General features: G+C 41.9%; 4 protein-coding genes across 6 annotated transcripts; 3 read left to right on the top strand and 1 right to left on the bottom strand.

Annotated features, from left to right (window-relative positions):
* Positions 1-8,264: 8,264 nt before the first annotated feature.
* Positions 8,265-28,114, top strand: dcaf11 (DDB1 and CUL4 associated factor 11). Of its 2 annotated transcripts, none has more exons than XM_022769147.1 (15): positions 8,265-8,471; positions 8,741-8,957; positions 10,076-10,203; positions 10,785-10,903; positions 11,160-11,224; positions 11,455-11,555; positions 13,077-13,223; positions 16,278-16,332; positions 16,623-16,691; positions 17,328-17,385; positions 23,582-23,767; positions 23,945-24,098; positions 24,614-24,766; positions 24,865-24,971; positions 27,032-28,114. In XM_022769147.1, the coding sequence occupies exons 2-15, from the start codon at positions 8,755-8,757 to the stop codon at positions 27,107-27,109; spliced, it is 1,623 nt and encodes a 540-aa protein (XP_022624868.1). In that variant the 5' UTR covers positions 8,265-8,471; positions 8,741-8,754; the 3' UTR covers positions 27,110-28,114. The 2 variants fall into 2 exon arrangements, with proteins under 2 accessions (XP_022624868.1, XP_022624869.1); XM_022769148.1 differs by having other exon boundaries at positions 8,704-8,957.
* A 6,365-nt stretch (positions 28,115-34,479) lies between these two features.
* On the top strand, positions 34,480-36,707 carry fitm1 (fat storage inducing transmembrane protein 1). Its single transcript, XM_022769136.1, is given in 5 exon segments — positions 34,480-34,859; positions 34,862-34,883; positions 35,855-35,965; positions 35,967-36,436; positions 36,439-36,707. Coding segments are annotated over 5 exon segments (930 nt in total). The 5' UTR covers positions 34,480-34,618; the 3' UTR covers positions 36,525-36,707.
* An 83-nt stretch (positions 36,708-36,790) lies between these two features.
* Positions 36,791-41,597, bottom strand: psme1 (proteasome activator subunit 1). Its single transcript, XM_022769137.1, has 11 exons — positions 41,380-41,597; positions 41,101-41,133; positions 40,942-41,004; positions 40,686-40,787; positions 39,784-39,841; positions 38,674-38,771; positions 38,451-38,519; positions 38,279-38,346; positions 37,899-37,953; positions 37,625-37,711; positions 36,791-37,022 (listed from the first exon to the last, which is right to left on the bottom strand). Exons 1-11 carry the CDS (start codon positions 41,431-41,433, stop codon positions 36,942-36,944), a joined length of 768 nt encoding a protein of 255 aa, XP_022624858.1. The 5' UTR covers positions 41,434-41,597; the 3' UTR covers positions 36,791-36,941.
* Positions 41,598-46,039: 4,442 nt separating this feature from the next.
* Positions 46,040-73,802, top strand: pck2 (phosphoenolpyruvate carboxykinase 2, mitochondrial). 2 transcript variants are annotated; one of them, XM_022769129.1, is made up of 11 exons: positions 46,040-46,402; positions 49,812-50,024; positions 62,679-62,863; positions 64,153-64,223; positions 64,382-64,529; positions 64,627-64,814; positions 66,556-66,718; positions 66,804-67,019; positions 69,824-69,961; positions 71,876-71,971; positions 72,200-73,802. In XM_022769129.1, exons 1-11 carry the CDS (start codon positions 46,371-46,373, stop codon positions 72,667-72,669), a joined length of 1,920 nt encoding a protein of 639 aa, XP_022624850.1. In that variant the 5' UTR covers positions 46,040-46,370; the 3' UTR covers positions 72,670-73,802. The 2 variants fall into 2 exon arrangements, with proteins under 2 accessions (XP_022624850.1, XP_022624851.1); XM_022769130.1 differs by having other exon boundaries at positions 46,041-46,402; positions 64,394-64,529.
* Positions 73,803-122,649: the final 48,847 nt, after the last annotated feature.

The following is a 122,649-nucleotide window of genomic DNA, read 5'->3' as shown; positions in this document are numbered from 1 at the left end:
AGCAACATGTTCATCAGAGAGTACCTCATCCTTCCAGCTGTGGTGGATATGATATAATATCTGGGAAGATTCTCAGTCATCCAGGTCATGGTTACCCAAGAAAAGTTGAATATATGTTGCACAAATGATATAATATGACAGAGCAAGTGTCCCATGTCCCCCACGTTATCATAACCAAGCATATAATAACAAAAGTAGCCTGATAGAAAAAGTTTTATTATTATAATGAGGAAGGGTAAACAATTGTGGCCACAGTATATTGTAAGAACAGAGCAGAGGTTTTGAATGTATTGATCAAGGTTTCTTTTTGTTTTATGCTCCTGACAACCAACATACATAATGTTGTGCTTAGTAGATACTGCAGAAATTATTCTTCAGCTCTTGCACAACCAAACCTCTGTCCAACACTTTCATTAACAGTCTCACAGTTCTCACAGTAACTCATCATAAAACTTCAAAATAACGAAAATGAAATAAAGTTCTATCATGGGACTTAATTATTTATAATTATAAAGAGAGCAGAAACTCTATGATCATTAGACACAATAGATAACAGTACAAATTGTGCCATAATGAATAATACAAAATGTTAAATGTCACTTTGGTGAACCAAAGTGTCGCTGATGAAGAGAGAAGTTTCTCTTAGCGACACCAAAATCTGTGGTGTTTACTGATTAACAAGAGCAAATTTTCATTGTGTCTTTTCTGCTGTAAAGGGAAGGCTTCGCTGGTTGATTCAAATGCTCTCACATATCAATTCCTGCAACAGTGTTGTAGCAACATCACTTATTCCTCCAGGAGAGAGAGACCTGTAATAAAGATGAGCTACCATGGCCATGCTCTGATCATTTTATTTCAGGCTGCAACTAGTAAGGTGGAGATAATGGAGGAGGTTCCTCAGAGGCTGAAATTAACCCTCCGATGGATTGGTCTTCTGGTCTGGACTCTCCTGTTCCAACACCAACACCTGCTGTGGACACCTTAGTCTGGACACCTGTGGTCCACACACACAATAACAGATTACGGTATAATACGACACAGGATAATGTATGAGGAAGTGTTTGCACACAGAGAAATCATCAGTCATGAGAGAGACACAATCAGACTTTTACTGTATATCAGTCTTTGTTCTGACAACTGGGTCCTCACAGTCCTCATCCTGTGAAGACCACACTGGAATCTGACTTTATGTACAACCACATCGTTACACTGACAGGCCACATCTGCTCCTCTTAGACATGATGCAGCTGCGACCTTATTAAAGACAAAAATATAACATAAGTTTATTCAATTTTGGTGGCAATTTACAATCACAGAAGTCTGGAGCTCCCTTATACCACACTTTCATAGGATGAATGAATGACACAGCATGACACAGCATGTCTGATATAGCCCTCATATCAATCATTTACTTAAAAACTGATGACAAATTAGGCTATAGTGTTCACAGAATTGACAGAAGTAAGCAGAACTAAATCTGTCCTGAGAAAAATATTATAGTGACAAGGACAGGTGACACAAATAGTGTCTGCAGGGTTTAGAGTAAGTAAATAAACAAACACAGTCTTGTTTATTCAAAGATCATACAAGGATACAAAGAACACTAAGAATACAAATAGTTACAAAACAACAACAAGGATGTATTTATCCTTGTTGTTAGAAAAGGGATACATACATATTCAAATTAAAAACAGGTTTTTAAGGCACTGTGGATGACTATACAGTGCATCCAGAAAGTATTCACACCCCTTCACTTTCCCCACATTTTGTTATGTTACAGCCTTATTCCAGGATGGATTAAATTCCTTTTTTTCTCATCAATCTACACACAATACCCCATAATGACAAAGCAAAAAAGGTTTTTTAGAAATTCTTGCAAATTTATTAAAAATAAAAAACTGAAATATCACATGTACATAAGTAGTCACACCCTTTGCTATGACACTCAAAAGTGAGCTTAGGTGCATCCTGTTTCCACTGATCATCCTTGAGATGTCTCTACAACTTGATTGGAGTCCACCTGTAGTAAATTCAATTGATTGGACATGATTTGGGAAGGCACACACCTGTCTATATAAGGTCCCATCTATATATAAGGTCCCACTGTTGACAGTGCATGTCAGAGCAGAAACCAAGCCGTGAAGTCAAAGGAATTGTCTGTAGACCTCCGAGACAGGATTGTATCGAGGAACAGATCTGGGGAAGGGTACAAAAAAATTTCTGCAGCATTGATGGTCCCAAAGAGCACAGTGGTCTCCATCATTCGTAAATGGAAGAAGTTTGGAACCACCAGGACTCTTCCTAGAGCTGGCTGCCCAGCCAAACTGAGCGATCGGGGGAGAAGGGCCTTGGTCAGGGAGGTGACCAAGAACACGATGGTCACTCTGACAGAGCCCCAGCGTTCCTCTGTGGAGATGGGAGAGCCTTCCAGAAGGACAACCATCTCTGCAGCACTCCACCAATCAAGCCTTTATGGTAGAGTGGCCAGATGGAAGCCTCTACTAGGCACATGACAGCCTGCTTGGAGTTTGCCAGAAGGCACCTAAAGGACTCTCAGACCATGAGAAACAAGATTCTCTGGCCTGATGAAACCAAGATTGAACTCTTTGGCCTGAATGCCAAGCGTCGTGTCTGGAGGAAACCAGGCACCTCTCATCACCTGGCTAATACCATCCCTATGGTGAAGCATGGTGGTGGCAGCATCATGCTGTGGGGATGTTTTTCAGCGGCAGGAACTGGGAGACTAGTTAGGATCGAGGGAAAGATGAACGGAGCAGAGTACAGAGATATCCTTGATGAAAACCTGCTCCAGAGCACTCAGGACCTCAGACTGGGGCAAAGGTTTACCTTCCAACAGGACAACGACCCTAAGCACACAGCCAAGACAACAAAAGATTGGATTGAAGATTGAAGTCTGTGAATGTCCTTGAGTGGCCCAGCCAGAGCCCAGACTTGAACCCGATTGTACATCTCTGGAAAGACCTGAAAATAGCTGTGCAGCAACGCTCCCCATCTAACCTAAAAGAGCTTGAGAGGATCTGTAGAGAAGAATAGGAGAAATACCCCAAATATGGGTGTGCCAAGCTTGTAGCTTCATACCCAAGAAGACTTGAGGCTGTAATCGCTGCCAAGGGTGCCTCAAAGTACTGAGGAAAGGGTGTGAATACTTATGTACGTGCGATATTTCAGTTTTTTATTTTTAATAAATTTTCAAAAATTTCTAAAAAACCTTTTTCGCTTTGTCATTATGGGGTATTGTGTGTAGATTGATGAGAAAAAAAGGAATTTAATCCATCCTGGAATAAGGCTGTAACATAATAAAATGTGGGGAAAGTGGAGGGGTGTGAATACTTTCCGGATGCACTGTATAGATCAAATTTTTGTGTTTCAAAGTAAGTTTTCATTTCATCCTTGAACTGGTAAATATTGGGCTTCCTCTGAGACCATTTGCATTTATGGATATAAAAGTTAAAATGAGAATAACATCTATTTTCTAAATTAATCTCAGTCCCACATTATATGCAAAGCATGTTTAACATCAATCCAGAAGAACTTCACACAAATGCACTCATAAAACAAATGTAGAATTGTTTCTGTGCCATTATCGCACAATACAGAATGATAATTTTTTTTAAGAAAATGGTTTGTTGGATAGATTTAATATAATTATAAAACACACTTCACTTTATTGTTGAAAAAATATTTGTTTTAGTAAGTCCAAATCAATTCCCAAGTGATGTTCTCAAAATGGTTATTCCAATATGCTACAAGAAATTGCATGGTAATGTATCATACTGTATGTCTTAAAATTCAGATTTTACATGTTTTATCTTTTATGTTGATGTCATTCAACATGTCTTAAATAATGACTGTTCGTCAGACACACTGCTGCCTTGCAACAGTGCAGGTACTGCATCAAACACGATGCTTTATTCTTGTGCAGGCATCATGATACCAAATGTCTTATATAATTCAGTGTATGTAAATAAGTGACCTTTCGCATTCATGAATTGCGAAATCAGCAAAATATTGTTTTGGACCCATTTGTCATAGAGATTTGACTTATTTTTATTTTATTATATGAAATATTTGTCAGGAGAGAAAATTATATTTGATGAATGAAAATCAAGCACATTTAAGCCTCCTTGAATGTATGAATAACATGAGGTATTTTCTGTTAAAATAATGAAGCTTGTTTTTCCATATAAAAGGTTTTTTATTGTACTGTGCCTTACAAATATTCATTTGTAAATATAATACTTCATATTTAACTGGAATATCTTCATATTCTGTTGTGTGAGTCCTGCTTTCTTTACGTGAAAAAGGGCTGAATTTTTGAATTAGTTAACCCTGAAAATGCATTAAGACAGTACAATTTATTTTAACTTGCTCTTCATCCTTCAAAAGGATAGCCAAATGATTTGTAAGCATACAACATTTGATTTCCTTCCCCAAACTTTTGATGCTTTGAAAGGAATCATTATGTATGGATGGATGGATGGATGGATGGATGGATGGATGGATGGATAGATAGATAGATAGATAGACGGATAGATAGATAGATAGATAGATAGATACTTTATTTACTTTTATTCATGTGTCCATTAGCTCATTGTTGATAATAATAACAATAACAATAATAAAAATAGTTGATAATAAATAAACAATAATAATTATATTAGTCCACTTCCTTTGGCTGAGGTGTTGTATAGCCTGATAGCAGTGGGAACAAAGAATCTCCTGAATCTCTTTGTTCTGCAGCGCAGTGAGATGAGACGTTTGCCGCACCTGTAGCTGCTTCTCTGTCCCGCCAGAATGTTGTGGAGAGGATGGTAGGTATTGTCTAAGATGGCCTCCATCTTACATTGCATGCATCTCTCCACAACAGTCCTGAATGAGTCCATACTCCTGCCAAGCACAGACCCAGTATTTCTGACAAGCTTATCCAGTCTCTGTGTGTTCATGTCTGACATGCTGCTGCCCCAGCAGACTGCAGCATAAAAGAGTACACTGGCCACCACTGACTGATAAAAAATGTGCAGCATTTCACTGCAGACGTCAAAGGACCTGAGCTTCCTGAGGAAAACGAGCCAGCTCTGCCCCTTCCAGTAGATGGCAGCCGTGTTCAGGGACCAGTCCAGTTTACTGTCCAGGTGCACACCTAGGAATTTATAAGTGTGCACCACCTCAATGTCCTTCCCTCAAGTGTTTACTGTCTGAAGGGTGGGCCTAGACCCCTGAAAGTCCATGACCATCTCCTTGGTCTTGGAGGTGTTCAGAAGGAAGCAGTTCTTGTCGCTCGATTCAGTGAAGGCTGTCGTCAGATCCCTGTACTCCTCTTACTGCCCCTTCCTGATACGTGCCACAATAGCTGTGTCATCCGAGTATTTCTGGATGTGGCAGGACTCAGTGTTGTATTTAAAGTCCGCCGTATACAGGGTGAATGGGAACGGAGCCAGAACAGTCCCCTGTGGAGCCCCAGTGCTGCTCATCACTGTCGCTGATGCACAGTTACCCAGCCTGATGTACTGTGGTCGTCTTGCCAGGTAATCCACAATCCAGGACGTGAAGCAGGGATCCACCACCATCCCTTCCAGCTTGTCTTTAAGGATGGGGGATTGGATGGTGCTAAATGCACTTGAGAAATCAAAGAACATAATCCTCATGTAACTACCTGGCTCATCCAAATAATAATGGGCCCAGTGGAGCATGTACAGGATGGCATCATCGACTCCACTATGTTCTTTGTAGGTGAACTGTAGGGGGTCAAGTGCATGTTCAACCTGTGGCTTCAGAAGGTGGAGAAGCAGCCGCTCCAGGGTATATGTAACACCATTATCTTCATGACTAAAAGAAACAAAAATGGAGCAGCAGGATCTTTGTATCACCCTTTTGAAGTGTTGACTAAACTCAAAAGTCAAATACATCAAACAAAAGATTGTGTTTTACAGTGTCAAAGGTTTTATAATATGTCTATGAATAAAATATAGACAAACTGTTGTCTGTAATTTAATCCTTCTATAGTCAGTCAATTGAATATTATTACTGATGTGTCCTTCTTGCATAAAACCAGACTGACAGACATCTATAATTATGTCTACATATAACTTTAGTCTCTGTGCAGAGGATGTGAACCAGTATTTTTGCATCATTATCAGTCAAGGCTATGAAGCTCCAATTATCAAGCAGTAATCGATCTTTATTTGGTTTATATCTCAAAGTAATTAAAACTTGGTACATAATTGAGGGAAGCGTATTAACTTCTATAGCCTTCCTAAAAATTTACGATAAAAAAAATCTGAAATATGGTTTTGAAATACCGAATAAATTGCTGAACTGCAGTTGTCCATCAACATTGTTCACTAATTGTAATGGTAATGGTAATACATATGCAATGCACTGTTTGGTAGCATTTGTAGTTTGACCAGTGGATGGTTGTTTTCTATCGCTGTACACAGAAGGGACTGTAGCCACTGCCAGAAAACATAAAGGTATAAAGGGTAGGGTAAAAAGGCAACCATGCACACTGCAGACCATGTACAGTAACATTATAGAAACCCAGTAAACCAACTTTCCCAGGTTTTCTGTATTGTCATTTGATTTTGGCAAAATAAATAACACATTAGTTTAAGAATATGCACCATGCACACGTGGCTGGGCTGTGGCAAGGGCCAGATTTGACTGAAAATTTAGGTGCCACTGACCGCCTTTAATACTCCAGTAAAACCAGTTAGTCCACAGATCCCTTAATGATACAGATAACAAAAGAAAGATGGACTGAGACAAGGATTCCCCCAAGATTACAAATTTATTAAAAAAAAAAAGGTTAAAAGGGCCAATATATAAAATCATCAACAATTTATTAAAGTTGTTAATTAAAAAAGACTATAGAAAATATAAAAGAGGTGCCTCAAGATCTAATCTGTGCCATATTTAAATGAATAACAGGAGAAAGAGAGCTGTAGGATCAGCAGCTGTGGCCATAGACAGGGAAGGGAGAAAATTCACACTGGGATAGAGTACCTCACCACACTCCGCCCTACACACTCACACAACAAATCAACAAAAGGGATGCAAATATATAGTGAAGGAAGTGCAAAATTTACCAAACACACTATTATGGGGGGTGGTGAAGTACAGGTGAGGAACTCTACCACCAAACCCTCCACTGTTGGGCCGGCCACGCTCACTGCTGTGCCTACAGCACTCGTACAGGGACAGAAAAACACTTATTATATCACAGCAGGGGTACAAATTCTTGGGGGAAATAACCAAATCAATGCCAGGAGGGCCAACAGTGTACAAACAACGAAACAACGAAAAGAAAATACCTATTAAACCAAAGGCTAAGTGCAAAGCACTGTATCAAACGACAAAACTAAGTAAAAAAGTTTACTAAACAGACAGTTAAACAAAACTCAATAACTAAACTAACAAAATAACCAACAGAACAAACATGGAGCAGAGACAGCATTCTACAGGCTCACCAGGCAGCAGAGAGAGAGAGAGAGAGAGCAGCAGCATCAGGGTAAATATATAGCCTTCCCCAAACAATTAAAACCAGGAAGTAGGCATGACTAAACCCTATGGTGATCTGGAAGGGATATCCCACTACCTGCTACACACAGACACTATCAGCAGAAACATACATTGTTTAAACCAGAATATGACTCAGGATGACTCAGTTAGTATGAGGTAATAATGCAGGTAATAATCCCTCTCCTAGCATGTAGCATTTTATTAAATTGTAGAGGGGCATATTCCAAATTTCAGAGAACTAGTTAGCAGTTATTCAAACTGCATCATGATGGCCTCTAGCTGTATCTTCAAAGTAAAGAGGTGTATCACAGGTAGGCTACAGATATTATCATTTGTGTGTGGTGTCAGATAAACACTGTAATCTCTTATCACTGTCACTGAATAAGCAGGACAAAGCAGGAATGTTTATAACATATTATTGTGACTTTCCCTCATATCAAAATACATTCATCTTATATCATTGCTTATCAGCTCTGCTTGAACTATTACTATGTTGTAGACCTACATTTGAATCTTACGACTCTGCTCTTTGTTTCTGCCTTGTAGCCTATATCACATTACTGCTTTTCTAGTGTAAACACTTTGTAACGTTGGTTATATATGCACAAATACACATTATTGTTTATTTTAATATGATGAACAACTTTGTTGACTTTGGATCTTCGATTAGGAGGTGAGCGCAGGTGTGCGTCATGTGACAGTGAACGGGCACGAGCAGAGTTTTTCACACGTTTGTAAACAACATGGCGGCTGTCGGAGTACCTCTGCTAGCTGACTGATCTGACACCGAGCTGTCAAACCTTCAACTTTATGGATAAACCTCATCTGCAGGGCCATACCGGAGCCATACTAATACCAAACTGATCAGTTCGCAGCGAAACACAACAGGCTGGACCGACGAGCTGCTGAGAAGACCGTTTGACGGACAAACGGTAACGTTAAGTCGTTAGCATCGTTAGCTGGCTCCACAAAACAGCCAATACGAGCTAACGCAAGACACCGGGTAACGGGTGAACAGTATAGGTTTCTCCTGCAGCAGTTCGACTCTGTCTGAAGCAGTGGGGGTGCGGGGGCTTGAGCTGATAACTCGGCCTGCTGTCCGTTTAGTTAATGCAAATATATTTTCCTGCAATTATAATCTAACTTGTGATTGTCCACCAACAGAAAAGTGTCAGATAATCTCGTACCACTGTCCCGCCAGGGCCTCTTCAGTCTATGGGCTCTCAGTCCAGTTCTGGGATGTCTGGTGGAAGGAGCTCTTCCAGTGACAACCCAGCTGAGCGGTCTGAAGCAGCAGAACCGAACCGGAGCAGCGGCAGCCGGGGCCGCAGGACGGCGGACAGGCAACAGACAGACAGACAGTCAGCAGCAGAGGAGGACGTCGATTTAGCTGAAGTGCTGGCTTACCTACTGAGGAGGTGACCTGTCCTAGATTCCTAGACCTCCTAGACTTTTGATCCGTCTGGATTTATCAAAGTTGTTGTGTTGTGTTGTGTGAGGCACTTTGTAAAAACTACTGTATCAAACGTCAAACATTTTATTGTGTCAGTGAACCCTGACTCTGTAGGCTGAGACACCGTGTAGAAAAGGGGAAATAACTAAAAGAAGTAGAAATGCACTGTGAGACCAGAAAAATAGAAACGTGTTAAATGCAGTGCAGTGCAATACAATAGCCCTACTCAAAACATTTATGGGAGATCAGTTCATCACTTTACATTTCTTCAAATGTACAGATTAACATGAATTAATTATATCTCAAGAGACATTCAAATAAGAGACAATTGACAGAAAAAAGAAGTAAGGCATGTCACATTTACATTACCTGACGTGAAGGTGACTTTTATCTTGTCAATTCACTACACTATGCAGATGGAACAAAGTAGAAAAAAGCTGATAGTGTTTTTCTGCCAAGGGAGCAAATTATTGAAACATCACATTACATTTCAGTGCTGATAAAGCTAAGTGGAGGTTTGGAATTCCCCATTCCTATTGAACTTTGATTTCAACTCAGTGAAACTGGCAAGGGCTTTTTTTTGAATATTTCTCTGTAAACAAACATCTCTGAAAACGTGGTTTCCAGGAGTTCGAAATGATCCATGAGGGTGGCAGGGTGTCAGTAAAAACACAGTAAAGGAGTCAGAACTAGAAAGCTCCACAATCTGGAATAGCTGAAATGAATAAGTAGCACTCTTGCTTCTCACTTCAGTTAGCATTCAACTACCCTGGAACATCCACTGATCCTCCATCTTTTAGAGGGGAGCTGTTCAGTGGAAACTGTACCATGCTGTAGTTTTACCCAAAGTACATTAACCGTTGTGCTGGTAGGTCCTATCATCCGGCAGTAGCAATGAGGCTGGTCAGTCTGCGAAACACTGTCTGATTTGTACATGTGATGTTAGAATATTTCAAGCATTTGTTTTGACATACAGTTGTCATTTCTTCTACATTTTCTGATCTGTTTGAAATTCTTGTTTATGTACACTTGTTCCCCATTAACTGACTGGTGGTTGAACTGATGTGGTGTTCGTGTTTTCAGGGGCCAGGTCAGACTGGTCCATGGCAGTGGAGCCACAGGGCTGCAGCTGGTCCAGTCATACTCTGACTCTGATGAGGACAGCGATGGAGCCTGGGAAGGTCGACTGGGAGACCGCTACAACCCACCAGGTAACCTCAGTGCTGATACTGTTGTCCAGGCGCAATAGTAGGAAATTGAATAAATCTATATTATAGAGCTCCTTACCATCACTCTTCTGCTGAAACACACTGTTTCAACAACCATACACCTTGTAGAGCTAGTGAGTATTTGTAAGAGCAAGAACACTGTCTTGCAGAATTAAATAGCAGTGTTTTGCTATATTCCAAAATAAATGTTATTTATCTCAAAGGAATTAAGTGAAGAGTATTTTTAGCCATTAAAGTAAGCATATACAACAATTGAAATCATCTTTTAAACTCATAAAACCAATTAACAACCTTGCAGTTTTATTGAGCTGCCGACTAGTACGTTCTGTGTGTTCTCCTCTTTGTCACTTTCTGCTTTCTCACTCTCCCCGTGTCAGAACATTAGAAAAACATGTTTGTGTTGAATTTGTCCAATGGTTATTGAAAATTTACAGTATTTCAGTTGTTGAAAGGTCCTGCAGTTTGTTCTCATAAATATTCAGGGCCATTGAATCAGAATATACTATGTAGCATGTCCAGAAAAATACTAATACTGACACTTGGTGTTTGTGTTATCTTGCTAGTGGACACCCAGCCCGACACACTGGAAGTGGACCGTAGTGAAATCAGAACTCAGATCCTGCTGGCCACCGCCTCCTCTGCCCTGAAAGGCCGAAACAGTTTCACTCACATGCTAACAGAGGTCAGACCACTGAGACACAAACTAAACCAGACCAGAACTGGTAATGTTCTCCCTCTAAAAATGTAGCAAGATGAGGATGATTAATTCTCATCATTTTCATCCAGTTTTATGAGGGGTTTGTGAATTAATAAAAAAAAAAAACTTTACTGTGATGTCTTATTATTTTTATCCCAGTTTATCCAAATATTTAAGATGATTTTAGACACATTAGGCTGTTGACTAATTTGTTGTTTTTCTGATGAACTTTGATTTTTAGAGGGAACAAGGCAGATGTAGAGGTTCTAGTTTTTCTCATGGGGAGTGCAGTCGTATCCGCACACAGTAAGTTGTTCAAACTCTACACATGTCTGATAATTCTCAATGAATTACCAGAAGGTGACACAGAGAAAGAACAAGAACCAGTTAGCTTAGGAAGGCAGAGTAGCAGAGTATTCACGATTAAGCACTAACTTCTGTTGTATTTATGTGAGTCAGTGCAATATAATTTTTGTGAAAATCGACAATACACTAGACATCAGTCAGATGTTATTGACTCTGGTGTTCCTTCACAGTTTCCTGCCAAACTATGTATCCCACAAAGATACATACCAGCAGAAAGCCTTCTGTGGAGTGTACAGCGAGGATGGCAACATGTTCCTCTCTGCCTGCCAAGGTAAATAACTTCAGATCCGACACGACAACCCAGTGGAACTGGTTCAGAGATGACAGTGATTCTTAGTGTTTGTTTAAATCTGCTTAGAAATCAAAGGGAACATGTAGTGTTCTGCACAGAATTTGGTTGGTCTCAATATTGTTTGTGCTTGACTGCAACCGTGTGGCCAGCCCTATAAACATGAATATCACTGACTGACTGACTAATGAAGTTACACCTTTGGTCAGCTGAATGCAGTGTGACTGAGTGAAATGGTTTCACGACTGGTGTGTTGGCTGAGTGTTGGAGTTTCTGTATGGCTGTTGCTCTTTCAAAATGAATTGACGTGATTTCTACGTCATCAGGGGGCGTTTACAGGCAGTGGTGCCAACTTAGTGCCTTTGACGCTAGATTTATTTTTTAAGACCCTTCAGCGAGTTTTTTCAAAAAAGCAGCTAGCAACGCTCTTCTTGGACAAACCTTAGCTACTTTCCATAGAAGAGAGACCCCTACAAGCGTGAGTTTGGGCTTTTCTTCAGCAGACATGTCTCTCCGGGAGTCTTGTTCTATTGACCACATGGCAGGTGAGATAGATGTGAATGAGCTTCCAACTTTCTCTCAGAGTGATCATTTTGAAAGTAAATGTAGCCAAAATCACAGCACAGTCTTTGTCTTTAACTTATGTGTTTTGTGATTTTGTCAGATGACTTTGTGGTTATAAAATGAGGATTTTAACAGCAGCAGAGCAGGAGCTTGGAAATGGCTTGGAGGTGACTGCTTGTTAACTCGAAGTCCTCATGGACCACGTTTCAGTCACTGTTTCAAACATATTCTATTGTCTGACAAAAGAAACAGCTTTATTGGAATTTAGCTATGTCCTGAATACTGTATATGTGAGCACAGAGGATGATAGAAGCAAACAGACAAAGGGCTGAAACCAGCTGACACTAGGCAGAATGCAAACATGATGCAATAATGTTGTGAATATGCTAATTAGTATATTATGCAACTTTTCTAACATTAGGCTTTAGCTACTTCCCATTGAAAGTAGTTATTTACAGCGGTTCCACAACAGTTTTCAACTACATCTTCAATTTTGCATATTGACCCAGCCTAGGTTTATTATACTAGGGTTTGACCCGGTTTTGTTTTATTTTTCATTTCATTGTCTGTATAAAACAAGTCATCAGAAAACACCAAATGTACCAAATCTAGTAGCATTATGTATATTCATTCCTTTTCCTGATTTAATATGTCACTACTTTTTTCATAAAGTTGCTGTTTTGATAATACAGTTAAGTGGGAACAAGTCTCACAAAGCCCCTGTTGGTAGATTTGTCAGTTTTTGCTTCCTCATTATTATAGAGATGTTGCTCCTGTAACCACTGAATTAGGAGCCAAATGCTGGTTGCACTAATGTTTAAATAGGTCCTTATATTATGAAAAATGTATTAAAACTTGTGTGTTATTGACAATAAATAACTTTAGGTTTATGCAATGTAGCCATGATTTAATGTAATTTTTTTCTGTTACTCACTGCAGACCAGAACATACGCTTGTACGACACCACCAGGGGACGTTTTAATCTACGGCGAACAGTGAAGGCTCGAGACGTGGGCTGGAGCGTGCTGGACGTCTGCTTCACCCCTGATGCACACCATGTGCTGTACTCCAGCTGGTCTGACTACAGTAAGGCTAGGGGTCCTGTCACATACCATATGATGCGATAAATTAGTCATAATACTGTATGGATGGCAAATGATAAAATGTATTGATACCAATGCCATTATAGAATCTAGTGGTATGAATTATAGAAAAAAGATTTTTGCAGGTTTTTGCCCTACTGCTTGCTCGATCTGTCGGTCTGATAATAGGTAGGCCTATAAAGAACAGAATGAGGTATAAATAAATAATTATTGAATACAATATATATATATATCTATACAAGATAAGTAAATATTAAAATTCAGAAATTCTTCCCTCGAATGTTGACTGGCTAAAGGGTGGGCCTAGAGGAAACACACTTGTAACGGGAGGGAAACACTATCTGACGTGGAACAATTTTCGACACAGCACGGGCATCAATAAAAGGAATTGATAAGCTTTGGGACATATGATGCAGATGGTTCAAACAATTTGGAAGCGGTTCTCGATTCCCATCTCTACTTTTGTTTTATGAGAGTTGTGGTTTGGATGGCAAGATGTCCACAAAGAACTATACACTCACTGGCCACTTTATTAGGTACACCTGTTAAACTGCTCGTTAACGCAAATATCTAATAGGCCAATGACTTGGCAGCAACTCAATGCATTTAGGCATGTAAACATGGTCAAGATGTTGTGCTGAAGTTCAAACCGAGCATCAGAATGGGGAATAAAGGTAATTTTAAGTGACTTTGAACGTGGCATGGTTGTTGGTGCCAGACGGGCTGGTCTGAATATTTCAGAAACTGCTGGGATTTCCGCGCACAACCATCTCTAGGCTTTACAGAGAATGGTCTGAAAAAGAGAAAATATCCAGTGAGCGGCAGTTCTCTGGGCGAAAATGCCTTGTTGATGCCAGAGGTCAGAGGAGAATGGCCAGACTGGATCAAGCTGATAGAAAGGCAACAGTAACTCAAGGTTACAACCAAGGTATGCAGGAGAGCATCTCTGAACGCACAACACGTTGAACCTTGAAGCAGATGGGCTACAGCAGCAGAAGAACACACCGGGTGCCACTCCTGTCAGCTAAGAACAGGAAACTGAGGCTACAATTCACACGGGCTCACCAAAATTGGACAATAGAAGATTGAAAAATGTTGCCTGATCTGATGAGTCTGAATGCAACATTCGTATGGTATGGTCAGAATTTGGCGTAAACAACATGAAAGCATGGATCCATCCTGCCTTGTATCAACGGTTCAGGCTGGTGGTGTAATGATGTGTGGGGTATTTTCTTGGTACACTTTGGGCCCCTTAGTACCAATTGAGCATCGTTTAAACGCCACAGCCTACCTGAGTATTGTTGATGACCATGTCCATCCCTTTATGACCACAGTGTACCCATCTTCTGATTGCTACTTCCAGCAGGATAACGCACCATGTCACAACGCTCAAATCATCTCAAACTGGTTTCTTGAACATGACCATGAGTTCACTGTACTCAAATGGCCTCCGCAATCACCAGATCTCAGTCCAATAGAGCACCTTTGGGATGTGGTGGGATGGGAGATTCACATCATGGATGTGCAGCCGACAAATCTGCAGCAACTGCATGATACTATCATGTCAATAACCAAAACCTCTGAGGAATGTTTCCAGCACCTTGTTGAATCTATGCCACGAAGAATTAAGGCAGTTCTGAAGGTAAAAGGAGGTCCAACCCGGTACTAGCAAAGTGTACCTAATAAAGTGGCCAGTGAATGTATATTCATGTGCTTTTACAGCCAGCATTTGTAACTAAGCATAAGCAAGATGGAATTATTGGACTTATTTATTTAAATGTTCAAAGTTCACATACTGAATGTGATCCTGTACTTCTACCTGTAGTGCCTGTGTGTTTGGAGCTTTCATTAAATGTAAGTTTTCTCTCCAAACCAATGGCACCACAAGTTACTTGGAAGGTGACAGAGGTCTGCATTTGTGTGCATGTCAGTTTGATTACTTTTCATTGTTCTGCTCTGTTCAGATTTAGAGCGATACATAAAGTTTATTTGAATAAAGAGCTGACCATTTAGTTGGTATGACTGTGACCTCGATATTCTCAAGAATATCTCTATCAGCATTGTAATCACAAACTCACAATTTTTTATCTTAAAATGCTAAAAAGAATCCCATTAATAGCTCCAGAGGGTAACTATGTGAGCTTTGTTGGAAGGGAGTCACATTCGTACTGTAGCAAAGCAGATTAACTAATTAAACAGTAATTTCAAGTAACTTCTATTTTCATTGCTGATTAAAGTGCTGAATATTTTGATTAATTGTTGTATCTGTGAAATAACAGGAAAGTATATGGACAGAATATACGTCATAGTTTCCCTGAGTGAAAAGTGACATTCTCCCCTTTTACACAGCCCATTCAAAGGGAGAATGTTGTGCTGTTATTCCTCCTCACCCTTTCTGTATAAAAAGTACAAACATCAGGGGGACGTTGTTCTGGCTTTATACCTGCAGCAGAGGTAGTCACAGAACCAAACCAACATCTTTGTGAAAGGGATAGCTGGCATGATGCGACAGATGCTGATGCTGTTGTGTTACATGTCATGCCTCTGATTCCTGAATGCCGGCATGCTACCTAAAATCACACATTGGGGTGGTAATACGCCAGCTTTGTTTGGTTTATTGTGAACCAGCAAAGACAGCAAAATGAAGGGTCTTCTTAACAGCAATATAGCAGGATCTCTGTTTAAAAGGGGCTTGTGTCAGATGTCTGTTGTCCAACCAACAGTCCCAAACCCTAAGACATTTAAGAAGGTTTAAGAAAGAAAAGTAGCACATTTTCAAATTTTAGATGATAGAACCACAGAAATGCTGACTAAAATTGCTCAAAATTGTTTTCAGAATAAATTTCAGTGTATTGACTGATAACTGACTGGTAATGGACTGATAATTTCAGCGCTATTATTGAAAGATGCTTCAGAAAACACAGAGAATCAGGTCTTTGTAATTTTCATCAGCATGACTGTTAACAGGCTCTGCCACTGTTCACAATATGTTCTTTTATTCATATATGTTTTATCTGTCTGTGTGTCTTCCCCACAGTTCATTTGTGCAGTATATATGGAGACAGTGAAAACCACACCGCCCTGGACCTCAAGTTAGTGTTTCCCTCATAGTAACTTATAACATTATGGAGCAGGTAATCTATCATTCCCTCTGTTCATTACCACCTTGATGAATGATGCTTTTAGAACTCACTGCCCACTCATCACATGTGTTCCATTGTTTCATAAAGCACTACCATTAAACTCATAGCACTCCTTACACTAGCATTGTGTGCCTTCATCAAGCTTTTTGGTGTGGCATGACATGCAGTAGACAGTGTAGTTATGATTCAGTAATGGTGCTGCTGCTGCAGTGTCAACCTGCCTCTATGTGTGTTTGTAGTCCAGATGAAAGGAGGTTCTGTGTGTTCTCCCTGGCTGCATCCACAGATGGCAAAGAGATCCTCGGAGGGTGAGTAGAGTTAACTTTTATGTTTCGAGGCAGTGAGTGTGGAAACCAGTAGAGCTTTCATACATACACTGCAACCCTGAACTTATCTAGACATTATTTGGAGGAGCTGTATGTGAGAAAGCAAATGTCTGAATCAGTTGAACTGGACATTAAACAGACTTGGGTTAGCTCCCTAAAATAAATTTGTGTAATGTACGATTGAGTTCATGTGTGAATAGAGCAGGTCATGTCCGGAGAATTCACAGTGAGCAAGTGGGCGTGCTGACAACGTTTCTATCATTTCTCCTGCACGCTTCACCCAGGCGCCGCCCCTCACCTAAACCAAACTGAGTATGTCCCGTAGGTGAGAACATGTCTGACATGGACAATCTCCTGTTGTGGGCTGCATGAGTGAAAGAACAATTCTGGACATTGTCAATATGAGAAAACAGTACAGGACTGAAATGTAACTTCAAGCAGTTTTTTTTTTGACAGCTGTTTGTTCGAGGTGGAAGTTGAATATACTTTTTCATTTTGTAGCCAGCGTTGTCAATGCTTGAATTCTGAAGACAAGACACCTACATTTACTATAAACCCACGGAAAGTTGCATTAAACTGCTTGTTTTTTAATTCATTCAGTCTCTCCTCACCTTCCAGAGCAAATGATGGCTGCCTTTACGTTTTTGACCTTGAGCAGAATAAACGAACGTTGAAGGTTAGTGTTTTTGCATGTTTTTTGTTTTTGTATTGCTTGTGTTGCTTTGTCTTTGCCTGTATGTACCTGTTTGTGAGTAACATCCACTTCTAATAAAAAGATGAGCTGAACATTCATACCACTCTGCTGGCTGTTATGTTAGCAGCAAGAGTCTGGTTCCACCCTGCAGTGTGTGTGTGTGTGGGGGGGGGGGGTCAAATAACATAACATGATAATAATAATACTAATAACAACTAAAAAAAGACAGTAATAATGTGTGCGTGTGTTAAAGGAGAGTGTAGTTATGAAGAAGAGAAAAGTTTTCCACTGTTCTGTGGTCTATAAAGAGGACTATCCATAGTGAGATTGATAGTTAGAGTGATGAGTCCTACTTTTATGCTGTGGTTGGGGAGTGTGAGTGATGACAACTCATGAATGATTGGGAAAGTCCAGTATGAGGGACAGTTAATCTGTAATTTCTGTCCAAAACTGTTTTACCATTTGGGCAGTGCCTCATTGTGTGGATGTAATCGTCTAAGGTGTTAGGGGGGCAGAGAGGCTGATTTGGTACGTTTTTGAGTGTTACGTGTGTTCTGAGCTTACACTTAATGAGTTAGAGGTTGGGTTTATTTGTCATTGCCAGAAAGTTGATTTGTGAGAAATTTATAAAATTATATTAAAATAGGGATGGAGCCATGACTCAGGTAGCAGAGTGGGTTGGCTGCAGATTCCGGGGTTGGCAGTTCGATCTATGGTTCCTCAAAACCAAGGTTGTGTCAGAAAGGACATACAGTGTGAAACCTATGCCAAATCAAATATGTGGATGGCGACTCCTCACTGGAGCAGCCAAAGGACAACAACATTATTATATTCAAAATTCCTGTGTTTTTGTTGCTAAATTAAAATGAGTATTTTTTTTGTTCTGTCAGACATATCTAATTGAAGTTTATTCAGATTTTCTTCTGAGTTCTCGCAGTTTTTTCTAGCTCTGTTATTTTTAATTCTTGATTGTTTTCATATGCAGGCTGTTTTTCTTCTTCTGAGATGAAAAAGATGGTTTTTTGCTGAATTACTGTTTTTGCAGTTTCCTAGATTAATGGCGGTGAGCTATTTGTAGATTCATATTTGTCCATGAAGGATGCACGCTCTCCTGTCAAAGTTTGTGTCTTTGAGCATTGAGACGTTGAAGCACCATCTACGGGGTTGTTTATGGAATTCCTTGCTATTGAGTAGGGGTGTTGCGATATACTAGTATTGACAATAATCATGATATTTTAAACTAGAATTACCGCCTCATGGTTGTATGCCTCCACTAGTTTCAGGTTACATCCCTGTTTATCCAGAGTCAATAAAATATTGACCATTTGTGTGAAATTTTGTCATAATTGCTGTGTGAAGTCTTGAGTAATGGCTAAAAAGTGTTTTCTGAGGTCACACTGACCTTGGCTTTTGACCACCAAAATCTAATCAGTTTGTCTTGAGTCCAAGTGAATGTTTGTGCCAATTTGAAGAAATTCCCTCGAAATTCGCTATGGTGGTGATCAATGAATGATTCCAGGTTTGCTAGCTCCTCTTGTATGTTTAGATAGCGGGACAAATTAGACTGTGGCAGAGGACGTCGGTTGAATATGCGGTCCTTCAATGTGGCCCAGGATGCATTTGTGTTCACACTACAGTATTTCCCCTAGAATTTTTTATAGCAGGGGTGCTGTTGTGCCGGTGTCCATTAGGATGCGACACTAGCCCTTATTCATGCAAGTCAGAATAGCTTCAAATTAAATAACCTGAGAATCATTATACATAGGATTATTTATGTTTGTCTTTTGTGTCTTAATTTACTATAGAAATTAATATCAAAAAATATGAAATACCCATTTACCACTTGCACTAGCTGTCCTTTTTTCTGACATACTTTAGCACCTAGATAGGCAACATGTAACCAACATTTTATTTACTCCATTCTGTATTAGAATCCAAAAGACACTTCTCATTAGATTAAAAGGTGACTAGTTTGAATCCCTAATTTGCTTTACTCAGCTCCTCTATGGTCACCATCCTCCTTTCTCTTCCTAACCCACCAGTTTAATACACGCATCTGAAAACTGAAATATAATTTAACTATCAAGATGTATGAGTATAGGCCAAATTTGAGTTTAGTCTAAGCTTGTACCTGACGTGCACTTACAGGACAAGTAAGTGAGTAGTAATATCATTTTAGCTAAGACAGGGAACTTGCCTTACCCTGTGGAGCACACTAGCTATGCTGTAATTACTAACAGAGGATCTAGACACTGGGCATGCAGGTATTAATGACAAGCAGCTAATTAAAGTGACTTCCTATGAATGCAGCTAACGTTATATAGCAGCCAAAAAACCTATTGTTAGCCTTTCTTGGGGAGATGTCTTGAGAAGCTGTAGTATTGATTAACTACACACTGCAGCCCATACTGTACATTTGCTGCCATATTGACAACTTACTGCTAACCTTTTCCTCTGCTCTGTTTGCATTTACCGATTCACCGTCACTTCTCTGCCGCTCGCTTGTTACGCACTGCCTTATTCCCTAAAGGAGCTACGCTACTTCAACATTACCTTTTATGTTGATGTCCTTTGAAGATAGATAGATAGATAGATAGATAGATAGATAGATAGATAGATAGATAGATACTTTATTTATCCCCTAGGGGAAATTCATGTGTCCATTAGCTCATTGTTGATAATAATAATAATAATTATTATAATAATAAAAACACTTAATAATAAATAAACAATAATAATTAGATTAGTCAACTTCCTTTGGCTGAGGTGTTGTATAGCCTGATGGCAGTGGGAACAAAGGATCTCCTCAACCTCTCTGTTCTGCAGCGCAGTGAGATGAGACATTTGCTGCACCTGTAGCTGCTTCTCTGTCCTGCCAGAATGTTGTGGAGAGGATGGTTGGTATTGTCCAAGATGGCCTCCATCTTACATTGCATGCGTCTCTCCACAACAGTACTGAGTGAGTCCACACTCCTGCCAAGCACAGATCCAACCTTTTTTACCAGCTTAGCCAGTCTCTTAGTGTTCGTGTCTGACATGCTGCTGCCCCAGCAGACTGCAGCATAAAAGAATACGCAGGCCACCACTGACTGATAAAACTTGTGCAGCATTTCACTGCAGACGTCAAAGGACCTGCGCTTCCTGAGGAAAATGAGCCAGCTCTGCCCCTTCCGGTAGATGGCTTCCGTTTTCAGGGACCAGTCCAGGTGCACACCTAGGAATTTATAAGTGTGCACCACCTCAATGTCCTTCCCTCGAGTGTTCACTGTCTGAAGGGCGACCTCCGAAAGTCGATGAAACATCTCCTTGGCCTTGGAGGTGTTCAGAAGGAAGCAATTCTTGTCGCTCCATTCAGTGAAGGCTGTCGTCAGATCCCTGTACTCCTCTTCCTGCCCGTTCCTGATACACGCCACAATAGCTGTGTCATCTGAGTATTTCTGGATCCACTCATCCACAACATCAACTCCAATTTGTTCTTTGTAGGCGAACTGTAGGGGGTCAAGTGCATGTTCATCCTGTGGCCTCAGAAGGTGGAGAAGCAGCCGCTCCAGGGTCTTCATGATGTGTGATGTGAGGGCCACCTGTCTGTAGTCATTTATCTCAGTCGGTCGTCCTACTTTAGGTACCGGAACAGGACATGATGTTTTCCACTGTACCAGTACCCTCCCTGTTTGAAGGCTTAAGTTAAAGATCCTCTGGAGAGGCTCAGCCAGCTGGGCTGCACAGTCCTTTAACAGCCTCGGACACACACCATCTGGGCCTGTTGCCTTTCCAGACTTGACCCCAGTGTGGAGGTAATTGCGGCTGCAGTGTCAGGTTGTGAAGCCATAGGAGAAGCTACAGCTGAAGCAGTGGGAGAGAAACAGGTAAGGCTGTGTCAAACCTGTTGTAGAACAGGTTGAACTCATTGGCCTTGTCCACATCACCTGATGTTGCCTGGCTGTTCTTCTCTTTATACCCAGTGATGGTCCTCCCCTTCCACACCTCTCTGGTGTTGTGCTGCAGCTTCCTCTCTACTTTCTTTTTGTAGTCCTCCTTCGCCTGCTTTAATCTCTTCAGCTCATGTTGCACACACCTGAGCTTCAACCTGTCTCCATCCCTGAAGGCCTCCTTTTTCTGGTTGAGGAGGGTCTTGATGTTACAGGATGATCCAGTGTTTGTCGTTTGGAAAGCAGTGTACAGTCCTTGCTGGTATAACAGTGTCCATACAGAACTTAATATTGTCCGTGGTACATTCAACCATTCTATCAAGGTCAAGGTCCTTGCTTATATCATTTTCCTGTGACTCCAACAGGACATTCCAATCTGTGCACTCAAAACAATCTTTTAGACACTCACTGGCCTCCGGGGCCAGTTCCTGAATGAGCAGGTGGTTGCAGCCTGCCTCATTACACAGGGCTTGTAGGAAGGCTGAAGAAAAACCAGATTATGATCTGATCTGCTAAGTGGTAGTAGAGCTAAAGCAGTGTAAGCTTCCTTGACATTTGCATACAACAGATCAAGTGTTTTATTTTCCCTTGTGGGACAGTCAACATACTGAGTGAAGCCAGACAGGTGAGAGGTGAGAGTGATATGGTTAAAATCACCCGATATTGCAATGAATCCATCTGGGTGCTGGGTCTGTACTCTCGCAACAGTCTTGTGAATGACATCACACACGACTGCAGGCTCAGCTCATGGTTGAATGTAAACAATTATGGCGACGATGTGTTAGAACTCCCTCAGTACATAGTACGGTCTAAGACAAACTACCAACAGTTCAATATCCCAACAGCAGATCTTCTCCGTCACTGTGATGTGACCGGGGTTGCACCATCTATTGTTCACAAGCAGAACCAGTCCTCCACCTTTATTCTTCCTACTTGCTCTGGTGTCTGTCCGCTCGTACTGCAGTGAAGCCGCTGGTTTTTCACAAGTGCCTCCAGTTCATCACACTTGTTAGCCAGGGAGTTGAGGAGTCCGGGAGGATTTGATGCACTAGTCGGTGACTCAGACAAATCCAAGTGATATTAATGATAGATGAAATTTAAGTGGCAGCACACACAATCTAATAGTGGCAGTGTGCCGCTGCTGGGTGAATATCGGGGAAACACTACACTACTAAAAGAATGTGACCACATGTGGCCCAGACCACCTCCAAATGTGGTCTGAGTGATCGGATCTAAAATGTATCCTTAATGCATCTTGGGTGCGTTCACACCTGTACTTAGAGCTGATCACTTGTGATTGGATCAGCTGAGACAGATGTTAATAACAGGTCTGAACAGGGCCAAATAGTCTGTGATTCCAGAAACTAATAAAAACACATCAGTGAGTCATGTTCCTTTATCACCATGAACACACACACTGTAGTTTATATGACTCAGTCCCACATACCGTCCTGTTGCCCTATATACTCACTACAGTGTCAAATGTGAATTAATCCGCTGCTTAAAATAGTCCCCAAGAAATGCACCATTACCTCCTGTTTGTTTGATAAAAAATAGAGTGAGCAGCTGTTTTAGGAAATGACTGAGCCATTTAAAAAATGAAACTATATATTCAAAGATTCATCTTCAGTAGGAACCAATGGGCTTGGAGCTGAGAGCCTCAGAGCAGTCTAAGTGTTGAGAGATAAACTGACTCACAGTTTTTTTCTTTTTTGTCTTAGGAATTGTTGACAATATTGATGGCATATTGATGTTGAACACTTATAATGTTTATCATGTTTATCATGACACTTTACTTTCCTATGCTGTTCAGTTTTTCTGTAAATGTTTGGGAGAGGTAAAGTCTGCACATAAGAACAACAAAATATAATAAAACAAAGTTAAATAAAATAAACAATGAAGTCAGAGTAAAAAAAACATTACAGGATCAATCATTCAATACTTCCACAAAATCTGGCCTTAAGGGCCTTACATATTTGATCCACTTGGTCCATAGTTTAATAAATTCAGTTTTCTTCAGATGGAGAGAAAAGGTCATCTTTTCTATTCCATAAATGTCATTTCTATCTATCCACTCCTGTATCATTGGGGGTTCAGAAGTTTGCTTCCTGTTAACCATCTAAATTAAAAAAAAATTCACTAGCTAATTAGCAGGAAACACAGCATACAGCTGCAGCTTAAGGGAATGTCACTATACACACTCTGCACTCTTAAACACTGACTCTGCTTTTTCTGTCTCTCCTCATCAGATCGATGCCCACGAGGATGACGTGAACGCGGTGGCATTCGCTGACAGCTCATCCCAGCTGCTCTTCTCTGGCAGCGACGACGCACTGTGCAAGGTGTGGGATAGACGGACGCTTCGGGAGGACAGGCCACAGCCTGTCGGACAGCTGGCTGGACACCGAGATGGCATCACCTTCATTCACAGCAAGGTGGGGAAGTTGGTGCTGGTATTTCAGTTGGATTTGACTGATTAAACTGATTAATTACCTGCCCAAATTAGCCCAGCACACACACCTTTAGTTCAGTATACTGGTCTCAGGTTCAGAGGTTTGTTTTGTTTTCTTCTTAAAACTTGATCTTCTCCACTTGTATTGTGACTGTGCCAGGGTGACGCACGCTATCTGATCAGCAACTCGAAGGACCAGTCCATCAAGCTCTGGGACGTCAGGAAGTTCTCACCCAAAGAGGGCCTGGCAGCTTCCCGTCTGGCTGTCACCCAACAAAACTGGGATTACCGTTGGCAGCAGGTTCCCCAGAGAGGTGATGAGGAGGGAGGGAGGAAGGAACTAGAGGGCGTAGAGAAAGGAGAGGTCATATGGAGGAAGAATAGAGGAGGAGATAAAGATGAAATGATGTTATTAAAGAAGACAGAGAGGGCCAATGACAGAAAGGTGAAACTTGTGTGTGTGGTGAAGGTGAAAATATATGACAGTATTATAACCACACACTGGGAGAAGAGTGATTACCATTGCAAGTCAAAGAGGAAGGAAGGAAGAGTGGTGAAGAACAGAGCACGGATAATAAGATGGAGCAGAGAGAGGAGAGGGAAAACCCTAAACTTAAGAAAGAAATAAAAGAAAAGAAATAATCTACTTCACCCAGTTTTTTAGCCAGATACCTTTTAACCTGATGTTTTAGGATGAAAATTGTACCGAACTGAAGTCAGGTTTAAGAAAAAACGAGGCAAAAAAAAGGCAACATAAAAAAATCTTCAAACTTTTTTCTGTTTGACAGTAGTGTGCTTATATACCTCCTGGCCCTTTTGTCCCTTTCAGCCCTGAAGAGACACAAGCTAACAGGCGACACCTCGGTGATGACGTACCGTGGTCATGGTGTTTTGCATACCCTCATCCGTTGCCGTTTCTCCCCAGAGTTCAGCACTGGCCAGAGGTTCATCTACTCTGGCTGCTCCACTGGAAAAATCATCAGTGAGTGTCAGCATGTGCTGAGTTTGTGTGAATATGTCAGTGTTAGTGTGTTGATACACAGCACACTTTCATTTGTTTAAATATTTGTGTGTGTGCAGTTTACGATGTGCTTACGGGCAGCGTGGTCTCCAGACTGTCAGGCCATGATGCCTGTGTGAGGGACGTCACTTGGCACCCGTACGAGGACAACATCGTTAGCAGCTCTGTGAGTAGTGTTAACTGGCATTATGTTAGAAAAACTTGATCATTACATTAAATCTAAAGGAAGCAAAGGTTCTAACTGAGCAGTGTTAAAATCAGACAGCGATTTCTCCGGATAATGGAATATGGTGGATTAAGAGAAGTCAGAGAATTTCATGTTTTGTGGTAACAACAGACAATCAAATGGGCCATTCACAGAAAGCAGCGTGCCATTTGAAGCAGTCGCACATCGTAACGACTGCCCGACACTGCACTCATGGGTTAAGACAGACTATGGCAGCAGATGTGGCAGCCAGACACCACATAATGGGCACACATGAGGCTATGTATCAGACCTTACACTGAAAATGTCATGTAAATGACAGGATTATCATATAAGAGTTATATGATATAAAAGTATTATATAGTTGTAACCACTTTCTATATTTCCATTACGTGGCACTATGAATGTAAATAGGAGCATGTAGATGTGTTTAGGGTGGGAGTCTCATCAAACCTATAAAATTTCAGCCTGTTAAGGCACTGTATGCTGGAGTTATAGCAACTTTCTGTTTCATGGCAAAGGATCGAAATTCGTTGTGCCACCACTGGCGTGTCCTTTAACGAAAACTCAAAAGCTCTGAACTGTAGAACTGCACCGGTCTGAAGATGAGAACAAACCAACAATGATCTTGGAATTGGACAATATGTCACAGGTATAAAGCCACTTCCTGTTTCATATTTAACTTGCTGCCATAGCCATGCCCTTCAGTGAAAACTCAATATTGATATCCATGAAGCATCAGCATCTTCAACAAATTTTTTTCTGACCCTTTTTTTGAGGGCCAGGTCAACTCTCTAGGAATGATAAATGAAATGGAAATCATAATATCACATGTTGCCATGAGGTGGCGCTATGGCAATTACTAAATATGGACATATAGGTCTGTTCAGAGGAATCTGTCCAAACCTAGAAAACATGGGGCCATTAGGGCACTGCACGCTGGAGTTATAGCAACTTCCTGTTTCATGGTGAAGGATCGAAATTCGATCAACCTGCTATGAGCAGTATATCAAAGTGTAAAACATGACACTTCCTGTTTCCACGATGGGGCACTATGAGTATCACAAAATATGAGCAAATGAGTGTGTTCAAGGTGGGATTCTTATGACGCACAGAAAGTTTGGGGCAGTTTGGAACATGTGTGTTGGAATGAGAGCAAGTTGAATTTTCATGGCGAAGGATTGAAATTCGCCACACTGTAGCAGGTGGGTCCTCCAGCGAAAACTCAAAACCATCGTGTTGATCTGATGAATTCCCTAGGAGGAGTTTGTGACCCCCAAAGCGCAAAAACGGCGCCAAAATTGCACATTGAATTCAAAATGGCTGACTTCCTGTTGGGTTTAGGGTACGGGTGCAAGAGGCTTTTTTGTAAATCTTGGCATGATACACGTGCATACTGATTTTTTTATGTAGGTTAAAGCAAGGGTATAGGAAGGGCCTCATTGAAATTTTCTAGGTGGCGCTGTTGAGACATTTTGCCCCGTCTATGTGTGAGACCCATACCAGATGTAAATTTTCGCCAGGCCTGACGCGTGTGCAAAGTTTTATAACTTTTTCAAGCATGGGAAAGGCCTCAAAAAGGCCATTTTTTTTAGGTGAGGAAAATAATAATAAACAACACAGTTTCAATAGGGTCCTCGCACCAGTCGGTGCTCGGGCCCTAAATATAACAATAATAAGATTAATACTGAGACTAATAGTAATAATAATTGTAGTAGTAGGTGCTGTAGTAAAAGTTTATCCACTACTTTTGTTTTGTTGATGGAAAACTTATTAGACAGCATTTTTCAGTCATAAAATTATTGTGATTGTTTCCAGAGCAGAGCGAGTGGTGCAAAGGACGTTATTGGCAGGCAACCTCTTTTTTTAACTAAAATCAATTACGGGACAGTCCAACTGAGTTAAGAAAATCACAAAGGAATTTGTGAACTATAACTGTAACCCTGTGGGCAGGCGTTAAAAACAACAGGAAACATAACCTGCAATCCCTATCCTTTTCACCCTCATTTGTTTGTCCACAGTGGGACGGAGCGGTGCGAATGTGGGAGCACAGACAAACCCATCCTCTGGAGGAGGAGAGAGAGAGGGACAGAGACTGACAACAAGAGAAAGACAGCAAGAGAGAACAGACAAAAGGAAAAGATGTCGGAAGGAGAGACATCACCTCAGACAGGGCAAGACTGGCCCTAACAAAGGAAGGTGATAAGCTCAGAAGGACTGGGGGAGACTATAAAGACTATATCTTTTAAATTCAATGCTGGATGTTAATGATTACAATAACAGTGTGGTTGTGAAGTGTTCAATTGGAAGGCATTGTAGCCTGACATTGTAAAGGTCAGATTAGAGCACACTGAGACAGCCTACTTCTGTTTTCTTTTTTGCCTCACTGTCTTACACAAAACAGGCCAAAGCTTTTCTATTTGGCTTGAAACTCTTCATTCAAAATGTGCTGAAGCTCAAAACGCCAAGCACTGCACTTAGTTAATGACCTGTTGAAATGTATTGGTAAGATAGTTAGATAAAATCAATGTTGGATATTGCAGGGAGAAAGGATGATGATGATTATGTATAAATGTATAGTATTTGTTCAGGGAGGTATTTAGACAGTTGTCAGTGTTCTGATTTGAACTCCGATTTCAACTTTGCTCTAATATGAATAACATGATCTGTTTCAGGGGCTATCACATTCAAAATGCACATTTAAAGACTATATTGAATATAAATATATTAAAATAATCCAGAACTTTATTTGCCAGCTGCCTAAAGTCACAACTCCTAAACCTGTTATCACGTAACTTTGTGGAGTTTCCCATTGATCCACTGATTTCCTGGTGGTCTGAAGTCTTATTGATCCTGGGCTCAACTCTGTAAACAGCTCTGAGCCAATTAAAAAAGAGACAGTAATTTTGCTTGCCAGTATAGACATGTGATCAGTTCAAAAGATTTGATTGTCTGTGATAATCTGTTAATATTGGGAGGACATGCGTGTGAATAACAACTTAAACACTCATCTGTTTATGCAATTTTCAGGTGTTTATATCAAATCACTCATATTTCTCTCAGACCATTGTTTTTCAGTAACAATAAAACCTTCTGTAAACGTACCACAAAGAACCTACTTTGTTTGTTGTTGTTAAATATCACTCATTCAAGGTTTAAATTTCATATACTGTTTACAGTGAACTACGGAGACACTGTCAAAAACAGCACATGAAACACTGGAAACAAGTTTTCAAGTTGTTCATCCTTTTTTTTAAATTGAATTACTTTTTGTTAAAATTGTCATTTGTCCATTTCATTTGGTTAGATATGTCTGACAGATTGTCATTTACCAGTCGCACATAACTGTAGCATACATACCTGGCCTGGCATCAGTCACAAGCCATTAAAAAAGTTAATTGTAAAGACATTACAGTTACAGACCCAAAATTGACACTTCGTTACTCTTCCCACAATCAAACTATCACATTGATAGGAAACAGAGACAAAAGACCCTTCTCTCACAAACAAACGATGCCTTTAGCATGTCAGAGAGACACAGAACCAGACCATGGGGTCAAAGGGTCAGCTCCAGAATCAATGAATGGACACCAGGCAACTGGAGAACAAAGGCAAAATCTCCAGTTTGTAACAATAAGACTAAGTCACAATAAGTCTAATGATATTTGATTGTTTCTTATATAGGACATCTTATGATATTTGATTGTTTCTTATATAGGACAAGTAACACCAAAAGGACTGATTATCACTAAGGTGTGGCCTCTCTTTGCCATGCATGAACACGCACACATACACACCAATCTCCCTTCCTCTGTCCCTCTCTAGAGGGTCATAAACTACATTCCAATCCTGAAAAGTGACCAGTAGAACACTCTTCACAGACACAGATCTGAGGAAGAATATATACAAATATCTAACTGTTTTGTAACTCATGAGAGTTTGTTGTAATAGTTCAATCCCAAACTTCTATCCTATAGAATGTTTGAAATGTAACATGTAGACTTTAAGACAATGTTCTTCATGTGAACATTCTGTCAGCATCCTTCACACAAGGTAACACACACTACATGACATCCAGAATGTCCATATTATTATGTGCATGAAGAGCAATAGCATTGAAGGTATATATTATTATTCTGCATGCTTATTATGTGCCTGCAATGCAATAGCATTGAAGGCATATATTATTATTCTGCATACTTATCATATATTTATTCTATTATTATATATTGAATGCTGTAGCATTCACACTATTGTTATTCAAATCTTTATTGGTGGGATTGCTAAATGAAACAATCCCACTCTATGTTGTTGTCAGGTCAAAAATGTTTCTCTTTATTGGTAGGATTGCTGAATGAAGCAATCCCACTATATGTTGTTGTCAGGTCGAAAAATGAACAAATACCTATTAGAGAAAGGCACACAAACACACACAGACACAAATAGACACATGCACACAAACAGATACTCACACATACACACACAGACAGACAGACAGAAAGCTGTTTACAAATTAGTAGTCAGAGAGGGAGAACAACAGTAAATACAGCAGCAGACATACTGAATTGAACCTGCTCCACTGGTGGTATACTCCATGTCCTCCGTTTACTTTCCAAACTGTTCAGCTATCAAAATGTTCAGCTTCTTCAGGAGATGTATCCTTACCTTCAACTTTTTGATATTATTCATCTTTTAAAGAAGTTTTTCTGCAATTTGTTTACAGTGTAAGTGAATGGAGGTGATTTTCAAATCATTCAAAAGTTCTAAGTGTTTGAAATTCAAGTACTTGAGCATACTTTCAGCTACAGGCTTCATTCAAACTTTAAAGTGTTCACAACACTTCCAGCTATTAAGCCATTATTCAGCTTATTGATATCTTAAATTAGAGTTTCTAATGTTTAGGATGCAGTTCATCTTTCATCATCATTGCTTCTTCACATTTTTAAGGCATTTTATTCCTACTTCCACCATTGCCAGTTAATAATTTGGCTTTCAACTATTTCAACATGTTTCAGTTCTCAGCTTTTGCAGCTAATGGACTTCAGCTCCTCCAGTTTAACATTTTGGCATCTAATTTTTCAAAGCACTGTACTTAACTTAATATGACCTGCTTTCTCAACTATTTTAGCATTGTGTCAGAAATCTCCCTCAGGTGTGACATTTCAGGTTTTGATTATACATTTCATCTTTGTCAGGTTTTTTTTTCAGCCAATTTAGGCCATTTAGCTTTCAACTTAAATTTTTTTCTGTTTTGTACATTTTGTACATTTTCATAGAGTTTTGTACTGTTTATTAAACTTACCAACAACAACTAAGGCCTTTTTCAACCATTTCATACCATTCGTCCTCCAGCTTACAATTTTGCCTTTTTGTCTTCAGCCATTGCTTGAGCTACTTTAGCATTACTTCAGCAATTGCTTGAGCTACTTCAGCATTGCTTCAGCAGTTGCTTTAGCTTATTCAGCGTTGCTTCAGCAATCTCATTCAGCATTTTCGTTAGGTAATGCATTTTCTAGTTCGTCTTATACCTCTTCCGTATCGAAATTTCGGCGCATAACTAGTCCCGCAGCTTTGAGAAAACACAGACAACATATATATATCAATGTGTTCGGCTCGATCGGGAATGGTGTGCTTTGACTTTCCTGCGTCATACTTCAACGTAGAAAAATGTTTGAACATTAAACGGGTCACAAGACTTGAGACTCTTTTCAGTTGAATTGGTATTTGACAACTATTACAGTTTACACAAAATTGCAGTTCATTAATTTTTAGACCGTTTCAGACTTTATAATGGGTTTGTATTACACAGAATGTGTACTCTGAAAAAATTCTGTTTTACTCATCCTCATGGCTACATACAGTATTTCAGTCTTCACACATCACGGCTTCCTCGGTATAGTAGACAAATTTGTCCTGTTTCATACAATGTGTCTACCTTAGCACAGAGACTTACAGAATTTGAACATGAGCCTCAAAGCGATGGGAGTACCCGCCACCTCTCCCACACATTTTTTTGTAACTTGTTCCTTTGTCCACATTTTTGGCTCTAGAAACACCAAAGCCAGATAAGCAGTGCACGAAGGTCTTGTGCCCGTCATGGTCTACTCATGGTTCTGATAGAAGTTACCGTTTTTCACAAAAAGCAGGCGTTTGAGAGGCTCGCCGAGCCCAAATCACACCCAGATCTGTGTCAGCTCTGTGTCTTCCAGCTAGACACAGGTGTTCGAACCAGCTTGTTAAGAGACTCTTTGATCTCTGTGATGTTTACAAACACAGCCACACACCTACACACACACACACACACACACACACACATACACACAGGGAGAAAGCTGTTCACAAGTTAGTGCTCATGGAGAAAGATTACAGTTCAGACTGGACAGTACAACAGTAAGTGCAGCAGCAGACATATTGAATTTACTTTGAGCTTTTGGTCAACCATCATAGTAGCTCTCCCTTGGACTGCAATACAAATTCAGTAGGTCTCAGGTCTCAGCAGGTGCTACTAAAGCAGTATCCGGGCACACACACACCACCGCCATCACCACTGCCACCCCCACTGCCACCCCCACTACCCCATTTTTATCACTTAAGGTAGGCTAAATAACAGAAACACCTCTGTATAATGTAATATACACTACATCCTCCACAGTGATCAATTGAATCAACAACTGTCTAAAACTATTTTAATAATAAATTGCCAAATGAGTAGGCCTATATTAATAATTATCAGGTGTATGCTCAGCCTCCAAAGTGCCTAACTGCTATGAATTGGTTGATTTTGTTCTTGTTCTCACCAGGTAATTGATATATCTGGTAACCTAAAGATTATTCATTTTATAGTTTTATCATATATTATTATTATCACCCTATGACATGTTTAACCCCTCTCTCCCCATTTTCAAATGTAACGCAGTAACACGTTTACTAAGAAACATTTTAACTGACTTTGTCCTTTTATCTGAGAACATTTTTACACAGTGATTTACATCTACTGATGTCTTTTCACTAATAGTGGTGATGCCGTTGAGGTGTTGACGTGTTGACGTGCTGAGCCTGACATCAGTGTGGCGTACCATCTCAGTTTCTGTTACTGGTAGAGAATATTGCTGCTCTGTCTGAACACTGTTAATATTGCTGTTTTCTTTCTTGCCGTTATCACATAGTCTAACTACCTGCTGTATATTTAAACTTACACTAGTTCTGCTCCAGCACCCAGAGCTCTCTGCTCCTTTTAGCGACTTTCACTAACTCAGCAGTTGCTTACATGCTGTTCAGATGTGCTAGTTACTTTAGCTTAGCAGTTAGCACTAGCTTCTCTCTCTCTCCCTTGCTCGGTGTGTTGTTGTTGTAACTTCACTGTAGAGGACTGTGATATTTACTACATCTTCAGCGATGTCTGCTGTCTTTAGGCACAGCTCGCTAACAGGACTAAAATTTCACTATAATTAATAATGATATTATTAATGTTATTAGCTGTCATTACTATTTTTGTCAGTAGGAGCACTACAGTTGCCATTACAGTACTACTGCTGTTACTGCCGTTACTATCACTATTATTATTTTTGCTATCATTGCACGTTCTTGCTCTTTTCCTGTGCTCTCTCTTGCTCTCTCTCTCTCTATCTATCTCTTCAACCCAACTGGACGAGACAGATGGCCGCCCACCATGGGTGGGTGACTAGAGTCATTTGGTCAACGCCAGTCTCCTCTAAAGTTATTTAGCCAAAGTGAAGTGCCTTAGAGTTTATTTCACACCAACCCGCAAGAGACGCCAGCAGATAACACATCTGCCCATGACTGCCTGAAGATGAACCTACCAGAAATCAAGACTGCCCGAGACAGAAAGTCTCCTGGTAAACTCCACCAGAGCTGAACAGCTGAGACACCGGCAGAATCCTTCACTGTGATAACCGGACACGGCCTCCAGGAGAATCCACCTAGATCCCGTGTCTCCACGGTTACCATGTCAACCAGAGCCACCTGGGTTCCAGCCAAGGGTCTCCAGCTACAGCACAACTCACAGTAGGCCGGTCTTGACCTTCTGCTCATGACTGGGTTGATGACGAAATATAGCAATATTTTATCGACAAATCTCATTCGTAGACGTAGCATCATTAGCTGTATAGCCATAGTGTGTTGGCTACACACTATGCACTAACATATTGTCTCCCACCATTACCAACTCATCACACAGCTCATTTCATCGTTATTTTCATCTTTATGATTATTACACGTTGCATTTACTCTGTAGATAGAGGTTTAGTTAATGAACTTTATTTACACCCAGTTGTTGTCCAGTTGTGTTCTTTTGAAGTAGAGACTAGAGATCCATTGAATCGAGAAGTCATGGCTTCTGATATGAGAAATTTATCAATGAAGTAATTCATTGTTGTCCTCCCAGAGGCCTGGTGCCCCATTTCAACGAGAGCAAATTCTAAATTGTGGTGTTCACACTACATAACAGAAAACTGACATTTTGCTGCTTTAGGAAACAAAACCAAGTTGCCTCCAGGTCGTTCAGTTGACAGCAATGCAATAAGTACTATAAAATTAGACCGAGATTCTTTGCCATTTCTGGTTTCATTTGCTCTTACTTTTCTGACTTAATACAAATTTGATTCTTATAAAAACTCACTGGCAGTTTTTGTAATAATTTGAATCTGAGTAACAGTTTCACTGAAAGAGTTTGGTTATTTGGTATTCATTTTTACAAAATGTAGCTGGATCCATAAAATAATCAAAAATGCCATGTTGCTATTTAAGTTTTAAATTGTACTTCGACCTGGAATTTAACATTTCGAGATAAGACAACAGGAATCCAGAAATAATTATTTTTAAACTACTGCCACTAGCTGTGTAGTGTATTTGTCCATCTTTTGAGATGTGTCAGTTTAAGGTGACAAATACACATTAACAGTCCATCCAGCAGTACCTCTGCAGTATGGATTTGAACTCTGAAGAAGGAGTAGTGGGACTGGATGTCCTGGCTTGAAAAAGTAGCACCTGTATGTTTTACTGAGTATGAATCTCATGCACAGGCTAAATTGACTTCATTTGGCTCTGGGAGTTAAAGAGATTTAAGAAGTTCTGGCCTGAGGACAGCCTGGGAATAAACATGATTGAAAGTGCTGTGAGAAAAGCAGCTGTCCATTGCACCAAATGTAGACTGGCAGCAGTTAATATCTTAAATTAACTATTAAATATTAAAGTTGGCTCCAGCAGCTGATTCTAAGAATAGAGGGAAGAAAGGCGAACCAAAGACAGAAAGCTATATTTAAGCCTGGTGTCTGATCACTGTTTAGGAGAATGGGGTCAGTTCCAGCAGCAGCCATTACCATGTCTCCACTCTCAGTCAGTGCTGGGGAGGGGGAGGGCTTTGGTGGGTAAAGGGGACAGAGGGGTTGTATTTTTGTAAAACACGTGCTCTCCTGCGTGCCTGACAGTGATAAAGTAGAAAGGTCCGAGAGAAGGGCTAGTGTGCCTTTCACACACAACAGAAAGTGAGGCAGACTTTAGCCCTTGGCTGTGATTGAACACAAAGAGAAAAGGACAACGCTGTCAGCATTACAAAAGGTACCTTAAGAAGACAAGCAGACTAGAAGAACATGGGTTTAAAGACTAAAAATGGCCTCACAACAGATGTCAGCTTGGAGAAGTAACACAGGCTGGCTGAAGAGCTGGTACTGCCAAGAAGGCTTGTCCTCAGAGTCTTGAATACTGTTCTGGAGTTTGTAACAAATTTACTGGCCAGAATTTTAGGAAGCCACCCAAATTTCCACCTGATGCTGTCTGGTTTGGTTCTGTTTGGGCCGGTGCTGAGTTTTTGTGTGTCAAAGTTCAGCATCTTTGCAGCCACCACTACCTGTACAGGTAAAAGCTCTTTTAAATGAAAATATCATGTCCCTAATTGGTTGCTTTGCTGGAAATATAAGTGGCTGCATGATTTTCAGTTGTGAGCTCTTTTTAAAAACCTGTGAGCCTAAGGTAATTAACTCACCTGCCGCATTTAAGACCAGTAACATTTAAAACTTTGTTACGAAACATAGTTAAGCAGGATTTTCTTGTATTTATTAGTCACTGATATGTCTTCTGGATCTCAGTCACACCATGACTATATAAATATAAATCACTGCCTGCTAATAAAGAGTTTATAAGTGATCAATCACGGCTAAAAGTAATTAATACGAAAGATCAAAGATCATTTTAATGTAAATCCTTTGCCAACCATTATCATTATTATCAGCTGAGACAGTGGGTCTGGTATTGTTTTCACCTTGTCAGTCTGTGTGTGTTATGTGTGTCATTATGGTAGAATTGGTCCTGGAGTCACCTACTATAAGCAGGAACTACCACAGAGGCATTATTTGTAATAATGTAGTAATGACCACTCAGTACTCATGGGACAGACCACACCCATCTTAAAAGTCAGCCTTCATTTTGATCTCAACTACACACCTGTAAAGTTTTGTGACTGTATCTTGCAGGCTGGGATGCTGTCATGGTGACAAAATCTGTCCACAGATAGACAGACAGAGACATTTGAACACCTGGCAAAATACTCAAAACCACCTCATTGGTAGTTCCTGCTACAGTAGGTGTCTCCATATTTTACAGCGACACACAGACTCACAAGGTGAAAAAAATACCACTAACACTGTCTGAGCTGGTAATGAATTCACTTCCTTTGATGTTTGTCATCTGTTTAATTCTTTATACGACATACTGAAAGACCCGATGGATATGACTAGGTGGGATCAAAAATCTGTAATTAATATAATTATGTGTTACATTGCGACTGTTGTGTTCTAACACTGAGTTTCTGATTAAATTCTTCATCACAGTAAGTTTCTAAAATCCACTTGGGGTTGGACCTGGATCTTCAAAGGTTCATTCATCTTCCTCTACTCCCTCTCAGCCCATCACCCCCTATCTCTGTCCCTCCACCACCTCTCAGACAGGAGTCGTGGGGTGCCTCTGGTGGGGGTGTCAGCGCCTAATGACCCTGCTGGAGGATACAGCAGGGACCTGTTATGAACCAATGACCGTTAGACAGGACACCCAGAGATTTGCCTCCCAAGGACTGCCACTGCTACTCCTGCATGAAGACCAGACCAAGGCCTCCTGCCTCAAAGCCTACATGGTGTGGAGAGCCTACAAAGTATCCGAGGACATCCTCATCCTCTGCTCGTGTTGCCTGCTGCTGGTGGAGGAATTGTCTGTCTTTGGCCCTCACATTGTCCAAGCAAAACCCCTGCAGAGATTCCCAGGAGCCCCATTCAGATTCATCTTCCTCCTGTGTGTAGTTCTACTTGTTATGTGGATGTTCCTGCTCCTGTGTTTACTCACACACTTCCCCAAGTTCCCCTACCAGCAGCTGGGAGGAGCTCTGGGCTACCTGGTTTGGAAAGGACTTTATCAGGGATGGTTCGACTCAAACTGAGCTGGGGCTGTCCTGGTATGCCAGGAGACAGACTTTTTACCTCAACAGACACTGACAAACAGCCTCAATAGTGTTAAACAGAGTAGATGATGTTTTGGGATGACAGTCTGACCTTAAAAGCTCAGGATGTTTTGAAAGGTCAAGAATCTTTCACATTAGGGCTGTGAAGAGAATATAGTTGGATAAAATATTACTGGTAAACACCCTGTATAAGACTACATCCGGAATCTGCCATCTGCCATCATATGAATATGCAGGTTTCTTTCATTACAGGTCAACATCAGTTAAAAACAAAGATTTTAGATTCCCATTTGGACAAAATTACTTCAGGCAGTTATCAGACTTATGTTGCTTTATTTTGCAATCTGAAACAAAATGCATGCACAATAAGAAAAAGAGGACATTTTTGTCAGAGTGGGTGTATTGTTACTTGATGAGAGTGTCATACTAGACTAGTTGTATCTTGTTTGAGAGCCTGGGAGTGTGCCTCAGTAGATGAGGGCTTTCCCGTCTCCTCTGGGCTTCTTAATCTTGTCATAGTTCTTGTTGATGATGTCAAACAGCACAGCCTACAGGGAGAAATAAAGAGTGCGTCCGAAACAGACAACAGCAGAAATGCAGTGTGAAATATAAGGCAGAGTGACTGATAGGGACAGAGAGGTTTAAAGAAAGTAATAAAAGAGCATTACCCAGATTCAGAACTACTGTATAATGGTGTCAAACAGATCCTTTCATCACCACCTGTACCACCTTGTTCATTAACAGTATCAAACACAGCAGGACAATAGCCAGAGGAAGGAGATGGAGCACCAATCAATTTAACATAAGTGCAGCAATTAGTTTAATTGCCCCCTTATTAAGAAGAAATGGGTTCCATTTAGCCACCATGTCTACTGCAGGAACGCAGGTGGAATATTTTACAGATGTGTAGGTAGTTTTATTCAAAATACACTGTTTACCACATAGGTGGTTTCAGTGGCAGTATTTTAATGTATGCAGACCTAAATGTAGTAAATCAGTCTACATCATACTTATCATTATCACTTGTGTTTTGACATATTTTACACAACTGTGTATTTATTTTATCAGATGATTCTCTGTAAATGTCTGTATACAAACAAATTGTTAGCACAGAGACCTCACAGTAAACAACAAAATGTGTGTATCTTACATATGTGTTGCGGATGTCCAAAACCACAAGGCGGAGCTCACAGTACTGATACTGGTCCAGCTCATGGACCAGCTGTCTGTAGTCTCCCTGCAGCACAAAGCACACAAACATTAACACTGAGTTTACAGGCAAAAACATACATGGGCCATGTACTATGTTGTAGAACATAGTGTCTTTTATTTTGCACACAGTCTGCGAGTGGCACGCAACTTATTTTATCTTAATTTATTCTATGAAAATGTACTCTGATCAAGACACAACATGAGATACTGACCACGTGGGCTTGTTTGGCGGCTTTGGCCACAGCATCACCTCTCTCACTGTAATATCTAACAAACCAAGAGGAAAGAGAAATTTCTTGTCATTCAGTTTCAACAGTCCTAAGTATGATATATTGATATATTAAATATTTACAGTTCATCTGTGAGTTCAACTTTTCTTTTTTTAAGAGGAATATTGTGTTATTTCTCCTTTCAAAACTCTCACTTTAAAGTGAAGGGGTTGCTGCATGGTGTACTGGTGCACTGGTCTGTGGTGTCTGATGACCTCAGCAAATTCCTAGCATAACCTGGAAAGAGCTCTAACTGGCCAAAACATGGACAACACCTGTGTGGGTAGATAAGAGAGGGCAGCTGCTTTGGTATGGGCGCTTACTTTGAAATCTGAGTTTGGAATCCCTCTATCTTGGTGCGTGTGTTGGTCAGCAGCTCAAACACTTTCTCCTGTTGGACAAAAGCAAAGCTAAAATTCACCTTGAAGATCAACAATAAATTAGAGAAATGTAAAAACAGCTTTTTAAGAAGATAAGACATCAGCAGTTACTGACCTGTACGGCTACTCCAAAGTTGTTACCGTCTTCTATCTTAGGGATTTGCAGTTGCACCCACATCGACACCTGCCAGAGAAGAACTGTGAATATATATGAAACTCTCACATGAAACATGGCATGTGACATAAAGTCATATGCACTGAAAGGCAGATTCCTAACTCTCACATTTACATTGATCCTCTTTGTATAAAATGAACCAGGAGACAAGAGGCTGACTGACCGTGTTGAGCTTCTCCTTCAGGGTCTGGATCTGAGGCTTGACCTCCTGCAGGAGACTCTCCACTCGCTCATTGATGCAAATGGGACCACAGGGAGGGCCTGGAGGAGAAAACATCCCCAAACATTGCTTCACTTAGTCACAATATGAGAATTCTGGTTCAGTTGTGCTTCACCTGGACTGCTTTCTACGAGGATTTCTTTTCCACTACAGTCCCAGCCCCACAGTTCCAGAGATACCAAACAATGTTCTCAACCATAATAATGCCATAAGCCACAATGTCAGACATAGTACTAAGACCAAGCAGAACCAGTACCGAGCATTCACCTGCATCAGCCTTCATCAAGATATTTTTAGCCCCTTTTACACATAAATCCTGCTATGTTGTCATTAAGAACATTATTAAGAAGACCACTCATAACATATTGCCATCCCAGTGTGATTTTAGATAGCATGTTGTGTTACAGGTCAAAAGGCATAATGGCTCAACATTCGCGTGTTTAACAAGCTGCGTAAAAGGCGCTATTGACTACTCTTATAATGGCAGTCTCTGTGCTGTGTTGCTGTCGATACCTGATTGAAATTTCTCAAAAATATTGTCATTGATCAAGACTTCCAACAATCGATTTGAGACAATCTTCTCTAGGATTTTTTACAACTCATTGGTTACAGTAGGAATCATTTTTTTTCAATATTAATGGTTAAGGAATAACTTGAAAAGACCTGAGATTGATATTTACACAGACTGTCTTTATAAAAACTTAAACCATGTTTGTGGAATAACTACATTATACAGAACAACTTCATTATATAGAAAAAACTACAATCAATATATTATTAGAATTGTTTGCATAGTGCAATCATAGATTAATGAAATAATGCTTTGAAAAACACATTTTTCCACCAATAAAAATTTTTCCACACCAACCTTTGTGTAACATATTAGCTTCATCTCACAATGATCAGGTTCTGCAGAAAACTGTCATCACACAACTTCAACTGGGAGGACATTGTGAAAGTGACAGGTGACGTGTCGTAGTGTTTGACAACCACCACACTGGATGATTTCAGTCACTTCAATCAGTAGTTTGCTTTATTACTTTACACATTTACCTGCATCTTCCTCCTCTTTATTGCTGTCCTTGTCTTTCTTTCCCTCCTTTGCCTCTTTCTGCAATAGAGGAACAGAAAAGTTTCCACGGCCTCTTAGACAGTTCACCCACATGTTTTATTTTCTTTGGCTGGCTCAATAAAGATGTCAAAAAGTTGGATTTTGTCTTTGCATAAGAAACCTAACCCAGCTGTAGCAGTCCCTGCTCCATCCACACTGAGTTGCTACATGATCCCAGATATTCTTCTAACCCATTTCCCCCCTCACCAAACCCAGGACACTGGAAATCATTCTGTGTTGTATAAAGAACCTACAGGGTGCTGCTGCTCCTTACACAGTTCTTTCAGTGCTAGTCTAGTTACAATTAAGTTCAACAAAAAGAAATAACTTTAATATCATTTAATGCCAAATAAATTTTAAAATTCACAGTAGACGAAGATGTCAATTCAGATCTTTTTTTAAACATCACTCAAAAGGCCCCCTCATTGCCAATCTGTAAAACAGCCTTTGCAAATTGCACAGTGATTGTTGGCAATGGTAACTGGGGACTGATTGATAGCATACTAAATATAGACCAATGGCTGAGAATCCCAGTTGAGAGGCTTAATGCAGTGATCCTGAAAAAAATCAAAGGTTAGGGAAATAAAACATTTATGAAACACATTTTATTTTCATAACCTGGCACTGGTGTTTATTTTCCATTCAACCTCTTAAAATTTCTGGGGGTGTTTTCTTAATTTGGCAATTAACTGTAAACAAATTACAGCCCTGGAGTTAATTATGCTGACTCTAAGAAACAAATAAAAGTTATAACACTCCAGTGCTTTAATTGGACTTCTTCAAACCAATATACTGGAGCAATTTCAGAGAAAACAGGCTAAAACCTAGTGAGTGTGGGACCTACCTCCTCCTTCTTCTTGCGATTGGCCTCCTCTTTAGCTGGGTCAGGCATTGGGATGTCCAGTGGAGCCTTCAAGGACGCCATGTCCTCACAGCTGAAAGATGTCTGGCAGCAAACACAAGTCATAAATGTCCTGATGCAGGGGAAGGATTTATCATAACAGGGTCATTCTTAATTTGCCTCAGGACCCCAAGTTAACCCTGAAAAGATCCCGTCAACACCCTTGTCCCCATTTTGCCTCATAAAAACACAGATATACCTTCAGCAACATCTGCAGCTCTTCCATTTTCTGAGGGAAAAACTTTGAAACCAGTTCTTCTGCCTGTTGTAAAAAAAATTATTATTATTATGGAACATAATTCGGATCAATGTGAAAAGATTAATTTTGTGAAATATTTTTAACTACTGGATAAATTACCTCTTTGGTGAGCTTCTGGCAGAAGTCATCCACCTGCAGTGAAGAGATGAAATGATTTCTTATGAGCGCCAGTTGGAAAGTCTTGTTCACACAACTACACAGGCCGTGTAGCAGCTACACACCTGACAACGACCTGTAGGATTTTTGCTGTTTGTCTGGTTGTCAAACTCACTCTTACCTGGACACTAGCTCACCTGTTAGCGTCACTGCCAGGTGTTTGAAAGGAATATGGCTTTAAAATGTTCAATGGAAATCATGCTAGCAGACACTGGTCCTTACCTGTTTCTTCGATCCGAGGTGAATATCCAGAGAAGCCATTTCGTGTCTGTACATGAACAGTAATTTATCGTTGTATAAAGTTTATAACAGCGTTTTACCCTTAACTTTAGCAGTGATAAACAATAACAAGCTATATATCTTTGGAATTCAAGGCCGAGCACGACACGAAAAAACTGCTCAGTTACTCAGCATCAAAAGCGAAAATGAAAGTAAAGCGCATTTTCAAACTGTTCCGTACTTTCCCACTCTAATAGCGAAGGATCCTGTTGTATTGTGGGGCTTGTAGTTGTTTTTTCATTTCCCGTAGCAAGAGCCACTGATGGGAAATATTCTGACTAGCCTCAAAGCATCAATTGCAATAATGTATATGAAAAGAATATCTTGATTTTGATTGAGTAGCACAACTGTATTATAAATTAACATTTTGTAAGAATTTGAAAAATCAGTCTTATCCCGCAAGTGATCACATAACAGCATCTGTACCTCTGTAAGTTCTGACTGTGTCCACCCGATAGCGCTGCTGTTCTAAGTGAAGGAAACTGTCCTCTGGCAAACTACAGGATGTACAGTAGGCAATGATTAATAGCACCTGAGTAAACCTGTGAAGTTATGTGCCATTTGATTTTTGTGTGCGTTTTTAAAGAAAAATCATTTAATCATATTTATATTGCAGTGGGTATGAACCAACTTTCCTTCATGACACAAATGACACAATATTTGAAAATATTTTTAAAAATGGTGATAGAGCTTTTTTCTGCCCACACATTTAAATAACAAAAAGACACAGTCCAAACAGCCTAGTGAAAGCAAAATAAAGATAAATCTCCACTGGTGTCCTCACTCAACATCAGAACAGCACAACTTTAGCATACTATTGTTTACTATAAAACTAAGGACTAAGGCCCTTCACCCAGTATTTCAGGGATCTGCTGTCATACGTCAGCATACATGTGATGACATGTGGACTCTTTGATCAGGAACTGTGTGGACACAGCCAGGATAAAGCCTAAAACAAATACAGGATCCTGAGTGGACAGAAGAGGCAGTTGTTTCCTTTTAAACCCTGTTGTATAAAGCCTATTAACATATGTCTGAACATCCGTAGTCTTCAGCACCACAGTAATACATCACTTGTCAGGCATGCGGTATCATTCGAGGTTGGACCTAAAGGGCAAAAGCCGGATTTGTTTACAGCATGAGCATGATTAGTTATTGATTCTGTGATTTGATTGAGTGAGTTATTAAAACTCTGCTGTGTGTTATTCGGTTCAGGGAGTTTGTTGAGAAGTACTGAGGACGAAGGTCATCTATCTGAAGAAAAGTGGGGGAGGGAGGGGTGGAGGGAGATAGAGAGAAAATACCTTCAGGATTTGTGAACAAGTAAATTGTGTCATTGTACATTGGGTCCATGTGTGGGTCTAATGATTTGATCACAACCTTCCACTGTTACAGGCTGACCATATTAACTGAAAAACAACAGTACAGTATGCACATTGATATGCAGTGATGGAACATAAAGTACTGTATTGTACTATAATTAGTTCTTTATTTCACTGCTATTATTACTGGATTTACATGTGGTCACCATGTACTAAAAATCAAATGATAAAGCTGGAATTGTACAGTAGTGAAACAGTAGAGCCTCTAAAGCCCCCCAGAATTATTATCTTGGTTGTTTTTTGCTTGCTAAATGGACAACAACTTGTGTGCACAAATTATTATGATGTGTGCAAGAAAACAATTGTGTTACTTTTAAAATTTAAGTACACACTGGTGGCAATAATCTACTTTGACTGAAATAGAATTTTGAATGCAGGACTTTTACTTGCCATAGAGTAATTGTACATTGTGGTATTTTGTCTTTTACTTGAGTGAAGGATCTGAGAACTTCTTCCACCACTGCTGATATGTATAGTTTCATGTCTAGATGTTTTAAAGAGTGACATTTACATTTTGACACTATCATTTCAACATGGCTCACAGTTCTTCTACTGTCGTTTCACTTTCCGAAACACAGTAAGGAAGCTTCATTGACATTTATTGCTGAGAGTTAAATGACTACAGAAAGCAACTCTCTGACTTTTTTTAGATATCAGTTGCTTACATCATTAATGTCATTTATCACATTACATTGTGTTTCTAACTGTATGATACTCCTAGCACGCTTTTTGGTGTACCTGATATAGTTCTATTCAAATATAATCAGATAGAACCTGTAGATTTTGATGATGGTGAGCCCTTACAAACAGTGTGAATGCTGCCAGATTAAGGTGTAAAGTGTGGTGGAGGAACAAACAGCATCAGAAAAGCAGTTTTTTTCCAGAGCTTTTCTTTTTACTTGTGCCCACAAAAGGTTTCAAAAAGGTACAAAAATTGTTAATAGTATCACAAACATGTAGCAGGCTGGTATACAACAAAAGCAGCTTTGCAGGCACAGCAACCACAGAGAACCTGACCCTGACACTAATGCTACTTTCTCACCTGGTATATATGCGTAGAGTCTCTACCAGCTCAATATCAAATATAATAACATCAATATTTACATACAGTACATGCAATACAAATGACTATTGCCTAATACAGGATAAATAGAATACATAATAAACTTGACAAATACCAAACAAACCAAACCAAAAACTCTCTACACCCTCCCCTCTGTCCTCTCTGACCTGGTCCAGCCTAAGCCCTGTGGCTGAAGTCTTGAAAAACTACATGAAAAACACCCCCCCAGAAGTAGACCTCAAAGAGAGAGTGCACAACATACTTCCTTTACTGGTCTGTTTGTCCAACTTTATACAGTCAATGTGTATGTGTGTGTTTTTTCACCTTGTGTGAAGTGAGGGCGATGCTTCCCAGCTCCCTAACAAAACCATACAGTTGAAATTTGAAGATGATGTCTGTTCACTGAAAATTTTAAACTAATTTGCATTTAACAGTTCAGTGGCTTGATTGATCAACAGATCATTACTGTAAAAGGAAAATAATGATGTTGATTTTTTTTTCAGAAATATGTTTTCTTTCTCTGACATTCATATGAGTTGAACAATGAGATCAGTGAGATCATTAATGCATTACAGGTTACAGTCAGCACACACAACAACACTGAAGTCATGCCAATGTTCACCATCACAGTATTGCAGTTTATATTTAGATTTCTTTAGACTGTGGTTGTTGGCCTTTAAAAAGGGGGAAACACTTAGGATGAGACTTTAAATAGCAACAGATGGGTGATCACCCATTGTGATCTTTCATTGACAAATAATATTCAGGCTTCTGTTACTTCTGTGCATATTGCTGCATTTCTGAATGTCACCTTCCATAACCATAGACTGCAGTCATGGCCTTTTAGCATGTAGGCATTCAGAGAGAGTGTGTGTGTGTGTGTGTGTGTGTGTGTGTGTGTGTGTGTGTGTGTGTGTGTGTGTGTGTGTGTGTGTGTGTGTGTGTGTATGTGTGTGTCTGTGTCTGTGTCTGTGTGTGTCTGTGTCTGTGTTATCCATGTGCACTGAGAGTCTCTTTGGTTGACTATCAGAGACCATGAGATAGGAGGGCTTAAGTTTAGCCAGCATGCAGTGTAGGACTGTTGTATCTCTCACTATCTCCTATCTACAGTACAGTCTCCTGTCCAACTCCCACCCCTTTACTTCCCCTCTCTCTGTGTGTATGTGTGTGTGTGTGTGTGTGTGTGTATGTGTGTGTGTGTGTGTGTGTGTGTGTGTGTGTGTGTGTAAGAGACCCCTCCCCCAGTTACCAGAGGGAAACATTAACAGGAAATTCACTATTTAAAAAACAGATGCAGACAGACTTGATTGCTCTGTACTTTTAGAGGGTGACTCCTCCTTCTGGCTCAACTCTGAAACTCCAGCTATTTCACTCAAGCAAAATGCTTATCAGTTATCAGTGTTGTAAAAGTGATCATTACAACAATATTCTCCTGGAATAATAGAACTATAAACCCTCAGTGGGTAGCACTGCAGGCTCCGCCTTAATCCAAACCCAATGCTAACCCCGACCCAAAGAGGGAACTGTTGGAAATTTGAGCTCCAATAGTCAAAAATTATGACAGTCTCTAATTAAATATTTTGTTGGCTTTTTCAAGTCTTGATTCTTGAATATTGCCTTTTGTTGTTATATAGAGTAGACTGAGTGGAGCCAAGCCATTTCACTTGCACTCTGCCTCTTGAAACCTTTGTTTTGGTAACTTTATTGAAAACAATAATAAAATAATATTAAATAATAAAGTCAAATACAGTAACATAAATACATCCACGAGAAAGGAAGGATTATAATTGGTGAAATGATACATAAGACAAATCAACATTAAACACAATTAAGGGTAATGCAGAGAGCCCTTTACTTTTCAGCACAGTAAAGGGCCAAACAACCGATTTTTATAAATTATGTTTAGTGTATTTGTCATGAGGAACACAGCTCAGCTTGTGAAAACAGCTGTCTTTTGTGGCTCTGGTGGGAAATTTCTAAAGATGTCACCAGGGTCATCTCAGATTGGCCTAAAACACCCAAACTTAGGTTAAATAAATTATTATATTGTTGTATAAATTAGTTAACAGAAATGGCATTTTTTCATGTTCTCATCCAGCTGTATTCGGAGGGGCTGATGTGACACCCGGTTTGATCAGTGTGCTCGTGTTTCCGGGTTGTGTCTCCACGCTGGTTTTCTGCAGCGACTGTGAAACTTGCATCAGCCGGTCACTCAGTTGTTTGAAGGAGTGGACGCAACATTATGGACAGAAACTGCTAATTAGGCTGCATGTTAGAGACATTTGAAAGCAGGAACAAGCAGTGGACTCTGTTATCTGTGGTCAGCAGCATCCAGGTGTTTCGGTGTGACCAAAGTGCAAGGTCTCGTCTCAGCGCAGATATGAGCTGTGAGCGGCTCTGACACGGCTCTTCACTTCACCTCCTCACATCACCTGCATTAGCCTTTTACACGGCTAGTTTGTATAAGACAATTTTACTCTGCAACTAAGATGTCGAGTCTTTTATTTGGAGCCATCCGGAGGTCAGTAACTGTGGCTTTTTGTGTCCTCGCTTGAATTTAAATTGTGTTTTAGCTTCATGGGCTCAGGCTGACTAAACCTCATTTAACACGGCTAGTCAATGACACTAAGCTGCCCAGACGGTGTTTATGCTTCAGCTAAATGTTTTTTGCTATATATGAATGAATGCCAATTCTGTAGCCTGTCTTTAGAAATTTTTTTGAAAATGTTTTGTGGACAACTTCGTGCCCTGCCCGTTTAATATACACCATTTTGCGATCTTTTTCTTTTTTTAACCACTGAAGAGGAAACAGTTTATCAGGCCCAGGGGGATTAATACACACAATTAGATCCATTTTGACCATTAGTTAACTCAAAAGTGAAAACACGCACTGCATAGGATAGGTAGCCTGCATTCATTCCATCATTCAGCCAATATGAAATTATTATGAAAGTCAGACATTTGAAGTTTTGTTTTGAGGAGTTACTGTAGATGCTTCATTGTCTGTCAGCTGCTGCTGTTTGCAGGCAGAAACTGGTCAGACTTGATGTCAGAGACCTCAGATCCCTGAGCATAGACATGTACTGTAAACGTCCATATATCAAACATGTCAAAGTAGTAGGTGATTTTTAGGAGGAGTCATTCCCCCAGCCCCCCTTTGTGATGACACACACTATGTGCTTTTATCTTCTCATTAAAAGTGCATGAGAGTGGCACCATGGCAGGACATGTGTCTGTCAGGAGGCCCCTGCTCCTGTGCACTGTTTGTATTTCTGCTTGAGAGGTTGTTAATGACTGGACTCATCACTCCTCTGTTTGCCTGAATGTCCCTGAGCATGTTCCGTGTGTTTTTCCCCGTGTACTTACCGTACTGTGTGTGAGAGGCTAATATATGCAGCACGTGTTCATGTTCTAGTCTGTGCTCCATGTGTTGACTCTGCCCTAAGGAGAGGCTATTGACCAGGATCCATCAGGGTGGTTAAGGGGGAGTGTAGGCGTGTCTGCCTGTGGTGTATGAGGATTGGCTTGCTGATTTGGAGGTGTGTTTGTAGGAAAACTTGTTCAACTGGAGGCAATAGACAGTTAGGGGTATGGATACCAGATCAGGCTTATTTGTTTCTTGACATTCCCCCTGTTCTGTTCTGGATAATGTTCCTTAGATCATAGTTAACCTCCTTAACAACAGAGGCAAGGTTATGTTAAATTTGTCAAATTGAGGAATGCCTGTGCTCATCAGGTATGGGGGATGGGGTGAGGAATGGGGAAGCAGAGACAAAGGCATGAGTGGATGAATGGCTGCAGGGAAACTGGGAGCAAAGGTCATCAGAGTCTGCTCAGGATTTCTAAAAGATTCATCTTTTTTTAGTGCAAAGCAGAAAGAATGGAGGCTGATCCACTCTCCTGCTTCTCCCTTCATCTTCTGTCTCAATTCAGCCACTGTCTGAGATTCAGTCGGCAAATGAACAAACCGTTAACTTCTGTTAAATAAAACATTCAAATTCAATCTAGCTCATCTCCTTTCCTAATCCTAATCACACTACAAGTAATGTTCAGCACCACCCAAATGGTTATAGTAATTAGTGGCATAACAGGGTGGTTGATTGCAAGCATAGGTAATTGATTTAGTGTGAGGAAGAAAGAGACTAAAAGACCATAGAGCTAATTTAAGCAGACTGGTTCATTTAATATCCCAGATCAGACAAACTGCCTTTTATTTTTTGGGGCTAAAGGTCATTCTGGGCAACTGTGATACAGAAACACTACTGTTCCCTTAGTTCCCCTTCAGCTATTTATTCATGTATTTGTTCAGATCTTAGTGAAAAAGTCTAAAGACCTGAAAACTGAAAACCTGTCCTGTTTCTTTTACAAAGAAGATAAATATTTCAATGGAGCATGGTTAATGGGTGCAGAGACTATTTCTCTAGTACTATCATGTGGTTGACATTTGTTTTGATTAAAATATATCAGCAACTATTGGATGGATTGGAATGGAATTAGGTTCAGACCTCCATATTTTCCTCAGGATTATCTGTAACAACTTTGGTGACCCTCTTCATCTAGAACCATAATCAATTCAACATTTTAATTTGTCCAGTACCTCTTTTTATGTACAAATACCTGCAGAACAAATTTTTCACAACTTGTTCACTGCTTAATATTAGTGATGCTAACATGCTAAACTCTGATGGTGAACATGGTACCTAAGCTACAGCCATCCACAAACTGTGGTAGGGAAATCCAAATTATTGCCAAGATTACAAAATTCAACAGACATTAAATAATGTCAAATTCAGCTCCCAGTCTGTCTGTCACTATGTGTTGAGTCAGCTTTTGTTGCACAACTGGAGTCTGTTCATGATTAATCACTCCCACATCAATGGTTACACACCTGGTGTGGCACAGGTCACCTATTCTGCTGGCATTAAACTGTCCTCAGCTCTTTGCCCTCTCACTGTCTAGTTACATGTTCTCTTCTTTGAGCATGCCTGCTGCTTGTGCCCTTTGTATGAGCCAACCAGATACGTGTGAATGCATGAATAGAAGTATGTATGTGTATGTACGTGTGTATATATATATATATGTACATAATGTCACGCTCAGTGCAGCTAATGGGGATGTGTGTGCCGGCACTTGATGGGACTTCTGCATTGCTTTTAAAGTATTTTTTTTTGGGGGGGGGGCAATTTGCCTTTATCACAGTGACAGTGATGAGAGACATGAAAGTTGGGGAGAGAGTGAGAGGGGATGACATGCGGCAAAGGGCTACGAGTTGGACTTGGAACTGGGCCTCTGCAATAAGAACTAAATGATAGGCTGTCTACCAGGTGAGCCACCGGGGCACCCCAGGACCTCTGCATTCTTGTTGTTGAAACAACAGCCAAAGCAGAGTGTGATTTGTATTTGCAGTCAAATTAGCCACTGATTTTTGACTGGAGAGAGAAAGTGGGTCAATTTATGGTTGAAACTAGTTTGAGAGCAGTCTTGCTAAAATGTGTATTTGCAGTTGTTTCTCATTTGAGGATAAAGAATACATCTTTTATATTTTTCTGAAGAGGTCATCTTGAGTAATCCACACTGTACACAGACAGACAAAAAAACTAAGAACATAGACTGTTCTGTTTTTTCCGTTGTTAGGCCATTGCTAGTGACAGGCTGGAGACACACACACATACAGTATGCTTGTGTTTTAACAGCTTGCACAGCAGCAGCCCTCTCAGTGGTTTGTATTTGTGAATATCATGCTGCTAACAAACAATAGGCCAGCCCCTGCATGCCTCTCTGCATGTGGAAAAGTCAGGGTGAGGGTCTCAGGTTGCACTAACAACCACCCCACAAATGAACTCCACACAATGGAAGAGGGGTACTGTACATTCAGCCCCTCTAATCTCCAATAATGAGTCAAAAGAATAACAGATTACTTTCTTTTACAGACAGGGTAGTGTTGGGGCAGGTGTCAGGATTCGGTCACTGGCCTCAATCCCCTCGCTGCCCCCAGCGGTGACTGAGTTTGTGAAGGGAGCCGTGGAGGAGTGTAAGCCCGCTGGTGTACATGTGGTCACGGGAACGCCAGAGGAAACAGCCAACATCCTGGCAGGTCTGGAGAAGGAAGGGATGGTCAAGAAGCTTCCCAAATATGACAACTGGTAAGGACTAGGCATATGTATACTTGCATACATAAATACATTCAGTGTATTGCTTTATTTTATTCTACTGTATTCATGTTTAATTGTGTGCCTGCAATGCAATAGCATTGAAGGCATATATTATTATTCTGCATACTTATTATGTGCCTGCAATGCAAAAGCATTAAAGGCATATATTATTATTCTGCATACTTATTATTGTGACTGCAATACAATAGCATTGAATGCATATATTTTTCTGCATACTTATTAGAGTGCTGTATGCTGCAGCATTCACACTATTGTTATTCAAATCTTTATTATTATTATTATTACTTCTACTGCCTCTCCATGGTCTCTAACTACTCTTTCATACTTTTTAGGACAGAAACCATTCAACTTTTCAAAAAAATCAGCTTGTTCTGTAGATTATCGGATGTATACAAATTTTTTCTATTATTTATACTTTTGAAAATATTAAGATTTTTCTGCAATTTTTTTGCCATTCAAATGAATGGAGAGACTGTTCAAATCTTCAGCCTCTTTGAGCTTCAACTACTTCAGCATACTTTCAGCTACAGAATTCATTCAAACTTTAAAATGTTTACAAGACGTTCAGCTATAAAACTTGTTTTCAACTTTTTGATATCTTGTACAGTTTTTGAATTATCACAGTTTTAGTTGTTCTAGAAGCTCTAAAATTTGTCTGAAAAAAATCTGTGTAACTCGACCTTTTCATATTTTGACCTTGACACATCATTTCTTCCTCATTAGTAGACAAATTTGTCCTGTTTCATATAAAGTGACTACCTTAGCACAGAGACTACCAGAATTTAAGCTGTCAGCCTCAAACTAATGGGAGTACCCTCCAACTGTCCCATAGACTGCAATACAAATTCAGGAGTGGATTTCAGGAGAAAACCAGAACTGACCCCTTTTTGTTACTCGCTCCTATTTCTACATTTTTGGCTCTAGAAATACCAAAACCACATGGAGGTGTTCAGGAGTGTCTTGTGGCGCTGACCATGTGATAGTTTTGCTGATATTATGTACCGTTTTGTATTCATTGGCAGAAGTTTGAGACGTTTGCTGACCCCTTCCTCCCATAGATTTGTATGAGCTCTGTGTCTTCAACAGCCAGCCTCTCTCTCTCTTACACACACACACACACACACACACACACACACACACACACACACACACACACACACACACAAACGGACACAATAGAAAGGTAGACAGGTAGACAGACAGATGGGCAGATAGACAAGTTCTAATTCAGGAAACATTCAGCTGTTAATTTCAGCTTGACTCCACATTACATATATTCTAATTGGTGGATTACTTTTGGAGCTCATTGTGATTGGTCAATTACCTTTAACCAGTGTTTTCCAGGTGCTACCTTTTTCAAAGAAAAAGACAGGTGGGCACCCAGTAAGACAACATTGTCACCATGGCAACCTTTAAGTGGAGGGAGGGGGCACACATTGGGTCAAATTACCTGATTAGAGACTCCTCTGATATCTCTTGTGTTTATCAACGACTTTACTGACATTTCTGCAATGATTTACAAACATCTCAACTGGTTTTACAGTCCAGTTTTAATCAGGAAGCATTCGGCAGTTAATTAGTGCCACGGGTGCTCAGCTCCGAGGCACTCTACAGCTAGAATAGATGAGAGGAGTGCCTCTATTAATATTCCTTCCGGCTTATTATTATTCTTCCGCCAAATTTTGGCGCGTAACTCGTCCCGCAGCTTTGAGAAAACCCCGGTAATATATACATTAAAACGTGCGTCTTGATCCCGAAAGAAGTTCTATGACTTTTGGTGTTAAAATTCCAATTTTTCCCAAAGTTATTCCCAAAATACTGGGAATAAATAATGCATTAGGAATGCATTGGAATTTTCTTTAAAAACCCACAAAATTTCACCTTTTTTCTACAAAATTTCACCTTTTTTCTCTCTCATACTTGCACGTAGAAATGTGATTCAAACTATAAAACGAAGGAAAACTTGCAGTGGAAATCACTTTTTCTTCAAAGTTAGAGTGACAGCGTCAGTTGGCTAGAGTGCGTGAAGCAGTAAAAAATAACCTTTATTTTTATTTTTAACTCGAGCTCACGGCCAAACCATAAAAAGGAGACAAATAATTCTTTCTCAAAATGTAGACATAGTTGTTGGGATTCATAAAATGTAACTTTGACAGGCAGGGACTGCACAAAATTTAAACGGGGATGCCGAGTCCGGCAGCAATACCTGGCTCACTCTCATTGACACCTAATGTAATCGTCTTTTTTTTTTTTTTCAAAAGAATCTCACTCTGTCTTCGCACTGAGCTTACTCACTCATTTTAAGGAATATCTGAATAAAATAGAGACTGTAAGAAACTTCTGGCTTCAGTGTCTGTCACGGTGTTTTCGGTTTTTGAAAAGAAGTAACGGTTTTCTCATAATTTGCAATTGTTTTAAGCCATGTAGAAGCCAAATTCTGGGCAGATTTTCACATTGCCATGGCAACGGCAGCTCCTGACCTGTGTGCGTGTGTGCGTGCCTAGCAACCAGATAACCAACTCTCCAAGCTCCGCTAGCTTTACATTAGCCGCATGTTAGGTCTTAAATTACATTTAGTTAGGTCTTAAATATGTAAGTCCATTTACTGCTTCCTTTGTTGCTTTTCTTTTTGTTTTGTTAAATGAGTGAATGAAGTTGTGACGGTCTCCGCTGAGACAGAGGAGAGGAGAAGCTACTAGCCCTCTCTCGCTGTCACTTCTAGTCGCGTTGCTCTCCTCCCCAGTAATGTTAAATTTAGCACCGAAAAAAACATAATAGTGGTAATTTAAATAGCGGTTCATGGGATTTATTAACCCTCAGGGGTCCCTCTGTCCTTTTTTGGACATTTTCTTCACTTTTCTTTTTTGATTTGCTGATCATTTTGGCTGTGTTACAGCTGAAGGTATGGATTTCTGCAAGAAAGTGTCTTTTTTGACATATTTTTAAAATCTAATGTCAGTTACTGTTACAGGTCTATTATACACTGGTAACACATTTTGTACCCTCTGGGGTTCCTCACGTCCAAAAAAGGACACACAAAGAAAATGCTATAAAATCATCATATATCAATATTTTTTTCTGCTTTTTTTTTTTGCATACATCTCTTAAACCACTTCAGTTCTGCTCAAACCTACCAAATTTTTATTAGTTTTCAGGATTTTAACCCTTTAAAATGCCAGTTTGAAGACATGTTGCCTCTTGTTTTATTAAAAAAACAACACAGAATATGAGATTTTTCCCACATAATACATGATGGAGGGATGGAGACTTTTATATCAAGACATTTCTCAAAACCAGAATATGATCAGGCTGACTTTTGAACACTGGAAATAAATCATGTACTCATCCCGGCAGTAGCCCCTGTGGCACTCAAAATTTCCCTGGAATTTCCTAGTTTCAGTTTGTTATTCTAACAGACAAGCAGAGAGGCACATAGACAGATAAACAGGCAGACAGACACAGACAGGTAGACACACATGCCTGTCTGTCTGGATAGACACACACACACACACACACACACACACACACACACACACACACACACATACACACACACACACACACACACACACACACAGGTAGACACACATGCCTGTCTGTCTGTATATACACACACACACACACACACACACACACACACACACACACACACACACACACACACAGAAAGCTATTTACAAGTTAGTACTCATAGAGCGAGATGACAGTTCAGACTAGAGAGAACAACAGTAAATACAGCAGCAGACATATTGAATTTAATCTCCTGCATACTTTGTGCTACATAAACTGTTCAACTGTCAAAATGTTCAACTTCTTCAAGAGATGTATCCTATAATGTTCAAATGCTTCAAAACTTCAACGTCTTTGAAATTCAACTACTTAAGCATATTTTCAGCTACAGACTTTGTCCGAACTTTAAACCTTTCACAACACTTCCAGTTATTATGCATTTATTTAGCTTATTGATATCTTCAGTTAAAGTGTATACTGTTTAGGATGCAGTTCATCTTTCATCAACATTAATTCTTCACATTTTAAAACACATTAGCTTTTGGCAATTTAGTTTTCAACTAACATGTTTTCCTGTTTTTCACATTTTTTATTTTTTTCTACAGTTTTGTGCTGTTTGTTACAATTTCCAAAAAAAACGCAGGCCTTTTTCAACCATTTTTTCAACCAATTGGACACCCCCACCTCATGGTTCTGATAGGAGTTACCGTTTTTTCACAAAAAGCAGGCGTTTGAGAGGCTCGCCGAGCCCAAATCACACCCAGATCTGTGTCAGCTCTGTGTCTTCCAGCTAGACACAGGTGTTCGAACCAGCTTGTTAAGAGACTCTTTGATCTCTGTGATGTTTACAAACAGCCACACGCCTACACACACACACACACACACACACACACACACACACACACAGGGAGAAAGCTGTTAACAAGTTAGTGCTCATGGAGAAAGATTACAGTTCAGACTAGACAGTACAACAGTAAGTACAACAGCAGACATATTGAATTTACTTTGAGCTTTTGGTCAACCATCATAGTAGCTCTCCCTTGGACTGCAATACAAATTCAGTAGGTCTCAGGTCTCAGCAGGTGCTACTAAAGCAGTATCCGGGCACACACACACCACCACAATCACCACCACCATCACCACCGCCACCCCCACTACCCCATTTTTATCACTTAAGGTAGGCTAAATAACAGAAACACCTCTGTATAATGTAATATACATTACAGCCTCCACATTGATCAATTGAATCAAAAACTGTCTAAAATTATTTTAACAATAAATTGCCAACTGAGTACATTAGTAATTATCATGTGTATGCTCAGCCTCCAAAGTTCTGTATTGAAATTTCGGCGCATAACTAGTTCCGCAGCTTTGAGAAAACCCAGACAATATGTATATCAATGCTCAATTGGGAATGGTGTGCTATGACTTTTCTTACATTTAAACTTATACTAGTTCTACTCCAGCACTCAGAGCTCTGTGCTCCCTTTAGCGACTTTCACTAACTCAGCACTTGTTTACATTCTGTTCAGATCTGCTAGTTACTTTAGCTTAGCAGTAAGCACTACCTTCTCTCTCTCTCCCTCTCTTGTTCGCTTGGTGACCTACTGATGTCTTTTCACTAATAGTAGTGAACTCGTTCACGTGTTGACGTGCTGACATCAGTGTGGTGTCCCATCTCAGTTTCTCTTACTTGTAGAGTATATTGCTGCTCTGTCTGAAAACAGTTAATATTGCTGATTTCTTTATTGCTGTTATAAGTTTCAAATGATGCGCTGGCAACAAGTGGCAGCAAGTCCGCATAGCTCGTATTTTTTTGCAATATATTTGTATATATTAGTATATTTTTTGTTGATTGATGTTTTTTTTTCGTCTGACGATGGAGAAAGTAAAGTACACAAAGGAAGATTTCCTGACTTTAAAGTTTACCATAAGTGTGATGAACTGGAGGCACTTCTGAAGAACCAACGAGCATCTCGTGAGTGTAGTCTCATGTGTTTCACGGAGGCCTGGTTAAACGACAACACTCCCAACCGTTGTGTGGATTTACCCGGCTTCACTGCAGTATGAGCAGACAGAGACGCCAGAGCAAGTGGGAAGAATAAAGGGGGAGGACTGGTTCTGTTTGTGAACAATAGATGGTTCAACCCCGGTCATATCACAGTAAAGGAGAAGATCTGCTGTTGGGATATTGAACTGTTGGCAGTTGGTCTATGACCGTACTATGTACCAAGAGAGTTCTCACAGATTGTTGCCATTGTTGTTTTCATTCAACCACGACCAGAGCCTGCACTCGCGTTTGATGTCATTCACGAGACTGTTGCGAGGGGACAGACCCAGCACCCAGATGCATTGATTGCAGTATCGAGCGGTTTTAACCATATCACTCTCACCTCTCACTTGACTGGCTTTACTCAGTATGTTGACTGTCCCACAAGGGAAAATAAGACACTTGATCTGTTGTATGCAAACGTCAAGGAGGCCTACACTGCTTCAGCTCTACCACCACATGGCAGATCAGATCGTGATCTGGTTTTTCTTCAGCCTTCCTACAAACCCTGTGTACTGAGGCAGGCTGCAACCACCCGCTCATTCAGGAACTGGACCCTGGAGGCCAGTGAGTCTCTAAAAGACTGTTTTGAGTGAACAGATTGGAATGTCCTGTTGGAGTCACAGGAAAATGATTAAAGCAAGGACCCTGACCTTGATAGAATGGTTGAATGTACCATGGATATTAAGTTCTGTATGGACACTGTTATACCAGCAAAGACTGTACACTGGTTTCCAAACAACAAACCCTGGATCACCAGTAACATCAAGACCCTTCTCAACCAGAAAAAGGAGGCCTTCATGGATGGAGACATGGAGAAGTTCAGGTGTGTGCAACATGAGCTGAAGAGGAGATTAAAGAAGGTCAAGGAGGACTACAAAAGAATCTAGAGAGGAAGCTGCAGCACAATAACACCAGAGAGGTGTGGAAGGGGATGAGGACCATCACTGGGTATAAAGAGAAGAACAGCCAGGCAACATCAGGTGATGTGGACAAGGCCAATGAGTTCAACCTGTTCTACAACAGGTTTGACACAGCCTTACCTGTTCTCTCTCCCACTGCTTCAGCTGTAGCTTCTCCTACGGCATCTACTTCACAACCTGACACTGCAGCCGCAACTCCCTCCACACTGGGGTCAAGTCTCCTGTCTTTTACAGCGGACAAGGTGAGGGCGATGCTCGAGAGGCTACGCCCTGGAAAGGCAACAGGCCCGGATGGTGTGTATCCGAGGCTGTTAAAGGACTGTGCAGCCCAGCTGGCTGAGCCTCTCCAGAGGATCTTTAACTTAAGCCTTCAAACAGGGAGGGTCCTGGTACTGTGGAAAACATCATGTCTTGTTCCGGTACCTAAAGTAGGACGACCGGCTGAGATAAATGATTACAGATAGGTGGCCCTCACATCACACATTATGACGACCCTGGAGCGGCTTTTTCTCCACCTTTTGAAGCGTCAGGTTGAACATGCACTTGACCCCCTACAGTTCGCCTACAGAGAACATATTGGAGTGGATGATGCCGTCCTTTACATGCTCCACCAGGCCCATTCTTACTTGGATGAGCCAGGTAGTTACATGAGGATTATTTTCTTTGATTTCTCAAGTGTATTTAACACCATCCAACCGTCTATTGTTAAACATGAGCTGGAGGGTATGGGGGTGGATCCCTGCTTCATGTCCTGGATTTTGGATTACCTGACAAAACGACCACAGTACGTCAGGATGGGTAACTGTGTCTCAGGGACAGTGATGAGCAGCACTGGGGCTCCACAGGAGGACTGTTTACGGTGGACTTTAAATACAACTCTGAGTCCTGAGTCCAGAAATACTTAGACGACACAGCTTTTGTGGCGCGTATCAGGAACGGGCAGGAAAAGGAGTACAGGGATCTGACGATGGCCTTCAGTGAATGGAGCGAAAAGGACTGCCTCCTTCTGAACACCTCCAAGACCAAGGAGATGGTCATCGACTTTTGGAGGTCTAGGCCCACCCTTCAGCCAGTCAACATTTGTGGGAAGGGGGATCTGACGATGGCCTTCAGTGAATGGAGCGAAAAGGACTGCCTCCTTCTGAACACCTCCAAGACCAAGGAGATGGTCATCGACTTTTGGAGGTCTAGGCCCACCCTTCAGCCAGTCAACATTTGTGGGAAGGGCACTGAGGTGTTGCACACTAATAAATACCTAGGTGTGCACCTGGACAGTAAACTGGACTGGTCCATGAACACGGATGCCATTTACCTGGAGGGACAGAGCCAGCTCTTTTTCTACAGGAATCTAAGGTTTGTGTTTTATGTGTTATGTTTTATCAGTCAGTGTTGGCCAGTGTACTCTTTTATGCTGCAGTCTGTTGGGGCAGCAGCATGTCAGACATGAACACAAAGAGACTGGACAAGCTGGTAAAACAGGCTGGGTCTGTGCTTGACAGGAGTGTGGACTCACTCACGACTGTTGTGGAGAGACGCATGCAATGTAAGATGGAGGCCATCTTGGACAATACCAACCATCCTCTCCACAAGATTCTGGCAGGACAGAGAAGCAGCTACAGGTGCAGTAAACGTCATCACTGCGCTGCAAAACAGAGAGGTCGAGGAGATCCTTTGTTCCCACTGCCATCAGGCTATACAACACCTCAGCCAAAGGAAGTGGACTAATATAATTATTATTGTTTATTTATTAATAACTTATTATTATTATTATCATCATCATCATCATCATCATCATCAACAATGAGCTAATGGAGATATGAATTTCCCCTCTCAGATAAATAAAGTATCTATCTATCTATCTATCTATCTATCTATCTATCTATCTATCTATCTATCTATCTATCTATCTATCTATCTATCTATCTACCTACCTACCTACCTACCTACCTACCTACCTACCTACCTACCTACCTACCTACCTACCTACAGTGGGGCAAAAAAGTATTTAGTCAGCCACCAATTGTGCAAGTTCTCCCACTTAAAAAGATGAGAGGCCTCTAATTTTCATCATAGGTATACCTCAACTATGACAGACAAAATGAGAAAAAAAAATCCAGAAAATCACATTGTCTGATTTTTAAAGAATTTATTTGCAAATGCAAAAAGTTCATCTCAATACTTTGTTATATACCCTTTGTTGGCAATGACAGAGGTCAAACGTTTTCTGTAAGTCTTCACAAGGTTTTCACACACTGTTGCTGGTATTTTGGCCCATTCCTCCATGCAGATCTCTAGAGCAGTGATGTTTTGGGGCTGTCGCTGGGCAACACGGACTTTCAACTCCCTCCAAAGATTTTCTATGGGGTTGAGATCTGGAGACTGGCTAGGCCACTCCAGGACCTTGAAATGCTTCTTACGAAGCCACTCCTTCGTTGCCCGGGCGGTGTGTTTGGGATCATTGTCATGCTGAAAGACCCAGCCACGTTTCATCTTCAATGCCCTTGCTGATGGAAGGAGGTTTTCACTCAAAATCTCACGATACATGGCCCCATTCATTCTTTCCTTTACACGGATCAGTCGTCCTGGTCCCTTTGCAGAAAAACAGCCCCAAAGCATGATGTTTCCACCCCCATGCTTCACAGTAGGTATGGTGTTCTTTGGATGCAACTCAGCATTCTTTCTCCTCCAAACACGACAAGTTGAGTTTTTACCAAAAAGTTCTATTTTGGTTTCATCTAACCAAATGACATTCTCCCAATCCTCTTCTGGATTATCCAAATGCTCTCTAGCAAGGGGGACACGTCTGGCACTGCAGGATTTGAGTCCCTGGCGGCGTAGTGTGTTACTGATGGTAGCCTTTGTTACTTTGGTCCCAGCTCTCTGCAGGTCATTCACTAGGTCCCCCCGTGTGGTTCTGGAATTTTTGCTCACTGTTCTTGTGATCATTTTGACACCAGGGGGTGAGATCTTGCGTGGAGCCCCAGATCGAGGAAGATTATCAGTGGTCTTGTATGTCTTCCATTTTCTAATAATTGCTCCCACAGTTGATTTCTTCACACCAAGCTGCTTACCTATTGCAGATTCAGTCTTCCCAGTCTGGTGCAGGTCTACAATTTTGTTTCTGGTGTCCTTTGACAGCTCTTTGGTCTTGGCCATAGTGGAGTTTGGAGTGTGACTGTTTGAGGTTGTGGACAGGTGTCTTTTATACTGATAACGAGTTCAAACAGGTGCCATTAATACAGGTAACGAGTGGAGGACAGAGGAGCCTCTTAAAGAAGAAGTTACAGGTCTGTGAGAGCCAGAAATCTTGCTTGTTTGTAGGTGACCAAATACTTATTTTACCGAGGAATTTACCAATTAATTCATTAAAAATCCTACAATGTGATTTCCTGGATTCTTTCCCCCCATTCTGTCTCTCATAGTTGAAGTGTACCTATGATGAAAATTACTCTCATCTTTTTAAGTGGGAGAACTTGCACAATTGGTGGCTGACTAAATACTTTTTTGCCCCACTGTATCTATCCATCCATCCATCCATTCATCCATCCATTACAGAGTCTGTGAACTGTACTGAACTGAACTACCTATTGTACATTGTATTAAACTTACACTAGTTCTCCTCCAGCACTCAGAGCTCTCTGCTCCTTTTAGCAACTTTCACTAACTCAGCAGTTGCTTACATGCTGTTCAGATCTGCTGGTTACTTTAGCTTTGCAGTTAGCACTACCTTCTCTCTCTATCCCTCTCTCTTGCTCGCTTGGTGTGGTGTTGTTGTATCTTCAGTGTAGACGATTATGATATTTACTACATCTTCAGCAATGTCTGCTGTCATAGGCACAGCTCCACTTGCTATCTGGACTAAAATTTACTATAATTAATAATGATAATTATTAATGGGATTAGCTCTCATTATTATTGTTATCAGTAGGCGCACTACAGTTGCTATTACATTACTATTGCTGTTATTGCTGTTACTATCAATATTATTAATCTTGCTATAATTGCACGTTCTTGTATTTTCCTCTGTGCTCTCCCTTGCTCTCTCTCTCTGTCTATCTCTCTAACCCAACCGGTCAAGGCAGATGACCACCTACCCTGAGTCCGGTTCTCCCCTGCTGATTTTGTAAGTTTACTCCCTTACAAAGACATAAACAGTCCATAATTTTTATGGTAGGTTTATTTTAACAGAGAGAGACAGAATATCAACAAAAAATCCAGAAAGAAACATTAAATAAAGGTTATAAATTAACTTGTATTTGATTGAATGAAATAAGTATTTGATCCTCTAGCAAAACGAGACTTAGTACTTGGCGGAGAAACCCTTGTTGGCAAGCACAGAGGTCAGATGTTTCTTGTAGTTGGTCACCAGGTTTGCGCACATCTCAGGAGGGATTTTGGTCCACTCCTCTTTACAGATACTCTCCAAATCGAAGGTTTCGAGGCTGTCGCTTAGCAACTTGAAGTTTCAGCTCCCTCCACAGATTTTCTATGGGATTAAGGTCCAGAGACTGGCTAGGCCACTCCAGGATCTTAATGTGCTTCTTCTTGAGCCACTCCTTTGTTGCCTTGGCCGTATGTTTTGGGTCATCGTCATGCTGGAAGACCCATCCACGACCCATCTGAGGCCAGGAGGTTCTCATCCAAGATTCCATGGTACATGGCTCCGTTCATCGGCCCTTCAATGTGGTGAAGCCTTCCTGTACCCTTAGCAGAGAAACAGCCCCAAAGCAGAATGTTTCCACCTCCATTTTTGACAGTGGGTATGGAGTTCTTGGGGTCATATTCAGCATTTTTCTGCCTCCAAACATGGCGAGTCGAGTTGATGCCAAAGAGCTCAATTTTGGTCTCATATGACCACATCACATTCTCCCAAGCCTTCTCTGAATCATTCAGGTGTTCATTGGCAAACTTCAGACGGGCCTGTACATGTGCCTTCTTGAGCAGGGGGACCTTGCAGGCACTGCAGGATCTCAATCCATTATGGTGAAGTGTGTTACCAATGGTTTTCTTGGTGACTGTGGTCCCAGTTCCCTTGAGATCATTAACAAGCTCCTCCTGTGTAATTCTGGGCTGATCCCTCACCTTTCTCAGAATCATCCTTACCCCACGAGGTGAGATCTTGCATGGAGCTCCAGAGCGAGGGCGATTGACTGTTATCTTGTATTTCTTCCATTTTCGAATTATCGCGCCAGCAGTGGTCTCCTTCTCATCAAGCTTCTTGCTGATGCTCTTGTAGCCCATTCCAGCCTTGTGCAGGTCTACAATCTTGTCCCTGATGTCCTTTGACAGCTCTTTGGTCTTGCCCATGGTGATGGAGAGGTTTGAATGGAAGAGATTGATTCTGTGACAGGTGTCTTTTATACACATAACGAGTTGAGATTAGGAGTACTTTCCTAAAGGGACAGCACTAATTTGACTGCCTCAATGGCACATAGCCGCTCTGTGGGGGTCAGAATTCTTGCTGGTTGGTAGGGGATCAAATACTTATTTCACTCAATCAAATACAAATTAATTTATAACCTTTATTTAATGTTTTTTTCTGGATTTTTTGTTGATATTCTGTCTCTCTCTGTTACAATAAACCTACCATAAAAATTATGGACTGTTCATGTCTTTGTAAGGGGGTAAACAAAATCAGCAGGGGATCAAATAATTATTTCCTCCACTGTATATATATATTGACAGAAACACACAAAGACCATCTCCACAAATTCGATTAACCTCCAAAATATAAGTCTCAACATGGTAAGAGGGAATTATTGGCTCTGTTGTACAAAACCTAGCTTTACTGCAGATCAGTTTCTGTTGGGGCATGTACATGTGTGTATACATGTCTTGCTATGGTTGTGGGGACAAATTTGGTTTTTAAACCATCAGTGTGAGGTTATTTTGGCCAGTTGTGACAGCTTCAAAAGGCTTTTTGAGGGACACCTGCAGTCACTGAGGTCAGTGTCAGGATGAGTCTCTACGACATGAATGAAACTAAAAGTAACTTCCTTTATACAGATTGAAACGAAAGGAGTGAAGTAAACGCACCAAGCAGTAGGCACATTCAAAATTTCTCCAGGAATTTTCGAGTTCTCTTCTACAATTCCTTATTTTTCCTGCATCAGGCTCAGATTTTTTTTCTCTATTTGGCAGTTGGTTGGCACGTACAGACCCAAAAGACGTGGCTCGGGTGGAGAGCAAGACCGTGATTGTGACCAAGAGCCAGAGGGACACGATTCCCATCCCTACTGGTGGGGTGCAGAGCCAGCTGGGAAGCTGGATGTGTGAGTCAGACTGGCATAAAGCCAGAGAGGAGCGTTTCCCTGGCTGCATGGCAGGTATGTTGCTGGATGGAAATTAAATGTTTTTTCCTTGTTGCCAGGAAATGTGTGTCTTCATCTTCCTTATATTGTAAATGGCTTTGACTTTAAATTTAGTGATTTAATCTGTATAATATTATTAACCAACTATTTTAAAAATGAATGACAATAAAATAGGATGTTTCGTCTCTAAAGAGTAACTTAACACCAGGCTGAAAAGTAGTGTTTCACCTCCAACCAGCTGCAGTATGGGTGTGGTTGGGTTGGGTGTGGTCAAGGAAAGATGAGAAGGAGAATTCATAAGGACTTACGAAAAGAAAATCGTGGTGCGGAGAGAATCTAAGCTTTTTCTTAAAATTACCTTTATTTATAACACATGGAGGATAAATACTCCTTTCCTAACCAAAAACTAACCACGCTTTTGACAATTTTTGAACAATTGTCATGAAGAGAAAATTCATTTTAGTGCTTTACACAATCGGAGAAGATTTAGTGAAACAACATTTATGTATACACTATAGTATTTTGTTGTGATGATGATATTGTTAACTAGAAATTCAATATATTTGTTCTTCATGATAAATCCTAATTGGATTTGAAATAGAGAAGATAAACAGCATATTACATATTATATATACAGTATATACAGTATATATATATACATACAAACATAAAAAAGGTGCTCTCTTGTTTCTACATTTAAGTGGGTCTGCCGATGTGAAACTACAATGTTGCGTTGCTTTAAATGTTGCAGCAGCACAGAATTGTGGGATGGCATTTCTCCTTTCCTTTCCTAAAGAAAGGTCCAGTGTTTCCTATGCTAAAGCAGATTAGATAGGAAGCATTGAAGCTCCTTTCCTTATCATTTAGAGAATTCAACCAGCTCTGTTCATGGCTGCAGTTTAGATACTTTTGGGTAATTTCACTCAGTTAGGAACCTTCCTAAGCAAAAAAGCCTTTTCAACCACAACCACGTATACAAATGCTGCAAGGTGAGAGGTAAACGGGTCATCAGGTAGTATTATGTTACTGACAGATGTTTTACCGAATGCTTTTTGATGAATCTGCCACTGAAGTTATGTAAAAAAACAGATGTTTTATACATCATCTGTAACAATGTTTTTGTGGCATATAAAATAACATGGGACAATTACTTGATTTGCACCATAAAAAGCCAAGAAAGCCATGACCTCTCGAGCCAAATATTACCTAATTTTCATCATTTGTCAATACTGAAACAATGCTGCCTGAAGTGGAAAAATAAACTACATTCATATGTAATTAATGCTTGTCCTTCCTCTCTGTAGGTCGGACCATGTACGTGATTCCCTTCAGTATGGGTCCTGTAGGCTCCACTCTGAGTAAATATGGTGTCCAGGTAGTGACTGTGCTCCTCTCAACACTTGATAGACAGAAAAAAGCATGCAACAAAGCAATAAACCTGCTGTTTTGTAGTTAGCAGTTTCATTTATTGCTGTAATTTATAATATATTCTAGGAAATTACTATATCAAAATCTCAGGTGATAAATGTGTAGCTCTCCTTCAAGGTGACAGACTCCCCGTACGTCGTGGCCAGTATGGGCATCATGACGCGTATGGGGACACCTGTCTTGAAGAAACTGGCTGAAGGAGTAGAGTTTGTCCGCTGTCAGCACTCTTTGGGACGACCTTTACCTCTCAGAGGTACAGATTTCAACAGGAAACAAGTTGTATTACTGCTTTGTGCAAACATTTGATAAATTCCCTTTCTTCTTTTTTCCCTTTTACTATTCCTCTCCAGCCCCTCTGCTCAACTCATGGCCCTGTAACCCAGACAAGGTGCTGATATCTCACCTGCCGGACAGTAGGCAGATCCTGTCCTTTGGCAGTGGCTATGGAGGAAATTCTCTCCTTGGGAAAAAGTGCTTCGCCCTCCGCATTGCCTCCCGCATTGCCAAGGATGAGGGCTGGCTGGCAGAGCACATGCTTGTGAGAATGAAGGATGTCATGTTGTGACTGTAGCCTGGGTTAAGAAACTGACTCTGGGATAGTGAAGTTGAGCACTCAAACTCTGCAAAAATAAATAGTTAACCTTCGGTGTAGAACATTGCTGTCTTAAGCAGACCCTAATGTCTGACACTCAAATCGGTACTGTCGAAAACTTAGCAATTTTTTTCCGTCCTGCTGTAAGGAATCAAAAGAAAATGTAATCAGAAGTTTTCTGATACTGTAATTTTTCACAGTTATGTTGGTAAAAATATAACTGTCATACCTGACTAGTACGTACCGTCCATATTAACGACAATTTATATGATAATAAAATAACTCATTGGCTCCTTATGAAGTAAATTATGGAAATAAATGTGAAAATGAACTTCATGGTCCTATTGAAAAGTATTGTATCTAATAGCCAAGAATCTTTCAAATATTAAGATAAATCCTTGGATGGGATTTCAGTTTTGATCATACAGTTGAAGTCAGAGGTTTACATACTCTTAGGTTGAAGTCATTAAAGCTAATATTTAACCACTGCTCAGATTTCATGTTATCAAACTATAGTTTTTGCACATGTGTAAGGGCATGTATGACATGAGTAATTTTTCCAACCATTGTTTCCAGATTCCACATTGTTTCACTTTTAATTCACAATATTACAGTTCCAGTGGGTCAGAACTTTACATACACACAAAATTCCAACATATTATGGCATGGCTTTAAAAGCTTCTGATAGGCTAATCTGTGTTAATTACCTGTGGAAGTATTTTAAGACATACCTTCAAACTCAGCGCCTCTTTGACATCATGAGAAATTCAAAAGAAATCAGCCAACTACTCGAAAAAAATTGTGGACCCCCACAAGTCTGATTTTTCCTTCTGAGCAATTTCCACACACCTGAAGATTCCACGTTCATCTATACAAACAATAGTACACAAGTATAAACACCATGAGACTATGCAGCTGTCATAACACTCAGGAAGGAGACGTATTCTCTCTCCTAGAGATGAACTTACAATAACCCACAAAACCTGACTCAATTCCTCCAGTTCTGTCAAGAGGAATGGATCAAAATTCAGCACCTTAGTGTGAGAACCAGTGTAAGGCTATCTTAATTTAAAGGCAATGCTACCAAATACTAACAAAGTATATGTAAAATTCTGACACCCTGGGAAGGTGATGAAATAAATAATTCTCTACTTTTATTCTGACATTTCACATTCTTAAAATATAGTAGTGATCCTTACCTCTAAAACAGGTAATGTTTATTAGGATTAAATGTCAGGAATTGTGCAAAACTGAATTCACATGTATACAGCTAAAGTGTATGTATGACTTCTACTGTAAATAGATCTTTGGCCTCTCTCCAGTATACAAACATGAATGCATTTCTTTTTTCTGATGTACCAACAGAAATACCTTTAGTATTTTGTGTCAGGTTGAGCTTGTGATGCGAAGGGATCATAGATGGAAATTTATCATCTTCTCTCATCACTCACACATTAATATATTTTGTACATTGTCCCTAGAAATGTAATCAATTAAATAGAAAAGAATATGGCAGAGATTTGTATTGTATGTATCTTGCTGTGAAACTGCTTGGCCTTGATGCATTTTCAGTGCCTTGGACTGATGGCTATCAATGAAAGGTTGAGTGATAATTATAGAGTTATACTTGTGATAATTATGATTATTCCTTTTAACATTTTTATTCACCACTCCATCTGCTTCTCAGATCCTGGGTATCACCAACCCTCAGGGAGTGAAGCGTTACATAGCAGCGGCATTCCCCAGTGCCTGTGGTAAAACCAACTTGGCCATGATGAAACCAGCTTTGCCAGGATGGAAAGTTGAGTGTGTGGGAGACGACATAGCATGGATGAAGTTTGACAGCCAAGGTGAGGATGAGGAGCAGAGCTCACGCACAAAGACCCTGTTACTCCACATGTAATGTATACATGTACAACATGTCTGTCTCTGTAGGTAAACTGAGGGCCATCAACCCAGAGAATGGTTTCTTCGGTGTAGCTCCAGGTACCTCAGACAAGACCAACCCCTATGCCATGGCCACCATTGCCAAAAACACCATGTTCACTAATGTTGGTGAGACCAGCGATGGGGGAGTGTGGTGGGAAGGACTTGCCCCACCTCCAGCCGGCATCACACTCACAGACTGGCATGGCAAAACCTGGAAGCAAGGTAATATCAGCCAGAGGATGTGTTTTTTATAGGGACATCAAAGTGTTGTGCTTGTATTTCAGTTATACTGATGTGTTTCCGTTTTTGCCAACAACACAAACATAAAATGTCATAGTGTTGGGCCACCACGTGCTGTCAGAATAGCTGCAATTCTCCTTGGCATTTATTCTACAAGTCTCTGAACTCTACTGGAGGGATGAACACAATTCTTCCAAAATAATTTCACTCATCACCCAAATTCTCTGGGCTGAGATCTGGTGGCTATGGCCAAGGCCATAGCATATGATTCACATCATTTTCTTACACATCAAACCATTCAGTGACCCCTTGTGTCCTATGGATGGAGTCACTGTCATCCTGGAAGAGCTCACTCCCATCAGGATAGAAATATTTCATCATAGGATAAAGGTAATCACTCAGAATAACTTTTAAGGGGACAAGTGGACTAAAACCATGCCACCAAAATGCCCCCCACATCATAATGGAGCCACTAGATCACCTCACTATAGGGGTCAAGCATTCAGGCCTGTACGGTTCTTGGTGTTCGCCACACATGCACTCGCCAACTTTAGGAGAATACGGTGAAGGATCTGACTTACTTACTTACTTTTTACTTTTTTCACGTCTCTGTAGACTAGTGCCTTTGGTTTTCGCACCACTGAACTCTCAAATGTGCTTTCATCTTTGTAATGGGTTTATGCACTGCAGGCCTATTATAATGTTCCTCATATGTCATAACATTTTCAGTCACCTGAGGAAGCGTTGCTCTTCTGTATTTCCTTACATATCTCACTAATGCACAAGCAACACTTGATCCAAGGTCATCAGGTAAATCTCTGCTTACAAGGTTCAAATTGTTTACAGCCACCATGGGCATCCGGTCAAGGGTGAAGGAGACGCTTGATGTCCCTTTTAAATCTTAAATATTCAGTTCAAACGGTCTTACTTTAGTAAGTGCAATGTGTCAAAGAATCCAGTAGAGGGCACCAAATGAACACAAATGGTCTTTACAGCACTTTTGCTTACAAATCATTATGAATCCAGTGCAATCTACAGTATTGCATGAAACACTGTTACAAGTCACTCAAATAAACAACTAGCATATTATAATATTTCTATAGTAAAGCTGAAAGATATTTCAGTGACTGTACACTGCATCAGCCACATGGTTCTTAAACACTACTCTGAATGGCATGTAAACTATTAACAGTTTATAAGACCTGTACCATGCAATGCACCTTTGCAGAAGCATCTGCATTTGTTTTGTTTCTCCAATCATTTGTTCAGGTTTTTCCTTTAATTTATCGCCGTCTGTATCTCTCCACCAGTTCTGGTTATTAGACTGCAGACCAAAGACACACAGAAGTGAACTCTACTGGAGGGATGAACACAATTCTTCCAGAATAATTTCACTCATTTCGTGTTTTGATGATAGTAGTGGAGAGTGCTATTTAACACATCAGCCCAAATTCTCTGGGCTGAGATCTAGTCTCTCATAAACTCATAAAAAGCTTTAAGAGTTTTTATGAGCCAGATCTTTGTATTTCAGTATTCCTTTCGTGACAGAACTTTGTTCTGATTGGCTGACAGCTTCACTGACGTGTTATATGTTCTAATAACTTCAGATCCATTATCTCCTATGGTTTTCTCTCCAAAAGGCATGCAGATTTGATCTCCTCCTTCTGGCAGCTATTTTTTTTACATATGGGAACCGACACTAGCAAGATTTCCAGCAAGAAAGCTATAAAAACAGTTTGGTTAGTTTAGTGTGTTATTGTAAAAGAAGTAATGCCTTTTTATTTTATTTTTAACTGAAATACCGATTACGTTTGCACTGCAGCATACAGTATATTGTAGTTTATATAGTATTGTAGTTGTATTTTACTTGTTTGACAATCTAATAATCTTATTTTTTTCTAATTGTCTAATGGAGACCAGGATTTGGCCTCCTTGGCATTTTAAGTAACTTTCTTCATGTGAGTTAAGATGTAAAACGTTATGTCAGCTTTTGTTTTCTTCAAAGATGTAAATTCTTTCAAGTGTAAGGTTATTCTCGTTTGGCTGGTTTGAAATAATGAAACAACAGTACATGTGAAAAAAAAAATATTTATAAGGTTGCTCAGTAGTACTATTCACAGACAGCTCAGGACAACAGTATGGTTGTTACTAACTCTGAGCATGAATCACATTTACTAATTCACCTATATTATGGGGCAGACCATACCTTATTTTCATACATGTTTTGATTTTCATTCATTTTTCTTAAGAGATGTTTTCTTACATTGCCAATAAAGGGAAAACAGAATCATTTTGTGAATGGAGTATAATTTTTAATAATACTGTGATATAATAACATCACAACAAAAAACAAACAAAACACCATGATTTAAATGTTCCATGTAGTTACTTTCCAAAGCCATGTCATGTTTAGAAATGGAGGGGCCTAAAGATCAGAAACAGTTTTCACCATGATATACAGATGTTTACAATATTCTTGGCCAAATTACTAAAGCACTCAATAACATTAACATTGACATTGAAGGAAGAACAAAATATTGTTTCCTTTTTGTGAACAGGGTCAATCAAAAAATCCCACACACATGTTGCAAGTTAGACAACAAATGTTGCAAGTCAGTGTACAGGTGTTTTTTTTTTTTTTAAATACTCCTGTTTACAAAAAGGAAACGATATTAAAAAATCAGAAAAAAAAAAATTTGATTGACAGTTTGGATCCACTCATCCTATTCCTACGCACCTGCCTCACAAATGGATGTGTAAAGTTCTCTCCTGCTTTTTGTAAACAGGAAGCTTGACACCTTGTGCCCACCCCAACTCCCGTTTCTGTGCCCCAGCGGCTCAGTGTCCCATCATTGACCCCCAGTGGGAGAGTGAGGAAGGGGTTCCCATCGACGCCATAATCTTTGGTGGCAGGAGGCCAGAAGGTTGGTGCCACTTTCATAAAATACACCTGAAGAATTTTTATTCACTTTTAATATTGACATTTTTGGCCTTTGGTTATAGTAAGAGTGACACTAGAGACACAGACATGGGGAGATATAGAGAGGAGGTGGGTAGAGACACCACCAGGCCACTAGGATGCCTTAGCATTCACACAGTTGATAGTTGAGTCTTCTGTGGCATGAATGACACAAAAATAAATACATTAATTCAACATAACATAAATTAAAATTGCAACCAGGAAATAAGCTGTGCTGAGGTCACAGGAAAAGCATTTTAGTAAACTGCATATAAAAATGAGAGTTCAAAATAAAATCAGGTTTTATTCTTTTTAATTATAGGTTTCAATGAAATAATAAGTGTCTGTAATTCAGAAATATGAATGTTTTTTAAATTACTGAAGAGTACTGAAGTTGATTACTGAAGTTGAAGAGATGTAAAGAAGTTGGAATAATCAGATCCTCATTTTCCTTGTAATATCAGGCAATAATACTGAGCAGATTACATCTTCCATGCAGTATCGTCTCGCTCAACCTAATATTAGGAAAAAGGTTTTCATGTCTCTGCACCGGTGACAGCCAGGGCCAGAAACATTATGTTTTCAGGTTGTCTGTCTGTACATACGTACGTCCCATTCTCATGAATACGATATCTCAGTAACACCTGAAGGAAATTTCTTCAAATTTGGCACAAACATTGACTTGGACTCGAGGATAAACTGTTTAGAATTTGGTGGTCAAAGGTCATTGTGACTTCACAAAACACAGTTTTGCCCATAACTCACAAAGTCAAGCTAATTATAACACAACCCAAATGTCTAATAGGATAAAATGAAGTGATGACATTTTATATCCAAATGGTCAAAGGTCAACTTGACTGCAACATGATAATGTTCTGCAACACCTCTTGCTATTATTCAATGCTGTAACTAAGAAATGGAAATGGTGGCCATATTTCCTGCAACTTGGCTGGTTGGCAGAGAGGTAAAACACAGGCAGTAATTCTAGTTTTCTATTATTAAGTGCCTGCAATGCAATAGCATAGAAGGCATATATTACTATCCTGCATACATTCGATTTATTAATCTTCTGTAACGAAATTTCAGCGTGTAACTAGTCCCACAGCTTTGAGAAAACCCAGACAATATACAGTATGTACACACATATATTGAAAGAAACACAAACCATCTCCATCTTTGGATATTCACCTTATAAAAACTTGTCTCAACCAGGCAAGACAAGGTTTTCGGAGGATGGTAGACAGCTCTGCTATCACACAACAATACACGCATATTGAGAGACACACACAAACACCATCTTACTTTTTACTTATTTAGTCTGTTTGTCTGTATGTAGTCTCAGCCAGGTAAATAGAACTTACTGGAGATTCTGTTGGGCAGCTCTGCCACTACACATGCACACATGCGCACACAAACAGACACACACTCACACATCTATTGACAGAAACACACAAACACCATCTCCACGATTTGGATTAACCTTCAAAATAAGTCTCAACATGGTTAGAGTGAATTATTGGTTCTGTTGTACAAAACCTTATGCAATTTATACTGCCAAACACAGGCACAGACATTTACAGACACATGCCATCTCCATGACATGGATAAACTTTCACATTCAAAATTTCTCCAGGAATTTTCTAGTTTCTATTACAATCGTGACAATCATAATCCTGCCGTGCTGATGGTGTGTAGATACTGGAACAAACTTCACTGAACAGATCTCACAGTAACATTATAGCCTCTTAAACAGTTAAACACAGTAAATATATTGTGGATGTTCTGCATCATACAACACAATGCTTGTGTTTTCTATTTAAACATATGCTTGAGTAATTACAGCAACAACTTTTATTTAACATGATGTTGATGTTGTCAGGAGTCCCTCTGGTCTACGAGTCTTTCAACTGGCAGCACGGGGTCTTTGTTGGAGCTGCAATGAGGTCTGAGGCCACAGCAGCTGCTGAGCATAAGGGTACAGATAAACACCTCTGATATTCTTATGGTTTAAGTTCCTCTAAATGTATTCATACTGATTTACAGCTCTGTTGTGTTTTAGGGTTGATTGTCTTTTGTATGACTTTGTTTTAGAAATTGTGCCATCACTTAAGAGTTAGTTAAGATAATAGGATGATAAGGAAGCTGTAGTAAATTCAAATCAAAATCAAATCAAAATTACAAAGCATTTAATGTTTTCTTTCAGGCAAGGTGATTATGCATGACCCCTTCGCCATGCGGCCATTCTTCGGCTACAACTTTGGTGACTACCTTGCTCACTGGCTGAGCATGGAGAGCAGAAAGGCTCCCACTCATCTGCCCAAGATCTTCCATGTCAACTGGTTCAGAAAGGATGCCACCACCGGCGCCTTCCTCTGGCCTGGCTTTGGTGAAAACGCACGCGTGCTGGAGTGGATCTTCAAGCGTTGCAGCCGGGAGAGGCAGGATGAGGCAGCCAAGAAGAGCATTATTGGCTGGCTGCCAGAAGATGGCGCCATTGATACTAAAGGCTTGAGTGGCAAGGTGGATATGGGTGCCTTGTTTGATGTGCCCAAGCCTTTCTGGCAGAGGGAGACCAAAGAGTTGAGAGCCTACTTCACTCAGCAAGTTGGAGTTGACCTGCCAGCTCAGGTGGAGGCTGAGCTGAAGGCACTTGAGGACAGAGTACACATGTAAATCCCTAGTGAACCCACAACCAATGCAGTAGTCCCTGATGTCACAGGATCAGATCATTGGGTGGAATCAGAGTCACTGACTGGGTTTATATACACAGAGAATAAAGTTTTGAACTAGGTTAGCTAAGTTATCCTGTTTTGGTTTGATGCATATAAACAAAAATTGAATTTGGATTAGCTGCTTGAGATGCTTGGTTGAGACATTACTGTGGCATAGAAACATCCCGTCTCTTTTTTTATTTTTTTCAAAAATAAAAACACAGTTAGTGACTCTTGACTTTCTCTCTTGTCATGTAGGTCAGTTAGGTCTGAACTGTCAAAGATGGAATTGGAGGAGAAGTTAATCTACAATGCAATAGCTACCTGTTGGACACTACTTCACACTAATGCTGCAACAGTGGCAGGCTGTTGCTGGGTTGGTGATAGCAGGGAGATTTGACTCAACGTGAAGGGTAGATTTCTGTGAAATTATCAGACTTAAGAGAGAGAAGCTAATGTCACTCTCTGCATTCACTCAAAAAATCTGTTATGGTACTGGAGCACAATCATCATGGCCTAGTAGTGCCTTTAAGACATTTAACAGTACAGTCCAGGCTGCTACTGTTTATAGGCTGAAGCACAAAGATCTTTCTGACAATTACTAGTTTTAACATTTCTTCTACTCAGGAGTTTTTAATACACTCTGGACTGTCTTGAAGGGCCCTTTATTTTAAATTGAGCTCGATATTATGATATAACCTTTGTTAGAAGTCCATTAACTACTCAAATTTCAACTGGGCCTGAGGATTACTTTGCATCATTCATCTTGCCAATTTTGTAATGTTTGATTAAATTGTTTGATTACAGGTGATGTTTACACACAATATGTGAAATTTTGGACCAATAAATGCAACTCAGATCATTAGGCATTTGTAGTTGTATGACCAGCTTTTTATTACAATACAATGAGTAAATACTTTAAAATGCCTTGTTCATTTTTCAGTGACAGAAAACAAATATATATGTCAGATATGAAATATGTGATACACAATAGATCGGCAAATAAGATTAACACATGTTACAAAATAATGAAAAAATAAAAGTCACAAAATTGAATGACAAACATTTCAAAATTAAATATATTCTTTTACTACACTGATGTGTGTGGACCTGTTTCTGGTCTCATGGTCATGTTTCATGTCCTCATTTTAACTACAGTTCTCTTTCATAGCAATCAGACGCACAAATAACATTACGCCAGCCCTAATTGGCTGGCTATAGTGACGTCTGCATCAGGAGGGGATAGGGCCCCCATCCTATATATTAGGCCGACAGTTGTCAGTTGTCAGTTGTTTCTTACAGAAACCGTTTGACAACTGTGCTGTTGGGTGCTAAACTAAACTGCCCACCCATTCAAGTGCACAACTCGATCACCGGGCGCTTTGTTCCCAGTTGTACAGTTGCATGCTAGCTCATGAACAATAGCAATACTGGTCAACGGCTAGTTTCCGCCTCAAAGATTTTAACAGTCAAAGTCCTCCCCTTTATTCAAAGTTACAATCACTCAAACCAAAGAAAAAGCTATCTCAAATATACAAACTCCTGGCATCCAACGACAGAACACTAACAATCCCCATAGACAAATGGACCACAGACATAAATAACCTTCCATCAGATTTCAATTGGACAAATGGATGCAATAACACATTCTCTCTGAAATGTAACTCCAAAACCCAACTAATTCAGTATAAAGTCCTTCATAGAACCCATATCACTACCCACAAACTCTACCTTATGGGCTTTAGCCAAAGAATAAATGTTTACACTGCTCAATCTCAATAGGCAGTTACTTCCATGATACCTGGCTCATCCAAAACTTCTGGTTGGAGGTCATTAGCAGGCTACCTGAGATGCTTGGCCTCAGCATACCCATTTGCCCAATCATTGCATTACTTAGTGACCTCCACATAACATATACCCTTCCAGCACAAACCATTTCTTAGTTAGTTTTCTCTGATGTTTGTTGTGATTTTCATTTGCCTTAATATAATTTTCCTTTTCAGCAGTTCCAGTACCTGCTATTTTATTTTTGGTTCCAAGTAAGTTCTAAAAAAATATATTTTGTTGATTTCAAAAACAAATCTCTGCCTTATCAGTAACGAGCCTGTGTCCTTGTATCCATTTAAAACGTCTAATGTTTTGAAATAGTATATCCTGGGGTGTGATTCCCCACTTGGCGTTGTTGGCCCCTTTTACTCCACTCTTCACCTTATTGTATGCTCCGCGCAACACCAGCAAAGACTGATTTTTAGAACCCTGTTTTTGACACTCTTGAGTTGTGCTTTTGAGTCCCATCTTATGGTTCATTATATGACCATTTTGTGGTTGGTCAAAAGACACACATTTAAAAGTGGCAATTGTGAAATGTGTGGACAGGGTTGTGCATTGTTCCTGGCACATAGCCTATGTATTGAGTGACTTCTTTGTTTTACTGTTTAATGTCCAACATGTAGTTACTGGTTAGCTAATGCTGAAAATGATCTCTTATTTTGCATTTGTTCCTTTTTATAACCAAGCTCGTTTAGGGACTGTGTGATGTCTCTTGTAAATGAATCTCCTGGAGCTGGTCAGGTTTGTTGTAACAGCAGGTTTATTAAAAAGGAAAAACTAGGGGAGTCGTGTGACGTGGTTGAGAGTGGCTGCGTGAGAACGAGCTGTGCCTATCCCTGCACAGCTTTGAACCCTGACAAAGAGCTAGCTTTTCTTTAAGGTAACAATAAATGTTGACAATATACTGCAACAATGCCAAATATTACAAGCAATTCTGTGAATCCCTCAAAAACTGGCCCCGGTAGAATGAAAGCTAATGATGTGGCTAATGCTACTCAAACTGATCCAAGAGCATAGCTGCCTTGTGAGCCTCCTGACAGTGGGATACACCTGTTGCTAGTTCCATCTCTGGTGAAGTGGCTAAAGAGTTTTCGAAACTTACTGCACTAATCTTGGAAAAGTCTGAGGCCCACAACAAGAAGCTAGAGGCCATACGGGTGACAACAATTGCAACAGATAGCAAACTGGCTGAAATTACTAGCCACATTTCTCAAGTTGAGAGCAGGCTAAAATTTCTGGAGGACGCTAACCTCCCAGCCACAGCCATAGAAGTGGAGGTCTTGCTCCATGAGAAACGCACCAGATTTTCTCTTGACAATCCGGCAGTGCTCACCGTGAGATCAGGGCAGGGTCCCTGCCAATTCAATGACCATAAAAAAGCCCTGGTTTACATTTGCTCTTTGGGATTATGATGTTTCTGCACCTTGCCATTTATGAATTATGAGGAATTATTCCCCTTCTGGGCGGCACGGTGGTGCGGTGGTTAGCGCTGTCGCCTCACAGCAAGAAGGTTCCGGGTTCGAGTCCCTGCTCGGACGCGGGGGCTTTCTGTGTGGAGTTTGCATGTTCTCCCCGTGCTTGTGTGGGTTCTCTCCGGGTACTCCGGCTTCCTCCCACAGTCCAAAGACATGCAAATGGGGACTAGGCTAATTGGTTACTCCAAATTGACCATAGGTATGAATGTGAGAGTGAATGGTTGTTTGTCTGTGTGCCCTGTGATGGACTGGCGACCTGTCCAGGGTGTACCCCGCCTCTCACCCGAAAGGATGCTGGGATAAGCTCCAGCCCCCCCGCGACCCTACTAGAGGATAAGCGGTAGAAAATGGATGGATATTCCCCTTCTTCGATAAGACATTGTTGATTTATTACTCACTCTGAGTCTGCGTACACATGGAGGTATTCGCACACAAACTTTCCCTGTGCAAGAGAACATTTTGCATGTGGACGTTTGTGAACATTAATTGACATATACAAACGGATTGATGAGTTGTCATATTATGTCTCGGGAGATTTAGTTAATTTGACACTTTTTGGTGGACAATTTAAACAACCTTTTCATGAAAGCTGTTTCTTTTTTGTTTTTTTTCTGTCTTTAAGAAGATAGAGAAATCAAGCAGAGATCACTAAACTATTTAACAATGTTTCAATGCTACCGAGTCTCAGTGTGTAATGTTAGAGTGGCTATACACTATGGCTATACAGCTAATGATAAGTCTATCAATGAGATTTCGTAATTAAATATTACTATATTTTGACATCAACCCAGTCATGAGCAGAGTGTTAAGACGGGCCCTTCTGTGAATTGCGCTGTAGCTGGAGACCCTTTGCTGGAACCAAGGTTGCTGTAGTTGCCGTGGTAACCCTGGAGACACGGGATCTAGGTGGATACTCCTGGAGGCCGTGTCCCGTTATCATGGTGGTGGATTCTGCCGGTGTCTCAGCGGTTCAGCTCTGGTGGAGTTTGCCAGGAGACTTTCTGTCTCGGGCAGTCTTGATTTCTGGTATGCTTCTCTGCAGGCGGTCATGCTCAGATGTGTTATCTGCTGGTGTCTCTTGTGGGTTGATGTGAAATAAACTCTAAGGCACTTCACTTTGGCTGGATAACTTTAGAGGAGACTGGTGTTGACCAGATGAGTGAGTTTGAGTTTACATAGCTACAGAGCCGGGTTTTGAGCAATGTGTGAATTGATCACAACTGTTTTATCCCCTGGGGGCTGAACCTAATCACTAATAATGACAGACAGGAGTAATACGAGTGTTGAGTTCATATTACATCCTTCAAACCTGGAATTAATCATAATACAAGTGGTTAACTGATCAAACAACAATATAAACATTTCCTAAAGCTAATAGTCTATAAATGTGGATTACACAGCAGTTCTTTTACTGTAATAATAATAATATGGACATTCTGGATGATATATAGTGTGTGTTACCTTGTGTGAAGGATGCGGACAGTATGGTCACGTGAAGGAAATTGTCTTAAAGTCTACATGTTACCTTTCAAACATTCTATAGAAAGTTTGGGATTGAACTATTACTATAACATCTCAGGAGTTACAGAATAGTTCGTTCGTTGTCTCCCGCATATCTGGATCCGGGTCACGGGGGCAGCAGCCTCAGCAAAGAGGTCCAGACAGCCTTCTCCCTAGCCACTTCCACCAGCTCCTCCAGGAGAATCCCGAGGCGTTCCAAGGCCAGCTGAGAGATATAATCCCTCCAGCGTGTCCTTGGTCGGCCCCGAGGCCTCCTCGCGGTGGGACATGCCCGAAACACCTCCCCGGGGAGGCGTCCAGGAGGCATCCTCACCAGATGCCCGAACCACCTCAACTGGCTCCTCTCGACATGGAGGAGCAGCGGCTCTACTCCGAGTCCCTCCCGGATGACTGAGGTCCTCACCCTATCTCTAAGGCTGAGCCTGGCCACCCTGTGGAGGAAACTCATTTCGGCCGCTTGTATTTGCGATCTCATTCTTTCGTCATTACCAAAAGCTCATGACCATAGGTGAGGATTGGAACGTAGATCGACCGGAAAATTGAGAGTTTCACCTTCCAGCTTAGCTCCCTCTTCCCCACAATGGACCGATTCAGTGCCCGCTCCATCCTACCCTCACTCGTGAACAAGATCCCGAGATACTTAAACTCCTCCACCTGAGGCAGAGCCTCCCCCCCGACCCGGAGCGGGCAATCCACCCGTTTCCGGCTGAGAACCATGGCCTCAGACTTGGAGGTGCTGATCTTCATCCTAACCGCTTCACACTCGGCCGCGACCTGCCCAAGCAAGAGCTGAAGGTCGGCGCTCGATGAAGCTAGGAGGACCACATCTTCCGCAAAAAGCAGAGACGACAGCCTCCCGCCACCGAACCCAAACCCATCCACCACCCGGCTGCGTCTAGAAATTCTGTCCATAAAAGTTATGAACAGAACCGGTGACAAAGGGCAGCCCTGGTGGAGTCCAACCCTCACTGGGAACAGGTCCGACTTACTGCTGGCTATGCGAACCAGACTCACACTCCTTTGGTACAGGGACTTAATGGCCACTAACAAGGGGCCATCCACCCCATACTCCTGGAGTGCCCCCCACAGGGAGCCCCTGGGAACACGGTCGTAAGCCTTCTCCAAATCCACAAAACACATGTGGACTGGATTGGCAAACTCCCATGCTCCCTCCAGCACCCTAGCGAGGGTAAAGAGCTGGTCCACAGTTCCACGCCCAGGACGAAAACCACATTGCTCCTCCTCGATCTGAGGTTCAACTATCGACCGGACCCTCTTTTCCAGTACCTTACCAGGGAGGCTGAGAAGTGTAATTCCCCGGTAGTTGGAACACACCCTCTAGTCACCCTTCTTAAAGATGGGGACCACCACCCCGGTTTGCCAGTCCATAGGCACTGCCCCCGATGTCCACGCAATGTTGCAGAGGCGTGTCAACCAAGACAGTCCTACAACATCCAGAGCCTTGAGATACCCAGGGCGGATCTCATCAACCCCCGGGGCTCTGCCACCGCGCAGTTGTTTCACTACCTCGGCGACTTCTGCCCCGGAGATTAGATCATCCATCCCCAGGTCTCTTGGCTCTGTTTCCTCCACGGAATACGTGTTGGTGGGATTGAGGAGCTCCTCAAAGTATTCCTTCCACCGTCCCACTATATCCTCAGTTGACGTCAGCAGCTCCCCGCCCCCACTGTAAACAGTGTGAGCGAGGTGCCGCCTTCCCCCTCTGAGGCGCCAGACGGTTTGCCAGAACCTTTTTGGAGACGATCGATAGTCTTCCTCCATTGTCTCACCGAACTCCTCCCACGCCCGAGTTTTTGCCTCAGCAACTGCCGCGGCTGCACTCCACTTGGCCCGCCGGTACCAGTCAGCTGATTCCGGAGACCCACAGGCCAACCACGCCCTGTAGGCCTCCTTCTTCAGCCTGACGGCTTCCCCCACCCCTGGTGTCCACCAGCGGGTACGGGGGTTACCGCCACGACTGGCCCCAGCTACCTTGCGGCCGCAGCTTGCAACAGCCGCCTCAACAATAGCAGAGCGGAACAAGGCCCATTCGGACTCAATGTCCCCCACTGCCCTCGGGACGCGGTCGAAACTCTGCCGGAGGTGTGCGTTGAAAATCATCTTGACGGGTTCTTCCGCCAGGCTTTCCCAGCTGACCCTCACAACCCGTTTGGGCCTGCCAGGTCTGCGCGGCGTCTTCCCCCGCCATCTGATCCAACTCATCACCAGGTGGTGGTCGGTTGACAACTCTGCTCCTCTCTTCACCCGAGTGTCCAAAACATGCGGCCGCAGGTCTGATGATACGACTACAAAGTCGATCATAGACCGGCGACCTAGGGTGTCCTGGTGCCAAGTGCACCTGTGGACATCCTTATGTTTGAACATGGTGTTAGTTATGGCCAAGCTGTGACTAGCACAGAAGTCCAATAACTGAACGCCGCTCGGGTTCAGATCGGGCAGGCCGTTCCTCCCCACCACACCCTTCCAGGTCACGCTGTCATTGCCCACGTGAGCGTTGAAGTCTCCCAATAGAACAATGGAGTCCCCTTTCGGGGCACTTTCCAGCACACGTCCCAAGGACTCCAAAAAAGGTGGGTAGTCTGAACTGCTGTTCAGTGCATAAGCACCGACAACAGTCAGAACCCGATCCCTGACCCGGAGGCGCAGGGACGCAACCCTTTCGTCCACTGAGGTAAACTCCAACATACAGGCAGAGAGCCTGGGGGACACCAAAAAGCCCACCCCGGCCCTCCGCCTCTCACCCGGAGCAACTCCAGCAAAGAGGAGAGACCAGCCCCTCTCAAGGACTTGGGTTCCGGAGCCGACGCTATGTGTCGAGGTGAGGCCGACTATATCTAGCCGGTATTGCTCAACCTCTTCCACAAGCTCCCGCTCCTTCCCCGCCAGAGAGGTGACGTTCCATGTTCCAAAAACCAGTTTCCGTAACCGAGGATCGGACCGCCAAGGCCCCCGCCTTGGTCTGCTGCCCAATCCACACTGCACCGGATCCCGCTCACTCTTCCTGCAGGTGGTGAGCCCACTGGGAGACGAACCCATGTAGCTGGTTCGGGCTGGGCCCGGCCGGGCCCCAACCCAAGGCCTGGCTCCAGGGCGGGGCCCCGGTGTCCCTCCGGGCCGGGTACTCGGGTTCTTAATATTTCTCATCATTAGGATCTTCTGAACCGTTCTTCGTCTGGCCCTTCACCTGAAACCAATCTGCCTTGGGAGACCCTACCAGGGGCAAAATGCCCCCGACAACATAGCTCCTAGGGTCATTAGGGCTCTCAAACTCCTCCACCACGGTAAGGTGACGGTTCAAGGAGGAGGTTACAGAATAGATAGTTATATAATTATATTGTTTTCCTCAGATCTGTGTCTGTGAAGAGTGTTCTGCTGGTCACTGCTCAGGATTGGAATGTGGGTTGTAGTTTATGACTGTTATTTAGAGAGGGACAGGGGAAGGGAGGTTAGTGTGTTTGTGTGTGTGTGTGTGTGTTCATGCATGGCACAGAGAGGCCAGGATTTACACCTTAGTGATAATCAGTCCTTTTGATGTTACTTGTCCTATATTAGAAACAATCAAATATCAATAGACAGAGTCTTATTGTTACAAACTGGAGATTTTGCCTATGTTGTCCAGTTGCCTGGTGTCCATTCGTTGATCCTCTGGCGCTGACCCTTTGACCCTTGGTCTTGTTGTGTATCTCTCTGACATGCTAAAAGCATGGTCTGTTTGTGAGAGAACTGTCCTTTGTCTCTGTTTCCTATCAATTTGATAGTTTGATGGTGGGAAGAGTAACAGTGTGTCAATTTTGGGTCCATAACTCTGCATGTCCTTACAGTGAACTTCTTTAGTGGCTTATGACTGATGCCAGGCCAGGTATGTACACTACAAGAATAGCAAGTTTCATTTATATAAAGTCTGCCCATTATGTTGGTTCCTACTGCGGACATTTGGGGGAAATAGTTAATTTACTTTTGTTCGGTCTATTGTGCGGATATTTGGTAAAGTTCGAGATGTTCTGCTCTTTGTTATAATGTTATGATCATGCTTCTCAGAGGTGGATGTGTCATTTGCACTCTCTGATGTTGGATGTTCATTGTAATATTAAGCATGATGTGGCCATTATAGAAGTTACACCAAAACTTGTATATCAGTCACTTTACATAATCAAAATCAGTAGTAACGGTGTCAAACTTCTGAGCTGGAACGTCAGAGGCCTCCAGAACGTAATTAAGAAGATGAAAGTAGTAATTTTCATTCAGTCTAAGAAATGTGTCATAGTTTTATGCAAGAGAACCACTTATTAGCTCAAGAATCATAGAAACTTTGTGGTGAGTGGGTGGGCTTTGTGGGGGCTGCTTATGGCAGTAGCAGGAGCAGATGGCTAGCAACATTAATTAATAAGCAGTTACAATTCAAATGCATAAGAGAGAGCAAAGATGAGGCATGGAGAATCCTATTGATGCTTCGCGAGAGCCAGGGTAATAACATTACAATACTAGCAAATACCTATGCTCCAATATAGACTATCCTGAATTTTTTAGACTACTTGAAAAGAAACTAAATGATATGGGAGACTTTCCAATTATCATAGGTGGAGATTTTAATTAAGTAATGGATCCAGTATTAGACAGCAGCTCTTCATTGGTTCGCACTTCCAGAGTGTATGTAGTGCTCAAAAATACCACACGTGGACAAAATTGTTGGTACCCTTCCGTTAAAGAAAGAAAAACCCACAATGGTCACTGAAATAACTTGAAACTGACAAAAGTAATAATAAATAAAAATTTACTGAAAATTAACTAATGAAAATCAGTCATTGCTTTTGAATTGTGGTTCAACAGAATAATTTTAAAAAACAAATTAATGAAACTGGCCTGGACAAAAATGATGGTACCCTTAACTTAATATTTTGTTGCACAACCTTTTGAGGCAATCACTGCAATCAAGCGATTTCTGTAACTCTCAATGAGACTTCTGCACCTGTCGACAGGTATTTTGGCCCACTCCTCGTGAGCAAACTGCTCCCGCTGTCTCAGGTTTGAAGGGTGCCTTCTCCAGACTGCATGTTTCAGCTCATTCCACAGATGTTCAATAGGATTTAGATCGGGGCTCATAGAAGGCCACTTCAGAATAGTCCAATGTTTTGTTCTTAGCCATTCTTGGGTGTTTTTAGCCGTGTGTTTTGGGTCATTATCCTGTTGGAGGACCCATGACCTGCGACTGAGACCAAGCTTTCTGACACTGGGCAGCACATTTCGCTCCAGAATGCCTTGATAGTCTTGAGATTTCATTGTACCATGCACAGATTCAAGACACCCTGTGCCAGATGCAGCAAAGCAGCCCCAGAACATAACCGAGCCTCCTCCATGTTTCACAGTAGGTACAGTGTTCTTTTCTTTGTATGCTTCATTTTTGCGTCTGTGAACATAGAGCTGATGTGACTTGCCAAAAAGCTCCAGTTTTGTCTCATCTGTCCAAAGGACATTCTCCCAGAAGCTTTGTGGCTTGTCAATATGCATTTTGGTAAACTCCAGTCTCGCTTTTTTATGATTTGCTTTCAACAGTCGAGTCTTCCTCAGCCGTCTTCCATTAAGTCCACTTTGGCTCAAACAGCGACGGATGGTGCGATCTGACACTGATGTACCTTGACCTTGGAGTTCACCTCTAATCTCTTTGGAAGTTGTTCTGGGCTCTTTGGTTACCATTTGTATTATCCGTCTCCTCAATTTGTCATCAATTTTCCTCTTGCGGCCACGTCCAGGGAGGTTGGCTACAGTCCTGTGGACCTTAAACTTCTGAATAATATGTGCAACTGTAGTCACAGGAACATCAAGCTGCTTGGAGATGGTCTTATAGCCTTTACCTTTAACGTGCTTGTCTATAATTTTCTTTCTAATCTCCTGAGACAACTCTCTCCTTTGCTTTCTGTGGTCCATGTTTAGTGTGGTACACACCATGATACCAAACAGCACATTGACTACTTTTCAACCTTTAAATAGGCAGACGGACTGATTACAAGTTATGAAGACACCTGTGATGCTAATTACAGGACATACCTTAGTTTAACATGTCCCTATGGTCAAATTATTTTCAATCATTTCTAGGGTACCATCATTTTTGTCCAGGCCAGTTTCATTTGTTTGTTTTTTAAAATGATTCTGCTGAACCACAATTCAAAAACAATGTCTGATTTTCATTAGCTAATTTTCAGTAAATTTTTATTTATTATTACTTTTGTCAGTTTCAAGTTATTTCAGTGACCATTGTGGGTTTTTCTTTCTTTAACGGAAGGGTACCAACAATTTTGTCCACATGTATGTCAGAGGCACCGGGTAAACCCATCATCAAGGGATTATACATTCTTTATTCACCCCATAGTTTGTTCACTAGGACAGATTTCTTTCTGGTATCTCTGTCGTTGTTATCCGTTATAACATCAAGCGACATTTGTAATATACTGTAATTCTTTTGGACCATAGTCCAATATTTCTCCATATACTGGCCCTTAATAAACCAGAAAAATCAACCAGATGGAGGTTAAACTGTAGCCTATTTAGACGAGACCTTTAGGGAATCACTTAGATCACAAATTAGCCTATACTTAGAAACCAATTTACCAACAGCTCCATCAGCAGGAATAGCCTGGGAGGCTTTGAAAGCCTGTCTGAGAGGTCATATAATTCAACACTCCTCATTTAAGAAGAAGGAAAATAATGCTAAACTCTAGCAGCTTGAAAAACAGATAAGTGTTGCAGAGTCAAACTTAAAAAAAAAAATGTCCACCACAAATCTTACCAAACCCATTAGTTTAACCTCCTGTGACAGTAAGATACTATGTAAAATATTGGCTAACCGCCTTGACAGGGTTATAACCTCCATGATCTCGATGGATGCCAAAAAAGGCATTCGACAATTCCTTTACCCTGCTTTAAACAATTTGATCAACTTAAATTATTATGGAACAATAAACGTCCAAGAATGAACCTGCGGAAACTACAAAGGCCAGTTGACAAAGGAAGCCTTGGGATGCCTAACCTGTTGTTTTACCATTATGCTTTCACTCTTAGGCATATGGTACAGTGGTCCCTGCCCCCGGAGAGAGCCCCCCCATGGTTCCATCTTGAGAGTACCTTTTGCTCTTATGCATTAACTGCATCACAGCTAAAATACGCGCTCAATGTCGGTCACATCCTATTTTGTCCCACATCCATTGGGTCTTGAAGAGAATAGCTCGAGCCCTTTAATTTGACCCATATCATCCCAGGTCTGTCGGGATCTGGCTAAATCCCAAGCTCTGTATAGATAAATCACCATTCCTCTGGAAGGCCTGGGTGCAGAAAGGTATCACAGTTCTGGGGGACTTGTATCAGGAAGCTACATCAAAATCTTTTGAGGCTCTTAGACAGGAATTTGACTTACCACACACTGAATTTTGGAAGTATTTGCAGTCAAGACACCTGCTCATACAAACTTTTGGCTCCCCCTCAATAGCCCCATCTAGTCCTAAAACTTTTTGGATGTGGTCAAAGCTTGGTCGTAAAGTGGCTTGACTCCATCTGGTGTTGACTGGATCCAGACTGCTCTTATGTTAGAATGGAAACTTGTGGTCAAAGAATGGAAAGCCCCCTCTGAACCAGCATCATCATGGTACACATCTCTTGGTCACCTGGCTGTGTCATAATGTGGTGTTCTCAATCAGTTTGTTTCCAAAAGGTGGATGTCCTTTATTTTCCCTACAGTGGCAGTGCACCTGAATGCACCGTGAGGAGCTTGAGGTGACAGGTGAATTTAATGAACTAATTAGTGTGAAGTGGTGTGGCTTGAAAAACTGATTTTCAGACAGTGTGTGAGGAGGCTGAGAGGAGGAAGCTGCTGTGCTGGACTGTGTGGTGTTGGGCTGTGTTGGGCAGAAGAGGACTCCCCTACTTACCTGGAACCCCCCACTTAGAGGATTGTTGGCACCTGAAGGAAAAGGACTTCCCAGTTACCTGACACTCACCCTTGGAGGATCACTGGCAAATAAAAGAAGAGGAAAGTTAAATAATATTCTCTATGTGTCTCTCACTCTGACTCTGACTCTCTCCCAGATATCAGGAGGCTTGCAATGGTGTGAGGCTGTGGAAGAGTGGGTCCCTCTCCCCCCCGATTGAAGATTGTGCTACCACTATCTTAAAGTCCACCAGAGATGCATCCTTGTGATTCGTGTGAATAAATAATGTTTGCCCTTTTTTTTACCAGAAACCTGTGTTTGGTTATTTTAACTCAAAGTGGTTCCTAACCGGTCCAAGTTCCAGAACCTTTTAACTTTTAACTTTTATTCTTAATTGTGTGTCGTGACATATTTTTGGCGTTGTTTGGCAGGACTTGGACTGTTGTGTTGGGGCCTCATTGGGCTAATTTTCCATACCAGGTATTATGGCAAATCCAGCACCTGCCATGGTGGCACCTTTTTTCATAGGCGCACCTTGGGCCCCAAAATTCACGGGTCACGGCCTGGATTTTAATGAGTGGAGAAGCCAGATGCAAGCCATACTTAGAGCACAGGTATGGGCTGAAGCACAACAATGCGACTTCATCATAAGCACTCTTGAAGGAGAAGCCAGACGAGAAGTCTTGATTTTGGAAGAAGCTGAGAGGGCCACTCCTGCAATGTTATTTCACTTTCTCAATGAACTGTATGGTGATAGAGAATTTATTGGTTCACTAAGATCTATGTTTTTTGACTGCAGACAAAAACCAGCAGAAACTGTCCGAGCCTATGCTCTTCGCCTTCGGGAACTAGGTAAGAGGCTACAGGCCAGAGACCCTCAAGCTCCTGGACGGATGGATGTCCAGCTACGTGACCAGTTTGTCACAGGGCTACAACTAGGAGCCATTCGAAGTGGGGTAAGGAAGCAACTTAGAGAAAACCCAGATCTAACATTTACTAGGATTCGACAAATGGCCCTGGACATGGAGATGGACCAAGTAGAGGGAGATTGGCCAGAGTCGACATGTGCCTCTGTTACTGAAAGGAGGTTGGTGCCCAACCTGACAGTAGGCTGGAAGGCGGATTTTAAGGAAGAAATCTTGGAGGAAGTAAAGGAACATATATGTGAGGTCATACAACAGGAATTTCAGAGACTCCACCCCTCTCCACTGCAACAGGTAACCCCTCCCCATAATAGCCCAATTAACCACCAACGTTACCCTCGCAGTCCCACACCTTACCAGCAAAGGGGAGAGCAGAGGCTGCGTAGCCCGACCCTTAGGAGACCACACCAGCAGGAGAGACTCCAAGCCAGAGATTCAGGGAGGAGGTCGAGAGTCACTTCAAGAGCACATGCACAGCAACATAATTCCAACAAAGACACTATAAGTTCTGGTTTAAGGTGGGATGAGCAGGGCCGACCCATATGTAAGCAGTGTGGAGTAAGTGGCCACTATGCTAGAGAATGCCAACAGCAGGATTTAAACTGCTGAACCCAGTCACTACGGGCCAAGTGACTGGTAGCCATACAGTGGCCCAGAATGAAGTTGTCAGAGAAGCTGTAGTTGGGTCCTGCCCTAAAGTCCCTGTGACCTTTAACGGTAAAACTGTGAGTTGTATAATGGACACGGGCTCACCAGTGACTTTAATGTCTGAAACTTGTTTTAACCATTTTTTTCCCATGAAGGAAGTAGGTTCTGTCGGAGACTTGGCATGGCTGAGGCTAAGAGCCGCAAACAAGACCAAGATACCCTATGTAGGCTATGCCATGATGGATGTGAAAGTGGGGGACCTGGCACTGGGTGAGTTGGGAGTTGTCATCACTAAAGATATAATTGGTGACCCAAATGAATCACCTTTGTTGGGTATGAACATTATCCAGTGCTGTTGGAATGCAGTTGGATGTGATCCACAGGTGAAACACAACTTTGCTTCTGCCCCAACCCCAGTGAAAAGGGCCTGGGAAATGTCCTTTGAGGTTTGCAGACGCATTGACTTGGCACCCCCTAGTGGGACTCTACGGCCAGCATACCGGTCTCCTGTTTGTGTTCCAGGTCAGAGTGAGATCTTACTCTGGACGAGAGCGCCATCCAGTGTCCTCGATGGGGATAGCGTATTGGTAGAACCCTTGGAAGAGTCCGGGCCGGTTTCTGCTGCTAGAGCGTTAGCTACTGCAACCCGTGGACGAATACCAGTACGGGTAAGAAACCTGGCCCCTTACCCTATATGGTTAAAGCGCTACCAGCCTATTGCCACTTCTTCAGCCTGCCCATCTGACATAAGAGAAATGGAGGACCTCATTCTAAAAGAAGTCAGCCCCGGTGTTGTGGAAGTGGGTGTAGGACGGGTGAGCACTGACTGCAAGGACGAGATTGTACAGAACCTATGTTTCCAAGGTGATGGCTTGACTAACATCCAGCAGGAGAAAATGCAGGCCATGTTGCAGAACTGGGGACATTTGTTTGCAAAGCATGACGAGGACTTCGGCTGCACAGGACAGGTGCAACACAACATCCCCACTGGTGTAGCGGCACCGATCCGAGAGCGATATCGGCCCATCCCTCCAACCATGTACCAGGAAGTCCGTGGCCTCCTGAAGGACATGTTGAAAGCCGGAGTGATAAAGGAGAGCTCCAGCCCATGGGCCGCCCCCGTTGTCCTCGTCCGCAAGAAGAGTGGTGAGTTGCGCTTTTGTGTTGACTACCGCAAATTAAATGCTGTCACCCATAAAGATGCCCACCCATTACCACGCATTGAAGAGGCATTAACCACTCTTTCCAAGGCAGAATACTACTCCACCCTTGATCTGGCCAGTGGGTACTGGCAGGTGGAAGTTGCACCTCCAGACAGAGAAAAAACTGCCTTTTGCACCCCATTTGGGTTATATGAGTTTGAACGCATGCCCTTTGGCCTCTGCAATGCTCCAGCAACATTTCAGAGACTGATGCAGAGGTGCCTGGGGGGTCTTGTCTCTGAATCTGCATTAGTATACCTGGATGATGTCATCGTCTTCTCTGCTGACTTCGACACCCACATGAACGACCTCGAAAAGGTATTTAAAAGATTGTCTAGTTTTGGTTTGAAGCTACGACCTGACAAATGTGCTTTATTCCAGAGGCAGGTGAAGTTCCTCGGACATGTGGTGAGTGGGGAAGGAGTGTCGCCAGACCCTGGAAAGATAGCTTGTGTACAAAACTGGGTCACACCACAGACTGTCAGTCAAGTGAGGTCGTTTCTTGGCTTTGCTGGCTACTACCGCCGCTTCATTGCTGACTTTTCCAAGATCGCACAGCCACTCAATGCCCTTTTGACCGGTGTCCCCAAAGGTGAGAAGAAAGCCATGGTACAATGGTCCACAGAGTGTGAAGAGTCCTTCAAAACCCTGAAGGAGGCACTTGCCCAAGCCCCGATCCTTGGTTTTGCAGATTTTGCCCTCCCCTTCAGGGTTTATACTGATGCCAGCCTTACAGGCTTGGGTGCAGTGCTTGCACAGGTTCAGGACGGAAAAGAACGTGTGATAGCCTATGCCAGCCGCAGCCTCCATCCAGCAGAACGGAACGATGCCAATTATAGTTCGTTTAAGCTTGAACTTCTTGCTTTAAAATGGGCTGTAACCGATAAGTTCAAAGATTTCCTCTGGGGCACGCAGTTCACCGTGTTTACAGATAATAATCCCCTTGTCCACCTCCAGTCAGCTAGACTGGGGGCTGTTGAACAACGCTGGGTGGCTCAGCTTGCTAATTACCACTTTGATGTGAAGTATAGGCCAGGAAAGGAAAATGTTAATGCTGATGTGCTATCTCGACTTCCACCACAGGTCCAAAGCTCCCATCCTCCAAAAGACACCTCCGAGGTCGACACATGTACAGTGCACGCTGTACGGACCCCTGGTCACTGGCAACCATTACAGGAGGAAGATCCTATCATTCAGCGCTTGAGGTATTATACCAGCAGAGGACAGCCACCTACAAAAAGAGAGCGTAGCAAGGAACCAGCAGCAGTGACTCGGCTCCTCGGGCAGTGGGATCGCCTTGCAATGGTGGATGGAGTGCTGATGCGGTGGGTCCAGGACCCTGCTTCTAAAGAAGTAATGTCTCAGATTCTTGTCCCCCTACAGCAGCGGTGGTCCACCTGGGATGAGTACCACAGACGCCAAGGCCACTTGGGTGCTGCAAAGATTTGCTCCATCCTCCGTAGAGCTTTCTATTGGCCCCAAATGGAAAAAAATGTGGCCGAGTGGACATCCAGGTGTGAAAGATGCGTCCGACGTAAGTCACACCCTGAAGGTAAAGCACCCATGATGTCCATTATTACACATGCTCCCCTTGAAGTTGTAGCCCTTGACTTTTTGACCCTGAGTAGACCTACAGATGCATACCAGTATGTACTCGTAGCAACTGATCTATTCACAAAGTATGCATGGGCCATCCCCACACGGGACCAGACAGCAAGTACCACTGTCAAAGCTATCCTCAAACACATAATTCAGACTGTGGGATGTCCCGAACGTTTTCATTCGGACCAAGGTGCAAACTTTGACTCTGCTTTGCTAAAAGAACTTTGTCAATATTATGGATGCAGGAAAAGCAGGACGACGCCCTACCATCCGGAGGGCAATGCCACCTGTGAACGCTGGAACCAGACCCTACTTAACATGTTGGGTACCTTGGAAATCGGAAACTTTTAACTTTTATTCTTAATTGTGTGTCGTGACAGCTGCGCTAGAACGACTATCATATAGGCTCCTTGACAGGGTGGAAGAGCCTCATTTGAATTTATATATTTAATGGTATTTCAAGCTCATCAAATTAATGGTAAACTATTATATATGGTACACTTGGTTGTAACATTGGTGTACTCTATGCAATACACTATACTGGCCTTTTTTTCTTTGTGTGTTCTTATCTCAGTATTTTATCCCTTTTTTTTTATATGGTCGTTGCTGTTTTCATCTTATTTCCCCATTATATTATTTTAAATTTCCTGTCATTTGTGATTTATATAATTGTATAAGTTGTGTATTGCGAAAACAATATACTATTAATCAAAAAAAAAATTAAATGAATAAATAAATAAAAAGAAGAACTAAAATATCACATTGACATAAGAATTCCTAACCCTAATCCATTGTGCCCGAATAAAACCTGCCATTAGAGCTGTTCCGGTTCTGGCAAGGAACCAAATTTTTTGGGAGATTGTTACGATTATTATTATTATTACAGCCCAAGCCCCAACTGGTGCAAGGACCACCTTGAAACTACTCACTTCACATTGGTGCTCAAAAAGATCATTAAACTTTGCACAAGGCACACTTGATAACGTTGACCCAAAAAGTTGTCTTGGAAAGGCAAGACTTTCCGTGTGTTCCAAGATCTTCCAGCTGATATACAGCAAAGGCGTGCGGAGTATACAGACATTAAGAAGAAGCTACCTGGAGCTGGGATCTGCTACGGCCTGTTACCCGCAAGACTTATTGTGACTGTGGATGAAGAAAAGCATATCTATGCCACTCCTGATGAAGCTAAAAAGGACCTGACAGCTTGTCCGTTACCGTTTTTATTTGGATAAAAAATTAGAGGTATGATTAAGATCATTTAAGTCATTTAAGTTAAAGATGTGACGATTTGCTTATAATGTCTGGTTGCAGGACACTTTGAATGATTTAGCGCATGCTCCCATTGGATCATGGATAGAGAAGGGACATTGGTTCTGTCTCTTGTTTTTTTTGTTTAGTTTTTTGCCTATGTGCATTGGTGTGTGTGTGTGTGTGTGTGTGTGTGTGTGTGTGTGTGTGTGTGTGTGTGTGTGTGTGTGTGTGTGTGTGTGTGTGTGTGTGTGTGTGTGTGTGTTTGTTTTTTCACCCCTTTGTCTCTTTTCCTGAGGTGCAGAGTAGGCCTTTATGTGGAAAGTATAATGCATACACATGTAAAAGCTAGGAACATAAAATCGCTGGATGAGTTCTAATATTATAAAGGTAATCAGTTGGAATGTTAATGGAGTTTCTAATAAAGTCAAATGATATAAAATAATTTCACATCTGAAATCCCTTGCATGCGATGTAGCCATGTTGCAGGAGACTCATCTAAATGAATCTGAATCGTTAAAATTAAAGCAAAGATGGGTTGGCCAGATGTTTTCTGCACCAGGTAATGGAGCATCAAGAGGCACAAGCATATTGGTATCTAAAAAAAATATCTTTTCAACATACAAATGTAATCACAGACAAGGGTGGAAGGTATTTTATAGTGTCTGGTTTTCTCCAACATAGAAAAATTACACTCATAAACATTTATGCCCCTAATTATGGGCAAGCTGAGTTTCTATCAAACTTAGCTGTTCTTGTTTCAAGGTTTGTGGGAGATCCTATTATGCTGGGCGGTGATATGAATTAGGTAAATAATCCGTTGTTGGATCGCTCTAGATGTCCCCTAACAGCAGATGTTGCTCTCTCTGCTGCCCTTAATGAACTTCAGAAATTATTGGGGGTAACTGATGTTTGGCGATGTATTAACCCACTCTGTCTTGAATACACTTTCTATTCTAAAGTCCATAACTCCTATTCCAGGATAGATTAATTGTTTTTGTCAAATTTATTAATTGAGAATGTGATTAATTCAGATATCCATAATATCCTAATTTCAGACCATGCTCCTTTATCTGTCATATTCTCTTTTTGCTTTAATATACACAAAAAAAAAATACTGGAAGTTTAACAACACGCTTTTATGGGGTAAGAAAATTGTTGCTTTGATAAATGAGAGAATATCTGAGTTTTTTGACATGAATTTGAATTCAGTCAGGGCATATTGGAGACAGATGTACAAGAACTGGAGGTTAAAGCAGCTATTAAAGCTCTTACCGCTGGTAAAGCACCAGGTCAGTATGGTTTCAGTGTAGATTTTTATAAATGCTTCCAGGATGTTTTGTCTCCATTTTTGACTTTATTATATAGAGATATAATAGCTATTCAATCTATGCCTCATAGCATGTTGCTGTTATTTCACTGTTACCAAAGCTGGGTAGAGATCATTTACAAATGTGCAATTCTCATCCCCTTAGTTTGTTAAATAATGATTCTAAAATTTTTGCTAAGATTCTTGACAGTCATCTCGAGAAAGTCATCTCCTCATTAATTCATATAGATCAAGTTGGTTTTATTGCCGGATGTCATGTTACTAATAACATGCAAAGACTTTTTCATGTAATGTCAGAGGCTGCATCTCTCCAATACCCAGCTTTTGCAATCTCTTTAGATGCTGAAAAAGCATTTGATAGGATGGAGTGGTCATATCTATTTCACATATTTTCAAAGTTTGGTTTTGGCCCAGTTTGCATAAAATGGATTAAGGCCCTCTATCACAACCCAGTCGCATGTGTCAAGACAAATAGTTTAATATCCCCTCCTTTTCAGCTTTTTAGATTCATTAGACAGGGATGTCCAGCCTCACCAGTTATCTTTACTCTAGCACTTGAGCCCCTCGCCTGTGCTATCAGGAACAACCAGAACATTACAGGTATTACACTTTTTAACTATGATTTTAAAGCTAACCTTTATGCAGATAATATTTTATTGACATTGTCTAGACCTACACTCTCTGTTCCCCATTTAATGAAACTCAATAATTTCAGTACATTTTCTGGGTACAGATCAACTGGTCCAAGAGTGAGGCCATTTCTTTAAATTGTCTCACACATCCCAGTCATCTGAACTCAATCTCTGTTGCGTGGAGGTCAGAGGGTATGAGGTATCTTGGTGTTAACATTAGATCCCCAATTGATAGTATTTTTGAGTTGAATGGCCCCAAACTATTAAAAACTATCAGAGATGATCTGAATAGATGGACAAATTTACCACTATCATTGTGGGGCAGAGCCGAAGTGCTTAAGATGAATGGGCTCCCAAGACTAGGCTTCCTTTTTTCTGCCATTCCTTTGGAAATCCCTCAGAAATGGTTTATTGAAATTGACAAATTGTTTCCTTTGTTTCTTATGGAAGGGTAAAAAGCCTAGAATTGGTCAGAAAAAAATTGTAGTTCCTAGGAACAAAGGTGGATTAGGAACACCAGATGTGTATGCATATTATTTATCTTACAATGGCATATACCCATGTAGGGACTCATCATTCAAGAGACCAGATGTTTCCTTGCTCCATTAGACAAAGGAACTCACACTCCACAGTTCCTCACTGTTCACACCTGGGGACGACCCTTCCCCCCACGGACCTTACTGGCCAGCCAGTGTGGGTCAACGTGTGACATGTGACCCCCAAGGGTGTCACCAAACAAAACCAGATCTCCTTCTTCTCTTCTCTCTCTCTTCTCGGCTTGCTCTGGAGAGCAGCTCCTGCTCTCTCCTCTCGGCTCTTCAAAAGGGCAACAAGCCCCCAGCCCAGGTCAGCTCTGCTACCTGAGAAACCAGCTCTCTCGCTCGGCCTGCTCACAGCAGCCTGCAAACGCTCTTATCCTCAACAGCAGCGACCTGCTTCGGATTAACTGAGAGTGAACCAAATTCTCTTCAGAACCAGCAGCTACGACAAAAGGCCAGCTGATTTTCCAAGCAACAGGAGTCATAGCAGAGTTAGCGTGGAACAGCTAACTCTTTGAGGGGAAGAAAGGCGATAACAGCAAAGCAACACAGCCAGACAGGACTTTACTCCACCAGGAAGCCTTCCAACTCACTGGATTTTACAACAACACTGGAAAGGACCTCTTTGTTTGTTCCAAGGACTGGGTAATATTAACTGACTGGGCCTAACCTTTCCCAGCACAGCATAGCTAAGCAGCAGAAGTCTTAACTGTTAATGTACTTGTTGATTGATGTCTTGTTGTTGTAATGTTTGCTTAGGTTGTGGTCAGTCATACAGTTAATCACTCGTATGTTCACACACATAGTAGTACGTCTCAGTTCTAGAACCTGCATGAAGTTAACCTCCTCCTTCTAACCTGGTACCTTTAGATTACATGAGCTAGGCTAACAAAGAAACTCACACCTTCCCTCCCACACACACCAGGTGGTCTCAGCGGCCATTTTGAGTAGTTTCTTTGTTTACCGCCATCTTGTGTAGTCGTCTTTGTTCAGGTCATGTGGTCACAGTGACCACTTTGAATCGGCCATCTTGCCTTTGTTTGTGTCCCCACAGACACACACACATACCCCTACACACACACATACCTGTATATACTAGATAAGACATTGTGTTTTACTCTGCTCCATTATAAATAAATGCCTTTAAGTATAACTACTGGTGTGTTTAATGTTGCACAAGCGTGAATATTGCCAACCTCTACTTTGCAGAATTCCAATCCTTCAACTTTAACTTACCATTGATATGGTAATTTGGTTATAGTTAGTAAGCTAATGGTTAATCAGAGTTCCAGATTAATGGTAATAAATTGAGACTAAAACCATATTGGCTATTTTGCCTATTAGTTTAGGCTGGTGCCCCGAGGACTTTAATTAATTTTAATGTTTTGATTGATTGATTGATTTTTAATATTATCTTAATTTATGATAGCCAATAAATCGATAGAGTACAGTACTTTGAGGTCTATCTCGGATGTAGTTCACAGCCTGTCCAAGTATACAACCTGTTGGTAATTCTCGCACACATGCACAACTCTAACCAGCGTCTCATGCGCTGGTCTCTCCTTCTGCAGGATTTTAATCTGCAGATTCACCACAAGAAGGGCACAGAAAATGTGATCGCAGACGCTTTATCTAGGGTTTCCTCAGATCCGTAGGAATTGAACATTTGGGGGTATGTTCAATTCTTGGGTGTGGGGGTGTTATGACCGCGGTCATATTATTGTAGGTGGTTTGTTGTGTATGTGTGTGTGTGTGCCCTGTGTTTCTGTTTTTTCATTGTATGCAAATAGGTGTTGGCCGCAGCCGTGCCGTCACTGGTAGAAAGGCTCTGCGTCCTGGTCGGTGATTGGTTGCAGCCCCGGGTCACCTGAGATATAAGGAGCCAAGATGGCTGCCGGCTCGCTCTCTCGTTCTCCTCTTCTCCCAACTGGCCACACCGTTGCAGCGATTCAGTTTTGTGTAGTTCGTTGTTTCATTTGAGTAGTAAGGGTGGGCTGCCAGTTTTGTTTCTCTGGTTTTTTCCTGTTTATTTAGTTAGGGAGGTGAGTTGGTTGGTATTTGTTTTCCTTTGGTTAGATTAGTTGTTTATTTCCCAGACAGGGTGATTATGTTTATTATGTTGGCCTTAGTCCACCCTGACGCCTAAACTCAATATTTATTTTTTATATGTTCATAAGAAACTTTTATGTAAATAAATCATTTTCTTCATATTCAAACTAATCTTTGTTGTGGCTATTGGGACTTGGGGAAGATGGAGCCAATCCATGTTGTGTCCTAGGCCCCCTAGACTGGGGCATAACACAACCGAAATCCAACATATTTGGTGTCCAGCTCATGAGGTAGAGCTCAGACCAAACATAATGGTGCCCCGTGTGAGGCAAAGTACTGTTGGCAAATATTCATAATTGTGCAATATTAAATTCATAATTTGGCCAAGACCGCAAAGGTTAGAGCTAAAATTTTAATCCACCACAAGAGTAAACGTCCAGGTGTACTGTGGTGAGAATTGGTTTACCAATTTTAGCTGAAGCAATATTAGACGTCCACCAGTTACTAATAGCTAACACTTAAACCTTAGTATCACAATAAGAGCCTGCTATTGTTGCTAACAATTCCAGTTGAGTTTATTCTGTAGGAAGTGTAAGAACCTCAGTTCAGCATTTGAATACCACGTGTTCAATGCTATCTAGTAAAGCTGTCAGAATTGGCTGTTAATTCAAGTGCTGCTCCCTTTAACTTAGACACTGTGTGCAACGGCCCTGTGTAATACAGAGAGCTTGTACCTGGCTGTAACTGCCAAGCATTTCATTCTGAGTAAGAAATAGAGCCTGAGATAGAGCCACAGTGTGCTACCAGCCATGTGAAACCGAAGTTCTGCACCTAGCTGTTACTGTCATTGCATTACAGCCTGAGTCAACTTGAAGAGATAATCCTCGGACTGTTACTGCCCTTGCATCTCAGTCACTACTTTTTGAAACATTTCTTAAGCAGACAGTAAACCTGCACTTGCCTTTACTGTCCCTAATCTTTATAAACATCATCAGCTGCAATGTACTGCTACTGTCCACTGACTTTTCGCACTGGATGCTAAACCACTTGCACTTAACCAGATCCCGGTCCAGCTACTCTGTCAAGTTCCCGGACATAGCCGACACTCCTCTTACCATCGTACTTGCCCCCAGTTGGACATCGGAGAGAGTGGAGATGACATCGGGACCATTCTTCTCGTCTTTGAACACAGTGTTTGCAATTACCATCATTGCTCCTTTCAAGACCTCCCCATCCGAAAAGGGTTTCTTGTTCTTTATCAAAAAATGTGCAGCTCTAAATGAAGCTTCAGTTGCTTTTTGTGACTTTTTCACTTGCCTAGTGTAAAAAGACTGCTGTTTGCCCAAAGCTGCCTTTAACTCTCGGGCTTTTTCTGCCCGTAGTGGGTAGTTAGCATGGAAGCTTTTGTGACACGTACCGAAGTGTCTCTCCACGTTATGCCGCTTTGCTGTTGCCAGAGTCACCCTGCAAATGAGACATACACACTTTTCTTTCACTGTAAAAAAGAACTCATCCTCCCAATCAATGTGAAAATGGTAAGTTTTCTTTTGCTTTTATGCCATGCTTTTCTTTATTTTTTTTGGGGTGGGGGTGGGGGGGTAAAAACCGCATCTTACTCCCCCTTCGTAGCTGCACCCGCTAGCTTGTCTCAGCAAAGAGTGAGATGGATGTTTGTCTTGTGCGCGATATTGAACTTTGAGTCCAGACAAGGTCAGAGTTCATATATACATAAAACATTTTTGTTTTAAAAAATTTATATTCAACATTGTCATTTTCAAATCTACATCAATGCAAGTGTTACTGAATAAAAAAGAACAGCAACACAATTAAATAAAATTTTTAGACGGCGCGTCATGGTGACTAGTGATATTTTTAGTTAGAACATGCCCTGTGGGTGACTCATGCCGTCCCTGCAGGCGACCAGGTGCCCGCAGGCACCGTGTTGGCTACCTCTGCTCTGGGGAATATAAAAGATATTTCAATGCAATCACCACAATTGGGATGTAGGTGTTGGAGCTATTTGTTATTTTTGTAATATTTAATTACTAATTATTTAGTTATTTTTTGTTTAGTTTTGAAGAATACACCTTTAGTTTGCTTATAACTTTCAGTATTATTTGAGTACTTATTAATGCTTTTATTTTGAAGGTACTGGGTAGCTGAGGTGCACTAGGTGAATCTACATGTAGGGGTATGCAGGTATAGGTGACGCTGGCACATGGGAGGGTTTATGGTTTTTTACCAGGGCAAGAGAGGCGGCAAATGCCATTGTTCTTTGTTTGTTTGTTTGCCAATGGAGAAATAAACCGAAGAAACTTCATTTTTGCTTGGACAATGGATTTTGTTTTTTCTCGTGTAAATTAATTCCCTAGGTGTCTCAGTGGCCGTTTGATTTGATTTTGTCTTATTTGAGGGGTTTTGATATTTTGATTTTTGATCATTGAATTGGGACAAATAGCCATTACAGAAAGTAAAAAACCTCCCCTAAAGTGAAGATTTTGTGGATGGACTTTGTGTGAGCTTGGATATTGGATCGCTGATACTGAAAGAGGATTGCTGGATTGAAAAAGTACGTCGGAGTTGGAGAGTCTCTAGCCAACGGACATCGCACAAAACTACCCAACAGCATTGGTAAGCAAAGGATTTCTTTGAAGGCTGTATTGGAAAACGGGGAGCGTGTCTATGTTCCCACAGCCCTATGTTCCCACAGCCCTATGTTAAGAAATATGGGACCATAGGGTTTCCTTTTGAGAAAAATCTTAGGCCTTGTCCACATTAACCCGGGTAAATATAAAAATGCACATTCACAATGAAAACGATCTCCATCGACACTAACCATTTTCAGAACGCTTTGCATCCACGTTCCACGGCGTCTTCACATTTATCCACCTCAGCGATTGTTTTTGTAAAGCATCATTTTCAGTTTCGGAATTCACCGTTCCAATGTGGACGGAAGGGCTAACCGGATAAATATTACCCGGGTTAGTGTGGACATGGGCTGGGAACATATAAGACTGTGGGAAAATAGGGCCTAATTTTCAAAACATTCTTAGAAATGTAGGAACATAGGGCTGTGGGAACATAGGGTTGACCCCGGAAAGGGCTTATTGGAGTGTTTGAGTCATTGCTTCACTGGATGAATATTGGGAGTTTTGAAAGTTTTTCGGACTTTGAATAACATGCAAATGTTGCGCAATACCTCAATGGTCAGCCACACCTACTTTCATTCGTAAAAATCTCTGATGTGGAATTGTATACAGTATGTGTGTCACAAAATGATATCCCTGTATATCCTGAGTATTTCAAACAAAGAGTGCAGCAATTAAAGGAGATTCAAAAGGATTTGATGTGGATAAAATGTCCGAGGTTGCAGCCAAAGCCAATGACTCTGTGTCCGTGCTCTCAAAACGCAGCGTTAAGTTTATCTCAAAGGGTCTGTCATTATATTTAAAAATGTATCAACAAAAGAGGTCTTTGAAATGCAAACAAGCAAAGAGGAACATGGATCAAATGCGGGACTTGATGGAATCCACTGACAATATGAACTCAGTGCAATCTGAGCTGAGTAAATGTATCAAGTGCTTTGAGGAAGCCAATGACATGCACAAAGCTATTCTGAATCTGAATTTGCCAGAGGATGAAGTGAAACGGCAAAATACATATTTTCATGCAAAAAAGTCCATGATTTCTGATTTCATTGAAAATGGAAAGGTTTGGTTATCTGATGCTGGTCACCCATATGTGCAATCAAATGGCAATGATATTGAACATAATGATAATTTAAGTGAGGCTGCTGATGAAATTAATCCTGAAGACAGTGCTTCAAATGTTTCATGTCAAGAGGAGAAGCATTCCAGAACATATTCAAAGTTATCTAAAGCATCATCCACCTAGGCCTAATGAGTCAAACTCAAACAACACAAATGGTTCCTGATACTCTGAATCTAGCCAGCAACAATAACCCCTGCAATGATATTGTGAACATTATGCAAAGACAGAATGACATCACTTCATTGTTGGTGCGGCAAAATTTAGCATCTGCTCTGCCAATGAGAAACATTCCTGTATTTGATGGCGATCCTCTTCAGTTTCAGTCCTTTATGAGATCCTTTAAAAATTGTGTAGAAGGAAAAACTAACAATTTCAGTGATTGGTTGTCTTTTTTGGAGCAGTACACCAGGGGGCAGCCAAGAGACCTTGTCAAGAGCTGTCAGCATCTACCCCCAAGTATGGGATACCAAAGGGCCTAATCCCTTCTTGTGGAGCATTTTGGCAATGAACATAAAATTGCTTCAGCTTACATGGAAAATTTTTTGAACTGGCCTCCCATTAAAGCAGAGGATGTACAAGCATTGCAATCTTTTTCCCTGTTTCTTCGAGGTTGTTCCAATCTAACACAGCAGATAATGTACATTAAGGAGTTGGACATGCCCTCCAATCTCAAAAATATTGTGATGAAGCTTCCTTATAAATTACGGGAAAAGTGGAGGAATGTTGTATATGATCTGCAGGAGCAAAATGGATGCAGAGTAATGTTTGCTGACCTTGTGACCTTTGTTGAGAAACGAGTCAAAATAGTCTCTGATCCACTTTTTGGTAATATTCAAGATCTGTCACCTGTTAGCCACAGCAAAGCCCCCAATGCCAGTCACATAAAGCAAAGGAGATATGGAAGCACTTTTGCCACCAGTGTCACTGCAGTGAAGGAAAGAGATAAAATCTACATGGACAGTAACATCAAGTCCTCTTCTGCCCAAAGCGACCTCAAATGCTGTTTATTTTGCAAACAAACCAGTCACTCTCTGGATAAATGCTCACAGTTCAAGTTGAAGATGCATCGGGACAAGATAAGTTTCATAAAAGAAAATGGAATTTGTTTTGGTTTGCTTGAAAGTTGGTCACACAAGCAAAGACTGCAGGAGTCGTTTGGTTTGTATTGTGTGTAACCAGAAGCATCCATCAGTCCTTCATATTCAGGAAAGGGATAAAGGTACATCCTTAAAACACGCACAAGTATCTGTGAGCCCTCCAATGAGTGTTTCTCCTGGATCTTGACCGGAGATGAGGATGATGCCGTCTTCTCCATTGTTGCAGTACAGGTTAAATGCCAGATGAGTGATGAAGTTGTGCAAACATATGCTTTTTTAGATCCTGGGAGTTCAGGTACATTCTGCACCATCAATCTGGCAAGGAGACTGGGCCTGAGAGGCAAACCAGCCAACATTTTATTGAGAACCATGGGTCAGAGGAAAATTGTGAGTACCACTGTACTGTCTGGCGTGGAAGTGTCTGGCACGGACATGAATGATTTTGTAGGAGCCTAAAAGCATTTTTGTTGATGTTTAAGTGGTTAAATAACACAGTTCATTGATTGTTGAGTAATTTAAATATTTACAGTAATCAAATAGGTAAATATATGATTATTTAGATTAAAAATGTGTGGTTATAATTTAAAATATGTAACATTTCATTTCTAATTGATTGGACTGTGTAGAACTTGGTTAGACCTTTAATGATCCCACGCAAAGGGAGCTTACAGCGTTACCGAGAGGTAATTAAGGCATTCGGACAAGCAGAGAGAGTAGAGTCTAACAGTTTTTTGACCTCTCTCTCTCACTCTATTTCTCTATCTCTCCTTTTTTGTATATTGACTTTTATTATTTGAAAGTGGAAAAGATTTGTTTTGTATCACCTTTGGATGTAAAGTAAAGAATTTAACTTTACAAGTGGTCTCCTGGAATTTTGTGGATTTCGAAGTGGACGAGAGGGATGATAGAGCGTCAAGCTATGGCTTTACTAAATGGAAACCTACAGATTTTATTGAGTTACCAAATGTTTTGACTCAGGAGACTATGACAGTGTCAAGACTGAACATTCCACAGCAAGAGGATATTGCAAAATGGCCTTATCTGAGGAACATAAAACTTCACAATCTGGATGCAGAGGTTGATCTGCTCATTGGTACAGATGCTCCTAAAGTGATGGAACCTTGGGAGCTGATTAACAGCCAAGGTGAGGGACCATACGCAGTCCGAACAAGAGTTGGCTGGGTAATCAATGGACCACTTCACGGTGGAAACAGGAGTGGAGTCAAGACAGGCTATTCTGCTGTTACAACTAATCGTATCTCTGTGGAACATCTGGAAGAGATGCTTATCAGTCAATATAATCATGATTTTAATGAAAAAACATCAGTGGAGCAATTGGAAATGTCAAGAGAGGACATTAAATTCATGAAGACTGTGCAAACTACAACAGAACTGAAAGGTGGACACTATTGTATTGACTTACCCTTCAGAGAAGAAGATCCTGCCTTACCAAATAATCGCTGTGTGGCAGAGCAGTGGCTTCAAGGCCTGAAGAGGAAATTTGAGAGAGATGTCAAGTACAAGGAGGAGTACACTTCATTTCTTAGTGACATGTTGGCTCAAGGTTATGCTGAAATGGTACCCCCTGCTCAGTTGGAACAAAATGATGGAAAAGTGTGGTACATCCCCCATCATGGAGTACATCACCCTACCAAAGGAAAATTAAGAGTTGTATTTGGCTGTGGGGCCTTATATAAAGGAACATCACTGAACCAGCAGCTTTTGCAGGGGCCAGATCTCACCAACTCTCTCATCGGAGTCCTCATTCGGTTCAGGAAGGAACCTGTTGCAGTCTTGGCCGACATTCATGCCATGTTTCATCAGGTACGGGTACCTGATAAGCATGTGGATTTCATCCGATTTCTTTGGTGGGCCCAGGGCAACATTGACCAAGAACCAGCAGAATACCGCATGAGGGTACATTTGTTTGGAGCTGTATTGTCCCCAAGTTGCGCTAATTATGCCTTGAGGAGAACGGCAGAGGATAATGCATCTGATTTTCCTCCTGAAGTAATCAGTACAGTCATCCATAACTTTTATGTAGATGACTGCCTGAAGTCCACAGCCTCAGAAGGAGATGCCATTCAACTTGTGAAGGACTTGACTGCACTCTGTCACAAAGGTGGATTCAGTCTCCAAAACTGGTGACGAACAGCCGTTCTGTGTTGGTGTCAATTCCAAATGCCATCAGAGCAATAGAGATGAAGGAACTGGATTTGGACACAGATCAGCTTCCTGTTGAAAGAGCGCTTGGACTGAAATGGTTTGTTGAGTCTGATAAGTTTATGTTCAGGACTTCAGTGCAGGAACGGCCGCAGACCAGGAGAGGAATTTTGTCTGTGGTTAGCTCGCTGTATGATCCATTAGGATTTTTGGCTCCTTTCACCATGTCAGCCAAGTTAATGTTGCAGGAGCTCTGCAGAAGAAACCTGAAGTGGGATGAACAAATTTCCCCCTCCTTCTCCAAGCAATGGTCTGATTGGCTGAGTGACCTCCAAAGGATGAGTGCATTCACAGTGGAATGCTGCATTAAACCTCATGACTTTGGAACATCTGTGACAGCACAAATCCATAATTTTTGTGATGCCAGTCAAGCTGGTTATTGTACAGTGTCTTACTTGAGACTGGAAGATGGTGATAATGTGCATGTGTCGTTTCTTGTGGGGAAAGCCAGAGTTGCTCCTCTGAAGCAAATCACCATTCCTCGTCTGGAGCTCACAGCAGCAGTTCTCACTGTCAGAGTGGATGCAATGCTTCAAAAAGAGCTACGGTGGCAGAGGTCGGTGTTTTGGACTGATAGCACGACCGTCCTCAAGTACATGTGTAATGTACTTGAGGACGTACCTTTGTTGCCAACAGAGTCTCTGTTATTAGAGAGGCTACAGATGTTGGCCAGTGGAAGTATGTGGGCACCAAGATCAATCCTGCAGATGAAGTATCGTGTGGATTGAGAGCTGAGGAATTTCTCACAAATGGAAAATGGATTAAAGGCCCAGAATTTGTCAGAGAGTGAGTGGCCTGTATGTGACTTGGAGCCAGCTGTGATTCCTGCTGATGACCCGGAGGTCAAAAGAGAATCAGCAGTGTATGCCATTGTCAAGCACTCAGAAGCTCCCACAGATCGCCTCATTCACTACTTCTCATCATGGAGGAAACTTAAAACATCTGTTGCCTGGTTCCTCAAGCTTAAAAGAGTTCTTTTGCTTCTGAGCCAAAGGAGAAAAGAGCTTAAAGCCATGGAAAGTGACAAGGAAACAGGAGCTAAAAATTCTGTCGAACAGAAACTTCAGAGCTTCAAAGCCACACTTGGAGAATAGATTCTGACTCCAGAAAGTTAGGGTTTGAAAGTGAAGTTGCCTCACTGACATGTGGCTCGGATAACATCTCCAAGGACAGTCCACTGTATAGGTTAGACCCTATACTAGAGGATAGCATTCTCAGAGTTGGAGGTCGCTTGCGTAAGTCGGCATTACCATAAGAAACAAAGCATCCTGTTATTCTTTTAAAAGATCTGCATGTTTCCCAGCTTATTTTACAACATATCCATCAACAACTAGGACACGCTGGTAGAAACCACATGTTGCACAGGCTTCGACAGAGATATTGGATAATTAATGCCAACTCTGCTGCAAGAAGGACAATTACAGAATGCACAGTGTGTAGAAGGTACAGAGGAAAACTTGGAGAGCAGAAGATGGCAGACCTACCTCAGGAGAGGGTCATGCCAGACAAGGCTCCATTTACAGATGTTGGAGTGGATTATTTTGGCCCCCTGGAGGTCAAGAGAGGAAGGAGCCTTCTAAAGAGGTATGGAGTGCTGTTCACCTGCCTCACCAGTCGTGCAGTGCACCTGGAGGTGGCACACACCCTTGATACAGACTCTTGCATTAATGCTGCGCGGAGATTTGTTTGCAGAAGAGGTCCTGTGTCAAGTTTGAGCTGACAATGGCACAAATTTCACTGGAGCCAGCAAGGAGTTGAAGCAAAGTCTTGCTGCTTTGAATAATGTGAAAATTCAAGGTGCTTTGATTCAAGATGGCATTAAGTGGAGCTTTAATACACCAGCAGCCTCACATCAAGGCGGTATTTGGGAGCGTCTGATTCGTTCAGTAAAGAGCATGCTCTCTTCTGTTGTTGGACAGCAGGTGTTGGATGATGAGGGCCTGCAGACGCTGTTTTGTGAGGTGGAGGCCATACTGAATGACAGACCCATCACAAATGTCTCTGATGACCCTAATGACCTTGAGGCCCTAACACCAAATCATATTCTTTTGCTAAAAGGAAAACCCATCTTTCTACCAGGACTCTTTGAGCAGAATGACCTGTATGCTAGGAGAAGATGGAAGCAAGTACAGTACATTGCAGAACTCTTTTGGAAAAGATGGGTATCTGAGTACTTACTTGTGATGCAGGAAAGACAAAAGTGGACAAGGCCAAGAAGGAACTTCTCTCCAGGAGATATTGTCATCATTGCTGATGCTACGGCTCCAAGAGGATCCTGGATGATGGGCCGAATTCTGAGTACCAAATCTGATGCCAAAGGATTGGTCCGTTCTGTGTGCCTCCAAACCAGTGTCTTGGAGAGGCCTGTAACGAAGATCTGCCTGCTCCTGGAGGCCACAGTGTAGGATCATGGACATTATTCTTTCTTTCTCTCTTACTATTCTGTCCTCTATCTGTGTTTTTTTTTTCTCTCTTTCTTTCCTAACAGCTGTCCGGAAGAAGACAGAAGAATCTTCATCGTAGAGTTAGGGAGAGATAAAGAGAATAGCTCCCTTGTAGAAATAAATGTAATTGTGAGTTTATATTCTTCACAATTAGGGGCCGGGATGTTGGAGCTATTTGTTATTTTTGTAATATTTAATTACTAATTATTTAGTTATTTTTTGTTGTTTAGTTTTGAAGAATACACCTTTAGTTTGCTTATAACATTTAGTATTATTTGAGTACTTATTAATGCTTTTATGTTGAAGGTACTGGGTAGCTGAGGCGCACTAGGCGAATCTACATATAGGGGTATGCAGGTATAGGTGAGGCAGGCACCTGGGAGGGTTTATGGTTTTTTACCAGGGCAAGAGAGGCGGCAATGCCATTGTTCTTTGTTTGTTTGTTTGCCAATGGAGAAATAAACCGAAGAAACTTCATTTTTGCTTGAATTGAGGACAAATAGCCATTACAGTAGGCTTTCTTCATTTTTAGGGCATTCCTTCTGGCCTGGCATTCAGGACACTTGGATATCTAAAACGATCAAGGAGTCAATAGCAAATATGAAGACGTAATTATGTTGCGAAAGTAAATCAAGCACAAAGATCACTAAGACATGGAGATAAAGCTCACCCATTTCCATATGTACCTAGGACCTACCTGGTTTGTCTCCTCTGCAGAGATGATCACTTTTGCACAATGTTGACCCTGTTTCCATTTATGGCATATATAGTGGAGGTGCCCATATGATGGGCCCAATATATTACATCTAAATGCCCAAAGTACAGCTTGAAATGACAAGGCTCACCAGTTACTCTTAATGATGTTATTTTTTACATCTTTTTATGATAAAGAACCCCTTGGCTGTAGAGCCTATTGGAAAGGCATTATACCTCAGGACTTTTTTGTATTTGTCATACCATTTTTGGGTCCATTTCAAAACCTAAATCTATCCCTGACTTAATCTCACGACACTCTCAAACCACACAGATCTCAGCTTTGCAAATAACTAGCTGTCTCGCACTTACTATTTCTCTGTGTTGGGACTCATCATTGAAGAGACCAGATGTTTCTTTGCTCCACTGGACAAAGGAACTCACACTCCACAGTTCCTTACCGTTCACACCTGGGGACGACCCTTCCCCCCACGGACCTTACTGGCCAGCCAGAGGGGGTCAGCGTGTGACATGTAACCCCCTAGGGTGTCACCAAACAAAACCAGATCTCTGGCCCTCTTCTCTCTCTTTTCTTTCTTGGCTTGCTCTGGAGAGCAGCTTCTGCTCTCGGCTCTTCAAAGGGCAACAAGGCCCCAGCCCAGGTCAGCCCTGCTACCTGAGAAACCAGCTCTCTCGCCCGGCCTGCTCACAGCAGCCTGCAACACTCTTCTCCTCAACAGCAGCGACCTGCTTCGGATTAACTCAGAGTGAACCAAATTCTCTTCAGAATCAGCAGCTACGACACAAGGCCAGCTGATTTTCCAAGCAACAGGAGTCATAGCAGAGTTAGCGTGGAACAGCTAACTCTTCAAGGAGAACAAAGGCGATAACAGCAAAGCAACACAGCCAGACAGGACTTTACTCCACCAGGGAGCCTCCCAACTCACTGGACTTTACAACAACACTGGAAAGGACCTCTTTGTTTGTTCCAAAGACTGGGTAATATTAACTGACTGGGCCTAACCTTTCCCAGCACAGCATAGCACAGCACAGCATAGCTAAGCAGCAGTAGTCTTAACTGTTAATGTGCTTGTTGATTGATGTCTTGTTGTTGTAATGTTTGCTTAGGTTGTGGTCAGTCATACAGTTAATCACTCGTATGTTCACACACATAGTAGTACGTCTCAGTTCTAGAACCTGCATGAAGCTAACCTCCTCCTTCTAACCTGGTACCTTTAGATTACATGAGCTAGGCTAACAAAGAAACTCACACCTTCCCTCCCACACACACCCCAGGTGGTCTCAGCGGCCATTTTGAGTAGTTTCTTTGTTTACCGCCATCTTGTGTAGTCGTCTTTGTTCAGGTCATGTGGTCACAGTGACCACTTTGAATCGGCCATCTTGCCTTTGTTTGTGTCCCCACAGACACACACACATACCCCTACACACACACATACCTGTATATACTAGATAAGACATTGTGTTTTACTCTGCTCCATTGTAAGTAAATGCCTTTAAGTATAACTACTGGTGTGTTTAATGTTGCACAAGCGTGAATATTGCCAACCTCTACTTGGCAGAATTCCAATCCTTCAACTTTAACTTACTGTTGATATGGTAATTTGGTTATAGTTAGTAAGCTAATGGTTAATCAGAGTTCCAGATTAATGGTAATAAATTGAGACTAAAACCATATTGGCTATTTTGCCTATTAGTTTAGGCTGGTGCCCCGAGGACTTTAATTAATTTTAAAGTTGTTGTTTACTATTAATATTTTTAATATTAATATTTTCTTAATTTTTGATAGCCAATAAATTGATAGACAACCGAAATCCAACATATTTGGTGTCCAGCTCATGAGGGAGAACTCTTACAATAATCTCCAAACTTGCCACAAATTAGAAGGGTTCGTAAAAACCTCTACATATACCCTTTGTCACTCTAATTGGCTGCCAAATAACATAAGTGTGAGTGATAATCAGTTGATGAGCAAAGGATTAGAAAATAGATGGATTGGATACTGTACTGGTTAATCCTTGGCCTATTCTATTTGATAACCACTATGGTGGCTGAGCAAAATGGTCTTGATGATGCACATTAAAAACTCCAAGGTCCACAAAAAGATGTCCAAAAAGGTGGGGTCAACTCAGACAAAAAAAAAAAAAGAATTAGATTTTCCAATTCAAACATTTGGCTCCTACACATCTGGCCCCGAAATGTTTTAGGTTTAACATAAAACAATTACTCAATATTCAATAGTAAGGGAGCCAATAAGTAACATAAAAAAAGAGTACATTACATAGGTTTTGGTCCAGTCATGAGCTTTCCTCCAGAAGTAGGCAGAGCTTTGTGATTGGCCACTCTATGATGCCTGTCTTGAGTTTTACTGACCGGACCAGTCCATTGGCATCAGGCTTTGTCTCCAGGATTCTTGACAGAGGCCATGAAGATCGTGGGGAGGTAGGGTTACCTTCATTACCAGTATGTCTCCCACTTTGAAGTTTTCCCTCACCTTGGACCACTTCTGCCTTTCTTGCATAAGTGTCAGATATTCTTGTGTTCATCTCCTCCAGAACAAGTCGGCCAGGTACTGTACTTGTTTCCACCGGCACGTAGTTTATGAGTCAGCTCTGGAAAACTCGCCAGGAGGACAAACAGGTTGAGAGTTAAGCAGAAGGATGTGGTTTGGGGTGAGAGGTTCCACATCAAAGGGGTCAGAGGAAGTAGTGGTGAGTGGACTGTTGTTAAGGATTGTATAAACCTCACATAATAGTGTCTGAAGACCTTCATCATCTACAGTTTTTTTGGTGTAAAAGAGAGTTCAACATCTATTTGACTGATCTGATTAATCTTTTTTTGTTTCCACTGGGCCAGCGTAGTCCATACCAAAATTGATAAACGGTAAGAGATCTGGCTGGGTCCTTTCTTGTTGCAAAGTAGCCATTTTTTGTTCCCCTGTCCTACCTTTCAAATGTCTGCAGGTCACACATTTAGAAATTACTCTTCTTGCTGCACTATTACCACTGATGAGCCAATATTTCTTTCGCATTTGAGCAAGGATGTAATTTTTGCCACAGTGGCCAAACCTCTCATGGATATGGCGCAGATTGGAGATGTGTGACTGTTTGGGTAGGATGATGGGACACTTTATAAACAACACTTGATGGTGTTGTTTCTAGCTTTTCAAACTCATTTGGGAATGCCTGCATCTGAATAAAGGATACAATAGCTCTCTCAGCCCTCCCAAAATCTTTCACAGATATGCACTGACCACTGAGTTTTGATTTGAAGGCTTGGAGCGGAGATGTCAATTTCTGATTGCGATAGCATGTGTTGACATTGGAGGTAAGCTCTTTCCTTTTGGTAGCCAGGGCTAGCAGGCTGTCTCAAAGCTTTTGAATCCAGGCAACAGCTTTCAATAGTCTGGTCCAGGCTGAGAAGAAATTGAAAAGCTTATGGGTTGGACTTGAAACATCTTGAATTACGATGTTAATAGTGTGACCCTTGACCTCTGGGTCATCTTGTTTTAGCGAATTATGATTAACAGTTTTCAATGGCCATGTGTGCTTGGGCTTCCAAAGGAATTCTGGGCCATGAATCCATCGCCTATTCTCAAGGAATTTTGGCACACTTAGCCCTCTGGAGGTGTCGTCTGCTGGGTTGCACTTAGTGTCAGTGTATCTCCACTGTTGGATGCTAGTGTTCTCTCTTATGACAGAGTAGGGGTGGGCGATATGACGATATTAGATCATGAAGGATTACAATGTGAAGATGATCTTTCAAACTGCAGAGATCGTGGGATCGTCTAGGGCACATTCTATAAATTGCAGTTCTATGCTGATGCCACGACGCACCAGACGTACTGACGTCGTCAACCTGACCGACCAATCATAGCAAATTATGGGCAGTGACGCGCTTTCCTACCCGCCTCCTTGTTTGTGTATGTAGCGGTAGCACATGGAGAGTGATGGCTGAAAGCCAAACGGAGTTGTTTGCTAAAAAAAATTCCACCTCCATTATATGGAATTGGTTTGGATTTTCCGCAACTGATCAAGCGCAAGTAAATGTAATTTGCAAAGTTTGCACAGAAACCGTTCGCACGTCGGGTGGTAACACGACGAACCTGTTTAATCACCTGAAGAGGAAGCACTAAAGCACTAGCACTAGCAACTGTTGCACTAAAAGAGATAACCACAGTCACTTCAGTTTGTATTTTTGCGTTTCAATAAGCTATTTAGTGTTTTGATAAATAAATCCTGTTTAAATGCCTGTCAGTAATGTCTTTGATTGATATTTTACTTTCTGTTACTACTTTTGCAAGAGTGCCCTTTATTAGGATGTTGTTGTTGTTTACCTTAAACTTTACATTGTTTGCACATGCAGGCAAAACTGCGACTATTTGAAATAAAATCTGTTAGGAAAGGTTCTTTGGTCTAAATTGTCTGTATTTCTTTTTCCAATTTAAGATCGTGATAAAATCGAAATCGTGATTTTATTTTTTAAAAATCATGATATGATATTTTTGCCATATCGCCCACCCCTATGACAGAGATTCTATTAGCAATAAGTGTGTGGAATCTTGTATTTTCATTGGCAATGTATTTAAATACTGCTTGATTATCAGTCCAGAACAGGGAGGTCTCTAGGTGAAGCTGCAGTTCTGATTTCAGCATCTTGTCTACTTTGACAGACAATACTGCGGCTGTCAGTTCAAGCCTTGGTGTGGTTTGATTTGTTTAAAAGGTGCAACTCTTGCCTTTCCTGCCACAAAAGAGACGTGGCTCTCACCTCTGTCATTGGTCAGTCTGAGGTAACTTAGTGCTCTATACCCAGTCTCGCTAGCATCAGCAAAATGGTGCAACTGAAGAGACGGGATTTCCAAAATCATTAGTTTTCATTCAGCGTGAAACACTAAAGTTTGTGAATTTGGGAAGGTCTTGAGTCCAACTAATCCACTGTTTAGACAGAACTGTGGGTATCGGCTCATCACATCTATAGCCTTGTTTACATAGCTCTAGTAATAACTGGTATGACTCCCTGCTTGACTGGGAGTGTGAGAGGTGCTAGAATACCAAGTGGGTCATACACAGAGCTTACCATTGACAAAATTCCTTGTCTTGCATGTGCCTTTTCAGTGAATATAATATCAAACCTGAAGGTGTCATCCTCCACGCTCCACTGAAGTCCCAATGCACAGTCTGTTGGCAATTGGTCTTTCTCCAGCAGTTCTTCGCAGTGCAAAACTAGCACAGCTTGGGGATGAAACGGCTCCGTATAAGTGCACCAGCGTTCGATAATCTACTGGATCCTGCTTGATGTCTCCATCTGGCCATCACAAAAAGTGCAGGAAGTCTATGTCTGACTTGGAGACACTTACTTGATGGAACATGGACTTGATATCTGCCATAAGCGCTATGGGTTCCAGTCTGAACCTGTGCAGGACTCCAATTAATGAGTTAGTAAGGTCAGGACCTTGCAAAAGTTCAGAGTTCAGGGACCTACCATGATATGCTGCACCACAGTCAAACACCACCCTGAGTGTTTTCTTCTTGGAGTGGTAGACTCCATGATGCGTAATATACCAGGTTCGTCCATTAGCTTGTTCCACTTCTTCCTGTGGGACCACGTCAGTATAACCTCTAGTTAAAACATCATTGAGAAAGTCTGTGTATTCTCTGTGGAAAGACTTGTTTCTCTTTAACTTAAGAGTATAGTGTCCATCTATTAGTGAGACTGACTCATTTGCAATCTGGAGGAACCTTTTATCTTCCATTGACATCTCACGCTTTTCCTCGGATGTACTTTAATTGAAATCATGATTGTACTGACTAATCAGCAACTTTTTAAGATTTGCAACAGAGATTCTATTTACTGTGGCAGAATAATAGACGTTGTAGGGACTGGATTCACCACCTCTTAGGGGTCCATTAATTGTCTCATCATATTAGGGTCCCTCTCCCTTACTGTTTATAACTTCCCAGGGTTCTATGACTTTAGGAGCATTGTTGTCTATCTCTGGAATATCAACCTTTTGCAGGTATGGCCATCTAGCAAGATCCTCCTTTTGTTGGAATATTATTAGCAGTTACAGGAATTTCCTTTTGTGTGAATGCAGCAGGTAACTGTATAAAATTGTTTCCCTTCAGTCCTGAAACTTCAAGGTCTGAGACCACGTGTTGGTGCTAGTTTCTCATGACCCATTGTTTTCAGTCACATGTTTCCTCTTCTGCCTTTGATATTCAGTTGGGACATGAGGCGTTCTGTGCAGAAAGTATCTGTGCTACCTGGGTCTAATAAGGCATACACTTGGATGACCTTTTCACCTTTACAGGCACTACTGAAAGGATGTTGCCAGGCCCAGTACTGGCTCCAATGTGCCCACATGCCTTGGGATACATCACTACAGAGACCTTTTGTTTCTCAAAGGAGCAGGAGTCGGCTGGACCACTGACTGGGAACCAGAATCAGGAGTCAGCTGGGCCACCGATGGGACACGAGTAGTAGGTGAAACGTTGCCCAGAACCACCAACTCAGGAACAAGGGAGGAGTCGACCAGGACCCCTGACGCTGAAACAGCTGACGCATCAGCCAGGATGGTCAATCCAGGAATTGAGTCAGGAGCAGAGTAGACGTCAACCAGGACCCCCGACACTGGAACAGCTGATGTGTCATCCAGGGTGGTTGGCAAAGGTTTGTGGTCACTGGAGAACTGAGGCTCTGGATAGCTGGGCAGCTGGGACTGTGGCTCGGGCTGGAAGCTGGAGACCTGGGACAGTGGTTTGTGCTGGTAGCTGTGTCCTGGGGCTAAGGCTGCTTGGGAAATCAGCGACTCCATGACCTGCGTTTCTTTCCAGGGACTCCTACCCCTAGATACCTACCAGGAAAGGCTAACCGGGTTGTCCAAAAGGAGACAGCTCAGGGTCCTCCAGATCTGAATCTGACAGCGGGTCAGCCAGCGTCCAAAGGGGCCCGGACAATCCTGCCTCACCATTAGCCAACCACATAAAAGCCATGAAGCTGGCATAGGTTGCTTGGTCCATTTCTTGGTCAGTTTGTATTGTCACAGTTTAACATAGGGCTGGACCCAAATGCAGCCAACACATGGGAGTGAGTGCAAAACTGTTTAATTAAAAAAAGAACTTACAAAACTGGTGAAAACTCAAAATCGAAAATGCAGGCAAACAGGATACAACGGTAACACAACAGGAAGCTGAAGCACTAGGTAACACAGGGGATCTCGAACAGAAGCAGAAGCTGAGGAAACTCAGGGGACTTCAACCAGAACAAGAAGCACGATGTAACAAGAACATGAACAGGAAACACAGGGAACTTCAACAGGTACAGAAGCAGGGGTAACTCGAACAGGTAACACAGGGTTCATGAACAGACGAACTGTATAATAATGAACAAAAGGGAGGCAAGGGTGATAGAACACAGGTGAAACACATGAGGGCGGGGCAGACAATCAACAAGGAGGGAAAAAGGACAAAGACAGGAAGTCAAAACTAAAGACACAAGGAACGTAACTACAAAATAAAACAGGAAATGAACAAACTAAGACTGCAACATTACACAAAAGCTCAAACATAAAATGTCCGTCATGGCAACCCATGACAGTATTGCAGTTAATGGGAGAGGTGGAGGGGAATCCCATCGTTTTGAGGCTCATGGTCAAATAAGTCTCTGTGCTAAGGTAAACACATTTTATGAAACAGGACACATTTTTCTACTATTGAGGAAGCCATGTTGTCTGAAGATTGAAATATGTGGCTACCACCTGCTGAGACAATGGTTGCTATCAGCTTCTGAATTTGTATTGCAGTCTATGGGAGAATTGCTATGATGGTTGAATGGTTCCTGTAGCTCAAACTATGCCTGAGTAATTAACGACTAAAGGAAAGTAAAAGGAGGATCTCAATTGTAAGACCAGTGAAGAAGGCTAAACTCAATAGGCCTGCTGCTGTATTTATTGTTGTACTGTCCAGTCTGAACTGTTATCTCTCTCTATGAGTACTAATTCATAAACAACTTTCTGCATGTTTGAGTGTGTGTGTGTGTGTGTGTGTGTGCGCGCGTGCGTGCGTGCGTGTATGTGTGTTTGTCTAGCTGTGCTTGTAAACTTCATAGACATCAATCAGGCTGTTAACGAGCATCACCTGTGTGCAGCTGGAAGACAGCGCTCAGATGAACATGCGACATGAACACACATACATGCTCTCATACTTGAGAATAATAAGGGTAAGTGTTAATGAGTTTAATTAGCCAATAAGAATCAGCTTAATTCATTTCTGCCTGGATACTGCGTTTGTAGCACTTGCCTGCAGGTGCTCTGCATTCCATGTTAGACTTATATACAGGTATGGACAGTAATGAGGTACATTTATTTGGGTACTGTACTTAATTAATAAGTATATTTTCCACTACATTTAAAAGACAAATATTCTATGTTTGACTCCATTACATTTCTATGAAGTACTCGTTTCTTGGAAGTAGAACTTTTAGTCTTTGAAATGAATGTTATTTTATTTTGGAAATGACTATACACAGGTGGTCACTTTTGCATGCAATGAGTCATAAGGGCTTTTCCAAGCTCCTCCAAAAAGAACATCTTCCAGTTCCTACTTTTTGCCTTCCAGGTAGGGTTCAGCTCACTCCATATGACAAAGGCATTGTAGGTGGATACGTCAATGATATTGCGGAATATCACAAGAGGCCAGCGGGTCGTTCTCCTCTTGCAGCTGTATGTGCCTGTTACATTGTCAAGGTTGTCTGCTCCTCCTTTGTTGGTATTGTAGTCAAGGATGATGGCTGATTTTCTGCGCTGACCTCTGCAGCCTTATGTAATGTGCTCATAAGGATGACATTCTTGGTTTTCTTTTGCATATATGAGACAACTGTGGTGTCATAGTTGAAAGCAAATGTGGCATACAGAGCCATCAGTGAATTGATATACCTACATTATTATTTTTATTATTTACATGTTTAACATAATTTCCATTTAGTACAGCTCGTGTTCAGAGTGTGGTTAAAATTGTCTGTGTTTTATGATAAGGAAAGGTTGGTTTATTGTTTTAAAAATGTAACATCATTCAGAAGTATGTATCTAACTACGACCAGCAGGACGAGCGCGTTCGCTACACTGTGTTCGGGGACAAGGGAAGTCTCGCGTGAACACGTTCAGAGAACGAGAACACATACGTGAGTGAAATTACTGTGTGTGTGTGTGGCGAACGAGGATGATAAAAAAACATATGTTTGCTCTTTACAGGTAAGAAGGGAGAGTTACAATTGTGTAAGTGAGCGGTGAATATGTTGTGTCGTAGTTTATGGTGTTTATGGCGTTATATGTAGTATTGTTTATGAACGTTACTTGGTCAGCGAAAGTAACGTACCGAAAACGGCTGTTGGGACTGGTTGCTTAGTTACCTCAAGCGAGTCGGAGGATGGAGAGTAAAACTAGGAGCCGGTCTAAAGAGCCCGGACTGCTCGTGTCTAGTTCATAAATAAATACATAAATAACTTAAAATAGATACATGGTTGATTTGATTAATTTGACAATGTTTGGTATACATGATTGACTGACTGTGTATTTGAAAAACAAGTTGATATTGAATGTACATGATGAAAATGGTCTGGGATAGCAATACAACGGACGTGATTTATTGTTTGGACGTTAGTGTATATGTTCATCATTTTTCTGTGTTCGAATGTCAAACGTTCAGAGAACGAGAACACATACGTGAGTGAAATTACTGTGTGTGGTGTGTGGCGAACGAGGATGATAAAAAACATATGTTTGCTCTTTACAGGACAAAATAAACACTTTTCAAATTAAAATGTGTAGTGGAGGACAGCTTCACTCTGCACCACAGCTAACATATTTTGGTAGCAGAGGATGGTTGATTCAGCCCACGGCCCAGTCGCATAGAAGCATAGACGGACAGAGAAAAGGAGGACCATGGAGGAAGCAAGGGACGACGTAAGCAGGATATTGCTGACGCTGGAGGAGAAGGAGCTCATTTCCTTGTGTGAGCATCTAAAGTGTAACGCACCTGTTGGGGGGTTTTGCCAGCAAAACAAGACAGCACCCTATCAGGTTGGTGGAGATGACGTTAGATGAAATCGAGGAGGATAAGAGAGTCCGCAGAGTCGTATCAGCAGTATCTGCAGCATGTACTGTCCCTACCTGGCCTCTCTGAAGCCGACACTGGGAAACTGGAGCTGAGATGGAAGTTCAGGAAACAAGTGAGTTAGAGATGTTGAAAATGCAGTACAAGAAGTTACAGCAGCAGATGGAAGAGGAAATCGGGGCATTGAGAAAAAAGATCAAGCCGAAAGACACAAGCAGCAGGAGGAGACACTGCGCCTGCCATCGTGACTGCAAAGGCAGAGGACACAAGGACTGCCCACCACAGCACCAAACAGACTGCCCGAGGTGACGCTGAGAGCGGGAGTTCCGGATAATTGGACAGATTGGGAAGCTGGTCAAAGGGATAAATTGTCCTACACAAGCCTCATCAACCAGATCGAGTCTGGACAGCGGAAAGGACATGGAGAAGCGGAGATCATTTGAAGCGGTCACACGTGTGTGAGCCCAGGTCTTCATCTGCGGGAGATGTTGGAAATAAAGCGAGAGCTGACCCTGCACACCCTCAAGACCATACTCAAGGGTCACTACAAAGTGGACTCCTCCTCCGACTTACTGCACCACCTGATGAACATGACACAAGATCCAAAGAAGTCAGCACAGAATTTCTTTTATTCAGAGCATAGAACTGAAAGAGAAGTTAATGAGAAAGTCCAGTGATGATAATGGAGGTGAGGAAGGTGAGCAGTTTAGTCCAGAGCTAATTCAGAGAAAATTCCTGCCGCTCCATAGAAACTGGTCTTTTACAGTGATGCGGTTAAGTTCCAGCTCAAGCCTTATCTCAGTAACCGTGCTGTCACAGATGAGGTATTAATTGAGAGAATCAGTGAGGCTGCAAACTTAGAACAGGAGAGACAACAAAAACTGAGAAAGGCAGTAATAAACAAGCCCCCAAAAGTCAGTGAAGTGCAGGCGGAGGTGTATCCACCTGATGCTCAGCGGCGGCAGTTGATTCTGTTACTCACCGGGAAGCAGGGGGAAGAGTAAGAAAAGTCAGGGACCCAAACAGAGACAGACCCAATTGAAGCGCTCAAGGCTGAGGTTCTAGAACTTAAAAAGTTAATGTTACAAGACAGTGAGGCCACACAAGTTAGCACGAGACAAGAGAGAACGTTCACACCCAGCCGTCGGCCCAGGGGTTGTAGGGCATGTCAGGAAGTCAGATAGGTGACTCCTGCAGACATTGCTTTAAGTGTGGGCAAGAGGGCATCTCTCCAGAGGATGTCGGCGGACCAGAGAGCAGCAGGGAAACGAGACTGGCTGCCGAGCCGGGACCCTCGGTAGCCGTGAATCATCCAGTCTCAACAGGCAGCAACCTTTTCTCCCTCCCGCAGCACCTCAAATGTCATCAGTCAACTACTCCCACCACGACGCAAGGAAAGACTCATCAAGTTGATTGCAAAGAGGACACACTGTCCATTGCATGCTGGACACGGTTCCAGTAGTAGCATTATGGGGACTCAGGCGCTCAGGCGACCATCATAAATGAAGAATGGAGAAAGCTGCATTTACCACACACAGCATAGTGCGACCTCTCAGTGAACTGTGGGCTCAGACATGTTATTTGGAGTGGCAGCCAACCAGACTGAGATCCCCTTCGTGGGCTGGGTGGAGTAGAGTTTAGACTAGGGAAAAGAATCCGCCATGACAAAGCCACTTTTAGTACCTATGTTAGTGTCAAGTGACCCAAACGTAGCAACAGAGCCCATAATTGGCTACAATGTAATGAGAAGAAATAACAGGAGAGTGTAGTCAGACAACAAAGACAGAGACCATCCATACTGTGTGTCAGCCTTCCAGATAACAGTCAAGACAGCACAAGCAGTGCTCCAGCTTATCCATGCCCCTGTTAGTGAGGAAGGGTAGGAATTGTACACACAGTGAACAGAACACTTTACTCTAGGCGCTGAAGGTGACAAACGTCACCACAGTTAATGTCTTATGTAACAGTCAACACGCGGGCTCACGTATCATGGCAAGACCTACTACTAGTCCAAGTGAAGAGCCGACATTCAGAGGGCGTAGTGATAGAGGAGGGTCTAGTCGGTGTCCCAGAAAAAGGTCAGGTTATATACCCGTCCCCATCCTCAATACAAACAAACACAGTGTAACCCTGACCCCGCGCACTGTTTTTTGGCACACCTGCAAACAGTCAAAACTGCCTACGCGGCCCAGTGTTGAGCAGATAACTAGAGGACAGGGATTAAAGCCATCAAATAACACAGCATCAGCCCCAGACGGTGACAACTCAAAAACATAAACCAGCCTGGTGGGACCTCTCCGGTCGACCTCTAGGTACACCTGACGAGGAGCAGGAGGATCACAAAACAGTTGCTGAGCTGAGAGAGAGAGTGTCACGCGTTTGCATATGACGATGACGACATCGGCTCGATCCCCTCACTGAACTCCACATCACACTGCACGACACCACCCAGTAAGAAAAACGTACATTGCCAGTCCAAAGCCACTACATCCAGGAAGTGAAAGAGTATATCCAGGATTGTTGAATCGGGGGTGGTATTACTCCTTCACGCTCTTCGTACGCCTCACGGTCGTGTGTGTGCGAAAGAAGGATGGAACTTTAAGACTGTGTTGTGACTACAGAGAGCTGAACAAAAAGTCAGTCCCTGATCGCCACCCTATACCCAGAATCCAAGACATGCTTGACTCTCTCACTGGCAGCTCCTGGTTCTCCGTACTGGACCAGGGGAAGGCTTATCACCAGGGGTTCCTGGACAGGGAAAGCCAGCCCCTGACCGCTTTCATAACCCCTGGGGCCTGTACCAGTGGGTCCGAATCCCGTTTGGTTTGAGTGCAGCGCCCGCGGAATTCCAGAGGAACATGGAAGACTGCTTGCGTGGCTTGAGAGATGTCATGTGTCAACCGTATCTGGACGACAATCTGGTCCATAGCCCAAGCTTGGAGGACCACATTGAGAACCTGAGAACGGTATTGCAGAGATATCAGGAGCACGGGGTTAAACTCAGCCCCGCAAGTGCGAAGTGTTGAAGAGGAAGTGAGATTTCTGGGACGGTTGGTGTCTGGAGAAGGCTACACTATGGACCGCCATCTGAGGTGGCCCCAGTCCAGCTTGAAGGAGAAAGCGCCTACAACAGTGGGGAGCTGAGAAGAGTAATGGGATTCCTCTCATACTACCGAACCTACATCCCAAACTTCTCCAGAATAGCCCAGCCTCTCTACCAGCTGCTCTCAACAACACCTGATCAACTGAACAGAGGAAGGTCAGGGCCACCACCAGGAAGAAAGGTAACCTCCACCTAACACTCCTATACAGTGGACAGAGGACCACCAAAAGACATTGAACTCTCTCATAGACAAGCTGATAGAGCCTCCTGTTCTGGGGTACCCAGAGATGACCCAACCATTCGTCCTCACACACAGATGCATCCCAGGAGGGATTGGGAGCAGTACTTTATCAGAGACAGAATGGCAAAGATGGTGGTTTATAGGCTAGGGTCCAGGACTCTAACGCCACCTGAAAAGAACTATCACATGCACTCAGGGAAATTAGAATTTTTAGCATAAAATGGGCAATATGTGAACGTTTTCGAGATTATCTGTATCATGCCCCACACTTTGTAGTATATACAGATAATAATCCCTTAACCTATATCCTCTCAACAGCTAAGCTAAATGCTACAGGTCATAGGTGGGTGGGTGAGCTGTCCGAGTTTGATTTCTCCATTAAGTATAGGCCGGGAAAAAGCAACGCAGATGCGGATGGCCTATCCCGCATGCCATTAGACATAAATGGCGTTTATGACACAGTGTACAGAGAGGTGGGTCAGGAAGTGTTCAGTGCAGCAGTGCAGGGAGTCTTGTGCAGAGAGACACCCCCCGGTCTGGGTAGCAACAGTCCCCATAGAAACCCTAGACTTAGTGAGAGATGCGAGAGCACACCCTCGAACCAAGTCCTTGACACCAGAAAGATACGAGACAGTCAGGAAAGAGATCCTGTCATAGGCCAAGTTCTGCATTATAAGAAGGAAAATCAGCACCCATCCAGGAGAGCTCTCAAAGCAGAACCACAGGCGTCAGAGTATTAATGAGACAGTGGGCAAAGTTGTATGTCAATGAGGAGGGAATTCTCTTAGGAAAGCAGGAGAGAAACAAAGCTTATCCTCCCAAAAAGAGCATCGTCAAACAGTATTCCACGAGCTTCACAGAGAAATGGGACATCTTGGGGTTGAGAGGACTTGGAACCTGATACAAGATCGATTCTATTGGGCCCATATGTACTCTGACATAGAACACTTTGTCACCCAGAGTGTGAGTGTCTCAAGGCAAAGCGACCTCACAAAGCAACCGCGGGCTCCATGACAACCATTGTCACAAACACGCCCAGGTGAGCTTGTATGCATTGACTTTTTACACTTAGAGACATGCAAACAGGGGTTCGAATACATTCTTATTGTGATTGATCATTTCAACTGGTTTTGCTCAAGCTTACGCCACGAAAAAACAAGGCTGCCAAAACTGTTTGTTGACAAACTGTTCAATGATTTTGCACTTCGCGTCGGATTTCCAGAGAGAATTCACCATGACATGGGGAGAGAATTTGAAAACCAGCTGATGGACCAACTACAGAAGAGCTGTGACGTGCGGGGTCCCACACAACATGTTACCACCCCCAAGGCAACGGGAAGTGTGAACGGTTCAATAGAACAATCTTATCAATGTCTCCGCACCCTCACAAGTGAACAAAAGGCTGACTGGAAGAGCTCATTGACAAAACTGGTGCACGCATACAACTGCACCGGAGTGGGTCACAGGGTTCTCTCCCTACTATTTGCTCTAATGGAAGATCACCCGCTTGCCAGTTGACCTGCTGTTCAACCTGCAGCCCAGAGAGGCAAAAGAGACTTACACTGAATATGTACAGAACTGGCAAAATCGAATGCGACAAGCCTATGAGATTGCATCCAAAACAGCGGCCCGAGAAGCTCTACGAGGCAAGAAAGGCTATGACAGAAGAGCACATGGAGCCGACCTACCACCTGGTGGACGGGTGCTTGTGCGTAACCTGTCAGAGAGGGGCGGCCCTGGTAAACTGCGGTCCTACTGGGAAACTAAAGTGCATGTGGTGGTGAAGAAGAAGGAGCAGTGACAGCCGGTGTATGAAGTAGCCCCAGAGGGAGGAGGTAAGAGTCGTGTGTTGCACAGGAACCTCCTACTCCCATGTGACAGTCTGCCCTTGGGGAAACCGGATCCTGCCCTGCAAAACAAGAGAGGAAAAGACGGACACGGACAAGAACAAGACAACCAAATCAGCGAACCAGAGGAAACTCAGACAGAGAAAGCAGTGATGAAGTTGAGCTGGTGTGTCATTTCCCATACCACCAAGAAACAAAGCCAGAAAGCTGTAGGCTTGAATCCAGAGGCAGAGCCGTTTGCACCAGCTCTGACGATGCAAGACGGAGCATCAGATCTGGAAGATGCAACAGTTGTTCAAAAGGAGGCAGAGACTGACAACAGAGGTCCCAGCTGATGAAGATGGTGAAAACGACGCTGAGTCGTGGGAAAAGTCTACAAGAGTCATCAGAGGAAGATGATCCTGATCCTGACCCCTCCTCCCAGGACCAACTACCCGCAGCGACACAGGCATCGTCCCCAGATGCTGACCTACACACCTTGGGTGAGCCGACGTGGGTGGGAGCAGGTGCTGAGAGCCTACACGTCGTGAGGATGTCCCCAGCCTGCAGCCCACTGGTCATGTGGCGACCGTGGGCCTCACTAGACATTGGAGTAACGGGTTGAACTCACATTACAACAAACATTACTCTAGCTCAGAGAAAATGGACTCTGAAAAGTAGAATGGTGAAATTCTATGGACTGTGAAGAAGAGACAATTCCAGGAGAAACATATTGAACTGATACTGTACAAACAAAGAGACTGGTAACAAACTAAGAGAACTGAGGCCGATATGAGTTCTGTTACATTTGAGAATTGATCTGACTGGGGTCCAGAGTACAGTAACTGTTGTTTAGGTGTAAAGGCCGAAATGGGTCAGATACTTTTAAATGGGTACTAATTGAATTGAATGTCATGTGCCATTTTAAAAATAAGTAATACCATGTTTTCAGTGAAAAATACTATATATATATATATATATATATATATATATATTCAATGTGTGAAAAGGTACACTTTGGGTATCGGAAATGTCTGGAGACATTTATTATTGGGGAGGAGAGTGTGGCATACAAGAGCCATCAGTGAATTGATATACCTACATTATTATTTTTATTATTTACATGTTTAACATAATTTCCATTTAGTACAGCTCGTGTTCAGAGTGTGGTTAAAATTGTCTGTGTTTTATGATAAGGAAAGGTTGGTTTATTGTTTTAAAAATGTAACATCATTCAGAAGTATGTATCTAACTACGACCAGCAGGACGAGCGCGTTCGCTACACTGTGTTCGGGGACAAGGGAAGTCTCGCGTGAACACGTTCAGAGAACGAGAACACATACGTGAGTGAAATTACTGTGTGTGTGTGTGGCGAACGAGGATGATAAAAAAACATATGTTTGCTCTTTACAGGTAAGAAGGGAGAGTTACAATTGTGTAAGTGAGCGGTGAATATGTTGTGTCGTAGTTTATGGTGT

The sequence above is a fragment of the Seriola dumerili genome, unplaced genomic scaffold (assembly GCF_002260705.1).
Source record: "Seriola dumerili isolate Sdu_G_001 unplaced genomic scaffold, Sdu_1.0 BDQW01002262.1, whole genome shotgun sequence".
NCBI classification, from domain to species: domain Eukaryota; kingdom Metazoa; phylum Chordata; class Actinopteri; order Carangiformes; family Carangidae; genus Seriola; species Seriola dumerili.
The sequence above is the reverse complement of the archived record's forward strand: the minus strand, read 5'-3'. Positions and strand labels throughout refer to the sequence as shown.

Bases quoted from the DNA above. Each gene is read 5' to 3' on its own strand.
- dcaf11 (XM_022769147.1), top strand. From the start codon at position 8,755: ATGGGCTCTCAGTCCAGTTCTGGGATGTCTGGTGGAAGGAGCTCTTCC. The intron at 13,224-16,277 runs GTAAGGCTAGGG...TCTTCCCCACAG, and splicing joins CTCCAGCTGGTCTGACTACA to TTCATTTGTGCAGTATATAT. The intron at 17,386-23,581 runs GTTAGTGTTTTT...TCTCCTCATCAG, and splicing joins AGAATAAACGAACGTTGAAG to ATCGATGCCCACGAGGATGA.
- psme1 (XM_022769137.1), bottom strand. From the start codon at position 41,433: ATGTACAGACACGAAATGGCTTCTCTGGATATTCACCTCGGATCGAAG. The intron at 38,772-39,783 runs GTAAATGTGTAA...TTTCTCCTCCAG, and splicing joins TAAAGAGGAGGAAGATGCAG to GCCCTCCCTGTGGTCCCATT. The intron at 37,954-38,278 runs GTAAGCGCCCAT...TTGGTTTGTTAG, and splicing joins TTCCAAACTCAGATTTCAAA to ATATTACAGTGAGAGAGGTG.
- pck2 (XM_022769129.1), top strand. From the start codon at position 46,371: ATGTCGAGTCTTTTATTTGGAGCCATCCGGAG. The intron at 67,020-69,823 runs GTAATATCAGCC...TTTTGTAAACAG, and splicing joins TGGCAAAACCTGGAAGCAAG to GAAGCTTGACACCTTGTGCC. The intron at 71,972-72,199 runs GTACAGATAAAC...GTTTTCTTTCAG, and splicing joins AGCAGCTGCTGAGCATAAGG to GCAAGGTGATTATGCATGAC.